The sequence below is a fragment of the Canis aureus genome, chromosome 11 (assembly GCF_053574225.1).
Source record: "Canis aureus isolate CA01 chromosome 11, VMU_Caureus_v.1.0, whole genome shotgun sequence".
NCBI lineage: Eukaryota > Metazoa > Chordata > Mammalia > Carnivora > Canidae > Canis > Canis aureus.
Window position 1 is genome coordinate 2293845 of NC_135621.1, and position 111286 is coordinate 2405130.

The following is a 111286-nucleotide window of genomic DNA, read 5'->3' on the forward strand; positions in this document are numbered from 1 at the left end:
TTAAAAACATCCCCAGGTGGTTCTAATGGTTAGCCAGGGCTGAGAACTACTGATTTAACTCCATCCCCTTATTCTACTAGGAAGAAAACCAAAATGCAGAGCACCTGCCCAGAGTCTCGGCACGTTGGCGCGCGGTGCACCGAGAGGCTGCGGCAACAGCAAGGATGCGTTGGGGAGGTTTGTCATTGTTGCTTGTTGGAGTTAGTCTTGGCATCATCTGTCTTTAGTTCGGGGACGTGTTACATGCTTTACCTTTTACTGTGACAGCAGCACTTACTCTTCTGGTAAGACCGAAAGGGCTCGCATTCCCTGACCACAAAAGGACAGAGCTGGGATCAGACCCCGCGCGCTCGGCCCGCGAGGCCGCCAGGAGGCCGGAGAGCGACTTCTCCGACGCTCCCCCAGCCGCGCCCCGACAGCGAGCCGAGCGCAGCCCCGCCCGCTCCGCCGCGGGAGCCGCCGCCCCGCCCCCGGGCCTCACGTGACGGGGCGGCCACGTGACCGCCGCCGCCGCCGCCGCCGCCGCCGCCGCCGCCGCCGCCGCCGCCGCCGCCGCCATGCTGTCGCGCCTGCTGAGGGAGCACCAGGCCAAGCAGAGCGAACGCAAGGAGCTGCAGGGTGAGCCGCCGGCCGCCCGCCCTCCTGTCCCCACGGCCTGGCCTCGGCGCGGAGCCTGGGCCTCGAGTAGCGGCCGGGCCCGGGCGCCGCGGGCGGGTGGGGGCGCTGTCCGCGGACGACGCGTCGTCCGCCCGCGGGAACGGCCCCGCGCGGTGCCCGTCGGCCCCGGAGCCCCGGCCCGAGCGCGGGGAGGACGCCGGTGACGGAGGGGCCGTGGGCCCGGGGCCGCGGGAGTGCGGGCGGGACCCGGCCGGGCTGCGAGGCCGCGGGGGGGCGGGGGGCTGCCACGCCTGGGCGCCGCGGCCGCCCCTCCCCCGGGCACCGCCCCTCCCCCCGCCCCCGGACGGCCGCCGCGGGGGTTCCGGCCGCGAGCCGACACGGGCCGAGCCGGCGCCGGCCTTCCGGCAACCGAGTCTCCCCTCGAACCCTTTCCCCGCTGCCAGAGAAGAGGAGGCGGGAGGCCATCGCCGCAGCGACCTGCCTCACGGAAGCGCTGGTGGATCACCTCAATGTGGGGTACGACCGCCCCTGCGAGCCGGGCGCCGCGGCCTGGCAGTCACACTGCGCCCCAGGCCGCGCCCCGGGCCGTCCCCGCCCCTGCCCTGCCCCCCCTCCCCCCCCCCCCCACCGCCGGCTGTACGGGAAGAGCTTGAGGCCGCCCTGACCCCTCAGGTCCAAGCACCAGAGCAGCCGCAGCGGCTGGAGAAGCAGCCAGCTTGCCCCTCCCCACAGGGACCTCCCTGGTGCTCACAACCTCATGCCATCTGCCCCCCTCCCGTCCCCCTCCCAGTCCAGCTCTCACGTCGGCAGGAGGGCACTCTCCCTCCTGCACCAGAACTTGCCCCACCTCCTTCACCTCCCACCCTCTGGCAGGCCCAGGGAGCAGCTGGCAGGAAAGAGATGGCACAGCTGGCGAGGGTGAGGGCAGAACCGACGCCAGGAGCTATGGCACAGCCAGGCTGTCTGCTCCCTTCCTTCCGGGGCTCCCGAGACACCCCCCCCACCCCCCCGCCAGTCCTATGTGCCAATGCCAGTAACAGCGGAAGACCTGGGAAGGAGCAAAGACTATTGTCTCTTGACCCTGAGGGACCCAGAAGAGTGCTGAGATAGATGGTGATGGGAAGGAAAGGGGCTGCACGATGCCTTCCACTCCAGATCAAGCAGAATGGCTTGGTTGTGCATCCAGAAACTGAGTCACCCAAGTGAGCCATGCAGGCACTGTCTTCTTCATTACTCATCTCTGGGGATGATTAGGGGACAAGAAGGCTGTGGTTGGGGCCTCTGATCTCTCTCCCCTCCAGACTTCTCCCATTACTCGGTGTGAAAGAGGGAGGTCCACAGGAAAACTAGGATTTTAGGAACTCCCAGGGGAATCTCTTAAAGTGTTAGGAGCCCCTTGCTACTACTGTTTCAGCTCCTACGCTATCCCCTGCTGTCTCCCAAGGAGGAAGGATGGGGTCTGCCCCCTTTTCCTCCCTCCCACATGGGCGCCTCCTGGGCTCTGCTGTGAGACTGGCCCAGACCTCTCCCTCTGCTCTTCCTTTGCTAGGGGCCGGCCACCCCTCTCAGCTTAGAGGACAGCTAAGCCAAAGCCAGATTAGAAAGGGTTTTGTGTTGCTGCCCACGAGTCCTCTCATTCCCTGGAAAGGAAAACAAAGGCTCAGTCTATCTCAGCCCCTGTCAGGTGTCCTTCCCATTCTCTTCACCCACGCCAACCCCTTGCCCCCTCCCACCCCCACAGATTCCAGGGTGGGGGTGGGTGGGCACTGGATGTGGAGTCCCCCAGATGACCTAGAGCTTTAGGATGGGGAGTGAAAGACCCACCAACCAATGAGACAATAGTTGTGGGATGAGGAGATTGGGGAAAGGGGGACAGGGCAGGGCTCCGGGGATAGCAGCCTCATGGCAATAATGGTAACTGCAGCCTACCTTGATTGAGGAGAAAAAAAACTGCTTAGAATAGAAGGAAGAGAAGGAGGGAGAGAGAGAGCGTGTGTGTGTGTGTGTGTGTTCACTCATCTGTGTGAACTGATGAAAAAAGCACTGAGAGTCTGAGAGAGCCAAGAAGCAGCCCTTGGGATATCTTCTCTTGACCCTGAGTTCCTGGGGAGGGGGGTGCTCTCCCATCCCACCCCAGATTCAGGGAGAGGCCCAATTTCCCTTCCCAACCTCTTGCACTGATCCCTAGGCTTCTGAGCACTGCCAGATGTGGCCCTGCTGCTGGGTTTCCCCAGCTTCTCTGCGCCCCCTCTACCCTCCCAGCTTCTTCCCCAGGGATATTCCCACCAGGTTTATCCTCCCTTCTCTCACCCAGCTGTAAGAGTTCCTTTGGGGGGTAGGAGATGGTAAGTTTTCGGTCAGTTCCCAGGGAGGCTCTCCTGGGAATCCTGGGAGTGAGAGGAAGAAGCTGGTTCATTTGCATGTACAGCAGTCATTTGCATCACCCCCAAGAATGGCCAAAATCATGAGGTTCTCCCCATCCAGGCTTCTGGCTGCCCTCCTACCGTTGCAGTGGAATATTAGTCCTGGAGACCACTCCCCACCAGCTGGTGAGTTGATCTCATCCCTCTTCCAACCTCTAGTGTGGCCCAGGCCTACGTGAACCAGAGAAAGCTGGACCATGAGGTGAAGACCCTACAGGTCCAGGCCGCCCAGTTTGCCAAGCAGACAGGCCAGTGGATCGGGATGGTGGAGAACTTTAATCAGGCACTCAAGGTGGGCCATGCTCCATCCTGGGCCCCTGCTTCCAGTCAAGTCAGCTCAGGCCTCAGGTTAAAAAGGAACTGAGGATGGTTCCCAGAAATGCTATCCGTGTCAGAGGAGCTAGAGAGATAAAAGTAGTTGGTGGGTTCAGGCAAAGTCCTTTCTAGGGGACAGATCTGCCTCCTTAGAACCTCACTCTACCCACCCTGATTCCCAGCCTCCTACCTCTTCCCCTTCCTAGGAAATCGGGGATGTGGAGAACTGGGCTCGGAGCATCGAGCTGGACATGCGCACCATTGCCACCGCACTGGAATATGTGTACAAAGGGCAGCTGCAGTCCGCCCCCTCCTAGCCCCCCTTCCCTTCCCCCCACCCCGTCCCTCCTACCTGGGGGAAGCTGATAGGCCAAGAATAAAACACAAGCCCCCATTTCTTTGTGGTGTGTTTCAAAGCTCTGCTAGACCAGCAGGGTAGGCAGGAGTGGAAGATTCGAAGACTGTTTACCCAAGTGACAGTTACCTTTTGGGTAAAGGGTGGAACTAGCTTGCACCCCTCTTTTTCTCTTCGGGCCTGGGGCAGGTGCATGCTGGGTAGGCAGAGGGTGGAAGTTTCCCACACCTCCCCAGAGAAGGTCAGTGGGCCCTGCCCCAAGCTTCCTAACTCAGGACTTCAGTTTCCTGCAGAGCAGAAACATGACAGGAGGCAGGCGTGGTCCTCGCTCTGGCTCTCTGCCGCTCCACGTGCTCGCGCCCTCTCCCGGCCTGGTGCTAAGCAGTGTCATGAGTCTGGACCAGGTTGGAGATTAATTCTTGGGCATGGGGGCACTTCGGGGCTTGGAAGGAGGAGTGACTGGGCCAAGGTCACCAACAGAGGGAGTACCCGCCGTCCTTGACATATCCCTCCTCCTGGTAGTCCGTGACAGAAGCAGTCGGGCACCCGACTAGAAGAGACAGCCAGGAAGGGGGCCTGGGCACGCCAGGCCTGCGCCAAGCCTGGGCTTCAGCTGCCAGGCTCCAGCTTCCCTGGCTCCTCCTCCCAGCCCTCCCCCCCCCCCCCCCCCGCCCCACGTACACTTAATACTTCTGGGACCCAGGCCACCCGCTGCGGACTTTGGCATTAGCTGTAGCTAGTGTGGAAGCCCGGAAAGACTGGGAGCAAAGTCTATCAACGAAGCAAAAGAAGGAGCTTCAGGCACCGTCCTGCCTGCTAGCTCTCCTCGGGAGGTAAGCAGGACACTGGGAGCCGGGGGCTCTGAGGGGGCTCTCCTGGGATCGCACCGATTGATAATTCAAAGCCGTAAGCTCTTCATGTGCTTCCTCACACGCTCTCCCCTTGACCCTGCACAGCTCCCAGGGGGGCCATGGTGGGTGTCGGCCCCGCCGCTAGAATAGAAAACAGGTTGAGACATGCAATGAGATACTCAGCATCACGCAGTAAGTTTGGAGCCAACAGGACTAAGGTGCAGGGCTCTTTGCCCTGTACAGGTTTCCAAAGAGAAGGCCCGGTTTACATTTAGAGTCTAGATGCCTCTAGCTTAGCAGGGAGGGGAGACAGCAAACCAGGTTCCTCTGCTCCTGTGCAGCACGTCTGCACACAGGCCCTGGCGACTCTGGCTTTAGTTAAGGTCGCCACACACTCGGGGTCTGCCTAGAGCTGAGCTTTGCTTAGGTGAAACATGGTTTGCCAGTTACCTACCAGGCAGGTAATTTCTCAGTCTGCTCAGATCAGACCTCCAGCTGGGGAGGCTGTTAGGGGCAAGGAGTTAAGAGCCAGCATGAACTACACAAGTCTTCCTGCCCAGCCTCGGCTGCCACCTGCAGGTCACTCGGGCTCCGCCATGTGGCTGCCTCTGCTGCTGGGAGTCTTGCTCTGGGCAGTGCTGTGGTGGCTCAGGGACCAGCAGAGCCTGCCCGCCAGCGATGCTTTCGTCTTCATCACCGGCTGTGACTCAGGCTTCGGGCGGCTTCTGGCACTGAGACTGGACCAGAGAGGCTTCCGAGTCCTGGCCAGCTGCCTGACCCCCGCGGGGGCAGAGGACCTACAGCGGGTGGCCTCCTCCCGCCTCCACACCACCCTGCTTGATGTCACTGAGCCCCAAAGTGTCCAGCGGGCAGCCAAGTGGGTGGAAACACATGTCGGGGAAGCAGGTGAGTAGTGGGGGGGGGCCCCAGGACTGTGGTGCAGGGTGCTCGGTTAGGGGGCAATGGGAACCTGGAGGGCCTGGGTGGGGAAGGAACATGATCCGGACACAGAGCATCAGAAAACTAGAGTTTTCCCTGCATGGAGCCTGCTGCTTTCTCCCTCTGCGCCTCTCTCTCTGTGTCAGAATGCCTTACCCACCCTATGGTATGTGTCTCCTCTCTCCACAGGGCTTTTTGGTCTGGTGAATAACGCTGGTGTGGCAGGGATCATCGGGCCCACCCCGTGGCTCACACAGGATGATTTCCATCGGGTGCTTAATGTGAATACGCTGGGTCCCATCAGGGTCACCCTTGCCCTGCTGCCCCTCCTACAGCAGTCCCGGGGCCGAGTGGTCAACATCAGCAGTGTCTTGGGCCGCCTGGCAGCCAATGGTGGTGGCTACTGTGTCTCCAAGTTTGGCCTGGAGGCCTTCTCTGATAGCCTCAGGTGAGGGGTGCAGAGCCCTGGGCAGCCCTGCAGAGATGATGAAACAGCATAGTGGGATGCTGAGGAGGAGACAGCGTAGGGCTCAACTTCATGGGTTCAACCCCAGCCTCCTCTCATGGGAGCTTTGCGACCTTGATAGGTTACTTCTCTTTACCCCAGTTTATTCCCCATCTGCTAAATCTGGATGAGGAGACCTGCTTCATGGGTGCTGGGAGTGACATGAGGTACCTGTAAGGCCCCCGCAGAGCCCGGCACATAGAAGATGCCCCAAGAAGCCCTGCTATCATTATTAGTAATTTTTTTTTTTTTTTTGAGAGAGGGTGGGGGAGCAGGGGAGCGGGTGCACAACAGGGGGAGGGGCAGAGGGAGAGGGAGAAGTGGACTCCCCGCTGAGCAGGAGGCCTGATCCGGGGCTGGATCCCAGGACCCTGAGATCATGACCTGAGCCAAAGCCAGATGCTTAAGCAACTGAGCCACCCAGGTGCCCCTAGTGTTATTAATAACTGTTTTTTGTGATGAACTAGTACCTTTACAGAACATTTTTCTCATTTATTTCTCCCAGCAGCCCTCTAAGGGATAGGCATTAATATCCTCAGAGTAACGTAACTTACCAAGACCACACAACTAGTTGGTGGAAGCGCTGGGACTTACTCCCAGGTCTGTTTGCCCCTCATCTTTATGTTCTCCTGCTGTTCATCTTTTTTTTTTTTCTTTATTTTTTTTTTTTAAGATTTTGTTTGTTTATTCATGAGAGACAGAGAAAGAGGCAGGGACACAGGCAGAGGGAGAAGCAGGTGCTCCACGTGGAGCACGATGCAGGACTCGGTCCCGGGACTCCACGCTCAACTGCTGAGCCACCCAGGTGCCCCTGTCCTTCATCTTTAAACAATAATGTTCAAAGTCCCATGAGCACAAAAGACTCTTGGCAAGTACCACACGGGAGCAGGGCCTGAATTTTGAACAGTGCAAGTACCCCCCAGCCACCCCATCTTCTGTAGGAAACCTGCCTTCATCACCATCACTCAACAAAGAATTTCAGTCATGTGCTTTTGTCCCTATCCCTTGGTCTTTTAACTTTCCTATCAACATCATGAACACATGCTTCATACTTGGATTTCTGTATCCATGTCAAGGGGGTTGAATGTGTCTCTGCGGGCTCCCCAGCAAATACCAGTCTACACCCTTCCTGTTGAGCACTCAGGACTCAACCCTGTGTTCTAGGACTAGGGAATGGGGTTCTAGGTCAGGAGTTGGCAAACCGGTTCTCAGGCCAAATCTGGCCAGTCACCTACGAGCTAATAATGGCGTTTACATTTTTTTTTTTTAATTTATTCTTGAGAGACACAGAGAGAGGCAGAGACACAGGCAGAGGGAGAGGCAGGCTCCCTGAAGGGAGCCCGATGTGGGACTCGATCCCAGGTCTCCAGGATCACACCCTGAGCTGAAGGCGGCACTAAACCGCTGAGCCACCCGGGCTGCCCACATTTTTTTTTTTTAAGGATTATTTGAGAGAGCGCATGTGCCAGGGTGCGCATGGGGGGAGGGGCAGAGGGAGGAGAGAGAATCTCAAGGAAAGTCCATGCAAGGCTCCATCCCTTGACCCCGAGATAACGACCCAAGCCAAAGTCAAGAGTTGGATGCCCAGCGTACTGAGCCACCCAGGTGCACCTGGTGTTTACATTTTAAATGGTTACATTGCAAATGGTTATGTAAGTACCTACCTGTTACTAATTTTTAGGCCTGCATTGCCAAAAATATTTATTGTCTGGCCCTTTAAGAAGGGTACTGATCCCTGTTCTAGATCATAGAGTATGAAGAAAAAAAAAAAAAAAAAACTCAAAAATAACTGGTCACTTGCCCCACTCTGAGGATAGCAGGGATCCCCTTCACCTTCAGGACCCCTGTCCCTGGTCTGTGATAGCTTTCCCATCTTAGCCCCCAGCCTCATGTCCCTTTCCTATAAGAGCAAGAACCCAGAAACCTTCCTCTATCCCCATCCAGGCGGGATGTGGCTCATTTTGGGGTCCGAGTCTCCATCGTGGAGCCCGGCTTCTTCCGAACCCCCGTGACAAACCTGGAGCATTTGGAGAACACACTGCAGGAGTGCTGGGCACGGCTACCTCCCAGCACACAGGCCCACTATGGGGAGGCCTTTCTCCCCAAGTGTGAGTATCGGGGCCCACACAGGTATATGAAGGGAAAGGGAAATGTCAGAAAGGCCCTCCTACACCAGCCTGCTGGGAGAAGGTGGGGGTCAATGGGATGCCACCGAACACTCAGACTATGGAACCTGCCTGCCTACCACACTGGGGAGGGACTAAGGATCCCTCTCACTTCTGGGGACCAGCTCCAGGACCCAGAAGGTGGGGCCTGAGATGGGCTGGAATGGGCAGGGACACTGATTACAACCACCTCCTGGGATGTAGACTTGCAAGTGCAGCAGCACATCATGAGCCTGATCTGTGACCCAGACCTGACCAAGGTGAGCAGGTGCCTGGAACATGCCCTGACTGCTCGTTACCCCAGAACCCGGTACAGCCCAGGCTGGGATGCCAAGCTGCTCTGGCTGCCAGCCTCCTACCTGCCAGCCAGCCTGGTGGATGCTGTGCTCACCTGGGTCCTTCCCAAGCCTGCCCAGGCAGTCTACTGAATCCAGCTGTCCAGCAAGAGATTGTTTTCTGTCCCCACCCTGGTACTGCCTGGTGGCCTGCACAAACTAAGCACTCAATAAATGTGTATTGTTAAAAAAAAAAAAGAAAACACCGTAGGTGGGCAGAAATGAAGTTGCCTGGTGAGAGACTGGCCCCATTTGAGAGCTACCCCTTAGGCTGACTTCCTGCCCAGGGTCTCTGGCCTGTTTAGTATGTGCAAAACAACCAGCAACCACTGAGCATCTGCCCTCCCCTCTGACCACCTGTCTGCAGGCGCTCTTTGGAGCTGCACCTGGAAGAATGGACATCAGACGGCACTGGTGGACATTTCACTTCCTTTCAGTTCACTGTTGGGAGTGCCAGTGGCCTTACCTGTTTTTCTTGGGAGGGAGGGAAGGTGGTAAAGTGGGGTCAGGGCAAGGCTGGGTGGTTTCCAAGGGGAAAAACAAAAGGCAATACCCACTTAAATTATCCTTGTTTTTTTTTTTTTTTTTTTTTTTTTTTTTTTTTTTTTTAAAGATTTGAGAGCGAGTCCAAGCAGCAGGGGATGGGCAGAGGGAGAGAAAACTCAAACCGACTCCCCACTGAAGGGGAGCCCAACCTGGGGCTCAGTCAAATAACCCTGAGATCCTGACCTGAGTCAAAGTTAAGAGTCGGAAGCTCAGGGGATCCCTGGGTGGCTCAGCAGTTTAGCGCCTGCCTTTGGCCCAGGGCCTAATCCTGGAGTCCCGGGATCGAGTTCCGCATCAGGCTCCCCACATGGAGCCTGCTTCTTTCTCTCTCTGCCCCTCTGTCTCTGTGTGTCTCTCATAAATAAATACATACAATCTTTAAAAAAAAAAAAGTTGGACACCCAACCAATTGAGCCACCCAGGAGCCCCTACATTGTCCTCTAAGAAGGATGGACACAACTTCTCACCACCCACAAAGGAGCCAGGCCCCCTTTGCTGGAGGGAGTTGCTAGGCCCTCAGAGGTGGCCAGAATAGGAGGGGAGAGATGTAGGTTTGGGATCACCTCTCCCAGGTAGCACCTCTGGGGGGAATCCCTTTGACTTTTGCAGGAGGTGGCTTCCTGCACGTTGCAGCACATGGCTACGAGACAGGGAGGGCACTGGGCCCCAGCCTCCTCCAGGTCCCCACTTTGACTGCCAGCCCACCAATGCCTTTAGCGAAATCCACCTTTCCTAAACAGCCCCCCCCCCAAAAAAAATAAGCCTTTCTTTCCCAAGGTGCATATAGAACAAGGTCCCAGAGAACAAATACGGGTGAGCAGGAAAGGATAAAGTATCATTCTTCGAGATAAACTGAGACTATTTTTTCAGTCTGAAAAAATAATCCGTTTAATTGAAAAACCTGGAGTGTACTATCCCACTCCCTTAGATGAAGGGGCTGAAGAGACCAGACCCCTACATGACTTCATAGCCACTTCGGATACTCTTCACGAGGCAGCAGGCGAAGACAATTCCCAGTACCTAAAAGCAAAGAGGAGTCAGAAAGGCAAAGTATCCCAGGCCCACTCAGGAGACCCCAAACACAACCAGGGGCCCCAGGTTCCCCAGGCCAGGACTTCCCTAGCACCCTCCTCCCACTGCCCCAATTGCCCAGATGCCCCAGAATGAGTCCCAAGGGGGCCTCTCACCTCCACGAAGGCAATGCCCAGGGCCGCTGCAGCCACCACCAGCACATTGCTTCTCAGCCAGCCCCCAATCTTCTCCACGCAGCCCTGAAGGACGGTGGGCACACAAGCGAGAACGGAGTCAGAAACTTCCCACCCACCTCTGCTCCATCTGGCTCTCCCCCGCTCTGCACCGTTCACCGCACTGCTAACGTTCCCAGATGCCCTCCGCATCCCAGGGCCCCAACCCTCTCCACCTCCATCCCTGGGCCCTCTCAACCCTAGAAACCTTTCCCAAGTTTTCCCAGTCCCCTGCTATCTCAGCTGCTTCCCCACCTCAGAGTAGATATTCTTCACATTGAAAGAAATCCCACAGTCCTTCGTGACATTGATGCAGCAGGAGTCAGGGACCTGGCCCTTGGGCATGAGAGAGACGGTCTGCCAGTCTGTGTAGTTAGCGGCCCCGCAGCACTTAAACTGCAGGACGAGAGAAATACAGGGCAGGGGCTTGTTACCTAAACCTCCGCCTTCGACACGGAGATGAGACTCTTCCTCCCCGCTAGCCGCTCCCAGCAAGCTCACTCACATCCTCCTGCATCCTGTCCAGGATCGAAGCCGTGTGGTTGTTTTTCTGATAATTCTTCATCTGCTCCCGGAAGTCCTTATTAAACTCTGACATCACCTGGGAGCAGGAAAGAGCATCGTGGGGGTCAGACTTTAGGGCACGCGCGTCCCAGAGCAGCCAGCCCTGTGAGGCAGGGCCCTCCGCTTCCTCCCCGCTTACCTTGTCTCTAAACACATAGCCAGCGATGGCTGCGGCCACCTCCACCAGCATGATAAGGGACAGGAAGATGGCAAACTGCGGGCACAGCGGACAGGGGTCAGGTGTGGAGTCCCGGTGAGAGTGGCCTGCTGTGGCCCAGCCAGCCTCTAGCCCACTCAGAGAGGTTCTCCTCCCCCACCTGCCTCGCTTCGCCCCTGGATCCCCCTCTCCCTAGAAGCGCCTCCCAGCAGGCCCAGGCACCCACAGCGGCCCCACACCCGGCTCACCGTGATCATAAGACAGTAGTTCTCCTTGCAGGCCCCACAGCAGCCCACAAAGGCCACCAGGAAGAGGAAGGCGCCCACTGCAATGATGACCACGGGCAACAGGGAGCCAGGCGTGGCCCCCTGGACAATGGTCTGACTCAGGACCAGCTGGGCCCCTACACCCACGGCGATGAGCCCCACCGCACAGGCCTGTGAGGACAGGTCAGGGTTAGGCCGGGCCCACCAGCCATCAGGCCTCCGCGCAGGGGGCAGCAGGTACGCCCAAGCGCAGACGTAGCCCCACCCAGGGAGACGGATTCGCGCGCCTCCAGGAAGGATTGCAGGGAAGGAGGACAACCCGTATCTGCCCCCACAGTTTGATCAAATGCCAACAGAGAAGTTCCCAGAAAGCCCTGACCCCAGGGCATGTATCCTCACCTAGAGTGGTACTTCCTCCGGGCCTCTAGGGCGCCCAGGCGCGCCCCAGCCGCAGCCTCCCGGCCTGCCCTACCCTCATCAGTTGTGACGGGGCTTCCTCAGGCCACAAGGCCGGGGGCGGAGGGGACAAGAAGCAGAGGCACGAGTGGGGCCCCTCCCCGGACAAAGAGCAGCGTGTGAGGCCGGGAGGCCAGGACGGGAGCAAACCGAGGTGGGCAGAGGCCTTTCCCACCCCCGGCAGCCGACAGGAGCCCGGGGAAGCAGGGAACGAGGGGGTGAGGGGCAGGGCAGGCGGGGTGCGGGGGAGAGGGGGCCCCGCGGCGATAGCCATCAGGCGGCCGTTGGCCGGTTGCCCCACTGCCCTATCACAGCGGTTGGGTCACCGGACAGGAAGGGCCAGAAGGGGCGAGGGGGAGGGTGCGGCGCGCCCACGCCGTCCGTCCTGGGTCCGCACCGCCTCGGAGGTCCCCGAAAGCTGCGGCGGTGGGCGCGCTGCGGCCCCCGGCTCGTCCTCCCGCGTCCGGGCCCCAGGGCCCCCTTCGCACTCACGCAGAAGGCCAGCAGCAGGACGTAGAGCAGGAACTTGACACACTTCATTCCTCCTTCCACCGCCATGGCTGCAGGCCTGCGGGGGGCGCCGGTGAGGGGCGTCGGGGCCCCCGGTCCCGGCCCCTCCCACCCGGAAACCCGCGGTCGGGGCCACGTCCCCAGCCCCCTCTCCTCCTGGGCCCGAGGGCGGCGGGGGCGACCGCCGCCCTCCCGCCCGGCCCCGCCCCGGCCCCAGGGCGCCCTCCCGGCCGCAGCCCGCCCCCGCCCCGGGCCCCCGCCCCCGGCCCCGCGCTCCCGGCTCCCCACGCACGGTCGCCGCCGCCGGGGCCTCCGGAACTTCGCGAAGTTGCAAAGTGGCGAGGGCTCGGGAGTGCGGCGGGCCCTGGGCTCCGGGCCGAGCCGCGGCGGGGGCGGCCGCCCGCGACCCCGGACCCCGGACCCCGCCCGCACGCACGCCGGGCCCGCGGCCTCACCTGGGCTCCCCGACGCTGCGCTCCGCTCTCCCGCCGCCGCCGCCGCCGCCGCCCCGGGCTCTTTAGCGGCGCCCCCCGCCTGCGCCCCGCCCGCCCGCCGCGGCCCCGCCCCGGCTCCAGCCCCGGCCCCCCCTCCGCCCGGGCCGCCGGCCTCCCTCGTGACGCGGGAACAGCTGCGGCTTGAGTCACCCGGCCGCCGAGGGGAGGGCCGAGCCCCCCGCCCGCCAGGGCCACGTGGCCCCTGCCCGGAAGGCGCCCCCCCGCGACGGAAGGCGGCGGGGCTGGGCCGCGGGGCCCGGGGCCCCTGGGCTGGGAGGGCGGGGCCGGCGGCCCCCGACTCCGTGCGGTGCGGACCCGGGTTACGCTGCGAGCCGCCGGGCCGGGCCGCGCGACGGGAGGTGCTCGGGAGGCGCCCCCGCCCCCGACCCGGCTCCCGGCCCGGCTGAAGCCCCCGCCCCGCGTCGGCAGAGGGCGCTGCGAGCTCCCTGGCGTCGGGTGCAGGCGGTCGGGAAAAAGCTTCCAGAAAGTCCCTGGCCTCACATCCCGGGAGTCCCCCAACCTTTGCAGCGGGCGCCTCGCCTGTGGGTGCCTCGCCTGTGGGTGCCGGCCCGGCCTCCGGGCTGCGGGGGGGTGGGGGGTGCTGAGCACCGCAGGAGGCCCTCGGAGCCTGCGCCCCCCTCTAGGGGCGGTTGACGCCTCTGTGCCCCCGGCGCGCCGGGCTCGGCCGCGGTCTGGGGAGGCTGCGCAGGCAGGCCTCTGCCTTCTGCAAGTGCCCGGCCCGGCCTCGCGGGCAGCAGCTCGCAGCCCCGGCTGGGGAAGGGGCGGGGGCGGCGTCCGGGGGCGGCCTCCAGCTGCCCCCAGCTATCCCCTCCAGCTGCCCCCCCCAGCTGCTCCCTCCAGCTGCTCCCCCAGCTGCCTCCTCCAGCTGCTCCCTCCAGCTGTGGCCTCCAGCTGCCCCGTCCATCTGTGTCCTCCAGCTGCGGCCTCCAGCTACAGCCTCCAGCTGCCCCCACAGCTGCCCCCCCCCAGCTGCCCCACGTCCAGCTGCCCCCCAGCTGCCCCTCCACCGCGCCGTGGCTCCCAGGCCGGACGTGACCCCGAGAATCCGCGCTCCGCGGCCGGGTCCCACCCCGTCGGGTCTTAGGTCCTGACTCAACCGCTTCCCGAGTCTTCTGTACCCGAAGAGGCAAGAAACTGCAAGAGCAAAAGGCAAGCGATGGGGGCCACAGCCTTGGAGCGAGCTGAGCAAGCGCGTTGGGGGCCTGGCTCCTCGCTCCCACGGGCAGGCCGCGAGGAGCCGAGGAGCCACGTCGACGCCCGGGGAACCGAGAGGGCTCGGCCTGGGCCCCGCAGCCCGGGAGCCGGACCCCCGTGTGACACCCGCGGCCTCCCGGTGGCGGGTGGACGCTCTCGGCGGTGGCGGGCGGTGCATCTGCCCCAGAGGAGAAGGAAACCCCTTTGCACCACGAAAGTGGGTGGCAGTCCCTGAGGGGACTTCAGAGGATAAACAAGCTCTGGGTTCAGAGACAAGGAAAGAGCCAGTGTAAAAAGGGGGGCTTTGAAAGTCCCTGCAGGCGGGATTGGCCAGCTCGAAGGGTCAGGAGAGGTCCGCGGCCGAGTGTGGCAAACTTCAGACACGGAACAGCCCACGGCAGTGCTTGGCCTCTGCTGAATCTCTGTTGCAACAAATGAACTGGGAAAGACATTTGGGGAAGAACTGAGGAAATCTGAATATGGACTGAGAATCAGACGTGAGAAACCATAATTTTGTTAGCTACGATGACAGCATGATTAGAGAGAACAATCACTCTATTTTTTAAAAGATGTGCACTACAGTATTTAAAAGTGAAGTGTCGTCTTTAGCGCCAGCCTGCAGCCCGCAGCGTGACCCCGGGGTCCCGGGATCGAGTCCCGAGGCCTGCTCCCTGCGTGGCGCCTGCTTCTCCCTCTGCCTGTGTCTCTGCCTCTCTCTCCTTGTGTGTCTGTCGTGGATAAATAAATTTTTTTTTAAGGGAATACTTCACAGAACAAAAGATGAAGCAAAAAGCAGAGTCTTGGGGTGCCTGGGTGGTTCAGTCGGTTAAGCACTGGACTCTTGATTTCAACAGCTCAGGTCATGATCACAGTCATGAGATTGAACCCTGCACCAGGTGCCCTGGGTGTGCGACCTGCTTAACATTCTCTCTCTCTCTCTCTTTCATGAATAAATAAATAATCTTTAAAAAATAAAGGCGGTGAGGAGTTTCAGAGAGGGTAAATTATCTTGGGGTTGGACCTACTTTGAAATGAGGAGGCGGGTACCTGGCTGGCTCAGTCAGAAGAGCATGGGACTCTTTTTTTTTTTTTCTTTAAGATTTATTTGGAAGAGAGCACGAATGGGAGAGGGAAAGAGAATCTCAAGCAGACTCCACGCTGAGCAGGGAGCCCCATGCAGGGCTCAATCTCACGACCCTGAGGTCATCACCTGAGCTGAGATGGAGTTGGATGCTTAACCCACTGAGCTACACAGGCTCCCCAGTCAGGTAACTCTTGATCTCAGGGTTGTAAGCTCAACCCCCATGTTGGATGTAGAGATTGCTTAAGAAAGAAAAGAAAAAGAGAAAAGAAAAGAAAAGAAAAGAGAAAGAAAAGAAAGAAAACAAAAGAAATAGCAGGGGGCCCAGGAGATAGTTGAGACAGCACAGCCACCATCCAAGGGAGAGGTGATGGAGGCTGGAACCATGGAAGGAAGGGAAGTCTGGGCAGCATTTCAGAGGGTAAACAAAGGACTGGATGACTTCTTATCTGTAGAAGTGAGAGGAAGTAGGAAAAGTGTGAGATGACTCAGAGCTTCTGCACTTGGGTGCCCAGGGGAGAAGGTGGTGGTCACCCGAGGCAGGAGGCACCCACTGGGGATGTGAAACTCGGGAGAAAGATAGTCAGACTAGGGAGGAAAAGTGATATGTAAATTCATAGATGCGTGAGGGCCAGAGCCAGAGAGAAAAAGACAGGGCTTGGGGGAACCCTTCCATCCCAGGAACATGTGGGAGGAGTCAGTAGCCTGTAAGGGAGCCCGAGGGGAAGGGGGCTGCAGAGCTGGGTCCCCAGGCTCGGTACTAGCATTATACACATTAGCTCATTTGCCCCTCGGGACAACCTTTGAGATCTGGATGATTTGTCCCACTTGAGAGATAAAGAAGCTGAGACTCCAGGACACACAATGACATGCCCAAAGTCCGGCCAGTAAAGGCAGTGTTAGAATTGGAACCCAGACCTCTGAGGATTCCAAAGCCTGTGTTCTTCAGCTCTCTCTTGGAGGCCAAGAGGAAAGAGGACTTCAGGACAGGAGGAGGGGCCTGCTCAGGCCAGGAGCACCAGGAATACAGAAAGGTCAACTTGAGTGAGAAACAGAGAAAGCCATTGGATGGGGTGGCCTTCAGAGTGGTGTCAGGGCAGGATCCGGAGCACCTGCTGCACCCAAGAAGGGAGGAGAGGGAAATGGAGACATCCAGGTGGGCAAGCGCAGAGCTGGGGTGAAGGTCAGGAGAAGGGGGGCCTGTGAGAGGAACCTGGGGGAGCGCAGAGCGGTGGCAGCAGCGGTGGCAGCAAGGGGAGAGAAAGGACGGTGCAGGGAAGACGGTAGGGCCGGGGACACCCGCACCCTCAGACAGTGTGGACCTGGCCGGAGGGCAAAAGCCCATGCCCCGTGCCTCGTCAAATCCACAGAGATGGGGATCCCTGGGTGGCGCAGTGGTTTGGCGCCTGCCTTTGGCCCAGGGCACGATCCTGGAGACCCGGTATAGAATCCCACGTCGGGCTCCCGGTGCATGGAGCCTGCTTCTCCCTCTGCCTGTGTCTCTGCCTCTCTCTCTCTCTCTCTCTGTGTGACTGTCATAAATAAATAAATTTAAAAAATTATTTAAAAAAAATCCACAGAGATGAGCGTGGAAAGGTGGTTACCGGGGTGGAGGGGGGAGGAATGGGGAGTCAGTGATCAGTGGGTTTCAGTTTGAGATGGTAAAGTCCTGGAGAGGGACGACACCTGGGTGGCTCAGCCGTTGAGCGCTTGCCTTGGGCCCAGGGCGTTGAACCTGGAGACCCCGGATCCAGCATCGGGCTCCCTGCGGGGAGCCGGCCTCTCTCCCTCTGTGTCTCTCATGAATAAATAAATAAATCTTTAAGCAAACAAATAAATCCAATAAGGGAGGCCCGGGTGCTGGCTGGCAGCTCCCCGACTGCAGGGCTAGATCAGCCCAGGGCCAAGGCCAGAGCCGCCCTGCTGAGCGTCCCCGGTGTGGCCCTCTCGGTCTCCCCCAGCCGCCAGGGCAAGACAGGTCACAGCGCCCCAGGACCCCGGAGAACAGCATCAGGGCACAGTCACCTTACATCCTCCCTGTGAGGAAAGCAAGGCTCTGGGGCGCCTGCAGGTGAGCGACACTGGGACTCCGGGTGTGCACCCCTCACCCCAGGTGGAGACCGCAGCCCTGGTGCCCCCCCACGCTCCACTTGGCAAGAATGGGGTGACCGGCTAAACTTTCACCTTCCTGAGCCTCTGCTTCCTCCCAGTTAAGCAGGAGGGAAACTACTCCCTCCCACACCTCCCAGGGCCCTACATCACTGGACACTTGTAAGGCTAGACCAAGGAATTAAAGGGACCAGTTTTGTTACCCTAAGCCTTCGTTGCCTTGAGGCTCTAGCGTACTTGGTTTGGGGCTCCAGGAATGAAAATAATTTTGCCTTGAGAAATAACTGGACTCCAGTCCACTTGCCGTGCCAAGGGAAGGGTTGGGTGGGCCAGCTCAGCCTCTCTCCATCCCTCTTCCCACCTTGGCCTTGGCTGTGGGCCCAGCTCTGGTTCTCACCCCACCCCCCACTGCCCAGGCTCCAGCCTCAGCACTCTGTCCCTGTCCTTGCCCTGCCCTGCACCTTGCCCCCCTCCACCCCCGACCGACTTCTGGCCCCTTATCCTCCCGATCTTGTCCAGCTGCTGTCCCAGTCTCCTTACTGTTGCCTGTGGGGTCAAGTCCAGGTGCCCAGATGGGTGTGAGCAGGGCGGGCAGCCCCATCCCATGGCATCTTCATGCACCAGGAGGTCGGCTGCTATGTGGTTCTTTTTTTCTTCTTTAAGATTTTTATTTATTAAAAAATATATTTATTTATTTATTCATGAGAGGCACACACACAGAGAGGCAGAGACACAGGCAGAGGGAGAAGCAGGCTCCCTGCGGGGAGCCCAATGCGGGACTCATCCCAGGACTCCGGGATCAGGCCCTGGGCTGAAGGCAGACACCCAACCCCTGAGCCACCCAGGCGCCCCTGCTGTGGGGTTCTGATCCAGGGCCACCCAAGGCGGCAGGGTCTCCACCTGAGAATTTTTCCACTTAAGTTGTCCCCTGGGATGGAGCAGATGTGCCATCGGAGCAATGAAAAGAGGCAACGATGGGTTGCGGTGGTGGTTACTTCGGGTGTGGGTCCTTGGGGCATCCGTCCATCCAGTCGTGGAAAGCCCGAACGTGCCAGGCACCGGGACTCTTGAATGAGTAAGACCTGGCTGTGCGAGGCACCCCGGGGAGGGGGGGGTGCTCAGCGGTTTAGCGTCGCCTTCGGCCCGGGGTGTGATCCTGGAGACCCGGGATCGAGGCCCGCGTGGGGCTCCCTGTGTGGCGCTTGCTTCTCCCTCTGCCTGTGTGTGGTCTGCCTGTGTGTGTGTCTCATGAATAAATAAATAAAATCTTAAAAAAAAAAAAAAAAAAGACCTGGCTGTGCTTCAAGGTGATTGCAACCTAGGCACAGGTAAAAGTGCAGTGTGGGATAGGGTGGGCCGGAGGGGAGCCGGGAGGGGAGCCTGGAGGGCGGCCGCGGGCCGCGCCCCTCCCGCAGGCCCCGCCCCCGGCGTCCACACCCCACGGGGCCGCGCGCCTCCGTCCCTCGCGCGGCAGCACCCCGGGTCCTCGCCGCCCCGCGCCGTCTCCTGGCCGTTAGCCTCCCTCCGAACAGCCCCGAGGCAGCGGCCCTCACCCGGCGGCCGTCAGGCTCCGGAGCCCCGGCGTGGGGGGAGCAGGCTCCGCGCAGGCCCCCGCCCCCCGCCCCCCGCAGGAACCTGGGCCCGCGCTGGGGCTGCAGACGCGGCAGGGGCAGGACCCGAGAGGGGAGGGCTGGGGCTCCCGTGGGAGGGGGCCGAGCCTGCCCGGGAGGACGGGGGGAGGGGGCGGCTTCTGGAAGGCCGGCGGCGACCGGGCTGTGCCCCAGGGGTTCCGCGCTCCCGGGCCGGCGCCGCCCCCCACCTCGCCCCGGAGGCGAGCCCGCCGGCGCCCCCGTGCGGCCTTCCAGGGCCCGGGGGCCGAGGTCCGGGGCCCTGGGGGGCCCGCGGGGGATGGCGGGGCTCCGGGCGCACACGAGTCCCCCCGGCGCCCCAGGCTTCGCGGCCGGAGCCCCGGGCCGGGCCCGACGGAAGCCCCTCCGCGCCGTCCCCGCGCTCCTCGGAAGGACCCGAAGAACGGGGCCTCTCGGCGGACGGCACGAGCGGAGGCGGCCCGAGGGGCCCCGGGGCAGGGGTGCGCGGGGCGGGACCCTCCTCCCTCGGTCCCCGGCTGTCCGCGTAACCAGGGCGTCGCTGGCCTTGACCCCGGGCGGCCCGCTCCGCTCCCAGGGCCTCGGGTTCCCCCTCCGAGGCGGCGCCCGCGCTGGCCCCGACGCCGGCCGCGTCCCTCCGGGCGGCTCGCCGGCTTCCCGCCTCGACGCCCCCCTCCGGCCGCGACCCACATTTGCCGGGAGCCAGTCGGGACCGCGAAGACGGCGGGCCTCGCGGTTGCCCGGGCGACGCGGGAGCGGGGCACCCCGGCGGAGGGCGGTTGCCAGGGCGACCAGGGCAGTGGGCGGGGCCCCAGCCCCGGTCCACCCCGCGGGCTGGGAAGGGACCTAGAGGTGCGGGATTCCCCCGGCTCCTCCCCGCGAAGCCCGCGGGGCACCGCCTCGGGAACCGGGTCTGGGGCAGCTGAAGTCCGACGCCCCCGAAGAGACCTCCCAGGGCTTAGATCCTGCAACCCAGGAGACCGAACGGTGACCAAGCCTGAGGGACGAAGGAAAGGGCCAGGGTGTGGGGGGGCTGCAGACGGGAGCAAGGCTTAACGGGTTCTGATCAGAACTTCTCGGACTAGAAGTCTCAAGTGCAAACACGCTGGGTATGCACCCCGGGGCAGGTTTACTCCCGCCTCCGAGGAGCTCAAATTCCAGATGCGACCCCCAGATGGCAGCCTTGTCCACGCGTTGGATTAAGCCGGGCCCTGGAGCTGGTAGGGAAGCCCGGAGGCGGAAATCCTTTCTGTCCCAGGAGCTGGTCCCGACTCCGGCTCTCTGGCATTGGGCAGACACCCACAACTCCTCACGGCCATAAATACCCAGTTTTCTCTCCCCAACCCGGCTCTGACCAGATCCAGTTAACAGGGTTCATTAATTCTTAATTCAAAGGAGCTAAGGAACATATGGTGGAAAATGTCCTGCTCTCTTGGGTCCCACTCACGCTGTAAGGCTGATAGATTGGGGGAATAGCAATGACTAATGACCTCATTTAGAATTGCGTGTCGGGGCGGGGGGGGGGAAGGAATTGTGTGTCAGGCAGTTAATCCTCATAACCTTATGAAATAGGTACAGTATTGTTGTCCCCATCTTACGGATAAGGAGTCTGAGGCAGACAGAGCCAAGTTCACAGAGCCAGAAAAGTGGGAGGGCTGGACCTGGAACCCAGGCAGCCCTGCTCTAGTCTAGAAGCTCTGTGAGAGCAACCTCCCTGCTACACAGAAGGGCGCAGGCGTAGCTAGGAAGAGCAAGTACTCTAGGCGTGGAGTCAGCAATGGACTCCAGGAAGACTCGTGTCTAAAGTCTTGTCTATACTGAAACCTGAAGAATAAATTTGGCCAAGGGACTGGGGAGTGGGGGCAGTAGAGGTAGGAGGGTGTTGTTCTAGGAAAAGGCAACAGCTTATACAAAGATTCAGAGATGATCAAGAGAAAGCAGGTGAAGTCTACCTGCAGGCTTCTGGCCTGGATGACTGTCATTCAGTAAGGTGACAATGTGCCTCAGCAAGACGAGAACACATTTTGGGGAGAGAGAAGGAGTTCTCTATCATATTTAACTCAGTGTTTGAGGTGGCAGGGGACATCCAGATGGCAATATCAAGGAGGCACCTGGCTTGGAGTTTTGGCCGGTACCCTTTATCGGTGTCCCGTCCAGTCTCAACGTTTCCTGAGGAAAACCATCCTCGAATCTGTCATAGGCCTGCTGTTGGAAATGCGCCGGGTGGGCAGCCCGGGGGCTCGGTTGGTTAAGCGTCTGCCTTCGCTCGGGGCATGATCCCGGAGTCCTACTTGGGGGTGGGGGGTCTCCCTCTCCCTCTCAAAAATAAATAAAAGTTTTTTTTAACAAACACACAAACATACACACCATGCTTGGTGAGGAGGTGAAGGCTGGGCCACCTCCTCCAAGGAAGTCAAAGGAGGTGATGCCACCTCTGCTCTCAAGGAGTCTGCACTTTTGCTGAGGAAATGCCACCAGAGGAGTCGTTTGGAGAACAGGCTATGCCAGGAAACGGTGGTAAAGGCAATCACTACTCTAGGAGATGAGGAAGGAGAGAAAAGCATCGGGAAGAGCAGAGGATCCCGGGGTGGCTCAGTGGCTTAGCGCCTGCTTTAGGCCCAGGGTGTGGTCCTGGAGACCCAGGATGGAGTCCCCCATGGGGCTCCCTATATGGGGCCTGCTTCCCCCTCTGCTTGGGTCGGTCTCTCTCTCTCTCTCTATAAAATCTTAAGAAAGAATCAGGAAGAGCTAGCCCAGGAAGGCCACTATACAATCCTCACAACTAGTTGAGGGAAAACGGTGTGATACTCTTTTTATAGATGAGATCGGATGCAACGTTGAGGTGCCCGCGTGCACCCAAAGCAAGGGAGGGGACCGGCTCAATGCATCGCACTGGGCTTCGTTCCTGTTCTCCAGAGAAATGTCGGTTTCTTCAGAGCTCCCGCCTCGCCCTGCTGGTCTCCCTGCTGCAGCCCTGGCCGCCCGCCCCAGCTCCCCCAGCTCCCCCAGCTCCCCAGCCAACTCTGTCCCTCCGCTGTTCCCTCGGGCCCGCCTGCAGACTCTAGTCCAGAGAGGAACCGGCGTCTCTTCCTTCTGCAGGAGAAGCCCAACAGCCTCGGTGAACGTGCGCGCCCCGGGAGCAAGCCAGACCTGATAACCCCGCAGCAAGTTCAACCTATTGGTTGTGGACTGACCTCCAGGCCCCGGGTTCCAGCGATAAACCCGAAGAAACCGAGGCCCGGGAAGAGGACTCCAGAGCCCGAAGCCAAGCACCTGGGGAGCATCAGCCGCGGGGCCCGGGGCCCGCCCCACCTCCGGGCTCCCCCGGCAGCTGGGGTCTGCGGCTCCCGCCTGAGGGCAGACTTCGGCCCTGTCCCTGCGGGGGCCACCCGGCCGCCCCGCGCCCCTGTCCCCTCGGCCTCCCCACGGCCTCCCCAGCTCCGAGGCTTCCTTTTGTCTCCGGGCTCCACAGCCCTGCCCCCACCCGCTCGGGCGCCTCGGGCCTTCGTGCCCCGTGTCCCTCCTGCCCCCAGGCCCCTCCTTCCACCCCGGCCCCGGAGCTCCCCCGAGCCCGGTCCCTGCTGCCCTCCGGGGCGCCGGTGGACGTTTCCCTTGGGCCCCCTGCCCGGTGCTCGCTCCCTGCCCTCGAGTCTCTGCCCCCCGCCCCCGTCTCCGCCTTCCCCTCCCTCCCGGCTGCGGCCTCAGGGCGAGGCCCCCTCCCGGCGCCAAGGTCTCCCAGTAGCTTTCGGCCCCGGGACTCCGGGCTTTGTCCCCCGCGCCCGCAGCCCGCAGCCCGAGCTCTCGGGCTCGGCTCCGCGCCGGGGTCCCCGCCTCGCGAGTGGCCGGCGGCGGCTCCGCGCGGTCTGTCTCTGCGCCCCGGGCCGCCCCCGCCCCGCCCCGCGTCCAGCCGCTCACACCCGCGTCCTCGCTGCCGGGCCCCGTGCCTCCCCGTCTCCTCCCACCGGCGCCCCCGCATCCCCCTTTGTCTCTGCCTCCTCGTCCCCCTCTTCACCTACCTGGGCGCCTGCTCTGTGTCCTGCCCTCTGCGCCCGGCGCCCCCCGGCGCCCCCCGGCGCCCCCCGGCGCCCCCTCCTGCCCTCACCCCGTCCCTCTCGGGGCCCGCGCTCCCGCGCTCCCGCGCTCCCGCCCTCCTCCCTCGCTTCCTCCGCTCTCTCCGGCTCCCTCTCTCGCCTCGGATGACAGCGCTGCCTCTTTTGTTGGCTCCGCAGCCAATCGCGGCCGCTGACGACACGGGGGCCGGGGCTATAAAGGGCCTGGCCCGGGCTCGGGCCCCCCCAGCCGCCCGCCCCGGCCGCCCGCCCGCCCCGCCCGCGCGCCCGCCGCCCCCGGCCCCCCCGGCCCCCCCTCGGCCGGGCCGCCCCAGTCCCGCGCCGCCCGGACCCCCGCCTCCTCCCTCCCCGCTCCCCGCCCCCTCCCCGCGGGACTCCGGCGTCCCCGCCCCCCAGTCCTCCCTCCCCTCCCCTCCAGCATGGTGCTCGCGGCCCCGCTGCTGCTGGGCTTCCTGCTCCTGGCCCTGGAGCTGCGGCCCCGGGGGGAGGCGGCCGAGGGCCCCGCGGCGGCGGCGGCGGCGGCGGCGGCGGCGGGGGCCGGGGGGGAGCGCTCGAGCCGGCCGGCCCCGTCCGAGGCGCCGGAGCCCGACGGCTGCCCCGTGTGCGTGTGGCGGCAGCACAGCCGCGAGCTGCGCCTGGAGAGCATCAAGTCGCAGATCCTGAGCAAACTGCGGCTCAAGGAGGCGCCCAACATCAGCCGCGAGGTGGTGAAGCAGCTGCTGCCCAAGGCGCCGCCGCTGCAGCAGATCCTGGACCTGCACGACTTCCAGGGCGACGCGCTGCAGCCCGAGGACTTCCTGGAGGAGGACGAGTACCACGCCACCACCGAGACTGTCATCAGCATGGCCCAGGAGAGTAAGTGGGCGGCGGGCGCGAGCGGTGGGCTGCGGGCGCGGGCGCCGGGAAGGAGCGGCTCGGCTCCGACGCGGGCGCTCCGGCCGCTCCGGCCGCCCCGGCCGCTCCGGCTGCCCCCGCCCGGAGGCCCTTCCAGCGCAAACTTGACGGGCTGCGGGCGGGGGCTGCTCCACCGAAGTTTTTCCAGCGGCGGAGACGGGCTGCGGAGTCCCGTGCACACTCGGTTCCCGGAGGCGGGAGGGCGGGCCCCGGGGGCCGCGAGACGCCGCCTGCAGCCCGGGTGCGCAAGGAAGCCGCGGGGCTCCGGGGAGCCTGGGGGAGCTGCAGCCCTGCAGGGCCGCGGTGCCGACGCGGGCGAACAGAGTCGGGCCGCCCGGGGACCCCCACGGCCTTGGCGCCGACGCTCCCCCCGCTCCAGCGCCGGCTCCGCAGCGCGCCCCGGGGCCGCAGAGAACTGAGCGCCCCTCTCCCGCCGGCAGGAACGAGGTCCCCGACCCCGTGCCTCTCCCGGCGGCCCAGCGGGCACCCATTTCACCCAGAGCCCTTCTGACACCCGGTCCCCCAAAGGGCTGGGAAGCCGTGCCCTCTCGCTCCTGACCGAGCTCAGAGAACTCCGTCCCATCGCGCTGGGGCTGAGGGCACCCGCCTGGCTATTCAGAGCTTATCCTTCCTTTCCTGTCCCCCCGCCCCTACTCAGAACCGGACTTGAGGAGACACAGGGAGACCTAGGGAGAAAGAGAAAGAAATAGATAAAGAGGGACGGGGAACCCAGGCATTCAAGCCCCCAGACAAACGGAAGATGAACATGTTAATAGACTTGAGCCGCTTTGAAATTTTATGGCCTGGAAAATCCAGGCCACCCCCCCACCCCCACCCCCAGCTCTCCCTAGGGTCAGATGACTCCCTTTCCCCTCCCCCACTGAGGTCCCTTCACCCCTTCTCCACTTCAACTCCAGGAAACCAGGCCCTCTCTTATTCCCTGGTGGTTTGGCAAAGTCGCCCCCCCCCCCCAGTTCCGTTTTATGGCTCTGAACAGAAGGGGGGGGGGCTGGTTTATTGGCAGATAGGTCATAAAAAGCTGGGGGCGAGGTGGACTCCTAGTGGCTGATCCCCGTGGGAGAGGCTCGGGAACCCAGGTGTGCGTCTGGGAGGCCGAGTGCCTCATAGGGCCACCAGCTTTCCTGCAGACCCTAACTCCACAATACTTGTCCAGGCTTAGGAAGAAAAGAGAACCCAAAAGGCTGGGAAACTTGCTGAGGGTGCTGGCGGCGCTGACAGTGGTGGTGAAAGCCTGGGATCCGTCTGGATCCCTCCGTCTCCCGTGTGTTCCTTAGGTTTCCGCCTTAGAGGGGCTAGGGTCAGTCTAAAATTGACTGAGGCCTGGGTGGGGGTGGGGATCCTACAAAACAGTTGTAGAGGAATCCTGAAGAAGAGTTTGCTGGAAGAAGAGGAAGGGCCGGAGGAAAAAGCTAGTCTGGTGGGTGTGGGACCGAGTGTGAGCAGTTCAGGCCGGGTGCTGTCGGTGTGGACTTGCCCTCCGCATCCCTCAGCCGCGGCCGGGCAGGCTCAGCCTCCCAGGGAGGGCGCAGGAAGTGCGTGCAGGCTGCGTGCTGGGACCCGGCGGTGCGGGTTAGGCTGGGGGGGCGGGAAGGGCTCCAGGGGGTGGGGTTCCGCGCGAACCTCCGCCCTCAGTCCTCTCGGGGACTTGGAGAACTGGGGAACTGGGTCTCCAGCCAGGTATTGTACGTCCCCTTTAAGAGCCAAGCCGAGCTCTTTTGAGAGGGAGGGGGAGCGGAGGGGAAGGGAGGGAGAGAGGGGAAAAGGAAAAAGAGACTTTTATAGTCTAATCCCCAGGGACCCGCTTTAATAAGAGACTTGTGCTCTGCTAATCGGGGGAGGTGTTTGTCAGCAGAGATGGCCTCCGCTCCCCTCCCCCTCCTCCCCTCCCCCTGCACGCAGCCCTGGACCCCAGCCCCCACCTCCCCCAGGCTGCAGAGCCTGCCCTAGTTCCCTCCACCCTCTCGGGCTCTCCCACCCCAGCCTTCATCCTGGGAACCCAGCCCCCTTGCCCTTCTGGGAGCCAAGCCCAGCCCCTCAGTTTCTCTCTCCTCTCCGACACCAAGAGGCCCCTGCCCTCTCAGCCCAACCTCCTGCCCCTAGGCCTTCCAGCCTGGGTGAGGAGAGAGTGGAAGGGGGTGGGGGGGGTGGAGGAGGAGGTGGTGGTGAGCTGGGAGGGGGTTGGGCTTTTGCTGAAAATAGTGCAATGACCTCTCTCCAGACCAGCACCGCCTACTAAACCTGACCTGCTGCCTGCCACCAAGCCGATCAATCCAACACAGATGTGGCTCCTTCCCCTCCCCTTGGGAGCTGGGCCTATGTGCGTGTTGGGGGGACTCTCTCAAGCCTCTTGTTTCCCTCTGTGGCACTACCTGCTCCTTCTTTGTTCCTCTCTCTCTATCTATCCTCTCTCTTTACCCCACCAGGCTTAGCTACCTTCCTCCTTTCACTTTGTAGCCTCCATCCACTCCTTTTGCATTGCCCCCCCCCCCAGTGTTCGACTCCCAAGCTTATTTCTTCTCCCCTACCAAGCTCTTCTCCTGTCCCTTCCTTCTCTCCTCCAGTTCTCTTGACCATCTCTTCCAGCCTGCCTTCATCCCTAACACTTTCTTCTCCATTCTTATCTCCCTCATTACCTCCAGCCTCTCTCCTGTCTCTTCCCATTTCCCTCGTCTTTCTCCGTCCCCGTCTTGGCCCTGTCCCCTTGAGTATCAACTCTCCCCACCCTCGCTGGGAGAGAAGCCTATGGTGATTCCCTGGGTGTAGAGATGGGGGACTCTGAAGAAATCAAAGACGTAAAGGGATGAGGCTCTAGGGCCCAGACCCCTATCTCTAAACCTTGGGTCAGCGTAGGTAGGGGAGTAAGCTTAGAGCTTACAAAACTAACAATAAACCAGCATTTTTTGAGAAGCTACTACTATTTTCATTCTTTATTTAATGTTCAACATTCCTATGAAACAAGAATTATATCTGTATCAAAAAAAAAAAGAATTATATCTGTATCACTGAGAAGTTTGGTGGGTAAGGTCGAATACGGTCGATGAGGATTCAAGCAGTGATTGAACCCACTTTGTAGTCAAAGAACAGTGTTTTGATGCCAGGAAGAACTTCTAGGCACTTGCCTGTATATGTTAAGATTTGGAGTTTGGGAAGTTCATTTAGCATGCATTTACTAAACACTGCTTGGTACTGTGGGAGGTACTAGAGCTACAGTGGTGAGCAAAACAGTATTGACAAGTGTCCACCCTCGCGGAGATTAGTAGCTAATAGTGAAGACAGGTGGGAAAGTAAGACAACCCTATGAAATTAGGCACAGTAGCCCCACCTCACCAGCAGCTTCTCTGCCCCAGGTACTCTCCTAATCTCTGAATCTCTACTCCCTGAATCCTCCCTCGTTGTACCAGCATTGCAGCTCCAGCAGGAGGATAATTGGGAGGACTACCAGTGCCCTGGGACCTCAGAGAAGAACCAAGGGAAAGGAAGCTACCAGAGGAACTGGAATATACGAAGATCACTGAGCACTTTCCTCCTCATCTCACTTGGAGGATCCTCCTTCTCCTGGGGGAGTGCTGATGGGCAACAACAGATGCTAAGTCCTCCATGATTATCCAGAACTCAAGATCTGGTGTGATGCATAAGGGCCTGGACTTCCTGATCATACTTACATAGCTCTGGAAGCTCACTCCTGACTGTTTTTCTCTCAGTCTATTTAGAGTGAGAATGGATGTTCCTGTCTGATGGAAACATGATTTAGGGCATTTCCAACTGACCTAAGAGATTAGAAAGGGGAACCAAAAGGGAGCTGAAATGGAAGCAGAGACAGATGCTGAGAATCAGACTTTAAACCCAAGAAGGGTCAATTTCTGGTCCAGAACAAGACGTAATGGGCCAAAATGTAAGTCGGGATGTTAAACCTTTGTAAAGACTTACTGGCACTTGAGTGAGAAACCAAAGGAAGCTCAGGGGGGAAAAAAAAAAACATTGCATTTGATCTGATGTGTTAAATATTATTTCTGAAGCTTTGGGCAATAGGAGTTAACAACAAGGAGGTAGTTTTTCTCCTTGTTTAACTTCCTTTTTTTTTTTTAAGATTTTATTTATTAATTCATGAGAGAGGCAGAGACACAGGCAGAGGGAGAAGCAGGCTGCATTCAGGGAGCCCGACGTGGGACTCGATCCTGGGTCTCCAGGATCACACCCCGGGCTAAAGGTGGCGCTAAACCACTGAGCCACCCGGGATGCCCCCTTGTTTAACTTCCTTTAAAAGTTGAGGCAGTAATGGTGTTGAAGATGAGGAAGCAGCTGAGGAATCTTTTTCTCAGGTTCAAGGTGTTGGGGAGTCAAGTGCACAAGAAGTGCTTCAATCGCTCCATTCTTCGGAGGGTATTATTTCTGGCAGGAATGGTACAAGAAGCCTAGATCTGAATTCCAACCTACCTCATGGAATACATTTAGGCCCTGCTTCCCATCTGGACCCTGGTTATCCACTCTCGAGACCATTTGGTTGTGGTGGTGGCTGTGCCAGGCTCCACCTGGCCACCACACAAAACAGGACAGAAGCGGGGCGAGGCGACCTGAGAATGGCAGGTGTGATGAGGTTTAGCTTCGATGAAGAACATCAAAAGTTCAGAAAAGTTTGGAGCCCTACATGCTGGGGGAATGGAAGGCTGCAGGTAGGAGGGGGGATCCCTAAATAACTGCAGGTTATCTGGTGGGGGGGGCTAGGTGTTAGGGCAAATGGACTAAGGAATGGATCAGATCAGATCAGAAAGGCCTGACAGACGCATCGTCCTATAGGGAAAGAGGAGGCACTGTTCTGAGTACCAGTGACACAGTAGTCACCAAGACACGAGACAAGGGCAAAGAACTGGAATACTCAGACTGAGTCGTCCAACTTGCCAGTGCCGCCCAGGGCTGCTGACACCTTCCCAAATACCTTTTGCTGATGCTGTGCCCCCTTCTCTCTTATCAGCGGACCCTGCGGTGCAGACAGACGGCAGCCCTCTCTGCTGCCATTTCCACTTCAGCCCCAAGGTGATGTTCACAAAGGTACTGAAGGCCCAGCTGTGGGTGTATCTACGGCCCGTGCCCCGCCCAGCCACGGTCTACCTGCAGATCTTGCGACTAAAACCCCTAACTGGGGAAGGGACTGCAGGGGGAGGGGGCGGAGGCCGGCGTCACATCCGTATCCGCTCACTCAAGATTGAGCTGCACTCCCGCTCAGGCCACTGGCAGAGCATCGACTTCAAGCAAGTGCTACACAGCTGGTTCCGACAGCCACAGAGCAACTGGGGCATCGAGATCAACGCCTTTGATCCCAGTGGCACGGACTTGGCTGTCACCTCCCTGGGGCCCGGAGCTGAGGGGCTGGTGAGCAGGGAGCCTGATGTGGCGGCAGATCTGTGTAACCCGGCCCTGAGGAGGTGGGATGTTGGAGAGGTAGACCAGGAATGAGAAGGGGCGGGGACCAGCATTACTTCTTGGGGGCCAGGAGCTGGTTCTAGAGGAGCAGGGGTTTTGGGGGAGGGATGGGGGGGATGGGAGTGGCAGCTATCATTTTTCAGACAGAAGCCAGGCAACAGTTGAAAACTGGATTTGGGGTGCAGGTGTTAATGGGAGATCCAAGGAAATACAAAAATGAGCTGTTGATGAGGCCTGGGGCCAAGGGGCTGATCAGGGTCAGGTGCCAGGAGAGAATCCGAGGTGAGCTGAAGGAGAGAGAGCTAGCTTGCAAGAAAAGTAGGTAGAGGACAAGGCTGGGTATAGGAGCAGGGGAAAAAGCCAAGAAGGCAAGGGTCTCTGTCCTGATCCCCCTGCTGAGGGGCAGATGAGAAAGGAAAGGGAGGAGGCGATCTTGAGAGCCCAATCACAGCTCTTTCTCCTCTCCCTCACCCCCAGCATCCTTTCATGGAGCTTCGGGTCCTAGAGAACACAAAACGGTCCCGGCGGAATCTGGGTCTGGACTGCGATGAGCACTCGAGTGAGTCTCGCTGCTGCCGATACCCCCTCACTGTGGACTTTGAGGCTTTTGGCTGGGACTGGATCATCGCGCCTAAACGATACAAGGCCAACTACTGCTCCGGCCAGTGCGAGTACATGTTCATGCAAAAGTATCCGCACACCCACTTGGTGCAACAGGCTAATCCAAGAGGCTCTGCTGGGCCCTGCTGTACTCCCACCAAGATGTCCCCAATCAACATGCTCTACTTCAATGACAAGCAGCAGATTATCTACGGCAAGATCCCTGGCATGGTGGTGGATCGCTGTGGCTGTTCCTAAGGTGGGGGACAGAGGATGCCTCCCCCATAGACCCTACCCCTAGACCCCCAGCCCGACCCCCCGACCCCCAGGCCCTAGAGCTCCCTCCACCTCTTCCCATGAACATCACACCTTGTTCCCTGCCCAAGCAGTGTGCAATACAACAGAGGGAGGCAGGTGGGGACTGATGGGTGAGGGGTTTGGGGAAGAGGGGGGCATGGTCAGGTGGGGAGTGTTTGAGGTTTGCAGGTGAGAAGGTTTGGCAAGAAGACAGAGAGACGTAGAGACAGAGGTAGCGCAGAGGGATAGAGACAGAGGAACAAAAAGAGCAGCAGTGAGAAGGCAAAGGGAGAGAGAGGCAGAAGAGAGACCAAGCAGAGATAAATGGTGAGAAAGAGGCTGAAATGGAGTAATAAGAGAAAGCCCCACACCCAGCCTCCTTTCTTCCACTGGCGAGGTGAGGGGCTTGGTATGGTTTGGGGAGATCCCCTGACTACCATTCTCAGTAGGAGGAAATCAAAAATCCATTCTTAGCTTCTTCCCTTTCTCCCTCCACCAGTGGCCAAGGAAGGGAAATGAGGGCAGGGGCAAAAGTAAGGATTTGGGAATTTTATTTATTTATTTATTGTGACTTTTCTTTCTTTCTTTCTTTTCTTTTTCTTTCTTTCTTTTTTTTTTTTTTTTTTTTTTTTTGTATTTGGCTTTACTGAAATAGAAGGGCCCCTGCCCACTGTGCCCCATTTCTCCTTTATTCCCCCAAACCCTGTTCTCCCTCAATACCCACCTACTTAAGCACTTGTATAAAGCCTCCAGGGTTGGGAAAGGGAGCAGAGGGCAAGAGGGCTGACACATGAGTTTCCAACCCATAATCACCCAACTTAACCTTCCTGAGCCAAATGGGTTGTACTGAATTCCAGCAGTCACAGAAACAGTATGAGGTTAGGGTTTAGGAGCTGGGGGTAGGGGGAAGGGGAGGAGAGAGCCATCAACATCCAGGATCTATATGAGAGCCACTAAACTAACCCTCAGGTCCACCCTCATAGTCCTGAGTTATTTAGCCAGAGGGTGTGGCCCACATATGCCCAAATTCCCCCCAGCCAAGAGAGACCAAAGAGCCTGTGGAATACCCCTACTCCCAGCCTCTATCTTCAGGTCAATAAGAGTATAGAGATCCCAGAGTCACGAGTCTGGGAAGGGTTAGGAGGGGTCAAGAAAGTAGTAAGGAGATTGAAGGTTACAGGGCATTTGAATTCAAATCACTGCTCTGGGTTAGGGAATAGAGCCAGCAGACCAAGATGGAAGGGATTCTGGAGGGGCGGGGGGACATTTTAGTTCCCCCAACCCCAAAGCTCAGGGTGGAAGGGGGGAGAACAAGGGAGCAGAGTGTCTATAATTATTTTTATCTTTTATTTTTGGAATCTAGCAGTACCTGGCAGCAGGGAGGGAACAAATACAGTGGGGAAGGGAAAAGCATCTGACAAGGCCAGTTAGAGCAGAGGATTGGAAGGATGGAGACTCCCTGGTTTGGAATGCTAGGAAGCAGGCAGGGACTGGTTGCCACTCCAAGTCACTAGCTGGGCCTATTCATTCCTCCCACAATCCTGACCCACCATCCTCTGGACTCACTGTGCCTCAGTTTCTTCCCCTCGATGGAATGAGAAATAGCAGCACCCGCCACAGCCAAGAGATGAATTCTGAGCACTTACCACGGGCACTTTATTGGACATAAAATACCTCTCGCTGTGGGACAGATAACCAGGGCACCAGAGTAGTGGTGAAGAGATGTGAGGCTTAGGAGTCACAAGCTTCAGAGTACAAGTTCCCCTCTGCCTCCCAGATGGACAGTGCCTGAAGCCAAGGAGTTGAGAAATCTCCTGATCCACACCCTATCCATACCTCACCACCAGACCTCTTGGCTCCAGACAAGAGCCTAGAGGATGTCAAGAGAGGAGGTCCAGAACCTTCAGCAAAACTGTCACTCTAAGTAGAGCCAGCAGTTATGGGTCTGATGCAAACAGTACTGAACTAAAGCCTGGAGAGCTGACCTGGAAGGCTTGTTCTTCCCAAGAGTATGACTCTCCTGTCTGGCCCAGATGGTGGAAGGGGCAAAGGTATGTGACCACCCTTGGGAAGGTGATGTTGGTGAGCTTTAGTATCTTATTCCCATTCCCATAGTGAAAAAATGAGATGCAGTATTTGGTACAGGAATGGGCAGGGGCTGTTAAGCAGTTCAACTCACCTCCCATGTAACAGCTATGCTAACCTCTAGCCTCTCCTCTCTGGCCGTTCTATCCTTCCTTCTACCCCAGTCTTGGAGAACAAGATACACCTGACCCATCAACATCATTCACATTTCCTTGGTTGAAGGAGGAACAGAGAAGTGAAGAACAGAAGATGCCTCCTCCAAGATCAAATGCTCATGTCTCTTGATCTTGGCACAGGGTGGGGGTTGGGCAATAGACATCAGGTGACTTCCCTCTACAAATGCTAGAGAGCTGGAGCATTAGACTTGGAGGACACTTACAATATGCCCCTTTAACACCACCAAATAAAGACCTTTGTGGGGGGAGGGTCTTTTTCTTCTGAACATATATTATGAAGTCTCATTCCCTTGGTCCTCCTCACTCCCAAAGAGGCATGGGGTAAAGAGGTTTGGGGGCACAGTAAAGCAACCTAGTGGGGACTAGCAACCCCTTTCCCACTTTATGATGTGTGTGGACCTGGCCAGTGCCCCTCTGATCATAAGTAGTGTAATTATTATTTACTTTGTGTATTTGTTACACCACGTGTGTGATTGCCTTTGTTTGTTAAGGGTGATTGAGAAGTATGGGGGTGACAGGGGTACTGGAATGCCGGGAAAGGACTTCTTCACTGAGATCAAGGCTTCCTGGAGGGAACCATTGCAAAAAGGCCATCAAGCAGTTTTCAAGTTATGTGACAGAGGGCAAAGATGGCCATAGGGTGCTCTGAGTTTTGGGATGGTCACATGACACAATCCAGCACTTGAACCTGAAAAAAAATAAATAAATAAAAGCAGTCAAAGAGTTTAGAATTCAGTGATGAACTCTTCTCCCTAACCAAGCGCCACATTTATACCTTGGAGACCAGGAACAAAAGAGGATCTGAGAGAGGAGGAAACCTTGTGCTCAAGGAGTAGGAACATGGGGGTCTTTGGAGCAAGGAAAAAAAACCACTAGGGGCATTTGGGATGAGGGTGAGGACATACAGTCCTAAGGAGCATGGGCAGAGAATGGGAAGGGGAGGGCACCTAGAACAACTCTTCTCTGTAAAACTTGATCCAAAACAGTCCCAAAGATTACCAAAACTCTCTTACAGCCTCCACATAACAGAATATCAGAAAGTTCTCTTAAGATGACCCAGCTAATGGTCTCATTCTCCCACCAATCCCTGATCCTCAGTTTCCTTAACTAAGTTTCACCAAAATCCACAACCCAAACCAACATAGCCATTCAAGTTGTAAATGGATCAAGATGGTTAAGCACCTCAAATAGTCTTCGATTCCAACATAAAAATGTCTCCCATGTACCTAGAACAAAAGAATCTTGGCTAACTCACATTTGGAGAAAAAAAAAAAGGAAAGCTCCTGTCACATTGACCTGATCCATAATGGGGGCCAGGGCCACTGCGGGGTCAGCGTGCCACCATACTATTCCTGCCCTGTCAGTTCTATTAGTAGACAAACTACAAGAGTGAGGTTGAGGGAGGATAAAGCACTACATACTTTATCTTCCCAAGGAGTTGCTTTATCCACACCTACTCCTAGCTTTTGGCTTGAGCTAAAAATAGGTTTTCTCCTTCACTGCTCATTGTTTCCTATGTTGAAAGGACACCCAGAAGAGATTGCCAGATGACTTTTATCCCCAAACAACCTCCAACCCAATGCATGAGTAGCTAGCTAGCCTATACTGTTCCTTGGCCTGTTTTGTGGAGGTCAGGGCCCCAAGCTAAGAACCAGCTGGCAGTGGCATTTACAGCCTCTGATCTGTGGTGTGGCAGAAGCAGGGAGGCTGATGCCCCAGGGCCACAAGGTCAGCTTTCTCGCTTGTGAGCTGGGGGCAGGGGGCACCTGGGACTCCCACGCTTCCCACTCTTAGAACCCCTAAATGCAGTGCTCCCCGCTCCATGTTCAAATGAGTCCATTCAGTTCCTTCCCTACCACTCTAGCTGGAACCTACTCAGGGAAACCTTCCCAGGTATAAATCACCTAGTAAAATTATGAGCTCACTGAATGATTACTATGCAAACTATGGTGAGCAAATTGTGCCAACTACACAATCTATTATCAATTCTCCTTCACAGTAGTGTTGCCTGCTATTGGTACACTCTGGAAAGAGTCATGGAATGACTTCCCCAGTCTCAGAGGCAGTAGAGCTAGCATGGTAGGACAAATTACACCTAAGTAGTTACTACACAATATTCCACTCTAATCCATTCTGTTAATAGTAATCTGAGAAGTTGAAAAACTAAAGGCAGGGAAACCAAAGGACAAGAAAAGAAAAAGTTGGGATCACCCGGAGCACAAAGGGTCTGCAAAGGTGTGAAATTTGCCATTATTTTTCAATCCCTTTGAAAGGAAAAACAAGAATATGGATATACAGGAAGATGGGGAGGTTAGATTTTAGTAGATTTCAATAATCAGAGGGAATGACATGGTCTGTCAGAGGCCCACATGGAAGAGAACAGAGAAAAAGTTATTCTCCCTTATTTAATGAAGTTCCTTCCTCCCCCCTCATGTTTCTCCTGTTAGACATGGCAACAGGACTCAACCCCAAGAAGGTCTGCTCTTATTCACATCTTCCTTCCTATAGCTCTCACCCTTTACAGAAGCTTCTAGCACTATATATTCATAAATTCCCAGGAGTTGGGGTAGGGAGAAGGGCAGTTCAGAGTGATGGTAGAGAAAAAGAGAACAATCCCATGGTTCTTAGAGAACCATAAAAAGGTGCAGATTTACAGCTGAGGAAACTAGTTCCCTCCACATCTTTTATAGACTCCCTCATTAAGAGCTCCCAGGTATGCAGAGAATGTCACAGCTTCAGGACAGGGAAAAGACTAGAGTCAGCTAACTGCGTATGAATCCTATATCAGCTACACTAGCGTGACTGGGGGATAGGAAGGAAGGGTACTTGGATCCCAGATAAAGAACTGCAAGCCTGAATTTTTTTTTTTTTAAAGATTTTATTTATTCATGAGAGATACAGAGAGAGAGAGAGGCAGAGACACAGGCAGAGTGTCTGTGTCCCTGCAATGCAGGGAGCCCGACGTGGGACTTGATCCCCGGTCCCCAGGATCCTGCCCTGGACTGAAGGCAGCGCTAAACCTAAACCGCTGAGCCATGGGGGCTGCCCAAGCCTGAATGGTTTTAAATGGACTATTTTAAGATTGAATTAGAAAAAAAAGACAAAGGCATCCTGAACTTTCACGCTCAAAAAGTATGTGTGGAATGACTACCATGAGACAGGAAGAGGAGGATTTGGTGGTTAGGCTTGGAGGTGAGACTTCTGGCTGACAGAACAGCTGCTGGAATGGGATGAAAAAAGTTATTTTAAAAAATCCATACAAACTGAGAAAATGTACAGTATCAAAGATTTGGGGAAGTAAGTTGAGTGGGAGAAAAGAATGATTAAACTTCAGGAAGAGAATCCTGCGGGGGGTCGGGGAGGCTCAATACCTTTCTGAAAGGTTTTAGAATATAGAGACTGAAAAAAATTTCCGAAGGATCCAGTGCTTTATTCCTTTATACCTATTTCTTACTTTTCCCATCCTTGGGTAGAAAACCCTTACTGAATCTATAATCTCTCTCAAGCTACAAAACAATTAATTTTCTGTGGTTCTGTTTTCAGATAGAAACACAGTAGAGAAAAAAAAGGACCTGGAGAAAAGAAAAAGAAGGCAAAAAGAAGAGGCCAGAGGGAAGGAAATATTTAACCAGTGTTCCCTTTTGCTTACTTCCCCAGTCAGATTGGGGCAAAATTCACAATAAATTGGCAATCTCTAGATCTGCTCTCCAGGCAGTTTTCTTAAAGCATCTAAAATAAACTTAGGTCCCTGCCCTACTTAGCAACCAAAGAGACTTTGTGGAAAGAGATTCTTGTTAGGAAGGGGATCAAACCATTACTTTTCTATTAATCACAACAATAGGCAGCTTTTAGTAGAAATGGAAATAAGGAATTACACCACAGCAACACAGGATCTGATCAAGGTATCAAAGTCTTCTCGTAAGGTGCCAGGCTCCTAAATTCTATTCTCAAAAACAAAACAAAACAAAAAAAACCCAACCAACCAACCAACCAACCAAAACCAACCTCACAGAGATGTCCAAAAATAAAGATTAAGAGGAGAAACCCTACACCAACATACCCAAAAAGAAAAGTAGCACATCTCCGATCTTGGTGAAACATCAAATGCAAACAGCAATCTGCTTAGAGAGTCAAACATAAGGAGGCGGCTCAGCAAGGAAAACAGATTTTAGTAATATGTAAGAAACACTGCCACTAAAATTGTGTACTTCTCTAATAGAAGGCAAACTAGCACAGGACTTGATTAGAAAGCAGAAGCCTCCAGGGGCACCTAGCTGGCTCAGTAGGAAGAGCATGCAACTTTTGATCCAATCTTGTGGTTCTGAGTTCGAGCCCCATGCTGGGTGTAGAGATTAAACAAGCGTGTGCATGGCACACACACACAACTTAAAAAAAAAAAAAGAAGCCTTCAGTCCACCGTTCATGTTCCCAATGATCTAGGTGACAATGCTTGACACCCCTAACATTCTGTCATGCTTTGAATACCTACACTTTCCTTCTAGCTCTGAGGGGTACTCAGCTAGAGTACCCCTGCATAAACAATAGGGTCCCATACTGGCCTTGGCTGAAACCAGACAGTATCTCACCAATTCACTCCTGAAAACAGGGTCCTTCTGGACTCCATTCCATAATAGACTACCAGTCATCAGCCCTTGTATTTATATCCTTTACACCTCCTAAAACTCAGTGTTCCTCCTACTTTACTCAATGGGTCACGTCAACCTGCTGAAGCAAAAGATTCAGGGTGAAACTTGGCCTCTTTATGGAGGATAAAGAGTAAAAGGATGCCTATGAGTATGAAAGAAGGAAATAAATAGGCTTAAAGGGATAGACTCAATCCTTTTCCTTGTTCTTTTCTAATGGATAAAGGCATTATGGCTAATTCCCTGTAATATTTGTCCCTGAAGCTCCTCTTATCTGGTCTAATCTGGTTCTAAGAACTCAAAGGAGCACCTAATAAAACACATTGTTTTCTTTTCTATTCGTTTTTTTATTAACAAGCAAAATAATAATTAAAAAACAACAACACAAGAACAACAACCTTAAAGTTGGAACAGCAATGAGTCAAATTGCTGCTGAAGTTCCTGGATGTACCCGGGATACATGCTCTCTCATTGCGAGGCAGGACCTAGGCACATGACTGTGCATTTAGGTATATATATGACCAAAAAAAGTCAGAGAGATGGAAACCACTGGAGAATAGAAAGCATTAAGAGCTTTTCATCAGGCAATCCCAAAACGCTCTGCCCTTTTCCTCTTCTTTGCCTGTGAGAAAGAAGAAAGAAAAAAATTAGATTGCTAGACAACAGTGGCCTAGGTTCCTGACTGCTTTATTTTTTTTTTTTTTTTTTTTTTTTTTTTTTTTTCCTGACTGCTTTAATTCAAACTCACATGAACTATCACAAGGTCCAAGAAGGAGGGGAGACCCAGGCTTAAGCTTGGCAGCCAGAGATTCCATTCCTGAACCTCTCTAGTTATCCAGTTAGAGCTGGAGAGTTTTGGTGGGAAAGGAAGGGAGAAGACTATGGGTAGTAAGGGTTGGGGGAAGAGGAGGAAGAGAATAGTGGTAGAAAATGGAAAACTCCTGAAGAGAGGGCCACTCAGCCTTATAGCAAGTTAGTCTGGAAAGAACGGACTCTTAACAGGCTGAGGAATCTTCTAGTCAGTGAGGAGATGGGAGATCTCAGAGGACAAAGGGTTGACCAGTGCTATTTTTTCATGGAAAAGGTGAAAGGGATGCCATTCTAGGCAGTAAGGCCCAAGCAGGAGCTATTCCTTGGGTCTCCAAATTCACAAAAAGGCATATAAATCTTCAATGCCAACAGAATAAATGGGAAGGAGGAGAGTCCCCAACATGGATCTCTTTGAGGGAGTTAGCACTGGAGAGAGACACAAAATGAGAAATGGGGGAGGAGAAAAAGACCTTTTTGTTCTGAGACTGACTCACAACACAGCACTGAGTCCTTCATCCTCACTCTAACCACTGCCTCCACCAAAGAGGGGACTTTTTTTTTTTTTTTTATTCCATTCATGCAGGAGGTTTAATTTAGATCTTAAAGAAAGATGAGTGTGTATAAGCCCAGCCCACCCTATACCTGGATTATTGACACAATTCTTTGGAATCAAGTAAGTCATCTGGTTCATGTCAACGCCATCAACCTCTGAAGTTACTATTCCTTTATATGCACTGACTCTCCCAACAAAAGCTACTATTTGTTGCCAACCAACAAAATCCTCATCTGCCTCATCTTGGAGAAGCCAAATGTACTACCTTATTAGTAAACATGGCTGGTTCAACAGTTACCTTGGCAAAAGGAATAATTTTACTAGAATTAAAACAAGCCTTTAAGTTTACCTCTAGCTTATGCTGGCAAGTCAGTAAGTAAGTTGATATTTATAACAGGTAATGCTTTATTCTGAATTAGTAGCACAGAGAATACAAAATCTTTCAAGTTTCTTCCTACTGGAAATACAAACTGATCAAACTAGGCAGCATCTGGTGGCTCAGTGGTTGAGCATCTGCCTTTGGCTCAGGTCGTGATCCTGGGGTCCTGGAACTGAGTCCCACATCGGGTTCCCAACAGGAAGCCTGCTTCTCCCTCTGCCTATGTCTCTGCATCTCTGTATATTTCATGAATAAATAAATAAAATCTTTAAAAATTTATATTAAAAACAAAGTGATCAAACTGTAAAATTTTCAGAGTTTATTTACAAGACTGACTCTGATAATCATTCGTAGAAAGATTTTGTAAGATTTTATGTGTATGAGGTAATAGATTTTCCAAGGTCATCTCCAGGGCTGCCTGACTGGCTCAGTTGGTACAACATGCAACTCTTGAAATCAGGGTTCTGAGTTCAAGCCTCATGTTGGGCATAGAGCCTACTTTATTTTTTTATTTTTATTTTTTTAAGATTTAATTTATTTATTCATGATAGATACAGAGAGAGAAAGAGAGGCAGAGACACAGGTAGAGGGAGAAGCAGGCTCCATGCCAGGAGCCCGACATGGGACTGGATCCGGGACTCCAAGATCACGCCCTGGGCCAAAGGCAGGCGCTGAACCCCTGAGCCATCCAGGGATCCCCTGGAGCCTACTTTAAAACAAAACAAAACAAGGGCCATCTCTAGAGATAGATGAAAAGAAGTAAATTTAGATTAAAGGAAGAAGGGAACGTCTGGGTGGCTCAGCGGTTAAGCCTCTGCCTTTGGCCCAGGGGGTGATCCTAGAGTCTCGGATGAGTCCCATAAAGGGCTGCCTAGATGGAGCCTGCTTCTCTCTCTGTCTCTCATAAATAAATAAAATAAAATCTTTTTTTTTTTTAATAAAATCTTAAAAAAAAGGAAGAAAGAACACTGCAAATTCTTCACCACCCAAGAAGTTTCTAAAATTCAAATACACTCATCATTTCAATTCCTTATGTACACCTTAGATGACACTTTGGGTCTCCATTATAGATATATATATTTTTAAAGACTTTATCTCTTTATTCATGAGAGACACAGGCAGAGGGAAAAGCAGGCTCCATGCAAGGAGCCCGATGTGGGACCCGATCCGGGGACTCCAGGATCATGCTCTGGGCCAAAGGCAGACACTCAACCACTGAGCCACCATGGCATCCCAGATACTTTTTTTTTTTTTTTTTAAAGCAATCTCTATACCCAACATGAGACTGGAACTCTTAACCTCAAGATCAAGAGTCACACGCTCACCTAATGAGCCAGCTAATGCCCAATATAGATACTCTTAAATCACTAAATCAATATTGTCTGTCAAAGCTCCAAGTAGTCTTGCTCAGGGTCTCAGTTAATGTGAGTTACCCCAGAGGAAACTGGGATAAGGATAAACACAAGTTTTTTAAAAAACAAGAAAAGAGCTGCCCTTTCATTTAATAAACTATTTATTTATAAATAAAGTGATTAAGAACAAGAAGTCTCATTTGAGTCCATTGACCTACTCCAGATGGGAGTTAGGCCACAACTATACTTGTGTCTGAGTTAGATAAGCCTTTATTAAATGATCAAAAAAAAATGTCTAGCAGATAAACAGAGACACTGCTACTTACTAAATATGACAGCTTTGTGTCAAGTATCATCGCTTTTTACATAGAATAAGTTCATGCTTGAAATACCTCTTCAAGGTAGGTATTATCTCTACTTCCCAGATGATAAAACTGAGGCTCAGAAAAGTGCCATAACTTGTAAGTAATACTAAGTGGCAGAGCCATTTTTTAAATCCAAGCTTCTCTGATTCCAAATCTTGTGCTCCTTTCTAAGCTAAATGGCTCTAACACCAAATTAAGTATGCTGATGGAATTCAGTGTGGCTACTTTATCCAGAAAACAGATATTAAGCAAAGAACAAAAAGATCTTATTATTTGGGCACTTAAGAAGTAGGCTAGGGAAAGAAGAATGTTTCTTCACCCTCACTTCCTTCCAAGGGCTCTACAAAGCACTCTAGATATATATATGTGTGTATATATATGTGCATACACATATATAAAATATATAAATATAAATATACATATACATATAAATATACATATATATTTTTTTACCTCTGTATCTTCTGTGGTTCCTGTTCCGGCTGAACTTGTAACAATCCCAAATCGCTCCTTCCTCTTTTTCAGCTTCTCATCATCTTCAGACTGTTCAGGGACAAAGAAAAGAATTGAAACAAGATAGCCTCCACTCAAGAGATAAAAGAGAATTAAATTATAACTTAATGGTCACAATATGGCAGCCAACCTTGTGCCAAGAACTAAGGATCACACAAACAAAAAAGGAAACTGAATAAGCAAGCATACAGTATGTTGTCCCTAAGAACGACTATAGAAATTTAAAATAGGGCCTCAATGTTCCTAAGACACATGAAGTTAAGAAAACATAAATACCCATACAACAAATTTCTGTGAAGAAATTTTGGTAGTTCAGAGAGATGGAATACTGAGGCTTCAGTGAGTAACACCTAAGGACAAAACGGTGGTAGAAGGCATCTAAACTACTTGTTAAACACTGCTTACAAGTTCCATTTACTTGCGAAGGAACGGAAGGGAAAGACGCAGCCAGAGTGGTATTTCTGAAGAATGTACAAAGAAAGCCAAGCATTGTGAATGCCCAGCAAAGGCACAGAAGGCTCTGAATAATTTGAAATGATTTTGGAAAAAGGTGAGTCAAGGCATTAGCTGCAGTTATCTCTCTAAGAGAAAGATGCTCTGGACGGTTCACAAGCATCCAAGAGACTCACTGCCCTTTAACTGAGAGAATATTATAGCTTACCATGAATTAGAGCTGATCATACTCCTATAGCTGTTTTAATGACTGAGCTAATGTTCACATCTAACACTGTTCAATGTAAGAGTCTCATATATATTCCCATCAGAACCTAAACCCTGCCACTTTATTTATCCCACTTTAACAGTTATTTTCTCCTTTTCTACGTTCCCCCCATGCCCAGTCACCAGTAATCAAAAATGCAGCCCTACGATGAGTAAACATATAAAATTAGATGGACTCTCTGGGTGTTCTTCCACCCAGGATTTTCTAGAACTGGGCACACATCTAGACTAAGATCCTATCCTTTCCGTATACCTCAAGAGACCCTCTATCTATACATACATACTCACCCTCACCAAGGTCAGTTTCTTTGACTTTATTTACAAAGGTAACCAACAGAAGGTCGAGTCAAAAGAATTCAAAGAAACTTCTGAATATGATTCTGTGTGGTGCTCCTAAGGTGGTCTTTTTTTTTTTTTTTTTTTTAAAGATTTATTTATTTATTCATGATAGACATAGAGAGAGAGAAAGAGGCAGAGACACAGGAGGAGGGAGAAGCAGGCTCCATGCACCGGGAGCCTGACGTGGGATTCGATCCCGGGTCTCCAGGATCGCGCCCTGGGCCAAAGGCAGGCGCCAAACCGCTGCGCCACCCAGGGATCCCCTAAGGTGGTCTTTTTAAAAATTCCAAGGAGTTCATATCCCTGCAGTCTATAGGCAGGTTATATCTCTGGGTGTCCCAGAATAAGAATTAAAAAGAAAGGCAATCAAGAGATCTATAGAAACATAGGAATTTAAAAATATGTGTACTCTCAACCTCAACCAAGGAGTTGCATTTGTTCCTACGATCACAGAAGCCACCTCTTTGGCCAAAGATAGGGCAGCTATTCAGCTTTCCGTGTTTAATTTAACTAGTCTATTCTCTGACACAGTAGGCAAGAATACCTTCTTGGTCTTACTTTGCCTCTTTCAGCTCAAGAAGCATGTCCATTTTCTCCCTTTTGCTGTACTTGCTTTATAGGGAGTTAGAAAGGAGTCAAGAAAAGTTGGTGGCTATGAAGGACTGAGGTACCCTACACATGAGTTTATCACTTAACCATAGTGTATTACTAGAAAAGAATATTGCTTACACAGTTCTTCTGCCTTTTTAAAAGATTTTTATTTGTTTATTTACTTGAGACAGAGGAGGAGCAGAGGAAGAGGGACAAGCAGACTCTGCACTGAACACAGGGCCTGACATGGGGCTCAATCCCAAGACCCATTATCTGAGCTGAAATCCAAAGTTGGATGCTTAACCAACTGAGCCACCCAGGTGTCCCTGTCTTTTTCATTATAACCCTCAGCAAATCCACAGTGGGTACAAAACTGATGCAATCTAAACTCCTATAAAACATGGAACCAGGTTTGAGGGGGGGGAAGTATTTTTTTTTCCCATTTATTTATTTTTATTTTTGAAGGAGGAGGGGCAGAGTGAGGAAGAGAGAGAATTCTGAAGCAAACTCCTGCTGAGTGTAGACCCCTGATGTAGGGCTTGATCCCAGGACCCTGACATCATGACCCGAGTCAAAATCAAAACTTGGTCACTTAACTAACTATACCACCCAGGCAACCTGAAAAAAAGTATTGTTTTTAATAATCAAAAATTAAAACAATGCTAACAATACAGTCACTAATATCTGAGTGCTTATTTTGTGCCACTCTTCGAAGTTCGTTACATGCAATATCTCATTTATTTTTTTAAGTTTACATATATGTAATACACACACACACACACACACACACACACATTTTTAGTAATCTCTACACCCAACATGGGGCTTGAACTCATGACCCCAAGCTCAAGAGTCGCATGCTTTTCCAACTGAGCCAACCAGGAGCCCCTCATTTACATCTCAAACACAGGAGGTACTATGACTAAATTCATTTCATAGAAAATAAAAAAAGACTTGGAGAAATTAAGTAACCTAGTTTTTTTTTTTTTTTTTTATGATAGTCACGGGGGGGGGGGTGGTGGGTGCAGAGACACAGGCAGAGAGAGAAGCAGGCTCCATGCACCGGGAGCCCGACGTGGGACTTGATCCTGGGTCTCCAGGATTGCGCCCTGGGCCAAAGGCAGGTGCTAAACCACTGCGCCACCCAGGGATCCCCCTAGTTTGTTTCTTTTTTTAAATAATAAATTTATTTTTTATTGGTGTTCAATTTGCCAACATACAGAATAACACCCAGTGCTCATCCCGTCAAGTGCCCCCTCAGTGCCCTGCACCCATTCACCCCCCCCCCCCGCCCTCCTCCCCTTCCACCACTCCTAGTTCGTTTTCCAGAGTTAGGAGTCCTCAGGATCCTGGGATTGAGCCCCACACAGGGCTCCCTTATCAGTGGGGGTCTGCTTCTTCCTCTCTCTTTGCTTATGCTCTATCAAATAAATAGATAAAATCTTAAAAAACAAACAAAATACATCCACTTTCCTAGCTTTACCATCTCTTCAGTTATCTCACATAACCCTTTCTTTGGAGGAACAGCAGCAGAATGGAAGTGTTTAATTCCCAAAGGAAGAAGGATGGCTAGGACCCTTAGCTAACAGTAGTTGTAAACTACTTCAACCACTTTCATAGCACTCAAATAACCTGGATCAATGCCAGGATCCCATCCCCTTTCTACTGTAACATATGTCTCTACTTTAGGGATCTAGGGAAAGGACTAAAGATTTTCTCAACTGAATTCGTTTCTAATTTTGCCTAACTGGCTACTCCATCTGTTGAACTATAATAAAAGAATTAGGAAGGTTTCCAATGAACACAGCCCTCCTATTTTTCCTTACCAAAGTTACTAGGAAAAGTTTTCTTTATTTTGTCTACTACCATTAAAATAAAAGGGAATAAGAGACAAAAATGTAGTGCTCAAAATGAGAATCTCTACAGAATATTCTAGATGAAATACCTAATTTCGCTAATTTTCCAGGCCAAGCACAGTGTTAGGGGTAATAAAAGGAACATCCACATCCTTCCTGAGGAAAAGCAGGAATAGACCATATATTGCTGAACTACCACTACGCACTTATTTTCATTCAATTCAGAGGAAGGAGTACTTCGGCAAGTTCAAATCACAGAAAGGGAGATGGTACTTTATTTTAAAAACAGCTGTTTTTTCAGCTCAAACCCTGGGGCCACTCCCAAATCTCATCACAAAGCCTATATTTATTTAGAATGTGTGGGACGGGACAGCCTTTCCTCTGGTTCTCTATTTTGCTACATCCTGAAATGGGGATTATGTCTTCCAAATTAAATTTTCTGTGCTTCCTTTGAACTCAAAGGTGAGGAAAGATAGAGGGAGGAAAAGAAAAGAGGGGGGTTACATTTCGCTAGCCACTAAGGCTAGATCAGGGAGTTCTTCATGAGCTTCCCTTTTTAATCAGACTTTTGGTGTCTCTCCTGGAGATCCAGGCAGAGCATCTGCTGCAAATCTACCAGTGGCTCTAGGGGAAAAAAACAAAACAAACAAAACAAAACAATACAGATCCTCCCATGCCCCCTACAAACAGCCTGCCCACCCCTCACCCGCAGAGACCAGTGAGGATTTTATTTATTTTGTGCATGCCTGCCTTTCCCTCCCCACCCAGAGCCCCTCAGCTTCCCTCCTAAAGCCTCTTTCCTCCTTGCCCTGCAAGGAAAGTGCACAACAGGCCCAGTAAATCAACACAGTTCTAATGATCTCTCTCACTTGACCCTTCTAGCGTGACGGTGTCGCATGGAAACAAACGTACAATAAACTTCACTCCATCTTTAGCTCCTTGCTGACAGGTTTTGATTCATGGGATGGTGAGACCCATCTGAGGGAAATTACCTCGATCTAAACGCATCTCTCTCTGCATTCATCAGGCCAATGCTCCCTCAGGCCATGCTCAAGTGCACAAATGGGGTTGTGCATCTGCAGGCAGCACTGACCCCTCTAGCTCAGTGTCATAGGCATTTGCAAATCTTTCCTTTCTTCATTCTTCCTCCACTTTCCTCCTGCAAACCCTCAACCACTAACAAATCTTTTTTCTTCCCATGTATACTTCTGTGTGGGAAGAACAGTGCTGGAATCTGAAGTGCCCTTATTTCCTATCTAGTGGAAACCCCTCAAAACATACAACATGCATTCAAAACCAGAGGAGGAACCTGTCTTCACTGACTAAACACATGCCTTGGACGTTCAGATTGATCCATATACTTCACCTGCTCACCCTCTCACTCAAGATCTAAATAGCAAGGCAACTCACTAACGCCAGTAATTTCAGCATACATAATCCTATCTCCCGATAGCTGCCTTGTTTTTCTTTTTAAAAGCTCAGAAAGACAGTTGTGGAAGAGAAGAGAGCTCATATACAAAGCTCAGGATGGAAAGCAGGATGTATATTTAATAAAGCCCAATACTCCCATGAATCACTATCACTGTATTTTCCATCACAGAATAAGAGATTTCTAAATTGAGCTCTTCAGACATCTTTTTTTTTTTTTTAAGATTTTATTTATTTATTCATGAGAGACATACAGAGAGAGAGAGAGGCAGAGACACAAGCAGAGGGAGAAGCAGGCTCCATGCAGAGAGCCCGACGTGGGGCTCGATCCCGGGTTTCCAGGATCACACCCTGGGCTGCAGGCGGCGCTAAACTGCTGCGCCACTGGGGCTGCCCTCTCTGACTTTTCAAATTCACTTTTCTCCTTGTTTCCCTTTCATATTTGGAAAATCCTCAGGCAATATAAAGAAAACAATGCCTGCTGGAGGAAAAGACTGAGACACTCAAGGCTGCACCAAGATACAAATTACATGTGTGAAAGTGCTCAGAATATAGGGTCTCTCATATAGGCACTCAATAAATGGCAGCTATTATTTCTACTGCAACCTTCCTCCTGGTCTTTGAAACAAACTGTGAGACCACCAACAAAATTTTGAAGCTAAAAAACAAAACAACAAAAAAATTTTTTTTGAAGCTAACAACGCCATTCATTCATCTTCTACATTAGAAGCAAGGAAATCAAGGGGCACCTGGGTGTCGGCAGGCAGTTAAGCATCTGACTTTGGCTCAGGTCATAATCTCAGGGTCCTGGGGTCAAGCCCTCCGTGGGGCTCCCCACTCAGCACAGAGTCTGGCTTATCCCTTTCCCTCTCCCTCTGCTTGTGTTCTCTCTCTCAAAAAATTTAAAAAAAAAAAAAAAGATGTATGGATAAAGAAGATGTGGTGTATATATACAACTGAATATTACTCAGCCATCAAAAAGCATGAAATCTTGCCACTTGCAATAACTTGGATGGAACTAAAAAGGGTATGATGCTAAAGCAAAATAAATCAGAAAAAGACAAATACTGTATGATTTCATTCATGTGGAATTTAAGAAACAAAACAGATGAACAGGGGAAGGGAAGGAAAAATAAGATGAAAATTGAGAGGAAGGCAAACCATAAGATATGCTGAATTCTAGAAAACAAACTGAGGGTTGCTGGAGGAGAGGTAGGTAGGGGTAAGGAATAATTGGGTGATGGGTATTAAGGAGGGTACTTGAGGTAATAAGCACTGTGTGTTATATGCAAGTGATGTATCACTAAATTTTACCTCTGAAACTAAATTAAAAAAGCAAAGTCAGGGATGCCTGGGTGGCTCAGTTGTTGAGCATCTCCCTTTGGCTCAGGGCGTGATCGAGCTCCCTGCATGGAGCCTGTTTCTTCTCCCTCTGCCTGTGTCTCTGCCTCTGTGTGTCTCTCATGAATAAATAAATAAAATCTTAAAAAAAAAAAAAAAAAGGCAAAGTCACCAAAAGTAGGGAGTTAAGAATCTTGGGGTGGCTGGCTGAGTCAGAAGAGCACATGACTCATGATCTCAGGGTTGTGAATCTGAGCCCCACGATGGGTGTGTAGCAATTACCTAAATCAATAAATAAGTAAAAACTTTTAAAAAGTAGGTAAGAATCAGACCCATTAACAAGACAACAAGGAAATTGCCATTAGCTGCAAGGCAAACAAGTATTTGAAGAACAGATTTAGGGTTAAAGTGTGGCAGCATAAGTAAACAGCCAAAACCACAGTCTTCTCTATCAGGTACTATTAACCATCTTCTCCTTCTGAAACCCTAAAAAGCAAACAAACAAACAAAACTATGCCTGCCAGGCTTTACTGATTTCATCAAACCTAATAATTAATGACAACAAAAAAATCTAAATACCCAAGGGAACAGAGCAAACTCTAACTCTGTAGTTTCAATCTTAGGTACTCTAAAGGTCCCCGAGGAACTGCTTTCAATGAATTACAGGCATCAGTTTCCATCAACATTTTATTTTATTATTACTTTAAGATTTTATTTATTTATTCATGGAATACAGAGAGAGAGAGAGAGAGAAGCAGAGACACAGGCAGAGGGAGAAGCAGGCTCCATGCAGGGAGCCCCTGGGACTCCATCCTGGAACTCCAGGATCACACCCTGGGCTGAAGGTGGCGCTAAACCGCTGAGCCATCCAGGCTGCCCTCCATCAATTAATTAATTAATTAATTGATTAATTAATTTATTTATCCATCCATCCATCCATCCATCCATCCATCAACATTTTAAATAATACCACTAATCCATTCAAAATTAATCCATTCATCCAATAGTCATTCAAATATCCACTGAGAATTTACTTTAGGTTAGGGACTGTTCTGGCATTGGGAACAAAGGTGAATAAGGCAAAGATCCTTAACCTCAGGGGACTTATGAATTTACGACTTACAGTAAAGACATATGCCACTGTTCATTACATTACTGCATTATGAGGACCCATGGGGAAGTCTTTTGGTCCCTGGATGTAGAATAATTATGCTTTTGCTGAGCAACTTGTAAGTTTTTATCTTCTTAACCCTGTGAATCACTATAAACACTTCTGTATTTCCCTCTACTGAAAGCTATAAAATTTGGAGCCAAATGTGTGGCCTGTTTCTGGCAAGCAGTTTTGAAAATATTCCTATTAGCCAGAAGTATTAAGGTAAGAGAGAGGTACTGAGGTGAGATCCAAAGACAAGGATCCAACACCTAGTTTCCATGACAGAAACTTAGAAGACGAAGTGCAGTTATAGAGTTGCTGCGGGTCCCTTAAGAACTTACTCCTCTCTAAATATTAATTAAAAATACTTTAGTGCCCCAAGAAGGAAAAAGAAAGGAAGGAAGTAGAATTATTACAAGAAATTTAAAGTTAAGGACCCCTGTCAATGGTTTCCATGGCATATATACTGTAGCCAGGAATTAAGTCCCAAATGGAAGATCAGCTACAACAACTGGCAGCCTGAACATCATAGCTTTTTAAAGTGACTGTTTCTTTCTATGGCAAAGAATTCTAAGGATAAGATCTCTACCCAAGATGGAGTAGATTGTGGCTTTATCTTCCAAACCCAACTTTTGTCTTCAAGATACAAATTTAAGAGAACATTTTTCAAAACTTACTAATCTTATCCTGAATACAATAAAGAACACCACTCCAAGCTTAGTGTGCCAGGGTTATTTGCTCTGCCAAAGAGTCCACTTTGATTTAATTAGCACTACATGGGCTATGTACTGAAAGCATACACCTTCTTCAGACTTATTACCAGTGCCACTCTGGATTATAAAAAGAAACTAGGAGAGGGGTGCCTGGCTGGCTCATTTGGTAGAGCGTACAACTCTTGATCTTGGGGTTATTAGTTTGAGCCTCACTCTGGGTGTACAGATTACTTAAAAAAAATAAAATCTTATGGGCCACTGGGTGGTGCAGTCAGTTAGGCAACCGACTCAGTTTCGGCTCAGGCTGCAATCTCAGTAGTTGTGAGATCCAGCCTTACATCAGTTCTGTGCTGAGGGCAGAGTCTGCTTGAGATTCTCTCTCCCTCTCCCCTCCTGTTCATGTTCTTTAAAGTTAAGTCAATCTTTAAAAAATAAAATCTTAAAAAGAGAGAGAGAGAGAAGCAACATAATGACCCAAATGTAACCCAGGCTTATTTAAGGATGCACTTCCCAAAGCCCAAAGCAAGAATGTGTACTGAAATTAAATAGGACATATCCACACTATCAGAGGAGATCAAAAGAATTAACCAAGCCAGATATTTTTCCTGGTCAGTACAATACCTCACTTACTCATCATCCCTCCTTACACCATGTGTGAGAAGAAGAAATTCCAATCTAAAGAATTACCATGTGAAGATGTTAATATTTCTTAGACCAGTCTGATTTTCCAAGGGAATGTAAGGTAAGAGTGAGTCAAAAAACAAAGGAGCGAGCTTTATGGTCACTTTTCCGGACTCTCAAATGACTGATAGCAGGATGAAAAGCAGAGGCTGGGAGCTTTCAGGCGATGGTTGATTAATAATGACATGGCCTTGACTTCCAAGAGGGAAAGGTTATGAAACACTCCAGGGTAAGTGGGCTTCCAATTTCATACTCTCAGGGTGAATGACAGCAACTGATGGTTTTTCTCTCAGAAACACTGCAATGCTTAAACACACAGCTGTCACCTCCCTGCCCCAGTTTTTGAAAATCATCTGAGTATGTTTATTCCTGAGCCTTTATGCCAGCCAGACCACAGAACATAAGGTGGTCCTAAAAACGAATGCACAGAACCTAACTAACTAGCAAGACAAAGGTGAGGGGCTGGAGTAGCAAAAGGTATGCCATTTTAGCACACACATAGTAAAGAGACACTAACAACACCCACACACGTAACAAAAAAATACAGCTCCCAAAACAACCATATTCTCTACTCTCAAAAAATTGTCAACTGTGAGATCAGAATCAACTTTCTAGGACCAATAGGGTACAGCAGGAACTTTAAAGCTACACAAGATTTAGAGACCACGAGGAACTGTATCTCCTCCTATCTTTATAGGATTTGAAGCCCCAGAACACAGTCAGCTCAGAACCAAACACTCTTCTGAGTCACTAGCTCCCATCACTTTTTTCTCTTTCTCCAAAACAAACTTCTTCCCCCACCCCCACTCCTCTCCAACCCCAGAGGAGGTCGTCTCGGTCTTGCTCTAGCTGATTGTAGGACAAAGCAAGGCAGGTGGAGGAAATGAAGGCTTCACACTTGAGACCCCCGGAAACCAAGTTTCTATTAAAAGTCCCCACCTCCCTCCCTTAAAAGCCAGGAAGCTGCTGCTTTTAAGGATAAGCGATGCAGAGCCTGGCAGCAATGTCAAGAACTCAGTAGAGGGAAGCTAAAACTTTGAGGGAGGTAAATGCTGTCTTAACCAAATAGAGGGAATGGGGGATGACAGTTACCTGTGCATCCAGAAATTAGAATGAGCACCAGGAAAGTAGATTTTCACCTAGAAAATGTGTGTGTGTGTGTGTGTGTGTGTGTGTGTGTGTGTGTATGAAAAAAAAATTTTTTTAATGTAAGCTCTATGCCCAACTTGGGGCTCGAAGTCAAGACCCAAGTGTCATGATCTACCAACTGAGCCAGCCATGTGTTGCCCCACTTCTAATTATTTTAAAATAAAGATTTCTGGTTTTACCCCAATCTAATAAATCTGAATCTCAAAAAGAGCTTAGGAAAATGTATTTTTAAAATGTCCCTTGGTGGGGAAGCCTGGTGGCTCAGGGGTTGAGCATCTGCCTCCGGTTCAGGACGTGATCCTGGAGTCCAGGGATTGAGCCCCACATCAGGCATGAAACCTGCTTCTCCCTCTGCCTGTGTCTCTGCTTCTCTCTCATGAATAAATAAAATCTTTTTATAAACAAACAAACAAACAAATGGTCCCCTGGTGACCCTTATGTGCAGCTATAGTTGGGAATAACTGTAAATGGCTTTAAGAAAGCCTGGAGGGCAGCCCCAGTGGCGCAGAGGTTTAGTGCCGCCTGCAGCCTGGGGTGTGATCCTGGGGACCCTGGATTAAGTCCCACATCGGGCTCCCTGCATGGAGCCTGCTTCTCCCTCTGCCTGTTCCTCTGCCCCTCTCTCCCTCTGTGTCTCTATGAATAAATTAAAAAAATAATAATAAAAAAAAAAATTTAAGAAAGCCTGGGAAAAAAAAAATCTCACCAAGTCCAAGCAAGGTTGCTACTCCACTCGGGTTTTCCTTCAAAAGCATTAGAGGCCTTCCAAAAACGTTTATGCTTCCTACAAACAGGGTATCTCAGCTACAAGGTTGTGAAGGGGAAAACAAAGCTATGAAGAAATCACAGCTGGCTCTAAGGAGCACACCTGTCTTGTTGCCTTCATAGAACTCAAGTAGAGGAACAGAGAGACTCTTCTTACAAAGGAGTTCAATACAGGAAAAACATGCCAAAACAAGATCAGAGAAGACTTCAGGTATGTGGAGGAAAGACAGAGGAAACAAGGTTCAAGCATACAAAGGTATTTCCTTAACCTGCAAAAGAGAAGTACAAGGGGAAATATCAACAAAGCAGAGAACAGACAGGATTTGTCTTAGGGCTTATGTGTTTTGCTCATTCACTTAGAGCACTTAAAGAGGTCCATCACTAAGGCCTCTCTCATCTTATAGCTTTCTCCACTTCCAGTTGCCCTTCCTTACTACCTCATACCTAAGCATGAACATGATAGTGAAAACTGCCTTGTCTGCTCTATACCTCAATGAACTCCTTACCCAATAAATACTTTTAAAATCAGGACAGATGGGGCACATGGGTGGCTCAGTCGGTTAAGCATCTGCCTTCAGCTCAGTTCATGATCCTAAGGATGGAGCCCACAACAGACTCCTGGCTCAGCAGGGAGTCTGCTCCTCTATTCCCTTTCCCTCTCTCTGCTTCTGCCCCTCCCACTACTCATAAATAAATAAATAATATATATATAAAAAAGACAGCAAGCACTTCAAGCATAGTATCTTTCTCAGTAACACATCTTCACTGCTAAGGATTTAAAGATTCAGTATTTGATATGAATTTCAAGTGTAGAACACCCTGAAAATACATTTCTATTTTTGTCCTAAGAATCTGCTCTTGGGATGAGAAGGTAATATTTGGTTAAATAGTATTTTTAAAATGTGAGAAAAGAGTAACAAAAGAAAGGGAGGAGGGATCCCTGGGTGGCGCAGCGGTTTGGCGCCTGCCTTTGGCCCAGGGCGCGATCCTGGAGACCCGGGATCGAGTCCCATGTCGGGCTCCCGGTGCATGGAGCCTGCTTCTCCCTTTGCCTGTGTCTCTGCCTCTCTGCCTCTCTCTCTCTCTTTGTGTGACTATAATAAGTAAGTAAGTAAGTAAGTAAGTAAGTAAATAAATAAATAAATAAATGGGAGGAGAGGAAAGGAGTTAATATTTTCTAGATCTTAACAAGATGCCTCAGATCTTAGTAACAACAGGGCTTTTCGCGGTGCCTGGCTGGCTCAGTCAGTAAAGCAGGTGACTTTTGATCTCGGGGTTGTAAGTTTGAGCCCCAGGTTAGGGGGCAGAGATTACTTATTTTTTTATTGTTTATTTTTTTTAGAGATTAAAAATTTTTTTAAAAACTTAATATAACAAAACAAGGCCTTTGGTAGTTTGCAAACATTACCACCAAATGTCCCCCTATAAAATAGCTCCCAGTCTGATGCCCTGCCTCATCCCGATCCCTATCTCCAAAATACTACAGGATTTTATCTGACCTGCTTCGGCTATTAGGCATAAAAAGGAACTTTGATATTAATAGTGAATATGTAGGAAAATGAACTGTTTTGTTATTATCAAACTTTACTTGAACTGACCTATATTTTCAAAAATAAAATGTTACCTCTCCTTATCAATGTCAGCCCAAAGAACACTATTACCCAATAATTATTAGCCTCTCAATAATTAAAATACATCTTAAACATCCTTATATTGTTATAGCTTTCAGATCATGAAGAGTCTTTGAACACCAAAACTTCCTACCCCCCCACAAAGAAACTAGCAATACACACAGACACCAAAAAAAACCCCTCAACCAAAACAAAAAACACCCCATACTTTTTTCTCCTGTACAAATACTGAAGGATGGACAGACTTGGGATTCAGAAAGTGGGCTTGCATTTCACCACAGGTAGGGAGAGTATCTGAGAGCAATCAGACAGATACTGCTCGGATTAGAAAAGCCAGGCCAGTTACCGGTTGCTCCTAAATTAGACATACAGCTAGATATACAATCTGATATAATATACTTAACAACTTAATTTTAAAAATTATTACCTTATGTACCATAAGTAGAACTTTTATTTTTTTTAAACTGACACTCAATAAACAAACAAACAAACAAACCGACACTCAGAGAATTGATCCCACCTCAAGAACTTGGCTGAGCAAAAACAATGAAATGTATGTAAAAGTAAAACAGACTCCTTTCCTTCCTTTTCCAGGCTGTATTTACTCCTGGGGAAAAGACAACAGGAGGGCCACAGAGAGACATAAAACTTGTTTTTTATCAAAGTCATCAATTCTGACATGTTAGAAGAAGAATGCAAAGACATAAGTGGGGGTGGGGTATCGAGCAGGGGAGATAGAAAAGAGTGTGCATTTTTTCCTTACTACAAACTTTCTTACCTCTAGTTCTTTGGGTTCAAATTCAATGTATAAAGCCGTAAAAAAAATAAAATGAAAAGGTGCAAGATCCTTGGTGTTCTCAACCATGTACCCTAGGGAAGTATAACCCTCTACTAGAAACTCCTCAAAAGTGGCAGCAATATTTTGCCACAAAAAAAAAAAAAAAAAAAAGAAAGAAAGAAAGAAAGAAACTCCTCAAAGACCCAACTTATAGTAAACAGGGTAAAACATCAGCCATAAATGCTGACAAAGCATCAAAACTTTCAGCTTGCTTCCACAAAATTTTTAAAGCTTTTCCTCTTATATTCCTAATATTTCTTATCCAATTTTTTCTTCATACAGAGCTAGGTAAAAACTATGTTTAAGGGTTAGGACATAGAGTGGGAGGGTAGAAGAAGAAATTGGGCAAAGAAAAACCTGACTCCTATTTCTCAAGTTAAAATTAGAATACATTTTCAAGAGCCCTGGGCAGAACAGAGAAAAATTCCATTCTGCCTCTTTGCTCTTCCAAATTCCTATAGCCAAGTGGCTCAACAGCAGTTGAATGGCACACATAATGACATCATTGATTGGAACTATAATAGAAGGGAGTGAGAAGAGCGGGTGGTGGGGGGGGAGTGGGTAGGGAGGGAGGTGAAGATGTATTTGTGTTACAGACAAAAGACAAGTTCTGTTCCTCAGCAGGGACAAATGAAGAACCAGATGAGGGGATAAACTGAGGTCAGAGAGTTTTTTCCCTATTGTTTCCTCTTTAAACAGCTCCTTCACCACTCCCTTAAGGTTTGTTCCAATGGGCATGTAGAAAAACAGTTTTTATCTTAGAGGAGAGAAGGTAGGGAAAAAAAGCCAAATATTAATTTTCAAATTATTATTAATTAGAAGATGATTTAAAGGACTGGTTAAATTTCAGTTGGGCCCCCAAATGCTCCAAGAAATGCTGAAACCTATATGGGTTTGCATCTTGGCTCTTCCTGAAATTCATCCTGACACTCTCAACTGCTATCTCTATCCACTATTCTCTCTCTCTCTCTCTTTCTCACTCACACACACACACATCCCATTCTTACCATCTTTTCTTACTGGTTAATATAAGTTAAAAGAATATAATTTTCAAGTAGAATAAGTATTTTTGGGAAAAAGGACAATCTAGAATAAAGGGAGTGTATTCCCCCACAAAGCCCTTGCTCAATGAAATACTCAATGAAATGCCTAAGAAGACCCAAAGTGAAGTTTTCTCCCTCTACAATCCTACTATCTGCATTTCTCTTGGTCTCATGGGGCCCCACGGAAAGGACAATAGAGAATTAAGTGGCAGTACTTGGTCTAGGTACTACTAATTGAGTATATTTTGGATGAAAAAGAACCCAAACCCACTTAGTAGGCTACTTCTCCAACTTATCTTGGGATCTAAATCTTTTACCACTACCTCTTTAAAAAATATTCTAGCAAACTCCTCACCAAAGTTTATGGTTTTTCAGGTTCTTATAGTACCATGTTGGCAATGTTCTATGCATGGCCCCACAGGTCGTCTTTTGGAAAAGGTTTGTATACACATACCTAAACTCTAACAATTATAGACCCTCTGAGAAAGTTGGTGACCAACTTCCAAAACCACAGTGTGAATTTCCTTCTCTCCACATCCTTTTATACTAAAACCCACTGCTCAAGGGGAAGAATAAACATTTCTTCATTTATTTCAGATGGTGGAAGAGAATATAGATAGAACCAAATAGGCCTTCCAGAAGACAGTGGGTGGAGACCAGCCCACTATCAGTTAGCCACAGTGAAATCTGCTTGTAGGAGACACTGGTGCTTTCCTGTGCTTGGAATTGACTGCCCCAGCTTCTTCAATATCTCAATGGATTTCAATGACAAGATCCTCAAAAACAAGGAAAGTCCAGTATCTCTCTAACTCTGAAGTGGTTCATCCCCAAGCACTGGTGAGCAAAAAAATATAATTATATGATAGGTTCATGATACTAATCTTTATAGCCACACAACAATTTTTGCAGTAATAGCCCAATAGAGAAGTAGGGAAGGTTAATAGGGATAAAAGATGCCTATATTTTCTACTACTAATGAAGAACCAAGAAGCAGTATCATATGCCCCTCACATTCTCAGGGAGGGAGTAGAGTATACACCAAATACCAGTTTTCTGCTTAGTGCCTGGGCTTGGGTTTTGTTTCATTTGGTTTTTAATACTTACCTAGCTGGATGTCCTATAACTTCCTAAAGCATCAAGTTTCATTTTTCCCAAATGCTAATGTTTGGGAGGGAAACATGAAAACAAAAACAATCCAAATTAGATGGGATGCCTGAGTGGCTCAGTGGCTGAGCACCTGTCTTCGGCCCAGGGCGTGATCCTGGAGTCCCAGGATTGAGTCCTACATCAGGCTCCCTGCATGGAGCCTGCTTCTCTCTCTGCCTGTGTCTCTGTCTCTCTCTCGCTCTCTCTGTGTCTCTCATGAATAAATAAATAAAAATCTTTTGAAAAATCCAAATTAGCTCTATCAGTTTACACCATAACTCTAAGCCTAGACTTAGTTTTTATAAACAATATCCTATGACCTTCATCTATTAACTGAGCTGTATTTTTTTTTTTTAAGATTTTATTTATTTATTCATGAGAATACACAGAGAGGAGAGAGAGAAGCAGAGACACAGGCAGAGGGAGAAGCAGGCTCCATGCAGGTAGCCTGATGTGGGACTCAATCCCGGGTCTCCAGGATCACACCCTGGGCTGAAGGCGGCGCTAAACCGCTGAGCCACCGGCGCTGCCCAGCCACCGGGGCTGCCCATGTATTCTCATCTACTCCCTCTATCCATCTCTCCTTTCAAAGATAAGTTTCTTTCTTTTTTTTTTTTTAATTTTTTAATTTATTTATGATAGTCACAGAGAGAGAGAGAGGCAGAGACACAGGCAGAGGGAGAAGCAGGCTCCATGCACCAGGAGCCCGACGTGGGATTCGATCCCGGGTCTCCAGGATCGCGCCCTGGGCCAAAGGCAGGCGCCAAACCGCTGCGCCACCCAGGGATCCCCAAAGATAAGTTTCTTATGTGCCAAGCCAAGTCCTGTCCTTCACCAACAGGACTAACCCAAACACTACTTCTCTTGGGAGGCATGGAAAACTGACAGAGAGAGGAGGAAAAACAAACAACAACAACAACAACAACAACAACAACAACAACAAAAACAAAAACAACCAGTTAAGCACAAGACTGAAAACCTAGCTGGTGATCAATCAGAACCAACCAAGCGGAGGTTACTTATCTGGGTTTTGTTTTGTTTGAGGGGGTGGGAGGTTTCTCAGCCCATAGCCACCATGAGGCTTATATGAGAAAAGGCATGCCATTCTATCCTCAAATAGTCCAAAGAGTTGGAGGGGACAATTTACAGCCTCTTGTGTAAAAAATGTCTATAAATGCCAGTGCCATTCTTTGCCTTGTCACTTCCCATTATCCTAAACCAACAGGATTCTATTCACTGAGACTTGAGTTGGAAACATGAACGGACAGGCCTTTCTTGGGCAGGGGGAAAGGAGGAAGATGATTGCCGGGAGGGGGAGGGGGACGACGACGACACGCCAGATTTCTTTAAGTTTCTGTGGACTGCCAAACATGTATAGTACATACTGGAGTTGGAAGCTGAAATATATGAGCAGTCATGCAAAAGTCAGCCTAGAAGAATAGCAGCGATTTGGTAACCTCAAATTGGTAATATGCGCAAGATGTAAATATAAAATACAAAGAAAAGATGACCAGATTTTAACAACAACAACAACAACAACAAAAATCAGTCATAAACACTGCTGATCCATGGCCCACTTCCTCTCACATATTTTCTCTTTATCATATATACACTAGTCTGCCGAAGAGACATCAGTAAGAAATCTGGGTCTTATTAAGCCAGACCAAGCAAATACAAACTTCATGCAACGACCATGACAGGAGGGGGATTTCTGGTTGCCCTTTTCAGGCTACTAGGATGAAGAAAAGAAATCTCTACATTATCTGCTAACCTCTAGTATTTGAATTTTATCTAACTGAAAGAGATCTGTGTGTAGAGAATTATAACACGGAATGCCTGGATGGCTCAGTGGTTGGGCGTCTGCCTTCAGCCCAGGGCGTGATCCCGGAGTCCAGGATCAAGTCCCGCATCCAGCTCCTGCGAAGAGCCTGCTTCTCGTTCTGCCTATGTCTCTGCCTCTTTTCTGTGTCCCCCTCATGAATAAATAAATCAATATTTGAAATAATTGTAGGGATCCCTGGGTGGTGCAGCGGTTTAGCGCCTGCCTTTGGCCCAGGGCGCAATCCTGGAGACCCGGGATCGAATCCCACGTCAGGCTCCCGGTGCATGGAGCCTGCTTCTCCCTCTGCCTGTGTCTCTGCCTCTCTCTCTTTCTCTCTTTGTGACTATCATAAATAAATTTAAAAAAAAATTTACAAAAAAAAAAATAAAATAATTGTAAAACTTAAAGATAGCTGACCAAATTATATAGAAGGAGGCAACACTGGAACCCAAGATGAGATGGACACAGTATACTGATCTGGCTGTTCCATAAATACAAATTTAATCATGTTACTAACCTTGGCCAATCAAATACTAGGTAGCAAATCATTTCTGGTGATAGAGAACAGTTAAACACAGATTCTGAACCAAGCAGCTCTCACTGAGAAAGTAGCCAGTTGCAATTTCAGGATTTGGATCTAGGTCAACCAAGTTCTGGGGGAAAAGTTACTTTACAAAAAAAAAAAGGAGGTACTTCCTTTTCTTATCTCTTCCTACCCCCTTTCCTCTAATTTCTCTCCTTCCACATTCATTCTGAAATTGCTTACACACTATAAGCACTAAAAAAATTCTGGGCTACAGAAACAGTGGTCCAAATATGTGGTCAGATAAAGGATTTCTATGCTACTTCAGGTACAAAAACTGTGTAAGAGACATAAGCTAGGCTTGAATTGTCCAATATACATGCAGCTATTTAAATTTCATTAAAGGGGATCCCTGGGTGGCTCAGCAGTTTAGCCCCTGTCTTTGGCTCAGGGCGTGATCCTGGAGTCCCGGGATCAAGTCCCACAGCGGGCTTCCTGCATGGAGCCTGCTTCTTCCTCTGCCTGTGTCTCTCATGAATAAATAAATAAAATTAAAATAAATAAATAAGTTTCATTAAAAACTTCAGTTTACACTAGCTATGTTTCAAGTAATCAATAATGACATGTGGTTAATCACTACTGCATCAGACAACATAGGTTTATTCAATGCAACAATATTCTATAGAGTATTTCCAAAATCACAGAAAGTTCTATTGGACAGTGGTAGACAGCAAAACATCAGCACTTCTGGACATTTTAATGGTTTATGGGGCAAAGTACAGCAAACTGATGAAATTAGGATGATTCTGAAAATCAGGATTTATGATCAATATAAATGGAATCTATACTCAAAGATGGTATCTCAAAAGTTTCAAGTCTCCAATAAAGAGGTCCCTGGAAGTAATCACACATACACACCAGTAGTGCTATTCAAAATGTGATCAGCCTCCTGGTGCTGATCTCCAAAATGTTTATCAATCTGCAATAACTGGAAACTGACAGTGTTTGGAAACTTCCAGAGTAATTTAACACTGCTGTGATTTTTTTTTTTTAAAGATTTTATTTATTTATTCATGAGAGAGACAGGGAGAGAGGTAGAGACACAGGCAGAGGGAGAGGCAGACTCACTGTGGGGAATCCGACGTATGGCTCAATCCCAGGACCCCGGGATCATGACCTGAGCCAAAGGCTAACCCTCAACCACTGAGCCATCCCAGTGTCCCTGATGTGACATTTTTATTGTACTTTACAAAAGTATCACTCTGCAATGAATTTGAAAAAAAATTTTTTTAAAGTAAGCTCTCTGCCTAATGTGGGACTTGAAATCACTCACAACCCTGAGATCAGGAGTTGCATGCTATATCAACTGAGCCAGCGAGGAGCCCCAATAAATTTTTTAAAAACTAGTCTTTTGCTATAGAATTTGAGAAGCACTACTCTAGAACATAGGTAAGACAATGGGTATTATCTGAAAACACAGCTCGTATAGTCAGTTCTACCAATTACCATTACCAGATTACAACCCTTGAGATATTTTTTTAAGTTTATTTTTTTATTTTTAGTAATCTATACCTAGCATGGGGCTGGAACTCACAACTCCCAAGATCAAGAGTCACACTCCACCCCCTGAGCCAGCCAGGCACTCCAACCCTTCAGAGATTTAAAACTAGAAATGAAATCTTATCAATGATCAACTAAAACACGGAAGTTAATTGACTCAAAGTCATAAAGTCAGGTGGCCAACAGAACTAAACTAAGAAGGGTAAAAGGGTTAATGTTAGATCATTTCATATATAATTACTTACTCTTCACACAGTGTTAGGTATTACTTCAGTTTTATAGATGAGGACCAAAGTTTAGTAATTTGCTCAAAGTCACAAAACTAATAAATATATCTCTTCATGTTTTACTTAGCTTCCTATGGACTAAAAATGAAAACAAGTCAAATATAGAGGGTCTAAGGAAGTGAACTGAAAAGGCTAATATCCCTGTAATTAAAGACTATGAAAATAACTCAGGTAGGCAGTATTAAGTGAGGGAAAAATTCGTCTCAAGAAGTGTCCATATGAGCTATATAGTTGGAAATATGATGTTCAATTTTGTTAATTTTGATGGAATACATACAATTCTCTACAGTAAAGTTACTGCTGAGATTCTTGGACACCTAATCTTCATATACAAGAGGAGACAGATGAGAACTGGGGCCACAGATCCAAGCACCCTTCTCCTTGGCCATCTAGCAAAACAGAAATGACTTGGTTTATAGTGATCCTTCCCAATTAAGCTGCATGTAGTTTAAGAATCACATACTCCTTCAACTCTCAACTCCTGAATTTAAAACTTCATACAAACCAGCAAATATTCTTACTGAACACCTATATAGTCTCAGCATCAAGCAGGGCACAAAGACCTAATATTATGCTTCTGGTAAACATAAAAAATGTTACCTAAAGGGAAGGAAAATGGAGCACAGTTGCATGTAAGGTTAGAAGTCCCACTGGGGCATAAATATTTTTTTAAAATTTTTATTTATTTATGATAGGCACACAGTGAGAGAGAGAGAGAGAGGCAGAGACACAGGCAGAGGGAGAAGCAGGCTCCATGCACCAGGAGCCCGACGTGGGCCTCGATCCCGGGTCTCCAGGATCGCGCCCTGGGCCAAAGGCAGGCGCCAAACCGCTGCGCCACCCAGGGATCCCAAATATTTAGTTTTTAGTGCTCAGGTTTGTTTGTTTGTTTTTAGGATTTTATTTATTTATTCATGAGACACACAGAGAGAGAGAGGCAGAGACACAGGCAGAAGAAGCAGGATCTCCACAGAGAGCCTGATGCGGGACTCAATCCTAGGACCCTGGGATCACGACCTGAGCCAAAGGTAGATACTCAATCAGAGCCACCCAGGCTTCCCTACTGCTCAGTTTTTCTAAGCAAAAATGTTAACAACCACAATCAGGACAGTGTTTTCCAATGGATTTCCAGACAGCTAAATGCTTCCCTACTCAGTGGGAAATACGAACTTTTCTGGGCACCTGGGTGGTTCAGTCGGTTAAGCGTCATCTGCCTTAACCAGCTCAGGCTGTCATCCTGTATCAGGCTCCTTGTTCCTCGGGGAGCCTACTTCTCCCTCTGTATCACCTGCCTTTCTCACTCTTTCTCTCTCTCTCACGAATAAATTCTTTATAAAAAAAATAATTTTTAAAAGTTTATTTACGTACATAATCTCTACACCCAACATGGGACTCGAACTCATGACCCCAAAATCAAGAGTCACATGCTCTTCCAACTGAGTCAGCCAAGCACCCCAATGACTTTTTTTTTTTTTTTAAGAATGATAGGCTTATTTTTTTTTTAATTGTATTTATTTATTCATGAGAATACACAGAGAGGAGAGAGAGGCAGAGACACAGGCAGAGGGAGAAGCAGGCTCCACGCAGGAAGCCTGATGTGGGACTCGATCCCAAGTCTCCAGGATCACACCCTTGGCTGCAGGCAGCGCTAAAACCGCTGAGCCACCGGGGCTGCCCCCCAATGACTTTTTTTTGATACTTCTTCTGGTTTGAAATAGTCTTCCCTCAATCCTGCCCCCACCTCCCCCGCCACTTCAACAACCAAGAAACATGCTTTCATGCTCACAGAACATAGATTAAGAGACTACCTGCTCCAGGCAAACAAGAGAAGCCTCAGCATTTTTTCCAACGTGCCTGGAAAAACTCTAAACACAACAATGCCCTATAGAATTATCACTCTACATAACATGGTGTCACCTTGTTTAATAAACTCAACAGCATCAGTTAGCAGAGGGGCAGAAAGAATGAAATAAGTTTCTTGTTTTTGTTCCAGGGAACCTTTAAATTTTGTTTCTGGGTACCTTTGAGCCTAAGACAGGATTGTCGTCTCCTGTTTCCATGATGACTGGATCAGAAGTTAAAGCAGATGTAGTAAATTTTTAACATCAATGAATTCAACATCTTAACTAAGAGAAATACTGACCATGTTGTAACAGTCTGGGCGGAAGCTATGAAAACAATCTGCAGGAAAAAAAACCCAATTCGCTATGTGAAATAATTCCTGTAATGTAATCCGTAATCAATGAGACAAAGTGATAGTCAAAGGACTTCATGACATCAAATGCTGAATATGAAAAGCCAGCTATATTCTTAGGTAGTCATTTCCAGCCCATGTAGCCCCTAAGTTGCTCTAAGGTGGCAAAAACAGTACTTTACCTTTCTGGAGATTGAAGAAACATTCAACCCAAATCTTTGAGCTCTTTCCTTTAGTTTATCCAGGTTAACCTATAAAAACATAGGGGGGAAAACATATTAAAAAAAAATACAAAAGGCAGAATTATAGTCCAAAGCTAAGAGTTCAAATAAGCCTACAATATCAAAGATACCCTACGTGCTAAATCATGAAACTAAGCACGCTCACTCATGCCACTACTTATTAAAAGACCTCTTCTGGAATGCTGTTAATGATTCAGCCCACCTTCCTTTGTTCATCAAAGGTGGCAAAAGCCTAAAGAAGGTTTAAGATCAGAGTGGGCCAAACACTGCTTGAAAAAGCAAACAATTATCTAAATAATCACCTCCAAATAAGTCCATTATTCACAGTCCAAAAATCATTAATTCCTATACATAGCCCCATCAGTAGTTCTTAACTCTTCTTTCTTCAGAAGACAAATCTACAGCTAGTACCCAACTCAATTTTCTTCCTTTTTCTTGGAAGCCCTAATATACAAAAACAACTATCATATGGATATCTGGGACATTTTCATTACTACTACTATTGCTACTCCTACAACATTTCAGCTTCATTTCTGATACTGCACTGTAACTCCCAGGGCAGGATTTCATAAAGTCAAACATATTTCACCCACAGCATCTGTTTCCATTTTCTGAAGATGTCACCTAGTCATAATGGTCCAGAATGCATCTTATCCTACCAGTCTTTAGTCTATGATTTTATATTTAATAGCTAGTGTTGAAAAATACCAATATCTACCAACAGAACTCAAGCTGCTTCCACAGATTTGCTTGTGGTAACTAAGAATTAGACATTTTCCAGAGCCATTAGACAAGGCCTAAAATTACAGTACCATAAAACAAAGAATTATATGGATGTCTGCTAGCTAACGAAATCTATTCATTTTTTTCAAGAATGATAAAAAGGAAGATGTCTGCAATTACTTGGAAGATGTGGCAATTTTCCTGACCTCTTAGTAGTCAAACAATCCATTTTATTCAGGACATAAAACACTGTATTGAAAACAGTCACCAAACTCCTATGATCTCAGAGATTCCTCTGATCTGGGGAGTTGTTTCTAACTTTAAAACCAGAGTTAAGATTTGTGTCTCAAGGAATTAAAAAAAAAATTCTTACCATAGGCTTGGCATCAGATGACAAACCTAAAGAAGGAAATAAGTTTTATTTAACATTTTTTAAAATCATAAAGGACAAATATTCTTTATCTTATGATAAGGGGAAAAAAAGACAAACACTGCATCTAGAAATCGTGTCTGCATTTACTGCTGATGGGAACATAAAATGTACAGCCTCTTTGGAAAACAATTTGGCAGTTCCTCAAAAAGCCAGATAGTTTACCATATGATCCAGTAATCTCACTCATGGGTGTACACCCAAGAGAAATGAAAACACACATCTGCACCAAAACTTGTAAATAAATGTTCATAGCAGTATTTTTTTTTTCATAGCAGTATTATCTCTAGTAGCCAAAAAGTGAAAACAACCCAAATGTCCATGAGCGAATGAATGGATAGATAAAATGTGGTACACTCAAACAATGAAATTTTATACAATATTTTTTTAAAAGATTTTATTTATTCATGAGAGACACAGAGAGAGAGAGAGAGAGAGAGGCAGAGACACAGGCAGAGGGAGAAGCAGGCTCCATGCAGGGAGCCCGACACGGGATTCGACCCCGGGTCTCCAGGATCATGCTCTGGGCCAAGGCGGTGCAAAACCACTGAACCACTGGGCTGCCCGAAATTTTATACAATATTAAAAAGAAATGAAGTACTAATGTATCCTACAACATGGACAAATCCTGACATTATGCTAAGAAGCCAAACACAAACTACAAATTGTATAAGTCCATTTTTATGAAGGCAAATCTTTATGCATAGAAAAAAATGAGTTGCTGTTTGGACTGGGTGGCAGAAGGAATGGGAAACAACTGCTAATGGGTACAGAGTTTCTTTTTGGGGTGATGAATGTCCTAAAATTAGACTGTGATGATGGTTGCAGAACCCTGTGAATGCACTTTTAAAAAACCATTGAATTATATACTTTAAATGGATGAACTGGGATCCCTAGGTGGCGCAGCGGTTTGGCGCCTGCCTTTGGCCCAGGGCGCGATCCTGGAGACCCGGGATCGAATCCCACATCGGGCTCCTGGTGCATGGAGCCTGCTTCTCCCTCTGCCTATGTCTCTGCCTCTCTCTCTCTCTCTCTCTGTGACTATCATAAATAAATTTTTTTAAAAAACATAAAAAATAAATAAATAAACAAATGGATGAACTATAGGGAATATGAGTTATATCTTAATAAAGCTGTTAAAAAAATACATCACAACTGGACAAAGGAACACAGCAAAATGCTAGATCTTTGGAGGACATTTTCTTTTTCTTGAGGACATTTTAACACTGACAGTTCAAACTGACATCACTCGGAAGACTAAATTAGATTAAGAGATTACATTTAAAATTTATGTCTCTGGGATGCCTAGGGGGCTCAGCGGTTGAGCATCTGCCTTTGACTCAGGGTGTAATTCTGGAGTCCCAGGATCGAGTCCTGCATCGGGCTTCCTGCATGAGGCCTGCTTCTCCGTCTGCCTATGTCTCTGCTTCTCTCCTCTCTGTCTCTTATGAATAAATAAATAAAATCTTTAAAAAAATAAAATAAAAATAAATTTATGTCTCTAAAACTGGACTATGTTCTTTTTAAAAGTAACTTTCTTCCTAATTTATAAGATACATACACTCATTGCAGAAATTTTAAAAACAGAGAAAAGCAAAAAGAAGTCACTCAAAATTCCACCAACCAGAGACAATAAGTATTAACAATTTATACATATTCCTCCAAACTTTTTTTTTTTTTTTTTTTTAAAGTAGGATCCAGGGCCAAGCCAGGGTTTGAACTCAGAACCCCAAGCGCAAGAGTCTCATACTCTACTGACAGAGCCAGCCAGGCACCCCTCAACTTTTTAAATTTTATTTTAATTTTTAAACTCCACACCACGCATGGGGCTCAAACATACAACCATGAGATCAAAAGTCCACGCTCCACCAACTAAGCCAGTCAGGCACTCCCCAAACCTTTTTTTCTATCCATACATGCACTTCTATTACTAAAAGGGAAATACACACTACAATACAGTTTTATACCTGTTTTCACTTAGTATTTTTCTGACAAATATTCTTCAGTATCATTTTAACAACTGTATAGTCTTCTACTACACTATGGTGAACACTTAACAAATTCCCTATTACATATTACATTGTTGCTAGTTACAGATCACTAAACATAATGCTGTGATAATCCTTATGGCTACCTAAGTCTTTAAGCATATCCAACATTATTTCTTTGTAAATTCCTAGAAGGAATTACAAGACTGTTGAGGTAAAAGATACTCTCTTTTCTGTTTCACCTCTTACAGTAGGCAGTATAACACGAGACAGGAACACAATTACATACCAATTTGAGACACCAGAATAAGTAGACAAGGTACTAAAAACTTCTCTAAAGATGTCCAAGAAAAAGAAAAACAAATGTTCACATTTCCTCCTATTCTCTCATACTTCAGCACCTTCTCTAAATTGCCCAGCAAGGCTTAAGTATGGTTTTAACTAAAGCAAAAAGGTGAATGTTATAAGCACTTCAAGTCTTCTCAAGCTAACAAGTTTAGCTTCATTTGAAGAATTGAAATATGTTTTGACAGGAAAGTAAAAATATAAAGAGAACTTTCTTAGAAGAGTCTCTTCTTACCTTTTGATGAAACTGAAGATATCCCAAATCTGTAGGAAAAAAAACACATGCTAAATTTTAGGAAGCTATTCACACTCCTGGTTGTCTGTCTCCATGTCAAGTGTACATATGGCACTTCTTGCTTGTGATCTCAAGCCTTGCAATCATTAGCTAATTCTAACAACCCCATGAAAGAGGTTCAGTTTACTTTTTCTCACAGAGAGACCAGAGAAGAAGCTAAAAGGAAACCTTATCAAAATTGAGAGTAACAGTGCGTTCCTGCCTTTTACCTATTAAAAAATCCTGCTTGATGAGACCCATCCAAATCAGCAAAGAAGTTCTGAACAGAGCCAAATGAGTATTTATCAGCAAAGTTTCTATTTTACTTAAAATCAACAATTATATTTAAAACCTAGGATCATGCACCTCTCCCATCATACTATCACTGTCTCAGATCCAAAAGGCTGGACACTCACCTTGCTGCCCGGGCAGCTTTCTTACTCTCCAAGCTCACAGGTACATTGAATCGTTCAGCTCTCTTCTGCATTCTCTAGGTGATAAAAAGACAAAAGAAGGGAAGAGATGGGATCCCTGGGTGGCGCAGCAGTTTAGCGCCTGCCTTTGGCCTAGGGCGCGATCCTGGAGACCTGGGATCGAATCCCACATCGGGCTCCTGGTGCATGGAGCCTGCTTCTCCCTCTGCCTGTGTCTCTGCCTCTCTCTCTCTCTCTCTGTGACTATCATAAATAAATAAAAATTAAAAAAAAAAAAAAAAAAGGGAAGAGAAAAATTAATTTCTGGTTTTGTGGTGTTTAGAAGTGTGTATCTTTAGAACATCAGGAGTATATTTCATAAGGTCTAAACTGAGAGCACCAACAATCCTAGAGGATATCAGGTTTTATCCATTCAGGGTTTAACTCAACTGCCCTTTCCAGAAAACAAACACAAAAGACTATTATTACACTTATGGCCTCAAAAACAAAAGGAAAGGAATAAAATAAAACCCACATTCTGCACGAAGCCAAGAAGACAAAAGCTGTGTTTGGTTGACCTTTGAAAAGGGATCAAAGGAACAGCTTGGTTCCAACAGTAGTGGTACTCTTTCAGTTAGAAATGAGGCAGCATTGTCCTATGTCATCTCTACTTTAAAGGTACAAAAAACCCAGAGATCTCAACTGGAGCCCAGTTTCAGAGATCTTGACACAAAATCCAGAGAAATTTTAGTCTTACCAGCTATCAAGTAGTGACATCCTCCTAATTACTTTTCATTTCTTCCAATGGATAATCCTACCAAACTCTAATCTAGTTTGTAAACATCTTAGAGTTACCACTAAGGCCTAGGTACTAAATATGAAAAGACTAGGGCTTCAAAAGTGACTATGCCAGCCCAAATATTTTCTCAAGTGCTGACAGTAGAAAAATATATCAATACCAAAATCTGTCAATACTGATTTTCTATTTATGAGTCAGTTTTTCAGTGATTATAAAGGTAGAATAAAAGGTAAGAAACAGAAAGATAGGGATCCCTGGGTGGCTCAGCGGTTTAGCGCCTGCCTTTGGCCCAGGGCGTGATCCTGGAGACCCGGGATCGAGTCCCGCATCAGGCTCCCTGCATGGAGCCTGCTTCTCCCTCTGCCTGTGTCTCTGCCCTCCCCCCGCCATGTCTATCATGAATAAATAAATAAGTTAAAAATCTTAAAAAAATAAAATAAGAAAGATACATAGAGACTGCTCTTCTACTAGGGAGCAAAACACCTACCTCAGTCTGTGGTATCTCAGATGTAATTTTTACCACTTTCTTCTCTGTTGCCCTGGAAAAGAAGAAAGAAATTTTTTAAAATGAGGAAACTTGATATTCTAACCCAAAACTTTAGAATATATAAGAATTCATCTGAATCTTGTCCTCTGTCTCATTTCTCTCCATCACCCCTTAATTCAAAAAAAATATGAAGCTCATTAGAACTTCAGTTCATCGAACTGCCATCTATTTAAGAGTTCAAATAGCAGACAAAGCTACTTTACAAAAGTATAAAAAAGGAATTAGGAAAAAAGTCTGGTTAAATATATTGGGCTGAAAGGAAACACTCAAAGGACATTGGAAACCATTTCTTTTACTTTCAGGAACTTTAAATTTACTTCTGGACTAATGACTATTCCTCTAACCCTCATTTAAATGGCAGCTCTCAATTTTCATCACAACGACAATTAACGAGTGCTCTACAAGCTCTGGTTTCCTTCTTTTACAAATCCCTTATTTCTCCCACGGGGACTGTAGCTCCAGCTGGAACAGTCAAAGTGAGACAAATAAAAATGCCAAAGGGAGTGGGAAGAAAAAAGACTAAGGGGAGTTTGAATTAGGAAAACATGGCTAAGTTACTAGTCAAAAGGTTTAAGAGAAAACAAAAGAGGGGGGACCACTGGGGCGGGAGACAAAGTTCGGAAGTACCCAGGATAAATGGAAGGGCATTAACCATCCACCAAACAACTCCCATAAAACTGTGGGTCATAACCAGTCTCATTAAGGTCCCTCATTTAGAGACATGGGCAGCCTTTGTTCCAATATCCCGGACACTTTCCCCATTTGATGCCCTGAAAGGTAGTAATGGTTTAATGGCATTTTCAGAGGAAGCAATTCTGAACAGGAACTTACTCTCTCCGTCCTTTTGTTGGAGGTTCTTGGACTGACAGACAAGTAATGGGTGCCCCCTGCTGACCATAACTGCATCCTACAGTACTTAACTGCCCTGGTTTGGGGTAGTGGGGGTTGGGGGTATCAAACTAGAAATAGTAACGTATTTCTGGAGAACCTCAAGCCAAAGAGGAAGGAGAATCTCCTAATGAACATTCAAAGTACCTAAGTTAGTCCTCAATATTCTTACTTTAAAGAAATTCCTGAATTCTTACCATTTCCTGGTCATCCACATGTCCCAAAACCTCTCTCGTTCAGACAGAACGGGACACTGAATTTTAAAGTTTTACTTGAAGTCCAATGCCATTAAGAGAACAGTCTTCTCCACCAACCCCCAGCTAATAACTTTCTTCACATTCCTATCTTGAAGCACAATCACTGCAGTATACCTCATGGCAGAAAGGGAACCTCAAAATAGGGTGCTTCTTTCTGCTTTGTTTCAGATACTTTAGGTACAATTAAGCTCAAGCAATTAAATACATATCACATTCTGGAACTCATGGGAAACGTATTCTCTTTACGGAGAAATTTCTATCCTAACCAGTCACAAGACATTCTCCAAACTACAGGGACCCAGAACTTTTCTGAACATACTGCAGTCTAACCACTACCATCACTCTAAAGAGCAAAATCACCCCTGCTAATACACACTTTCAATTTCCTTGTTTAGAAATTCATTAATAAAATCAAATGCTCTGAATAAGAGAATTACACATCTCACATATTCTAAGGATAATGAACTTCTACGAATTTTCAAACTTCATTGTTAACCTACAAAAACCAATTATCATTGTATTCACCTTATCTTCCTTCTTCCTCCAGATGTTCCCCAAAACATTGCTACTTTAAATGTATTCTATAAGCCATTTCCTTAAGGCATTATATCTAAACGTAAACCTCCTATGATGGAAGATAACTAGATGGCTTTAAAAAGCAATATTATTAGGGGTGCCTGGGTAGCTTGGTCAGTTAAGCATCTAAATCTTGATTTGGATTTCAGCTCAGGTCATCATCTCAGAGCTGTGAAATCAACCCCCACTTCAGGCTCTGTGCTGGGCATGGAGCCTGCTTAAGATTCTCTCTTTCCTTCTGCCCCTTTCCTCCCACCAAAAGCAGTATTATTAGATAAAATCTAATGAAACATTAAATGTATATCCCCTGTGATGCAGCAAATCCACTGCAGGGAATTTATCGCATGGACACACTTGCATAAGTATAAATATAGCTGCTTAAAGACACGCAGCACTGCATTTTTTGCTATTATGAATTACCTAAATGTCCATCAACAGGAGACTGGTTTGAAATTACTGTTCATCAATAGAATGGAGTACTATTAGCTGCTAGAAGAATAAGGTTCTATGTTGATAACTACTAAATCTGGGTGAGCGGTACATACAGGTCTATTATACTGTTCTCATAACTTGTATATATACTTGCCATTTCCCACAATAGCAAGCTAAAAAAAGAGACCTACCACTTAGAAAGATAATTACACCATTTCATACGGTTGATGTGAGGACTAAATGGGAATACATGCAAAGCACTTAGAATCCTGCCTTGTGGGGATCCCTGGATGGCTCAGCGGTTGAGCACCTGCCTTCCACCCAGGGTGTGATCCTGGAGTCCCCGGATCAAGTCCCACATCAGGCTCCCTTCGTGGAGCCTGCTTCTCCCTCTGCCTGTGTCTCTGCCTCTCTCTCTCTCTCTCTCTCTGTCTCTGATGAATAAATAAAATCTTAAAAAAAATAATCCTGCCTTGTATATAACATTTTAATAAAAACATTATTATAAGGTAGCCCCAGTGGAGCAGCGGTTTAGTGCCGCCTGCAGCCCGGGGTGTGCTCCTGGGGACCCGGGATCAAGTCCCATGTTGGGCTTCCTGAGTGGAGCCTGCTTCTCCCTCTGCCTGTGTCTCTGCCTCTCTCTGTGTCTCTCATGAATAAATAAATAAAATAAAATAAAGAAACAATTATTATATAATGACTATAAAAACACATGAGAATAATCAAGAAACCCACAATATGCCTAGTGTATGTATGTATGTATCTGTACATGCATACATACACAAACTCTCCATATAACATTCTAAAGAAATATATTGAAAACCTCTGGAAAGTCAGATGAGAGTAGAGAGAAGAGGTACATAATTTTCGGTTTATATACTTATCTACGTAGTATTTGACTTATCACAAGCACATATATCATTTTTTATAATTAAATGCATAAATACAGCTATGAGGAACAAAAATGTTAAAAAGGATTCAACGGTTATTAATTACTGGATTTGACAGCCCTCAAAAAAGAGGTTTATGATCAACCTGTGGGATAGTTTTGTTTTTTTGTTTTTTTTTTAAGATTTTATTTATTCATGAGAGACACAGAGAGAGAGAGAGAGAGGCAGAGGGAGAAGCAGGCTCCATGCAGGGAGCCCGACGCGGAACTTGATCCCAGGTCTCCAGGATCAGGCCCTGGGCCGAAGGCGGTGCCAAACTGCTGAGCCACTCGGGCTGCCCTGTGGGATAGTTTAAATAAATCAAGGTCCACTTTCTACTCTAGTACTTTGTCTTCCCTTCTTCCACTGTAAATCAAAAAGGGAGAGAGAATAAAGTGTTACCTAAAAGACATTATCTCTGCTCAGAACCATCCTCCCTTACAAAATTCCTTATTCACAGGAAAATCTAGATGTTTATACAGAAAAAGAATCATCTATTATGGTCCTACAACAAAGGCTAGAACTAAACTCTGTCTGAGATTGAAGTTTCCTGGTCCTAGTTATCTATTACATAACCTAGAGACAAACCACTTTGCTTCACTGGGACCATGTTCTGAAAATGTATGATCTAATAAAAAATGAAAAAGCCAATGGAAAGGTTTAAGAAGTAAAGAGAGTGAAAGACTAAACCCCTCCAAAACCCAGAACTATCTGCCCTTACTCAGATCATAAAAAGGGATAGTTACACATCAACAGTTTTCTCAGGAGGTTCTTCCTCTTTGACAGGTAGTTCTATGGGCTTTGGTTCTTCTTCCTAAAACCAAATGAAATAATGGTTAATATAAACCAACAGTAAGTACCCAACAATAAGAGTATTACAACTCAAAAATGAACCAGTTTTTCAGAACCTTCATTCCCCCCTCTATGCTCCCCTAACAAGTTAGCATTTAAGCCCTCTAATGATTGATGGTAAGCAATGTGGCCAAGGTATCAACATGTTGCCAGGCCAGTGACTAACCTTACTCTCTCCAACTCACCTCTGTTTCATCTCCCAGAACATCTTCTTCATTTGCCTCCTCTTCAGCTAAAGAATATTAAAATATTCAGGTCAAGCCCTGCTAAAAAAAACCATCTTGATCACTGTACTTAGGCTAAAATTATAATCATTTTGCTTTCCCAAAATAAAATTCAATAGTTGAAGGCAGATCTGATGCTCATAAAATCTGCTCCACATGGAAAAGATAAAGCCGTATTATTCTCTACCTAACATTAATACAAAGTTGAACTCCAGCTGCACTGAAAAACCATAATAAGGTCAAACTATAACATTAATGTTACAGAGAATATCTTTAATATTTAGTGGTGAGGAGGGATTTCTAAAAAAAAAAAAACAAAAAACAAAAAACACTGCAGGGTAGCCCCAGTGGCCCAGCAGTTTAGTGCCACCTTCAGCCCAGGGCATGATCCTGGAGAACCAGGATCAAGTCCCATGTCAGGCTCCCTGCATGGAGCCTGCTTCTCCCTCTGCCTATGTCTCTGTCTCTCGTGAATAAATAAATAAATAAATATTAACAAAACAAAACAACAAAACCAAACACTAAAGTAAAAGTTATATATGGGGATCCCTGGGTGGCGCAGCGGTTTAGCGCCTGCCTTTGGCCCAGGGCGCGATCTTGGAGACCCGGGATCGAATCCCACGTCGGGCTCCCGGTGCATGGAGCCTGCTTCTCCCTCTGCCTATGTCTCTGCCTCTCTCTCTCTCTCTCTCTGTGACTATCATAAATAAATAAAAATTAAAAAAAAAAAAACAAAAAAACAAAAATAAAAGTTATATATGAAAAATTGCAGATTTTCCAAAACTAAGACACCATGGGAAAAGAAACGAACGACAAAGAAAGTATTTGTGTTTAAGACCAACAGGGAACAGCTACCAGAATATAAAAGAAATGTCTGCAAACTAACAAGTGAATTATGGGAACCCCAAAAGAAAAACGGCAAAGGAAAAACCCTACAAACCATGAACACAAGAAATGTTCAAACTTTTTAATAACTAGAGGAATGTAAATTGAACCAACAGTTTAATGAAAATGAAGCCACTTAACAGGATAGTGCCAAGTTTAGGTGTGTGGAGGAGATACAAGAACCCTCATGCACTGATGATGGCACTGTAGATTTACAGAGCAATTTTGGAAAATAATTTGGCAGTGCTTAATCATATCAGGAATACCTTATGAATAGATATTAACTGGTAATCCCACTCCTGGGTGTATACCCTAGAAAGACACTCACCAAGAAATATAAAAGAATATGAAAGAAGTAGTCTAGGAGGCAATATAGGTGTTTGTTACTAGGTGAATTAAGTAAAACGTAGTGGATTCCATACATGATAGAACACTATCCAGGAATTTGAATCAGTAGACTAGGTGACTACACAGCCACAGCCACACAGATATGAATGTATCTTAAAAAACAAACAAAAAAACAAAAAAACAAAAAAAAACACAGTACTTAGAGAAAAAAAGTGAGAACTAAAGTAAGGCTATGGCCTCACTACCAATTACATAAAAACATTGTATTCCAAACAACACTACATGGTTTACAAGGACAAAGACAAAAAATACATATCAAGCACATTAGAATAGCTGCTTACAGGAGTTGGGGTAAAAGCAATAAAAGGGAATAAATAAAAATTAGCAGGAACTTGTACAACCTGGAATGATAATATGCCTTAAATAAAGCTGGTTTTGTTTATTTTTTAAAAAGTGGAATTATAGAATGTCAGAGTTAGAAGGAACCAGAGATTCCTTAGATTTACCAATTTCAAGTATGGAAACGTTTGTCTCATTGGATAGATCAGAACAGACACCTAGTCACTTAAACAGTGACTATTCAAAGTTATGAGTAACTTTCTGGCATAAGAGGTAGCAGAATTCAAATCTCCCAATTTTCAATCTAATGATACCTGTTTTAGCATACTTCCTTTTAAACAATTTACTGAAATAAAATTAGTGTCTTAAAAAAAAGGGGAGGAGTATATTTCTTTGCATTATAACCACTGTTTTGGATGATCAAGAGTTTTGATACAGTTAATTAAGAGCTTATATCAGGATGCCTGGGTGGCTCAGTGGTTGAGCATCTGCCTTCAGCTCAGGATGTGATCCCAGTCCCAGGATCGGGTTCCCTGCATGCAGCCTGCTTCTCCCTCTGCCTGTGTCTCTGCCTCTCTCTCTGTGTCTCTCATGAATAAATAAATAAAATCTTTAAAAATTTTTTAATTAAAAAAAGAGCTTATATCACCAACAGCTTAAAGGAAAAGGAGAAATCTTCCACATGACAGAGCCTAAAAATTAATCCCCTCTCTCATATCACTCTGCCTCTACAAAACACTCACCATGCTCTTCAAGATATGCCTGGAGCCTGTTGATGAGATCTTGTTTTATTCCCTTGGTCTCCAAACCACGAGCAAGACATTCCTGCTTTAGTTCAGCAAGCTGAGAAAAAAAGAATAAAGCTTTTCCTTAGTTAACAGAATGAACCCGATGATTAAATAAATAAATAAGGTAGTTCTCACAAGAAAAAAAAGTTCAATTCCCAAACTACCGCTCTTAAACCCACTAAATCTCCAGATCCACAAAGATGGGCCACTTCTCTCTAATAATATTCAATATGCAAGAGGACTTTTCTAAAAGATGGTGAAGAATAAACTTACTTTAATGAAATTCCTATTCATGCAACTATTTATTATTACAAATCCCTAGCTATTTCTGAGGGGCAGCACCTCCCCCCATTACTGTACCAGCTAGCATACAGAAAAAAAAATTTTTTTTAAATCAACCTTTAAGTAGAAAACTTAAGTATCTAAAAGTAGATTCTTCTTACTTTTTTTTTTTTAATATTTTATTTATTTATTCATGATAGACACACAGAGAGAGAGAGGCAGAGACAGAGGCAGAGGGAGAAGCAGGCTCCATGCAGGGAGCCTGATGTGGGACTTGATCCAGGGTCTCCAGGATCACGCCCTGGGATGCAGGCGGCGCTAAACCGCTGAGCCACTGGGGCTGCCCAGATTCTTCTTACTTTTATCTCTTACTGCAATCTACTATTTACATGCATACAAGTCTGACCCTGAAGAATTAGGCAGATGTGTTATCTAGTTTAATGTCAATATGAATCGATTAAAGGATCTATGTCAAAATGGAAAGAATATCCAATGGCATGCTATCAAGTTCTATGTAAGAGTTCTAAATCAGTAACCTGACTAAACATGAAATAGGTATGCTTATCAACTCTGTGAATAACAGAAGGAGGAAGGAAGACCTGATGGATTACTGAGAGAACTAAGTGGCAGGGAGGACAAGAAGGGGAGGCTCTTCAGAGAACAATGAGCCAAAAAGAAGATTCAATTTGGAAGGACCAGGTATCCCTATAAAGCATTACATTTATTTTTTTTTTTTTAAGATTTTATTTATTCATGAGAGACACACAGAAGCAGAGAGAGAAGCAGGCACCTCACAGGGAGCCCTGATGTGGGACTTGATCCCCGGACCCGGGATCACGCCCTGTGCCAAACACAGGTGCTCAACCACTGAGCCACCCAGGCATCCCTAAAGTATTTCATTTAGATTCAAAACTTAAATTGTTTAAAAACCAGATGAGCAAGATCAGACTCAACAGTAACGCAAAGGTTGAAGACCTCAGGATTTTAGATAATTACAAGTACAAAGAGGGTTAATGGTATGATTTGCTACCAAAGTAATTCTGGGTTATGGTAACTGAAAAATAATCTATTCTAAATGATTGATTCTTATCTTAAGAAGCATAATGACATGCTGATCCAAGGAGAACAAGCAGGAAAAGAAAGGTTTTAGAAATCCAATATGCAAATCAGTGCACAAATAGATTGGCACTGAAAGAAGACTTCAATGGCTTTGAAGTACAGATCTAAGATCAACCAAGAGAGGTCAGAAGGCAGATCGAAAGAATTTTACAATTAAGGGAATATGCTAGGCATCTCTGGAAGGCTTTCAACCAAGGGAGCATTTGAAAATGGAGAGGGGAGCTTCCCCCCACCCCAACACAATGACTGAGCGGGTGGAGCATTCAGTGAGGTCAGGTAAGCAGGGATACTCTGCGGAGGGAGAACTCTCCTACCCAAAAAACCAACAGCACTCCTTTTGAGAAACATGGTAGATAAATCACTCACTAAAAGCACAAAATGTCCTCTTCTAAAGTCCCCTGGGTTCAAATTTCAGCTTTACCACTTACAGCTGTGTAACCTTGGATGACTAACTTAACCTCTCTGTGCCTCAGTTTCCTATGAAATGCAACAGTATCTATACCATGGGATTATTGGGATGATTAAATAAGTAAATATTTGTAAAGCATTTACAACAGTGCTTGGCAGCTGGTAAGCACTTCATAAGTGTTAGACACTGGGTGAAGGATTAGACAATATTAGAATCTCTGCTTCTCAGATTTTGGAATTTCACAGATCAATATATTTTTAATTAGGCAGACTGATGGGGCTGCCAACTTTTTAATATTTCAGCCAGATGGACTAATACTTTCAATACTTTTATTTTTTTTTATTTTTTTATTTTTTTATTTTTTTTAAATTTTTTTAATTTTTATTTATTTATGATAGTCACAGAGAGAGAGAGAGAGAGGCAGAGACACAGGCAGAGGAAGAAGCAGGCTCCATGCACCGGGAGCCCGATGTGGGATTCGATCCTGGGTCTCCAGGATCGCGCCCTGGGCCAAAGGCAGGCGCCAAACCGCTGCGCCACCCAGGGATCCCTCAATACTTTTATAAAAAAATAAAAACCAATTACTATAAAAATCATCACACATTTGGATGTAGCAGTGACACCAAACTGCTATAAAAGTTTCTAAATGCTTACTCAGTATTTTTTTTTAACTTACCGCTAACCATTCATGACCCAGCACTGGCTTGCAGACCATACCCTGAATACTATTAACCTAGAATCTAAACTCTAAGTGATCTCTAAGGTCCATTTCTTAAGAACCTGAATCTTTCCCACATTGGTACTTTGTTCTTTCATTTTCTTTCAGCTTCCTGGAGAACAAGGCTTGTGATTTAGGTTACACTTTAAAAAGTTTTGCTGGGGCACCTGAGTGGCTCAGTCAGTTGAGCACCCAATTCTTCTGACTGTTGGTTTGGGCTCAGGTCATGATCTCGGGTCGTGGGATTAGGCACTATGTAGGACTCAGCACTAGGGCATACTGCTAAGCCTGGGGTTGGCTTAAGAGTCTTTCCCCCACCCTCTCCCTCTGCTCGTCCCATTGCACACTCATGCTCTCTCCTTCTAAAGTAAATAAAATCTTTTAAAAAGATATTTTCTTGGTTTATTATAAAAGTGTTATGCTTACTGTAGAATAGTTTGAAAATTCTGAAAAATACAGAAGAAAATAAGTCTTATGTAACCCCAGCACTTAACACTTAAAATATAACACTATGTTATATAGTCATTTAACACTTTAAATATATCATTAGTGTGTGTGTGTTTAGAAGGTGCTTGTTGTTTACAGAGCAATACAACTTTTTTTTTTTTTTTTAAGTTTTTTGGTTTTTGGCAGAGAGAGGCAGAGACACAGGCAGCGGGAGAGGCAGGCTCCCTGCAGGGATCCAGGATCTCTAGGGTCTCCAGGATCATACCCCAGGCTGAAGGCGGTGCTAAACTGCTGAGCCACCAGGGCTGCCCAGCAATACAACTTTACTCGTTTCTTATAACCCCAATCTTCCGCAGAAGCCTCCATTCCTTACCCCTTCCTGGTTTAAATTAACACTTTGGTAAATATTTAGGCAATTCAAACCTCAACTCTCTAACAGAATTGTTCCTCCCTTCCTTTTTCTTCCCCCAAATTATGCCTAGATATAGGCAAGACCTGCAAACAAACAAACAAACAAAAACCTCACAGTTGACAGGAAATGGAATCATGGTTTCTACATAGGCTGCTAATCTACACTTGGGAACTGACAAACTGGTACAACTAGTAGTGTAGCATCCATCACTGCTGACCAATGGCCCTGCCATTTGCCGTTGGTCACTAAAATCTCAGCCCCCAACAGTTCTCAGTCCCTAAACCCAGATCTTTGGGCTCATTCAGTGGTCTTCTCAGCACCTCTATGTCCCCTTTCTGGTCAAATGAGATTGTTACATAGAGTTTTTACATACTGTATTACTTTAGTTATTATATTATGGGTTCTGCTCATTTCTTTTCACTTTTCATTTTGGTACAATTACCTTAGTAGTAGAACAAAAATCTTTTAAAGCCTACATTGAGAACTAACTTATAATATCAAATCTTACCCATTTTTATACGTATATGTCTTAAACATTTTTTTATATGTGTCTTAAAAATCTTTTTTAAAGATTTTATTTATTTATTCATGAGAGACACGGAGAGAGGGAGAGAGAGAGACAGACAGACAGACAGACAGGCAGACACAGGCAGAGGGAGAAGCAGGCTCCATGCAGGGAGCCTGACGTAGGACTCGATCCCGGGTCTCCAGGATCACGTCCTGGGCTGAAGGCGGCGCTAAACCGCTGAGCCACCGGGCTGCCCTATCTTAAATTTTTTAAAATAACATTTAATAAATAAATAAATAACATTTTATTTTATTATTATTTTTTAAAAGATTTTATTTATTTATTCATGAGAGAGGTAGAGACACAGGCAGAGGGAGAAGCAGGCTCCCTGTGGGAAGCCTGATGTGGGACTAGATCCCAGGACCCTGAGATAACAATCTGAGCCAAAGGCAGATGCTCAACCACTGACCCACCCAGGTGCCCCAAAATAACATTTTTTTCAAAGACTTTTTATTTATTGGGATCCCTGGGTGGCTCAGCGGTTGAGCACCTGCCTTTGGCCCAGGGCGCGATCCTGGAGTCCCAGGATTGAGTCCCATGTTGGGCTCCTGGCATGGAGCCTGCTTCTCCCTCCTCCTGTGTCTCTGCCTCTCTCTTTCTCTCTCTCTCATGAATAAATAAATAAATCTCAAAAAAAAAAAAAAAAAAAAAGACTTTTTATTTATTTATTCAGAGGCCGAGACACAGGCAGAAGGAGAAGTAGGTTCCCTGCAGGGAGCCTGATGCAGGACTCCATCCCAGGACTAGAATCACGTCCTGAGCCAAAGGCAGACACACTCAACCGCTGAGCCACCCAGGCATCTCAAAAGAACGTATTTTTTTTTTTTTTTTAAGAACGTATTTTAAAAGCAAGACATATTGAGTGAGTTTTATGGTATGTGAATTATTGTCAATAAGGCTATTAAAAAAAGAGTTAAAGAACACTATATATAGAATAATAACATTAATGTAAAAAATAATGCAAATACACACTCCATACAGATAAATTACTACTGGCTGAATCTGGGAAGAAGCAGCTTACTGATAACAAATGTAGAAGGCAAACTTTTTACCATACGCCCTTTTGTACCTTTAGAATCATAAACTTGTACATGAATTACCTATTCAAAAACTAATTTCAAAAATTTTATTTTTTGTTGGGGCACCTGGGTGGCTCAATGAGTTAAGTGTCTGATTTCAATTCAGATTATGATCCTGGGGTCCTGGGATCGAGTCCCACCGCAGGCTCCCTGCTCAGCAGAATTTGCTTGTCCCTCTCCTTCTGCCCCTACTCCTACCCCTCCCTTGCTCATGCTCTCTCTTTTGCTCTCAAATAAATAAAATTATTAAAAAATATATAACCAGGGGATCCCTGGGAGGCTCAGCGGTTTAGCGCCTGCCTTTCGCCCAGGGCGTGATTCTGAAGTCCTGGGATCAAGTCCCACATCAGGCTCCCTGCATGGAACCTGCTTCTCCCTCTTCCTTTGTCTCTGCCTCTCTCTCTCCCTCTCTGTGTCTCTCATGAATAAATAAATAAAATCTTTAAATATATATATATATTTAATATATATATATTTACAACCAAATAAGTAAAAAATTTATTTTTTAGTATCAATAAAGTATTTTCTATTCTACCTATCTAACCTACAGGGAAGGACCAATCAACTGACCACAGAATACATTTGGCATTAATCATTCATTCCTGTGACTTCTGGCTTACAAAAATTTAATTTTTTTAAAGATTATATTTATTTGAGAGAGAGAGAGAGAGAGAGAGAACAAGCAGGGAGGAGGGGCAGAGGGGGAGAAAGAGAAAGAGAGAGAGAAGCACACTCCCTGATGAGCAAAGAGGCCAACATGGGGCTCCAGGTCCTAGGACCTAGAAATCATGACCTGAGCCTACTGACTGAGCTACTCAGGTGCCCCACAAATCTTTGAATTTTAATTCAAATTTTTCATCTGTTATCCTTCAATCTAGTTTGCACATTTTTTTTTAAAGATTTATTTATTTATTTATTCATGAGAGACACAGAGAGAGAGAGAGAGAGAGAGAGAGAGAGAGAGGCAGAGACACAAGCAGAGGGAGAAGCAGGCTCCAAGCAGGGAGCCCAATGCGGGACTCGATCCCAGGTCTCCAGGATCACGTCCCGGGCTGAAGGCGGTGCTAAACCACTGAGCCACCCGGGCTGCCCTAGTTTGCACATTTTTGAGTGCAAAGACATCTTATATCATTTATAACATTCCATATGATAGAAACTCAAATTTATTTTCCAGTACAAATATATGACAGATAAATCATTAAGTACTTTGTTTTTTTTTGTTTTTTTTTTTTTAATTTTTATTTATTTATGATAGGCACACAGTGAGAGAGAGAGAGAGGCAGAGACACAGGCAGAGGGAGAAGCAGGCTCCATGCACCGGGAGCCCAATGTGGGATTCGATCCCGGGTCTCCAGGATCGCGCCCTGGGCCAAAGGCAGGCGCTAAACCGCTGCGCCACCCAGGGATCCCCATTAAGTACTTTGAATGTGATTTCCTCACTTAATCCTCACAACAAATCTATGTGATGGGCATTATGACCCCACTTTATAAACTAAGAAATTAGGAAAATGAAGCTTAAAGACACTGAATAATTTGCTTAACAATCACAGTTAAAAAATATGCCAGTTTAAGTCTGACTTTCAGCCGTATCTTATCTACCAAAATGCCAGCACTGCTCTCATGCACAATCTCTATCTTTCTCTTTCCTTGCTAGTTTTTCTTTTATCTAGCCCTATAAATACCGATATTCACCAAGACTCCTTTGGCTTTCTCATTCCACTTTATCAAAAGCTTTTTCAATCCCAGAACCCAATCACGGGCAAATCCTGTCAGCTTCACCTTTTTTTTTTTTTTTAGCTTCACCTTTAAAATACAGTAGCCCCCCACTTATCCACAGCTTAGCTTTCTGTGGTTTCAGTTATCCAGTCCAGAAGTATACGATTCTCCTTATGACACATCATCAGAAGGTCAATAACGGCCTAACATTATGTCACAATGCCTACATCATTCACCTCACTTCATCTCATCATGTAGGCATTTGATTTCACATCACCGCAAAAAGGGTGAGTATAGTACCGTAAGATGTTTTGAAAGAGATCACATTCATGTAACTTTTATTAGAGTATAATTATTTTGTTAGTGTTATTAATGTTACTGTTAATTTATAAACTTTATTATAGATATGTATTTATAGAAAAAATACAGTATATGCAGGCTTCAGTACCCTGGGTTTCGTTCCTTTCTTTTCTTTTCTTTCCTTTTCTTTTTTTTTTTCTTTTCTTTTCTTTTTTCTTTCTTTTCTTTTCTTTTTTAATTTATTTATTCATGAGAGACACAGAGAGACGCAGAGACACAGGCAGAGGGAGAAGCAGGCTCCTCACAGGGAGCCCAATGCAGGACTCAATCCTGGATTCCCGGGATCACGCCCTGAGCCGAAGGCAGACGCTCAACCACGAGCCACCCAGGCATCCCAGTACCTTAGGTTTCAGGCAGCCACTGGGAGGTCTTGGAACATATCTCCCATGAATGGGGTGGGGGGAACTATTGTATATACAGAATCTAATCCTTTCTGGTTATTTATTTATTTTTTTATCATTATTTTTTTAAATGATAGAGAGAGAGAGAGGCAGGGACACAGGCAGAGGGAGAAGCAGGCTCCATGCACCGGGAGCCCGACGTGGGATTCGATCCCAGGTCTCCAGGATGGCTCCCTGGGCCAAAGGCAGGTGCCAAACCCCTGCGCCACCCAGGGATCCCCTTTCTGGTCTTTTATACAGATTACTGTAACTCTTAGCCCTGGTACCTCATTATAGTTTACTCTCCACAAAGTATCCAGAGTGATCTAAAAATTTAAGTCCGGGAAAAAAAAAATTAAAGTCAGAATGTCATCTCTCTATTCAAAAACCCTCCACTGGTAACCTATCTCAAGGGTCAAAGCCAGAGTCCTAATGATCACCTATCAGGTCCTCGCATAAGACTCACTCTCCTACCTCTGAGTCTCTAATTTAACATCACCTTCTCAATAAGGCCTTCCGTAGTCACCCTATTTAAAATGTCAATACCGGGATCCCTGGGTGGCGCACCTGCCTTTGGCCCAGGACACGATCCTGGAGACCCGGGATTGAATCCCACTTCGGGTTCCCAGTGCATGGAGCCTGCTTCTCCCTCTGCCTATGTCTCTGCCTCTCTCTCTCTCTCTCTCTCTCTCTCTCTGCGTGTGACTATCATAAATAAATAAAAATTAAAAAAAAACTTGATTAACCTTTAAAAAAAATAAAATGTCAATACCCTTAATCCCACTGTACACCTAACACCCACCAAACACCGTTCCTATATTTCTCTATAGATCTTATCACTATTTGACATACTATAAATTTTACTTATTTACTGAGCTTTCCCCCAGTAAAATATAAACTCCATGACAAGAATTTTGTCTGCTTTGTTCATTGCTATACGTCGAGAACCTATGGTAGCTGGCACATGGTAGGCACTCCATAAATATTTTCTGAATATGTACCAAACCTTTACTATCAGCTCGCAGTTCTTGAAAAGGAGGCCCACATTTCCAACTGACTATCAGCCATCTCCAAGTGCAAATCTCAAAGACACTTAAGCCCAAAACTGAACTTATCTTTTCTGCTACACAAAACTGGCTGCTTCTCCTCTCAACCTAGACTACTCAAACCTTGGATTCATCTTTCATTCCTCCCACATCTAACTCATCTATACTTACAATTTTATATCCCAAATTTCTTTCAAATTCATTCCTATTCTAATATCCACCAGCTTATTTCGGGTCTTACTAAGTTTACTCACTTGACAGTGATTGAGCACCCACTCCATCAAGCATTATCCTAGACACTAAAAAAAATGAACAAAAAGAGAAAGAGTTCTTGCCCACATGAAGTTTAAAATCTAGTAAGAAAATAAAGCAACCAATGATCATATACATGTTTATTTTTTTTTAATATTTTTTTTAATTATTTATGGTAGTCACACAGAGAGAGGGGGAGAGAGAGGCAGAGACACAGGCAGAGGGAGAAGCAGGCTCCATGCACCGGGAGCCCGATGTGGGATTCGATCCCGGGTCTACAGGATCACGCCCCGGGCCAAAGGCAGGCGCCAAACCGCTGCGCCACCCAGGGATCCCTACATGTTTCATACAAAAAAAAGAACAGGGTCCTATGAAAGCATTTAAAAAGTGGTCTGATCATGTGTGTGGATATGGAGAACTTATCCTACCTAAGGGCTCCTTGGGTAAATGATATTTGACTGATGCCTGAGTAAGACAAAGGTACGGGAGTATGGAGCGGGCAGGAGCACTTTAGCCAAAAGCATGTGTAACTGTTCTGGGTTCTGAGGTAAAGAAAGACAGTAGTGCAGTGATTAAGAACATGACTTTGGAGACAGACTACCTGGATTTGAGTCACCACTTATTATTAGCTCTGTGTACTAAGGCAAGTTACTCAATCTCTCCGAGCTTCCATTTTTCTCATTTTTAAAAAATGGATATAATAGAAGCATTTACCTTACAGGGTTACTATGAAAATTAAATCAGTTGATATATATGTGTGTGTGTGTGTATATACCAGACCTTGCCACATAGTAAATGCCACATAGTGTTAGTAATTAATGAATACAGCTATTCTGAGGAATGAAATGAAATAAAGCTACTGTGATGAGAAGTGTAAAAAAAGAAACTGGAGAGATTGGTAGGAATATAATCAAAAGGTTTTAAGCCGCAGAGTAACTATTATAATAATAAAAATATAACTGGTAAAATCTCTCTCTCCAGACCCCATCCTCCTTACTGCCAAAAGAATACAAACTGATTGCATCAGCTCTTCCTTTCAAATTTTCAAAGGCTCCTCATCTTCTGCCCACATGACAAAAACCAAACCACCTTACACAAGTTAAAATGCTTTTCAGTATCACTCCATTCTACATTTATGGCCACACAGTTCATTTCCTTTTTTTTTCCAAACTATCTTCAACCACCAACATAAATGAGCATCAATATTACAAATGTCTCACTGTTCTCAACACTCTGACACTATACACCCTTGTGGTTCCCTCCTCAGCAGTAATCCCTTTTTTCACCGTTGACTAGAAATCTGGTACCACTACAGTTCAAGACATTTCCACCCACATTGTTTTTTTTTTCTCCAACTGTGTTAGAATGACTGCATTTCTACAAAACTTCAGAAATTTGCTGTTGATGTGGACTTATATAAGAATTCAGATATTTTTCCCTATTTCAAAGCTTGTTCTTTTCCGAGACTCCATACAAAAGCTCTTTATAAAACTGGAAAGAGTTTTTAAAAAAGAGATAAAACTCTTGTCAACCCCAAAGTCAGGATCACTTCATCAAGATCAACAGTGGAACCAAACATTAACTGTCCTGGAAGTCAGAATTAAAGGCATAAGTTCTTAACCAGAGGTCCACGGACTCCTCAGGGCTACAAAGTAGTTTTATGAAGCCCCTCAAATCGCATGCAAAGTATATGTACATGCCTTTTTCTGGGGAGAGGGTTCATACCTTTCATCAGAGTTTCAAAGATATCTGTGACCTCCAAAAGGTTAAGAAGTGCTCTAGAGAAAAAGCAAAGACAAGCAAATGTGATTAAAAAAGTGAATCCTTTTCAGGGGCACCCTAAGTGGCTCAATCAGGTAAGCTTCCGACTCTTGATTTCAGTTCAGGTCATGATCTCAGGGTCCTTAGACTGAGCCCAATGTCTGGCTCACCACTCAACCGGGAGTCTGTTTGAGACTCTCTCCATCTCCCCCTCCCTCCCTCTCTAAAAAAGAAATACATATTTAAAAAAAAGGGGGGGGGGGCTGGATGGCTAAGTGGTTGAGCATCTGCCTTTGGCTCAGGGTGTGACCCTGGGATCCTGGGATAGAGTCCCACATCCGGCTCCTCACAGGGAGCTTGCTTCTGCCCATGTCTCTGCGTCTGTGTCTCTCATGAATAAATAAAATCTTAAAAAAAAAAAAAAAAAAGGGTGCATCCTTTTCAGGCCATCAGATTTTATGGAAAGAAACACTCCATAAACCAACATAAAATCCATAAAGGCAAGTCTCAAGATTAGTGACTTACTCCGGGTATTTTAAAAGTGGAATTAATAAAAAGAAAATATTAAATCTCCTACTCATATTTCCTTTTTGTCTCATTCACTCAAAACTTTCTTTTCAGGGCACCTGGTGGCTCAGTCAGTTAAGGGTCCCATGCTAGATTTCAACTCAGATTGTTATCTTACGGCTGTAAGATTGAGCCCCGCACCACGCTCAGGCTGGAGTCTGTTTATCGCTCTCTCTCTGCTCACACTCTCCCTCTCTGAAATAAATAAATGAATAAACTCTTTAAAAAAGCCAACTTTCTTTTCTGTGTATATTTTATAACATACCTAACAGTTTCACAGAACATAATTTATTTAACACATACAACAGAGATGGTTACTCAATTTTCTTCACTTCTCGACTTAGGAGACCACTGATATAACCCACATGTTTCAGTGCTACCAACTTAACAGCAACTCCAGGATATGTGAAAACCCACTAATCCACTTCAGAATCCATGGGTGAAAAATCAGATTTCACAGAAAGGCTAACTGCTGCCAACGAGCATGTGCCCTCCCCACCCTTATTCTCCTTACTCCTTTGTAAAAGCTCTTCAAGTCTTAAAGGATCAGTTTACAGCTTTGGCTAAATCAGCCTGGTTTGTCCAAGGTTCCCAGGATGATGGGACCAAAGTACCTGATGGGAAAACTACTTGTGAAGCCGCAAATGGACAAGTAATCAAGATATTCTCTCAACTGACCCTAAAATAAACTATTCTCTTCTTCAGGAAAATAATCATCCCAATGTGCGGAAGCTACCAAGATTCACAAAAGACACCATTTAAAACCGCCCTGTGACTGAGTGTCACCCAGTGGTGACACCACGAGATGCAGGGCCCTCCGCGAGATGAAAAGGAGAGAGAGAGAAACCTAGGGCTCTCCCAAAACATCACAGTTAAGAGTGAGCAGTGTTCCCGCTGGTAAGGACAGGGCGGGGGCGGCGGCGGCGGCGGGGAATCCGAGGACTGCTGGATCCCAGGTGCTGTGCCTTCACGACCCGAGGTCCCCGAGGTCGCTGGCGTCTGAGAGGCCTAGCTCCTGAGGCCTCTCCTCAGATTTCAAAGTTAGCTCCGAGGGCGTAACCCCACTTAAAAAAAAAAAAAAAAAAAAAAAAGGAGTGGGCGCGTTCTCGTGTCCGAAAGGCGGACGGGGAGAAACACAAAGCTGCCGTCATCAGCGGACGGGAATGCCGGCCTGGGAAAACGGACGGGAACGCGTCGAACCAGGAAAAAAAAAGGGGTCCTGGCTCCAGCGCGGGGCAAAAGGGGGGACCACTGACGTAATGCACCTCTGACGAGAACCGAGAAGGGACCGGAGCAGGTTGGAAGCACTTGCACGCCCGGCGGGGAAGGGACGGATGATACGAGGGCGAAGAAAGAGCCGAAATAGCAAAGATGCCGCAAAACCATACGGAGAAGTGGGAAATTCGGGAAGGCGTAGTGGGCAAGACCAGAGGCACAAAAGAAAAGAACTACGGCGGGAGCCAGGAAGCGAAGTGGAAAAGCCGGCAAGGCGGACACGTAGTAAAAGGCGCAAGCCGGCCGGCAGAACGCAGTCCCCAGAACGCCTAAGGCAGCCTCTCCCCGCCTCACGGTACCTTCAGCTTATGGAGCTCCACCGTCTCCGCCGCCATCTTGCCGCCCCTCCAGGCCGCCACCCCCGCCCGCGGCCTCCGCTTCCCGGAGCTCCCGCCTGGCCGCCGCGAGCCACGCGGACCAATCGCGGTGGCTCTTACTCCCGCCTCACACTACCAACCCCTCCCATTAGTCCAGAGCGGACGTCGCGCTCGCCCGGCCGGCGGCTTCCCCCGGCTCTCTCCGAAGGCGGGGCGGGGGAGGGGCGGGCCCTGCGCGGTCCGAACGGCGGAAACGGCGGCCAATCGCGCGGCCCCGTCGCAAACTGCCAGCCAATGGGTGGCGGCAGCGCTGACCGCGTTCCACCAATAGGGGGAGGGCGGCTGGGCGGGGGCGGTGGCTTCCTGGAGACCGCAGGTGTGGGAGCGGACGCCGCGCCTCGAGTGGGACCCGCTGGGAAGCCGCAGGTAGGGGCCCCCAAGACCTGGAAGGGGGCTGAGGAGAAACGCGGGGAGGCGAGAAGCGGGGGCGGGAAAGCCTGGAGCGTCGGCTAAGAACCTGGAGAGGAGCTCCTAAGGGAGCCCCGAGGCCGACCGACGGACGACGCCCGAGAGGGAAGCCGGGAGGCGCGCGGGGCGGGCTCAACACCAGGGTTTGGGGAGTTTTAAGGAAAGCCGGGCTGGCCAGATCGGCTTCACAACTCGGCGTCGACAAGCACGATTTAAAAGGGCCAAGTTCAGATGATCAGGGCCGCCCCTGGAATCGGGGACAGGGCTCCATCTCTCGAGATGCTGCACGCAGGTCCCTTCCTAGCTCCGTCGAAAAGCCAGGAGGGGAAATACTGGGCAGCGCCCCGCTCTTGAGAAAGGGATTGGGACGCGGCCTGCTTACAGGCCACGGGGATGAGAGAAACGACGGCAAGCCCCCGAGGAAGGTGCGGACTAAAGGAGTCTTGTCTGCTCACCCCGCGTTCCTGGTTTCCCCTGCTGCCAGGACTCCCTGCCCCAAGCCTAGGCTCACCCCTTCAGGTTACGGTTGAACTTTAAGGATCACAGTGAGTAAGAGTAAAGAGGGCCTGTCTCGCCTTTTAAATTTTCTTCCCCAAGTTTTCAGTTTTTCCTTCGTGCACAGTGGGGAAGCTCTTCCCAGTGGAGTTCAGGGGATTTGGACTACTCAGGAGACAATTTGTGGGAACAAACTCAAAGAGAGGTTGACAGGAAATTGAGTTGGACTCCTGCCTGATCCCCCATTGTGGTAGGATGAATGTGGGGGTGGCACACAGCGAAGTAAACCCCAACACTCGCGTGATGAATAGCCGGGGCATCTGGCTGGCCTACATCATCTTGGTAGGACTGCTGCATGTGGTTCTACTCAGCATCCCCTTCTTCAGCATACCTGTTGTCTGGACCCTGACCAACGTCATCCATAACTTGGTGAGCACTAAACCACACCCTTATACCCAACCCAGGCCTTTCCCAATCAAAAACAAAATCATTTGTCTTCCTTTTGGGATCTCAGCATAATTCCTGGGCTGAAGGACTATTTTCTGCCTCCTCACACTGCCCCCTTCCCTCCTCCTAGGCTATGTATGTCTTCTTACATACAGTGAAAGGGACACCCTTTGAGACCCCTGACCAAGGGAAGGCTCGGCTACTGACACACTGGGAACAGATGGACTACGGGCTCCAATTTACCTCCTCCCGCAAATTCCTCAGCATCTCTCCTATTGTACTGTGAGTCCAGGGGGAGATAATGGGAAATGCTCCAAGTGTCCGGTGCAGACACCCCCCACCCCCACCCCGGAAAGCTTTAAAAGAGCAGACTATTCTCTTAGACCCTTTGAAGATATTATGGTATGGTCTAAATCTAGGGAGAGCAGTAAAAAGTAGGAAATAGTAGTCAAGCATTCCTTGCTGCCTCTTTGGTGGTATGGGAATGCAGAAAGGACTGAAAAAACATCCAAGTAAAACCAAATGGTTTTACACTTCCAAAGGAAGTGAATAAAGAAAGCCAGACTGATATAGATCTGTGAAAACTGTGGGGAATGGAAGCAAAGGAACTCTCATATAGGCATACAGTCATATGGGCTTCAGCTGTCATTTGCCATGTCGTTAACAATTCAAAAACACTAACTTCTAAATCTCCGGTTAAAGGTGCTGATTTTCTCCCCAACCCCAAAGTAAATACTGTTAATTTAGCTGGAATACTTTCAGATATTCTAGGACTACACGCAGTAAAACTGGTCATTTAAAATAGAAGTCACTGGAAGATCATAAATATGAATAGGAAAAGCCAACTTCACTCAACGCATTTCTTCTCTCCCCAGCTACCTCCTGGCCAGCTTCTACACCAAGTATGATGCTGCTCACTTCATCATCAACACAGCCTCATTGCTTAGCGTACTGCTGCCTAAGTTACCCCAATTCCATGGGGTTCGTCTCTTTGGCATCAACAAATACTGAGGGATAGGGCTGGGGATAACACTGGACCAAAGGGCTAGAACATCCTTTCCTTCTCCGTATTGTCTTCTGTATCTTGAAAGCCTGAGAACTATATAACCTTTCCCCAACTCCAGGAAGAGAACAGATTGGAAAATGGGGCTCCCGGGGCCCAGCCCTAAGAGCAAATTTTTTTGAATCAGGAAAGGTGGGAAAGATAAGGGCTCAATCACTCTCCTTCACAGCAGGAAGCCATGTTTAAACAGCTCGTTTGGTAACTGAGCAGCTTGTTTTGTGATTTTTTCTAGATCTTCTACCCACACCACTTTCCAGCTCTGTTTTGCTGTGTATTTTCCTTATAATAAAGATACTTTTTTTTTTTTCTTTCCAGATATGGCTACAGTTTGGTCAGCAGGAAGGGTAGGGAAATGTCCTTATAAGGCTAGGGAAGAAACAAGGAATAGCAACTTACTGTATAAAACTTCTCTAAGGTATTTTTTATCCCCTCTCCCTTGGTCCTGTAGGAGGTGCCCTTCATTCTCAGCTAACACTTAGTAGGAAAAGGATGCTCAAGTGAGAAAAAGGGCTCCAACTATATGGGCAAAGAAGAGAGGGAAGATACAGGTTGCCAGTTATATATTTATAGAAAGATAATCCCCTGGCTTTAAATAGATATATACATACAAATATGAACAAACTTAAAAAAATACAAACCCTTGGATCATAAGGGGGCTTCTGGGAGCCCCTTTATCCTTCCCCCTCACCCAAGGGCAGAGGGCATGAGTCTGCTTTTTAAAAATTATTAGTTTTGGCCATCCCTGCAGCAACAAGCATGAAGTTGGGTGATTACCCACAAGGTGAATGTCAGAGGAAAAATTCAGAGTTCCCACTCTGAACTCTGTATAATCTCCTATAATTAGGGCTACATGCTTCTTGTTCTGTCTTTTAACTAGTATGTTGGCATAAAGGAAGGGGCTCCCTCCTGAAATGGGTCAAAAAATAAGATAGACTTGTAGTTTAAAAAGAGGGGGAAAGTGTCACCTGCTCTAGAAGCAAAAGACAAAAAGGCATACAGACCCCAGGGAAATACCCAGTTCCCACACAACCATGGAAGATACTGTCCAGCCCAGGTCCAGGCTCTAAGTTCTTTGCTCTAGCCACCCCCTATTTCTTTGGTATTGTCAGAAGACAAGATTCAGTTCCTAGGTGCTGGTGGAAGAGGGAAAGTGGTTCCGGGGCTTCCTACAAGTACTGAGTGAACAATTTGAGCTTAAAATTTTCCCTTTTTTAAATATTTAAAAATAAACAATCAAAACTCCATCCTGTGCTATACACAGCCCTTTTGACTCCCTGACATTGATCTGAGGAAAGAAGAGAAGGGGTGTCAACGTTGGAAGGGCCTCCTCACTTTCTTCCGCCGCTTCGGTTTGGCTTCTCCCTTGGGTACTGTGCTGTTGGGCTTAGAGGCTGCAGTGGGCCCAGGGCCAGGCTGAGGAGCTGCAAAGAAATTCCCATTGGGCATCTGGCCTGGGGGTACTTGAAAGATCCGGCTCAAGAAATCCTGAAGGTCAGCAGGAGGGGCATCTGGGGTTGCTCTGAGAGTAAAACAGAAGACATTATGAGGCAAGAGATATTAAGAGTTACATGGTTACCTGTGTTACCTGCTTATTATACCTAAGTTAATGATATACTGGGGAAAAAAAAACAAAGATATACTGAGTCAGCTGCCAAACTTCTTAAGGGTAAAACATCTAGCTGTCCTAAGCAGCATGTCATCTAAAATCATATTCAAAACTAAAATAGTAGGTAGGTTGTTGAAAGAAGTAACACATACCTCTGCCGCCCACTAGTGCCTGGAATCCGAGAACCAAATGAGATGTGATAGGGGACTCTGTGGGTATCTGGGGAGATTCCCACACGCTGGCATCCAGCCCATTCTACAAATAAGAGAAACGATTAGCCAAAACATCACAGTTTTGAGCATCCATGAACCCATATGTCTAGAGAACAGAAGTATACCTGTGATATCATACACCTTTCCATCCATCAGTGCAAAATAGGTGATCTTGAGGCCCAACATGCTTGACTCTGCCCAAAAGTCTCCTTCCTCAGCAGGATGCAGTTTATTACACTCAGCACAGTATCTGGCACTCTTAGGTTCCCGGTCCATTTCAAACCTCCTACAACCCAACAAAAGGACAATTTCTTTTAATTTGTCAAGGCTACAATATTCTAGTATCATCATTATAATCACTTCTCAGCTTTTTGGCTAAGATCAAGTGTATAATATCATTTTATTGACAAATATGGCTGAGACATCTAAAAGTATCTCTATTCAGTTGTTATATATGCCTACAAACATTCATACCCGGGGATCCCTAGGTGGCTCAGGAGTTTAGGGCCTGCCTTTGGCCCAGGGCGTGATCCTGGAGTCCCAGGATTGAGTCCCATATCAGGCTCCCTGCATCGAGCCTGCATCGAGTCTGCTTCTCCCTCTGCCTGGGTCTCTGCCTCTCTCTCTGTGTCTCTCATGAATAAATAAATAAAAAATCTAAAACAAAACAAACACCGACACCCTCAACCTTCTCTCTTAAAACTAAAAATACTACCTTTTTTTCCTTACTGCTATTCCAAATCCCCTGTCTCTTGACACTAAGGCAAAAGTAGAAACCTCAGGGTCTTTTTATTCATCATCTGTATCCCCCAACTACCAGTACTACTCACAAGGAAGTCTTTGGCTACCAAAGCTTTGGCTGTCCCATTCCTACCCTATTTCGTACCTATGCTTTCCCTGGCATCGGCTGCACATCATAGTATTCATTGCTTCTTTGAGGTCATCCTGCAGCTTGGACAGAAACTCATTCACTGACCGGCTCAGCTCATTCTCTGCCATTCGTTTCCTAAGAGAAGAAAGCCTTTGTAAATCAGACAGTACTGAGCAAGGGACAAAGGAAGATGAAATCTTTTAGCTCCTTGAGGTCCCTGGCCAGCTAGAAAGATAAGCAACCCCATTTCTCTCTGCCTCAGAGTCTCCTCCATTCACAAGTCCAGGGACCTCTATACTTTGAAAGATTACTCATTTATCCCACCTGACAATTTCCCATTTCCAACTTACATTTCATATTCCTTCCGCCTTTCAGGGTTGCTGACAATGTCCCAAGCTGCCCGTAAAACCTTGAAGGCCTCTTCAGCCCGGGGATGATGATTTTTGTCAGGATGAACCTACCAAGGCAAAGACTTCATCACAAATCCATTCCAACCCTCTCCCCATCTTAGGTCAAAACAATCTCCTTATCAGGTGCCTGGGTGGTTCATTGGGTTAAGCATCTGACTCTTGATCTCAGCTCAGGTCTTGACCTCAGGGTTGTGAGTTCAAGCCCTGCATTGGACTACAGACCGGGCATGGAACCACTTAAAATACAAAACAACAAAAAACAGTAACAACCCTCATATCAAAGGGTTCTCTTTTCACCACCCTTTTAAAAAATCAATACAGCTTACTAACTAATTGCTCTGGCTCTGCAAACAGATATGGGATCAAGTTCTAGCTCTGTCACTACTAGCTATATGACCTAGAATATTATATCTATCATGGATTACTGTATTAAATGAGATACTTATGATGTATATAGTGCAGGATCTGGTACTAGAGTGATCCACCATCTTGGTGTGCCTGGGATTGTCACAATTTTAGTACTGAAAGTTTATGTCTCAGGAAATCCTCAATCCCAGGCAAACAGGGATGGTTGGTCACTCTACCTGGTACATGCATACTAAGCCCTCACAGTTTAACTCTATTGTCAAACGTAAAATAAGGGTTCCAAAGATACTATATCCTCAAACTCAGTTTTTCCTAAGTAGAAATTTCTCGTGTGTACTTCCTACACTATTTTGCCTTCTGTACTAGAAATGAAATAGCATTCTGTGTTCCTCATAGGCTTTTTATCCACTTTTCTCTAAGACAAGTAGTATCCTCACCTCCTACAGCTTCCTGATTGTTCCCAACCTCATTTTCCAAAAGTACAGAAAAAAGCTAGTCTCCTGATACCAGGTAAACAGAATGCTGTTAAATCTATACATACCCAAGCTTACAGAAGAGCCTTTTAGTCATGGTCACTCTGGGGCCTAATAAGGGCTGTGAGAATTGCCCAAGAAAGCAAGTTGAGAATTTTTGTAAGAATGCTATTCCCCAAGAGAGGATATCTGCTAAAAACATGAAAGTGAGAAAAGCTCTACTGCCAGTAACAATCTTAGTGTAAACTATCATTCCCCACTCTTAAGAATATCCCAGTCTACCCACTTAAGGGACATGCATTTCCCACCACACTAATTTAGTCCTCTGCTAAGTTACAGGCCTGGTACCTTACTGTGTCTTGAATGGTTAATGGACACCTTGGTTACCCATTCCTCTTTGGTGTAATGTAATCGTTGAGGTAATTTACACACCATGATAATTTTATCAGTCCAGTTCCATACACTCAAATAGGCCTCTGATGGAATTTACACACATTGCCTATATTCCTAATACAGTTTTACTAAAAGAAAAAGCAATAATATATCTAAAAACAGCAATTTAATATCTACTAATAGCAATTTGATTGCATGATTATATTAAACCACTTCCCTCAAGAATATGGTGCATTACAACTGCCACCTGTACCACCCCTCCTTATCAATAAAAGCAACTATATCTTGGGATGCCTGGCTCACTCTGTCAGTAGGGCAATGTGACTCTTGATCTTAGGATTGTGGGTTTGAGCCCCACATCAGGTGTAAATATTACTTAAAAATGAAGTCTTAGGGATGCCTGGGTGGCTCAGCGGTTGAGCATCTGCCTTTTTGGCTCAGGGCGTGATCCCAGAGTCCTGGGATCAAGTCCCACATCGGGCTCCCTGCATGGAGGCTGCATCTCCCCTTGCCTATGTCTCTGCCTCTCTCTCTCTGTCTCTCATGGGTATATAAATAATCTTTAAAAAAAAAAAATCTTAAAAAAAAAAGCAACCATATCTTCACATGTGGCATACAGATGTACATGCCTCCATATTGTTTATATTCCATTCTCTCTCCCTTTTCCACTGTAGATTGCTGGTCTTGAAATACTTTGTTTTCTTTCACCTGGTCCTGGAATCATCACATGCACTTCCTGAACTTTTCCACACTAAGTCCACACTTGCCTCTCTGCGAAAGATAGTTGGATTTTCTCCTGTTATTATTATTTTTTCTAAACCCTCATTTATTGGGAATAGAGGAATTGACAGGCTTTCTGATTAGGCCTCTTTTCCACCCTAGTCAGCAGGACTTCACCTGGATATTCCAGGGTGAGTGATCCAACATTGATAGGCCAGGTTCATTTCTTTAATTAAGAATCTCATGACAAAGACCTTAAAATGAAGGGAAAATCAGACCCCATAACAGAGGGGAAAAGCCTTTGTGTGACTGTTTCCTAAGAATTAAAGTTACTCCAGCTTCAAGCTGACTTTTTACTCTGCCTTCTCTTTATTCTACTCTCGCTAAATTTGGAATAGAAAATAAAAAACAAAAGAGGAACGGGAAGGGTACTCACCATCACTGCCAGCTGCCTATAGGCCTTCTTCAGTTCAACATCTGATGCTGTGGCTTCAACCCCCAACACATGGAAAGGGTTTAGCTCATCCTCAGGAACCCCAGCCATGGTCAAGAGTCGAGCCACTTCCTCTTCAGGCTGGCAGTAGCGACCACCAGCTACAGGTGCATTCCCCTGCCTGTTAGTCCTTGGCTTGACCCAAGGCAACTCCAGCCAACCCCACTGAAACATTTTTACCAACTGCTGCCATGGCCTGCTATCTCTTAACAGAATCAGGCAACGCTGCAAGGTGGGGAAATCCAACCAAGAAAAGAGCCAAGTAGCTTTACCCCTCCAGCCTAACCGGTCACCCAGTCCCACCAGAAACCGCCAGCCCAACTGTAGACAGCCCAAGAAGAGGGCCAGAGCCAGGAGCAGCAAAGCACCCAGTAGCCTAAGAAAACGGGTGAACAGCCCTGCTCCATAGCAACATCCTTGGCTCAGAAATTGGAACATCACCTGGGCCCAGCCCCCCAGCCGCCCTGCCCAGACTCCCAACCAGACTCGAAAAAGGTCCAGATCACTGCCTTTCAGCTGCCTGCATGCATAGATGAGATGGCCACAAGTTTCCACGTACTCTCCCACCAATACCAGCAGTTCAATCAGCCACCAGAAGCCTGCCTGTCCAAGCTGACATAGTTCCTCTGCTCCCCATAATCCGAGGCCTCTGCGCTTATCTGCCTGACTTCGTTTCCGGCCCAGCCGATGTCGGCCAGGGGACCTGGGATCTCTGCGTCCACCGTCCCGAGTATCCTCCTTGGCCAGAATGCGGTGCCGCTGTCTCCGGGGTGGAGGTTTCTTCCCACTGGGCACACGTGAAAAATCACTGGGGAACTTGAGAGGTTCCTCATCATCATATTCCTCTTCCAACTCTTCATCTTCCCCCAAAACGGGAGAGGTACAATGATGGCAAAAGTTGCTAGGAGAGCTATCTCCTCCCTCAGAGTAAGACCCTTCAGGGATTCCAGGGGTTCCCTGGCAGTTGCAAGCAGACGGAATGGAAAGAAAAGAAGGGTTCCCATCCTCCTGGTACCCAGCCTCATTCTCTCTTGAGAGTTCCTGGTCCACTCCTGACTCTTCTTCTGAAGATGCCTCACTCTGATCGGGGTCCTCTCCATCCCTAGGGGGTCCAGGACCCCTTGGGGGGCCATGGCTTGGATCCGACCAGTGGGCTGGGTTTGGGGGCTGTGTGTACTTGGGACTAGAGTGCTCTGTGAGGCAGCGGGTACCATTGGGAGCAGGCCCCGCTGAGTCCCTGAGTCCTGAGAATGAAAGTATTTCAGGGTCCACAGAGGATCCTAAAGTCCTGAAGGAGGCACCACCACTGTGGTGGGCTCCACACAACCCTCTTTCTCCGGGGTGCTTCTGGGCCATGACCCCGGGGCTTCCTGAGGATTTTAGGTCACAGCCATCATGATAAGTTCTGATGCCTGTAACAAAGGTATCAAGGTGGAGACGATCAAGGATAGAACTGAGAGCGGTTAAATGACCTTAAATTCGCGATATATTTAATGCACCCGCCTCCCGTTTTCCCAAATTCTTCTGGGGCGTTCTTCTCCCTAGCAATAGGCCACAACCGTGCTCCCTCCCCCTCTCCAAATCCCCTTAGTTTTTCTTCTCCCCCACCCCCAAGCTATAATCCAGAGTCAGGGGAAGAGGGAGGTACCGCCAAGGGTGTGGTCCTGGGGTCACTCGGGTAGAAGAGGAAAGACGATCGCAAAGGGGGGCCGCAGGCTGCCAGGAAAGGGTGGGGGCCGAGCGGCGCTTAAAGAAAACCTGGGGGGCGGAGCTTAGGGTTGCCCCTGAGGTAGACCTGCAGGGAAGCCGTGGCCGGGTGGAGGGGCGACGGTAACGTACCCGAAGAGCGGCGGTAACTCCTCCCCCTCGAGCAGCTGGGCCCTGGGCCAGGGGGAGCTACGAGAGCAGCTCCCCCGGCTCCGCCTCCCGCTCACGCTCCGCTTCCGCCTTCCGTCCCCGCCGTGGCCGCCGACCTACGCCTACTTCTACTTCCGGGGTCACCAGGGAAGCGACGGGAAGGAAATGAGAGAGCGGTTGGCGGAGGCGCGAGCGGGCCGGCCCGCGCGGAGTCCGAGCGGCGGAGGCGGGCCCGCGGCAGGGCTGGCCCCGCCCCTTAAAGGGCCCTCGGCCGCCGCCCTCCGCGGGCGGGAGCGCGGTCTCCGCGGGCTGGGCCGCCGGGGGGCGCTGGCGCAGCCGAGACCGGGGGGCAGAGGACGGCCGCCGAGCCGAGCCCGCTTCCCTGGCGGACAAAACCGGGGAGCGTGGAGGAGCCACCGCCCCGACCCTTTCCCTGCGGCCTGTGGCGAAGACAGAGACCCTCCCGCGCCACGCGGGGCTGGAGCGGAGGGGAGGATGCCCGGGCCCGCCCACCCCGGCCTCCCGGCCCCGCGCCGGCCTTCCCGGCAGTCGTGGCCTCCCCAGCGCCTGGCCCGGCTGGCGAGCTGCCCGCCGCCACTGCGGCTCCCACGGCCCGATCTCGCCCTGGACGCAGCCCCGAGGCCCCGTCGCGGAGCGGCCCCGAGGGGCTCGGGACCAGCCGGCCGAGAAACCCCGCTCTCAGCCGCGGGCCGCTTCGCGTCTCATTTGCATACCGAGCTGCCCTCGGTCGACGTCGACGCTCGCCCCCGCCCCCGCGCAGACCCGGGGGTCCCCTCCCTGGCGGCGCCCCGTGTGCGCGCGGTCCCCCTTGGTCCCCCTTCCAGACCCCGTCTCGCTCCGCGAGCTTTTCCGCCCCTGAGCCCCTGGCCGGCGCCCCCCGTCCTGCGAAAGCCCCTTCCCCGCGTCCCGGATCTCGACCACCGGGCTCTTCCGAAGACAATACTCCAATTCTCTGGGAAGTGGAAGAAACCAAGCCGGGGCTAGGGGGGCGCTGGGACCCCAGTTGGGGCTTTGAGACCTCCTAGTTGTCGAGCTACCACCTAAGTATTCAGAGACCTTTCCCCAGACTTCTTGCGGCGTCCCCAGGACCCTTCACGCTACGGTTGCGGAGACTCTGGTCCCAGCCTGGAGCGGTGGGCAAACTGGGTCCCCCCCACACGCATAGGGAAAAGAGTTGGAGGGGCCCGCCCCGTGATGTCACCCCACACACACCCTGTCCCCTTCCTCCACCCCCCAGGCTCATTGCATTTAGCTCACGGGGCTTGGGCTACGACTTGCAAAGTTTGGGGGGCAACGAACAGAGTGACCCTGGGGGTGCCCACGCCCGACAGCCGCCCCGACGCCCAGGACCTGCGGGCAAGGATGCAGCCGGGGGGTTAGGGAAGCACTTCTGCCCCTTCCTCTCCTGAGCCCTGGCAGGGTGGTGAGTAGTTAACACTCCTTCCCCAATCTGCCCTTGTTTAGGGTCCCTGGACTTCCCAGCGGATTGAAAAGAGGAGCCCCAGGGATTCCCCACGCCAACCCTCAGCCGGTTAGGACTCTGACGTCCAAAAGGCGACAGATGAAAGTGCCCGCATCCATCCTACCCCACTCCCATAGTGCCCCCAACACCAGCTCCTCCTTGGTGTTCTCCTTTCAGGAGCTGAATTCAAATTCCACTGGCAGCCCTGACGCCCCTGGGAAAGGGAGGGGTAGGGAAAGACCCACCGGTGTCCTGAGTGGAGGAGCAAGAGGGTTCCAGGATGGGAGAGGTCTGTGGGCAAGGTGCCTGCTCACTCCAAGAGGGACCATGGGAATTGGACTGGGGCTCGATGCCCCTTCCCCCAACAGCTCCATCTGCACATGAAGCTGAGGCTTCCGAACCTTGACAAAGTGTGGGACCGTCTCTACTAGATGCCTTGTCCCAGACTCTTCTGGTGTTTCTTCCCCACCCCCCCTTCCTTCCCTGGGGTTGGAGCAGCTGTCCAGAGACCCCACCATGACTCATTCTCTCCTCTTTCTCCTCCTCCCTTCCTCATTTAACCCCACCTTTCCCAGTCCAGTGAGGTAGTGTTGAGTCCCAGCCGCAGATGAGGCAAGCTTTCTTTTTAGCCAGAACAAACTGCTGGGCCTTGCGCGCCCAGTCCCACCAGTGCCCCTGGGCCCCTCCTTCCATCGACCCCAACTCCCACCCCCTGAAAAGCTAGGGAACACATAATATCTCATAACCTTATAAGATTTTAGTTTAAGCTTTACTCAGTGTCCTTGGTTCAGAGGGACATAAAGAGACAGCTGGTTCCCCTTGACCCAATCCTGTAGATTTTTTCAGTTACCCCAGCAAGCCCATGCTCTCTCCTGAAATTGGCCTTTCTTCTTGAAAAATAGAGGTACGGAATCCTCAAGATTCATGGGCACCTGAGTTCCTGCCCCCTACCCCCTTGCAGGTTTCCCAACCCCCTCAAGATATTCATGGATGGATGAGAGGAGCTGACACTGACCTTCCCCTCTGTGATCACCTTTTCTTCCGCCATGGAGGAAGCCTTGTTGCCCCTGGCCATGACCTCTGACCCCAGGCCCTTTAATCAACAACTCCCAGAGCCTCCAGACCCAAGATGTGTCTTGGAACCCCAGGACAATCCTGAACTGGCACCCGCCCTGGTGTGTGCTCTTTGCTGCTGCTTTGGAATCATCTACTGCTGCTTCGGTGAGGGCAGGGCCAGGATTCTGGGGGGCAGCTGCCCAAGACTGTCACCCTCCAGGATGATGCCAACTTTCTCCTTTGCTCCTGGGCCACCTCTACTCCTCTGTCAGGGGATGCCTACCTTCAGTATGGGCCATGCTGCTCTTGCCAGCTCTTCTTGTCCTCCCCCCATCCATACCCTCGAGCTTCGATCCCTGGCAATTATCACTTGCCTCTCCCTCCCCTCCTACTTCAAAACTCCATTCCCACGTTATCCTCCACGTTTAAGGCTCCTTTAACCCTTCACCAATAACCTGAATCAGCCCGTGCTGATTTCTTCCCATCTACCATCCCTGGAAGTACTAAACCTTCTTTCCATATCTCCTCCTCCCCACAACATATCCATTGTATCTCCTGATTTTTCCTCCCAACCCCTCACAGTTTTTGAAAGGTCCCTGCCTTCCCCAAGATGATCCCTTTCTGCCCCTTGCCTTGAGGTCCCTGTGTCGCTGTGCCTGTCTTCCGCTCCTCTGGCTAGCCACTCCCTTCTAATTCATCAGAGCTGGCTCTGTAGATGTCCCCTTTTGGTCTCTCAGTGCCTCCTGCCTCCCTTCCCAGGCTACCGCTGCTTCAAGGCAGTAATGTTTCTCTCGGGCCTGCTGTCAGGAGCTCTGGTGATCTTCCTGCTGTGCCACAAGGAGCGAGTGCTAGAGACACAGCTGAGCCTGGAGGTGAGCGCGGGCATTGCGCTGGGCATCGGACTCCTCTGTGGCCTGGTCACCATGTTGGTGCGCAGCGTTGGGCTCTTCCTGACTGGTCTCCTGCTAGGCCTAACCCTGGGTGCCGGGGCCCTGCTGGGCACAGAGCCCATCTACCAACCACCTTCAGCCTGGGTGCCGGCTGGGGGGCTGGTGGGGCTGGCACTGCTGGGAGCCCTGCTCACACTTCGGTGGCCACGTCCATTCACAGTTTTGGGCACAGCCCTGCTGGGTGCTGCGGTGCTGGTGGCCTGTGCTGACTACTTCCTAGAGGGGCTGGCACTGGGCAGTCGGCTGGGCCAACGCTTGCAGGCACTTCCAGCCTTGCCTCCTCTCTGCTGGTATAGCTGGGTCTTGCTGGGCACCTGGCCAGCCCTGGGGGCCCTGGGGGCCCTGGCCCAGTGGAAGCTCATGGATGAGGAACATGGAGGCCACGCCAATGGTGAGTTAGTGCCGTGGTACAGAAGCAGCCGACCTGTGCCTTCTCATGTCCCCAGTTCCCAAACTTGGCAGGGGAAAGGGGGGAAATACACTTAAGGGTGGAGGTGTCTAAGGTAAACGGGGCAGGGCAGTGAAAGAAAGTTAGAGTTGGAGGAGCCGACGGGAGGGGGGAAAGAATGAGAAAAATTATCAGAGGGAGCAGGGAGGAGTTAGTTACTGGGGACTGTAATGGAAGGAAAGGAAGGTCTCAGGGGAGTCCGGAGGAAAGTGTAGGAGGAGACCAAAGACTAGTTTCTTTTAGAATAACCAGGGGGAAGATGAGATTTGAGACAGAACAGGGAGATCAAATGGGTTTCTCGGGGTGGGGGGGGCACTTGGGGGTGGGATTCGGGGTCTAAAGAGGCCTCCCTGAGTCTGCATTGCCCCCTCCCAAGCAGTGGTCTTGAGCCACCAGCGGAGGCATCTTCAGCTCCTTCGGATCCGTCAGCAAGAGGCCAAGTGGCACCGGACGCCCTCCGGGGTGGGGCTCTGTGAAGGCGGCTACCGGCCCCGGCTCCCCCTCAACACCCGGAGCCCTGCTGATAGTCTGGCTCCCGTGAGTGCGGGAGGGGCACCTGGGGACGGGGCAGAGGGCACATGGGGTGGTCAGGGTAGGAGGGGGCTCCGACCCAGGCCCTATCTTCTGTCCTCTCTGGCCTGTGCCTCTCCAGAGTTATCTCCAGAGCCTTCGAGAGCGCCAACTGGGACCGGGCACCCAGGCCATAGCCCCCCACACCGTGCTGGACCTAGATTCTGACTGTGGTTCCACTGTACCCCTCACCACACCTTCTGGTTCCACCCAGACCTGAGCCTAAACCTCCAGCGATGCCTCCACCCCAAGCAAGGGCCTTGGAACACCAAGTGTGCAGGACCTGAGCCCGCAGGACCTGCACACAAACTTCGCCACCTCTCTCACTGGGGATAGAATCTTTACTCCAACCCAGACCAGCCCCGTAAGGGTGTGTTTCAGGGATGGAAAAAGGGGGCTTTTGTGGGGAGGGGAGGGGAGAGGAATGGAAGGATGAATACCTACCTCTGTCCAAGAATAGAGGTGCCCTGGCCCCTAAAGTAATTGACTTCCTCATTCCCTCCAAACCAAGGAGGGTCCTTACCCCAAAAGCCTTTTATATACTTGCCTCGTGTGCCTCACAATGGTAAAATAAGGGGTTTGTTTCATTGTTGTAGGACCTACAGAAAATCAAGAAGCTCCCTAAAGCACTCGATAGCTTTTTGATGGGGCGAAGGGCACAGAGGAGCTCTAAGATCACCTAATCCCTAGGCCTCTCATTAGGGGGTAGTTGATTCCTGGTTCGCCTTTCCTCTTGGGTCCCATAGGTTCGAATCCCCTTCTACCTCAGTCGGGAGTACTGTCCTCCATGGTGCTTCCCTTCCTCTCCTTAATGTGGGGAAGACCACGGGGCAATGCATGGCGCAGGACCTGCCTCCCCCAAAAGCAGTCTACTTGCTCCACGGAGAGAGAACTGGGTCCACGTGCCAGAGTCTTGCCCTTTGGCCCAGAGTAGCCTGGTCTTCATGGCTGTATGGGAGACAAGTGCCTTCTCTGCTTCTTGTTGTAGGTGATGCTAATCTCCTTAACCAAACCTTTGTCCCAGCCGCTAACCTGTTCTAACTCTCCCTCCTCTGATTCTCCTGCTCAAAGTCTGTTCCCTGGGACCCCAGACAGCATGAAGGAAGATGTATTCTTCCCCCTGGGCAACAAAGCTATGACGCGAGGGAGGAAGAACATGAAAGCATGTGAATAAAATAGCATTGAACACAGAACCAGGGATTCCAGCCTCTGCTGTTGCTCTTGAAACACCTTGCACCTTGAAACAATTAGCCAGACTGACAAGTCCTCTGGTCCCCTAAAGATCTGATAAGGCCCCCCCTTATCAGACTGGACTACTGTACCACAGCGACACAAACACACAGCCAGAGGAAGAGCTGTTCAGTCCTCTCTAATGAACATGGAGCTAGCCTTTGTTAAGCACAAATGTGCCAGACATTGTGCCCTGCACTTCACAAATAGTATTTCATTTAATGCAAAAACCCTGCAGGATTGGTATTAACCTTATTTAGCAGAATCGGAGGCTCAATGAACTTGCCCAAAGTCATAAGCAAGTAAATGTGATTCTTAATAGGTTCCAAAGCCCTTGCTCATTTTACTGGCCATGCTGTTTTTTGCACTTTATCTAGGAAGGACAAGACCCAAGCATTTAGCTTCCCAGCTGTTGCCCACCTGTCAGCCAAGGGCCTGAGTGATGCCTGCCTTCCCCCAGTCTTCCAGACAGTAAATAACACAGTTGGAAGTGCTATCTAGGATGGAGAGGAAATGTGGGGAGCTGACCCAGAGTTAGGGAGTCCCTGCCCAGGACAGAAAGAGCACAGAGAAGGGGTGGCTAGTGCTGGGACATTTAGAGGCCTGAGGTCTATGGCTCACACCCCTGCTGCAGCCCTGCAGCCTAGTGAGCCGACATTTGATTCACATCTTAGGCCTCTGGGAGGGTGACAGTACCAGGGAATGAAAGGGTAGGGGAGGCCGTGGCTGAGGGGGTAATGTCCAAGATTGGGTCTCCAGGTGAGGGGTCAGTGTTCAACGTGGTATCTATGGCTGAGGAAGTGGTATTCAGGGTTGTTCCTATGGCAGAGGGGTCAGTGCCTGTGGCTGAAGGACGGATATCTCCACCTGATGGAGGAGGGTCTGAGGTCTGGGGATGACAGTGCATCCAGTTGGGGGCGGTGTCTCTGGGATAGCCTTTCTCTACTCGGAGCTGCCGGTTGAGGCGCCAGTACTGTTTATCCTTGAAGAAGTAGACACGGCCATCCCGCCAACTCACAGCAGCTGAGGGCTGGTCTGGCACTCCCGTAAACAACCTTTTGATTGGTTTAGGGTAGTGGCTGAAGTCCGTTCGGGCCAGCTCGTCCCACTGCCAGTACCCGGATCCCTAGGAGTTGGGTGGGAAGGGAGAAGAGGATAAGGAGAGAGCTTAAGGATCCCCAGAAGTCTACTCCCAGTCCACTCCAGCTGCAAACCATCTCCCTTGGAGAGCAAGTCGGCTTCCCCTTCCCTGTGTGAGGTAGCCCACCCCTCCTAAGAAGGGATTTGCTTTAAACTGTATACCTTAAAGAGGAACACCTTTTGGTTGAAAGGCCAATAGAGAGCTGCGTCCAGGTTGGGCTCTATCCTATTCAGCTTCTTGGGGAAGCCGGGAGACCTCTTGAAATTAATATAGCGCCACACCTTGTCTCCTGAGAGCAGGTAAGGAAAGGACACGTTATCTCCGTCTTCAGGTGACAGCTTTTGGGTCTCCCATTCCACCCTTCCAGAAACTTCTCATCTCTTCCTCCCTTTCATGGCTTCTTTAATGGTAGGCCTTCTTCAGGGAACACACCGTAAACCAGTCCCTTTACCCTTAAAGAAGTGAATCCATTGTGTTCGAGGAGAGTAGACAGCAGCATCTAGGTTTCCTGGGAGCCCCTCCCAAAGGGCCGACACCTGGAACAAGGGCCCCAGCCCTGAATCTGTCACCGTCCACACGTAATTCCCCTTGAAGGCATAAGTCTTCCCGCGGGGCCCTGAAAGCAAAAGTATGTGAACAATTCAAAAAGACATGGGTCGAATAAAGACTTTAGGGCACCTCAGGCAGGCTGATCATTTGCCCTCCTCCCACAGGCTGAGTCCTCAAAACTTCATTCAACTTTAATTTAAAGAGAGGACCTAGGTAGAGAAGAAAGACCCCGTGTTCAGCCTCTTTGCTATTCAGAGCATTTCAGCTCCCATTCATGCAATAAAATAAAAGCCCTGCTCCCCTTTGGGGACCCCACCTCCCATTCTGAGTAGCTTCCACGTTGTCCTTCCCTGCAGGTATATAATACCCTCTCTAATAGACATTCCAGTAAATATGGTTTTCTTCATCTTGCTATATTACCAGATATGGTTTAGTGGCCCCTATCAGGAAGCACTGAGGTAAATGCCAGCCTAACCCAACTTTAATCTGGCTCTGAGGCCTCCCTCCCATGCCAGATGCCTTCTTCCATGGCCACTAACCCCTGCCTGGCATCTAACCTCTGTTACTCATGCTGAGGTCCCACATCATTCCCATTTGTCCAGGTCCCAAAGTCAGCAGGCTGCTGCCACTGCCTGCCTATAGCCCGGGGCGGGGGGGGGGTGCTCACCCAGCATTATGGCATCCAGTTCACCACTGCAGGGGTCTGGCATGGGGCCGGGTTCTGTGGGCATATGTGGTATAGCGGGGAGCTCCATCTCTTCTTCCTCCTCCTCTGTCTCTGGGCTCTTCTTGCCTGCAACGTAACATAATGCGACTCAGGGAGAGAACTCATAGCACCTGGGCTCCCCACTCATCTCTAAGATCGGCTCAGAGGCCCTATAGAAAGGGGAAGAGCAAATCCTAGAAAGTTTCTCTTGGTGAGAGGCAAGATCATACTGATATCAACAGGAGACACCTTTTAGTGTTGAGAAGGACCAGAAAGGGGAAAGTTTGCTGGAATATTCATCCTTCATCCCCAAGAATGGGTAAGAGGGGAGAGAGGCCTGGAAGGAAGACCAGACATGGAAGTGTCAGAAAAAAAACTCCTGAAAATAAAGTAGCCTGAATAACTGGGTAGGAGGAAGAGAAAAAAGCTAAGTCATTTCCTACCATGGAGGCTAGACCTGTCTCTTCAAACTTGAAGAGATGCTGGTCACACTGACCCTCATGATCACTAGGGCTCGTGACTAACCATAACTTGAGGGAAAAGACTGACCATAGAGAGCCTGAATCCCTGCCACATCATCCGGGTGCAGCTTGAAGTGGGGCCGGTAGCCAGCATACACAGGGGCCATGAGGGCCTGGGTGTATCGAGAGTGCCCAAGCCCCAGGGCATGGCCCAGTTCATGGGCTGCAATGATGCGCAGGTTCACCCCCCGGTAAGTCCTCTCAGTCCAGAGCTCATCTTCATCAAAGTGCACACTGCCCAGCTCTGGGATGTCAGCATGGGCCAGGACCCTCCCTGGACAAAGACAAAGGTGGACAGGAAGGAGGTCAGAGTCTCTTAGGCTAGAGCATCCTTTGCTTGTTATTACCCCAATTTCTCCATTCCCTGAAATTTCTGTCTATAGTCAGTCTCTCGGGTTCCTCTCTTGTTCTTTTCAGCTCCCCTTGTCATCACCCAGTTCTCTCTGGATTGCTCATCCCTCTGTCTCTGTATTCCCAACCACTCTCTTCTCTCTGGCCCAGTCCCCTCTGAGGTGTGTCTTGAGCAGGGGAACTTAAACCAAGGACTAAAGCATAAGCATCAAAGGGGAGGCTTGATAAGACCCCAGGGAGGTGAACAGCTGCTCTCCAAGAGAATGTTAGAAGGTAGTTAGTGTGAGGTGCAGTTGAGCATTGGGGGAAGCCTGAACATTAGGGTTCCAGAGTCACTGGCTCAAGGGGACCAAGACAATCTCAGAGGTCTATGAGGTGGGAGCTGAGAGCTGGTGCCTACCAGGTCCATCGAAGGAATTGGAGCAGTAGGGGCTCTGGCGGCCATGGAAGGAGAGGCGGATGTCAGCCCAGCCAGCCTGCACTTCCCTGAAGGTCAGGGGGGCCGCACTGCTCCAGTACTGGAAGGCTTGAAGCAGGGCTGCCCGGGCTGTGTCGGGTGGGAGGGTGGAAGGCAGGTTGAAGATGCGGAAAGTCAGGTGCTTCTTTCTCCAGCGGCCTGGTTATCGGACCAGAAAATAGATTAGAAACAGAGATCCTCTGCCAAACCCAGAGAGTTCCCCTGAGTCTAGGCATTGGTTCAGTAAAGCTATGTCTCTGGGCAGGTGATGATCAGCTAATCACCAGGTGATCATCCACGCAACACTGACCTGGGCCTGGCTGTCCCAATGTCACCCATACTCCAGAGCCATGCCACTCCCACTTTCCCTCCCTTTTCTAGTCTCAGTCCTCACCCAGCAGGAGGTATTTAAGGGTCTTCTGGTTGAAGGGATCCTCCAGGCCACAACGGGGCTGCCTCATGCGGGCCCTTGTGGCATCATCCAGCTGACCTGAGACTGGCAGCTCAGATGCTTCTTGAAAAGTTCTGAAAAGAGGGAGAGGGATGGACCCAGTAGGACAAAGGAATCTGGAATGACTGAAAATGGGATAGCTCTTTGGCCCCCTTCTACCCACAGTGGTAGCTGAGAATGGCACAGAATCTCTGAAGCTGATGGGGTCACTCCAGTATCCAGTCTTCATAATTAGGACTTTCTCCTCTGTTTTGCAGAAATAGCGATACTCCGGCTTCACCTCCCCATCTTCAGTCTCTTATTTGTGCAAGGTTGCCCTCAGGTGTAGCCCTCTTCTCTACTGCAATTTCTAACCTTGTCCTGCTCTAGTGAAGTATCCTGCCCCTTGCTCTGGGACTCTCTAATCCCACCTAAGGGCCTGTCCTCCCTCTGCATTCTCCTCCTGCTAGACCCCCCTCCCAGCCCAGCTTGCTCAGGGGCAGTTTCATCCCTCAGGCACCATAGGCACTGTAGCCTTTCAAGGGATGGTGAACATATCTGAGAGCAGAAAGAAAAATTATCCATTAGATCCAAAATAGGAAAAGAAAACTTCAAAATATAAATAAATATGGAATCAAATGTCTACAAAAAGCAACATCATGCCAACAACTCAACCCCAAATCAATTCAACCTATAATTTTACATGTTAAGTTATAGTTCATGTGGGATGTTGCTAATAGTCTACTGGATACCCGTGGAATGGAGCCTCCAGAGGGCCTAGGAAGCCCTACTCAGGGCCTAGGAAAATCCAATGGCTGGTCCTCATGTTTGAATTCCCATTTTACCCCATGCCCCACCACCTGAACAGTGATAGCAACCCATTTCCTAGATCCCTAGATTGGGGTCAGGCAAAAGTGGGCTTGGGGAGAGAAGACATGAAAAGAAGGAAAGATGACCTTGCAGCCTTAACCCTTAGGGCATGTGCCTTATAAACTCTCACCTCAGAGCCTCCATAATATCTTCTGGCCTGAAGTTATCAGGTCCTTCTAGAGGCTTCTGTAGGTACCCATATTGCAACAGATAATCCTATGATGGGAGTCAGGGTAAGCAGAATAAAAAAGGGAGTTAGTTGGCCTCAGGGTAAAGCTTCTCAATAACCTAACAGACCCATAGGGATAGGAGGGGACAGACTTTGAAGGACCAAAGGAGAGGCATCTTAGAGAAGGAGCTCAGGTGGAACAAAGGCAGGGAGTGGGAGACGGGCAGGAGTAGATCATGGAGCTTAGGAAGGAAAGGAAAGGCAGACTGAAGGTCAGGAGGGAAGCTTGGATGGGACTATGGCGCAGTACCCCAATCCCTTCATGGGTCTGGGTCCCTCCTTCCCCGAGGGGACTCACCACTGCTGTCTCTTTTCGGGCAGTCCCCAGGGCCCGTCCTGAGACTGTCGCAGGGAGTAGGAAGCCCAGGCACAGCCACTGCCAGTTCATGGTCCAACCAGGCAGGAACTCCACAGGTCGGCTAACCCTCTGCCCTGAGACTTCTGGGAGCCTGGGGAAGCAGGGTTAAGGGGGGGCTCCTGCCTCCAGTTCTTTCCACTCTCCAGTCTCTGGACCTCTTTATAAAACTTCAGAGGAGGAGAATTGGGGGGAGTGGCAGTGGGAGGTGACTCAGCCTAGAGATATGTTGCAATTCACCATTAACCCCTGCCCCGCCACAGAGCTTCTGTCAAGAAGAGCCCCTAACCCATTCCCAGAGTCCTCCCTACAGATGAGGAGACCATTCATACTGTCCTGGGTGGGGGGCAGCCTGGCGGGAAGAGAAGCAGAATCTCGGTAGAGACTGGGATAGGGACCATGGCTATCCCCTGGAGATATTCCTGTGCCCCAGGAACCCTGGGCCAGCAAACCCCTTATCTTCAACTCTCATGGGTCCCTATCTGCTCTAGGATAGGAAAAAAATAAAAGTTAAGAGGTAGGAAGCAGCGTAAGTGCTCCGGTTTCAGGTGAAGAAATCAGAGACGAGGTCTCAGTTTCTTTGTACTTGTGTGTGCTTTAATAAAAAGTCTTTATTTGGGGTGGCCCCGGGTGGCTCAGTGGTTTAGCGCCTCCTTCGGCCCAGGGCGTGATCCTGGAGACCCGGGATCCAGTCCACGTCGGGCTCCCTGCAGGGAGCCTGCTTCTCCCTCTGCCTGTCTCTCTCTCTCTCTCTCTCTCTCTCTCAATCTCTGTGTCTGTCTCTCATAAATAAATAAATAAAATCTTTTTTAAAAAGTCATTATTATTTCAAGTATCTAGTGAGCTACTTCATTCCCCCCTGAGCCCTAGCACCTACCTCAGGCCAGCTCAGTACTTCAGGTGGTGCTTAATGAATCTTCATCAAACAACTAAGTGGGGTGGGAGAGTGCATGGGAACCAGAGTTTGGAGAGGGTCTTGAGTGCTATTTGGGGAAGAGATGAAAAACTTCCATTTTAAAACATTTACTTTGTCTTAGGTGATTTACAAATGATCTCACAACCCTCCTAGAACAGAGGCATTATTCTAGTCTCTTCTTCTTCTTTTTTTTTTTTTTGTCCTTTTTTATAAGAGGAAATGGGGACCCAGAGAGAGAACTATTTTTTTTAAAGATTTTATTTATTTATTCATGAGAGAGAGAGAGAGAAGCAGAGACACAGGCAGAGGGAGAAGCAGGCGCCCTGAAGGAAGCCCAATGTGGGACTCCATCCCAGGACCCCACCCCCACCCCCTTCTCCCCACCTCCTCACCCCCCAGGATCTGCAAGGCAGATGCTCAACCACTGAAGCCACCCAGGTGCCCCCCAGAGAGAGAACTTGATAAGTACATGAAGCTCCCAATTGATCTGGACTATATTCAAATAAATCCCTCTGCTGACTCCAGAACCCGTTATAACCCATGCTCTTTCCATGCACCACATGGATGACTCTCAGAGTTCTATTCTTTAAATGTTTAGGAGCTGCCAAAGGTTCCAGTCTCATTGATGCATCCATAATGTTTGCATATCCTTCCATGCACAGGGAAGAACTGGGAGAAAGGGTTACTGAACTCATGTTCTCAGTAGGACCTTTCCCCCCCTGCAAGGCTGGCTGTAAGGCTGGCAGGCCACAGGGGAACCCTTCACACTCTAGGGTCGAGATGGGGGATATTCCTTTTTTTTTTTTTTTTTTAAAGTTTATTTATTTATTCATGAGAGACACACAGACAGAGGGGCAGAGACACAGGCAGAGGGAGAAGCAGGCTCCATGCAGGGAACCCGATGTGGGACTCGATCCCGGGACTCCAGGATTACGCCCTGAGCTGAAGGCAGATGCTTAACCACTGAGCCACCCAGGCGTCCCAGTGGGGGATATTCCTGACTCATGTTGTTGCCCTTGGTAATGCTGACCCCTTTGACCCACCCAGCTCTCAACTGGGTAACAATCAGGTGACTAAGTCCCAAATGGCCAGTGACAGGCAAGGAAGGACAGAGAACTTCTGACGGATAAGTGACAAAGGCCATGACTGAGGCCATTGCCCAGGCTGATGTCCCCAGGAAATGATGGAGTTTAGGAACCAGCTCTCAGCCCCCTGCAGAGTTCTTTCTCCACTTTCCCCTTCTTCTCCTCCATCCTGACTCCCACTTTGAGAACAGGGCTTGGTCCAACTGAAAATTATAATTTTTTCTGATTAAAGTTTTCTCTTTTTTTCTGAATAAAAGTTATCCCTTGCTCGTTGTAGCAAATTTGGAAAATACGAAAATAAACCAGGAAGAAAATGAAAACCACCAGTAAATGCTTCCCAGAAGAGAACCACTAGTAACATTCTGAC

General features: G+C 48.4%; 9 protein-coding genes and 3 long non-coding RNA genes across 32 annotated transcripts; 7 read left to right on the top strand and 5 right to left on the bottom strand.

The window, feature by feature from the left end:
* Positions 1 to 525: 525 nt before the first annotated feature.
* On the top strand, positions 526 to 3750 carry BLOC1S1 (biogenesis of lysosomal organelles complex 1 subunit 1). The gene is made up of 4 exons (XM_077913259.1): positions 526 to 618; positions 1062 to 1134; positions 3201 to 3333; positions 3563 to 3750. Exons 1-4 carry the CDS (start codon positions 558 to 560, stop codon positions 3671 to 3673), a joined length of 378 nt encoding a protein of 125 aa, XP_077769385.1. The 5' UTR covers positions 526 to 557; the 3' UTR covers positions 3674 to 3750.
* Positions 3751 to 3897: 147 nt separating this feature from the next.
* Positions 3898 to 11401, top strand: RDH5 (retinol dehydrogenase 5). 3 transcript variants are annotated; one of them, XM_077913256.1, is made up of 5 exons: positions 3898 to 4544; positions 5123 to 5468; positions 5691 to 5949; positions 7951 to 8114; positions 8376 to 11401. In XM_077913256.1, exons 2-5 carry the CDS (start codon positions 5159 to 5161, stop codon positions 8597 to 8599), a joined length of 957 nt encoding a protein of 318 aa, XP_077769382.1. In that variant the 5' UTR covers positions 3898 to 4544; positions 5123 to 5158; the 3' UTR covers positions 8600 to 11401. The 3 variants fall into 3 exon arrangements, with proteins under 3 accessions (XP_077769382.1, XP_077769383.1, XP_077769381.1); XM_077913257.1 differs by having other exon boundaries at positions 5142 to 5468; XM_077913255.1 differs by having other exon boundaries at positions 3898 to 4115; positions 4415 to 5468.
* CD63 (CD63 molecule) lies at positions 9914 to 12829 on the bottom strand. Its single transcript, XM_077913258.1, has 8 exons — positions 12705 to 12829; positions 12232 to 12307; positions 11266 to 11454; positions 11000 to 11074; positions 10802 to 10897; positions 10552 to 10692; positions 10240 to 10323; positions 9914 to 10072 (listed from the first exon to the last, which is right to left on the bottom strand). Exons 2-8 carry the CDS (start codon positions 12295 to 12297, stop codon positions 10007 to 10009), a joined length of 717 nt encoding a protein of 238 aa, XP_077769384.1. The 5' UTR covers positions 12298 to 12307; positions 12705 to 12829; the 3' UTR covers positions 9914 to 10006.
* Positions 12830 to 23220: 10391 nt separating this feature from the next.
* Positions 23221 to 36013, top strand: GDF11 (growth differentiation factor 11). 7 transcript variants are annotated; one of them, XR_013388657.1, is made up of 4 exons: positions 23221 to 23680; positions 28710 to 29107; positions 29636 to 32106; positions 35860 to 36013. XR_013388657.1 is itself a non-coding variant. In XM_077913263.1 (4 exons), the coding sequence occupies exons 1-3, from the start codon at positions 23245 to 23247 to the stop codon at positions 30014 to 30016; spliced, it is 1215 nt and encodes a 404-aa protein (XP_077769389.1). In that variant the 5' UTR covers positions 23221 to 23244; the 3' UTR covers position 30017; positions 35860 to 36013. The 7 variants fall into 7 exon arrangements, 5 of the variants coding, with proteins under 5 accessions (XP_077769389.1, XP_077769386.1, XP_077769388.1 ...); XR_013388658.1 differs by lacking the exon at positions 35860 to 36013 and adding an exon at positions 32305 to 33047; XM_077913263.1 differs by having other exon boundaries at positions 29636 to 30017.
* Positions 36014 to 37282: 1269 nt separating this feature from the next.
* SARNP (SAP domain containing ribonucleoprotein) lies at positions 37283 to 87843 on the bottom strand. Its single transcript, XM_077913277.1, has 11 exons — positions 87681 to 87843; positions 74946 to 75045; positions 72592 to 72638; positions 72301 to 72368; positions 68413 to 68464; positions 67130 to 67203; positions 66675 to 66703; positions 64050 to 64075; positions 62894 to 62962; positions 40872 to 40961; positions 37283 to 37581 (listed from the first exon to the last, which is right to left on the bottom strand). Exons 1-11 carry the CDS (start codon positions 87714 to 87716, stop codon positions 37540 to 37542), a joined length of 633 nt encoding a protein of 210 aa, XP_077769403.1. The 5' UTR covers positions 87717 to 87843; the 3' UTR covers positions 37283 to 37539.
* Positions 40870 to 43262, top strand: LOC144323187 (uncharacterized). Its single transcript, XR_013388664.1, has 2 exons — positions 40870 to 42049; positions 42259 to 43262. It is a non-coding gene; the product is annotated as an uncharacterized LOC144323187 (long non-coding RNA).
* LOC144323186 (uncharacterized) lies at positions 54673 to 58309 on the top strand. Of its 4 annotated transcripts, none has more exons than XR_013388663.1 (4): positions 54673 to 54796; positions 55777 to 56016; positions 57167 to 57339; positions 58054 to 58309. It is a non-coding gene; the product is annotated as an uncharacterized LOC144323186 (long non-coding RNA). The 4 variants fall into 4 exon arrangements; XR_013388661.1 differs by having other exon boundaries at positions 58128 to 58308; XR_013388662.1 differs by lacking the exon at positions 58054 to 58309 and adding an exon at positions 55555 to 55617 and having other exon boundaries at positions 54675 to 54796; positions 57167 to 57617.
* On the bottom strand, positions 83188 to 87674 carry LOC144323188 (uncharacterized). Its single transcript, XR_013388665.1, has 3 exons — positions 86225 to 87674; positions 85504 to 85556; positions 83188 to 83825 (listed from the first exon to the last, which is right to left on the bottom strand). It is a non-coding gene; the product is annotated as an uncharacterized LOC144323188 (long non-coding RNA).
* Positions 87844 to 88214: 371 nt separating the features above from the next.
* On the top strand, positions 88215 to 91415 carry ORMDL2 (ORMDL sphingolipid biosynthesis regulator 2). Of its 2 annotated transcripts, XM_077913280.1 has the most exons (4): positions 88216 to 88711; positions 88916 to 89090; positions 89239 to 89390; positions 89984 to 91415. In XM_077913280.1, exons 2-4 carry the CDS (start codon positions 88917 to 88919, stop codon positions 90117 to 90119), a joined length of 462 nt encoding a protein of 153 aa, XP_077769406.1. In that variant the 5' UTR covers positions 88216 to 88711; position 88916; the 3' UTR covers positions 90120 to 91415. The 2 variants fall into 2 exon arrangements, with proteins under 2 accessions (XP_077769404.1, XP_077769406.1); XM_077913278.1 differs by having other exon boundaries at positions 88215 to 89090.
* DNAJC14 (DnaJ heat shock protein family (Hsp40) member C14) lies at positions 90715 to 97756 on the bottom strand. 2 transcript variants are annotated; one of them, XM_077913266.1, is made up of 7 exons: positions 97555 to 97756; positions 95659 to 97127; positions 93211 to 93317; positions 92876 to 92995; positions 92115 to 92275; positions 91930 to 92032; positions 90715 to 91690 (listed from the first exon to the last, which is right to left on the bottom strand). In XM_077913266.1, exons 2-7 carry the CDS (start codon positions 97069 to 97071, stop codon positions 91480 to 91482), a joined length of 2115 nt encoding a protein of 704 aa, XP_077769392.1. In that variant the 5' UTR covers positions 97072 to 97127; positions 97555 to 97756; the 3' UTR covers positions 90715 to 91479. The 2 variants fall into 2 exon arrangements, with proteins under 2 accessions (XP_077769392.1, XP_077769393.1); XM_077913267.1 differs by lacking the exon at positions 97555 to 97756 and adding an exon at positions 97364 to 97541.
* Positions 97757 to 98389: 633 nt separating this feature from the next.
* On the top strand, positions 98390 to 103272 carry LOC144323183 (transmembrane protein 198-like). Of its 6 annotated transcripts, XR_013388659.1 has the most exons (6): positions 98394 to 99016; positions 100017 to 100276; positions 100871 to 101452; positions 101886 to 102046; positions 102162 to 102449; positions 103151 to 103272. XR_013388659.1 is itself a non-coding variant. In XM_077913272.1 (5 exons), exons 2-5 carry the CDS (start codon positions 100102 to 100104, stop codon positions 102297 to 102299), a joined length of 1056 nt encoding a protein of 351 aa, XP_077769398.1. In that variant the 5' UTR covers positions 98394 to 99016; positions 100017 to 100101; the 3' UTR covers positions 102300 to 103272. The 6 variants fall into 6 exon arrangements, 5 of the variants coding, with proteins under 5 accessions (XP_077769401.1, XP_077769398.1, XP_077769400.1 ...); XM_077913272.1 differs by having other exon boundaries at positions 102162 to 103272; XM_077913274.1 differs by having other exon boundaries at positions 98400 to 99016; positions 101889 to 102046; positions 102162 to 103272.
* A 1-nt stretch (position 103273) lies between these two features.
* MMP19 (matrix metallopeptidase 19) lies at positions 103274 to 109109 on the bottom strand. Of its 3 annotated transcripts, XM_077913268.1 has the most exons (9): positions 108862 to 109108; positions 108465 to 108550; positions 107429 to 107559; positions 106978 to 107193; positions 106255 to 106500; positions 105667 to 105792; positions 104902 to 105066; positions 104612 to 104739; positions 103274 to 104435 (listed from the first exon to the last, which is right to left on the bottom strand). In XM_077913268.1, exons 1-9 carry the CDS (start codon positions 108949 to 108951, stop codon positions 103980 to 103982), a joined length of 1644 nt encoding a protein of 547 aa, XP_077769394.1. In that variant the 5' UTR covers positions 108952 to 109108; the 3' UTR covers positions 103274 to 103979. The 3 variants fall into 3 exon arrangements, with proteins under 3 accessions (XP_077769394.1, XP_077769397.1, XP_077769395.1); XM_077913271.1 differs by lacking the exon at positions 106255 to 106500 and having other exon boundaries at positions 108862 to 109109; XM_077913269.1 differs by lacking the exon at positions 108465 to 108550 and having other exon boundaries at positions 108862 to 109076.
* Positions 109110 to 111286: the final 2177 nt, after the last annotated feature.

Coding starts and splice junctions, on each gene's coding strand:
- BLOC1S1 (XM_077913259.1), top strand. CDS start 558: ATGCTGTCGCGCCTGCTGAGGGAGCACCAGGCCAAGCAGAGCGAACGC. Junction 619..1,061: donor CGAACGCAAGGAGCTGCAGG/GTGAGCCGCCGG, acceptor CCCCGCTGCCAG/AGAAGAGGAGGCGGGAGGCC. Junction 1,135..3,200: donor GTGGATCACCTCAATGTGGG/GTACGACCGCCC, acceptor TCCAACCTCTAG/TGTGGCCCAGGCCTACGTGA.
- RDH5 (XM_077913255.1), top strand. CDS start 4,997: ATGGTTTGCCAGTTACCTACCAGGCAGGTAATTTCTCAGTCTGCTCAG. Junction 5,469..5,690: donor AACACATGTCGGGGAAGCAG/GTGAGTAGTGGG, acceptor CTCTCTCCACAG/GGCTTTTTGGTCTGGTGAAT. Junction 8,115..8,375: donor GGAGGCCTTTCTCCCCAAGT/GTGAGTATCGGG, acceptor CCTGGGATGTAG/ACTTGCAAGTGCAGCAGCAC.
- CD63 (XM_077913258.1), bottom strand. CDS start 12,297: ATGGCGGTGGAAGGAGGAATGAAGTGTGTCAAGTTCCTGCTCTACGTC. Junction 11,455..12,231: donor TCCTGCTGCTGGCCTTCTGC/GTGAGTGCGAAG, acceptor CTGTCCTCACAG/GCCTGTGCGGTGGGGCTCAT. Junction 10,693..10,801: donor TGGACAGGATGCAGGAGGAT/GTGAGTGAGCTT, acceptor CTCGTCCTGCAG/TTTAAGTGCTGCGGGGCCGC.
- GDF11 (XM_077913263.1), top strand. CDS start 23,245: ATGGTGCTCGCGGCCCCGCTGCTGCTGGGCTTCCTGCTCCTGGCCCTG. Junction 23,681..28,709: donor CATCAGCATGGCCCAGGAGA/GTAAGTGGGCGG, acceptor CTCTCTTATCAG/CGGACCCTGCGGTGCAGACA. Junction 29,108..29,635: donor GGCCCGGAGCTGAGGGGCTG/GTGAGCAGGGAG, acceptor CCTCACCCCCAG/CATCCTTTCATGGAGCTTCG.
- SARNP (XM_077913277.1), bottom strand. CDS start 87,716: ATGGCGGCGGAGACGGTGGAGCTCCATAAGCTGAAG. Junction 64,076..66,674: donor ATCTTCAGTTTCATCAAAAG/GTAAGAAGAGAC, acceptor TTCCTTCTTTAG/GTTTGTCATCTGATGCCAAG. Junction 62,963..64,049: donor CATCTGATGCCAAGCCTATG/GTAAGAATTTTT, acceptor ATGTTTTTATAG/GTTAACCTGGATAAACTAAA.
- ORMDL2 (XM_077913278.1), top strand. CDS start 88,917: ATGAATGTGGGGGTGGCACACAGCGAAGTAAACCCCAACACTCGCGTG. Junction 89,091..89,238: donor CCAACGTCATCCATAACTTG/GTGAGCACTAAA, acceptor CCCTCCTCCTAG/GCTATGTATGTCTTCTTACA. Junction 89,391..89,983: donor AGCATCTCTCCTATTGTACT/GTGAGTCCAGGG, acceptor TTCTCTCCCCAG/CTACCTCCTGGCCAGCTTCT.
- DNAJC14 (XM_077913266.1), bottom strand. CDS start 97,071: ATGGCCCAGAAGCACCCCGGAGAAAGAGGGTTGTGTGGAGCCCACCAC. Junction 92,276..92,875: donor CGATGCCAGGGAAAGCATAG/GTACGAAATAGG, acceptor GTTGGGTTGTAG/GAGGTTTGAAATGGACCGGG. Junction 92,033..92,114: donor AAAGGTGTATGATATCACAG/GTATACTTCTGT, acceptor TCTTATTTGTAG/AATGGGCTGGATGCCAGCGT.
- LOC144323183 (XM_077913272.1), top strand. CDS start 100,102: ATGGAGGAAGCCTTGTTGCCCCTGGCCATGACCTCTGACCCCAGGCCC. Junction 101,453..101,885: donor ACATGGAGGCCACGCCAATG/GTGAGTTAGTGC, acceptor CCCCCTCCCAAG/CAGTGGTCTTGAGCCACCAG. Junction 102,047..102,161: donor CTGCTGATAGTCTGGCTCCC/GTGAGTGCGGGA, acceptor GTGCCTCTCCAG/AGTTATCTCCAGAGCCTTCG.
- MMP19 (XM_077913268.1), bottom strand. CDS start 108,951: ATGAACTGGCAGTGGCTGTGCCTGGGCTTCCTACTCCCTGCGACAGTC. Junction 107,560..108,464: donor GATATTATGGAGGCTCTGAG/GTGAGAGTTTAT, acceptor CCCTCTTTTCAG/AACTTTTCAAGAAGCATCTG. Junction 104,436..104,611: donor AAAAGGTGTTCCTCTTTAAG/GTATACAGTTTA, acceptor CCCAACTCCTAG/GGATCCGGGTACTGGCAGTG.